The sequence below is a fragment of the Carettochelys insculpta genome, chromosome 17 (genome assembly GCF_033958435.1).
Source record: "Carettochelys insculpta isolate YL-2023 chromosome 17, ASM3395843v1, whole genome shotgun sequence".
Classification (NCBI taxonomy): domain Eukaryota; kingdom Metazoa; phylum Chordata; order Testudines; family Carettochelyidae; genus Carettochelys; species Carettochelys insculpta.
The window spans coordinates 7,456,044-7,576,741 of NC_134153.1; the positions used below are offsets into that span (position 1 = coordinate 7,456,044).

General features: G+C 44.1%; 2 protein-coding genes across 2 annotated transcripts; one reads left to right on the top strand and one right to left on the bottom strand.

Annotated features, from left to right (window-relative positions):
- The first annotated feature begins 7,082 nt into the window (after positions 1–7,082).
- On the top strand, positions 7,083–87,619 carry NKAIN4 (sodium/potassium transporting ATPase interacting 4). Its single transcript, XM_075012215.1, has 7 exons — positions 7,083–7,314; positions 44,657–44,794; positions 48,004–48,084; positions 60,069–60,266; positions 76,840–76,900; positions 80,782–80,866; positions 86,618–87,619. The coding sequence occupies exons 1-7, from the start codon at positions 7,261–7,263 to the stop codon at positions 86,625–86,627; spliced, it is 627 nt and encodes a 208-aa protein (XP_074868316.1). The 5' UTR covers positions 7,083–7,260; the 3' UTR covers positions 86,628–87,619.
- Positions 87,620–89,404: 1,785 nt separating this feature from the next.
- Positions 89,405–103,299, bottom strand: BIRC7 (baculoviral IAP repeat containing 7). The gene is made up of 8 exons (XM_075011824.1): positions 102,780–103,299; positions 98,834–98,933; positions 97,133–97,205; positions 96,703–96,748; positions 92,558–92,764; positions 91,417–91,488; positions 90,742–90,952; positions 89,405–89,736 (listed from the first exon to the last, which is right to left on the bottom strand). Exons 1-7 carry the CDS (start codon positions 103,297–103,299, stop codon positions 90,750–90,752), a joined length of 1,221 nt encoding a protein of 406 aa, XP_074867925.1. The 3' UTR covers positions 89,405–89,736; positions 90,742–90,749.
- Positions 103,300–120,698: the final 17,399 nt, after the last annotated feature.

Consider the following 120,698-nt stretch of genomic DNA (forward strand, 5'->3'; position numbering starts at 1 on the left):
TTCTGGAATGGGGATACTAAAACTCCTTGTCCTCACAGGGATGTTATGAGGTTCAAGAGATTAATATTACTGAAGCATTTGGCTGTTTGTAGACAGAGAGTGCTATGGCAATGCAAAATAGCACTCTTAGTAGCATCCTTACATCGTACAAGGCTCCCCAGGAAGCAAAGGGAAATTGACCCATTTCATGAAATGGCTACAGCAAATTTCACAGATTGTTTAAAATTCTTAGGGGATGTTGTCAAAGCACAAACAAAACAAACCAGCAGTCTTGTAGCACTTTAAAGACTAACAAAACAATGTATTAGGTGATGAGCTTTTGTGGGGCAGACCCGCTTCTTCAGATCATCTCCAGATCTGAATAAGTGGGTCTGCCCCACAAAAGCTCATCAGCTGATAAATTATTTTGTTAGTCTTTAAAGTGCTACATGACTGTTGGTTTGTTTTGTTAGAACACAGACTGACATGGCTATCATTCTGTTACTAAAGAGCAAACGTGTGTGGTTTTAAATGGGTGTAGTCATTAGATAGGAGATGGTGCCACACGATGCAGTCAGCCCTGCTCTAATTGTGGCTTCTCTTTTCTGAGATGTGTTCCTTAGGTTGCAGAGGACAAGAGAGGAGAGCAGATTTTGGTTCCAATGGAAGGTCTGCCAACAGAGTCTAATTGGCTGGGGATATAGTGTAGATGTGTCAGGCTGCTGGTTGTCCAATGCTGCCTATTATTATGCCTACTTGTGGTCCCTCTGGCAGAAAGGATGTGGTAAGGGAGGTATGCCACCGCAAACTTTCTCGACAGAGTTCCCACCCTTGATGGCTTTGCCATCAGAAGCCAAAAGAGACCCTGAGGCATTCAATTCAGAAACAATCCTTTACAATTGCTCCTTAATTGCTGCTCCAGTGGTAATCATAGCTTAACATAGACAATTGCATAATGAAGTAAAAGAACTCCTTGCCTTTGCAACAAATGTGGATTTTAGAACACACCCTCCCTTGATATCTCTTACAATTTACCTCACACTGATGTCCTGGCAGAGGCAGTATTTCTCCTACTGACTTCAATAAGAGACCTGGGCGTGGCATGGTGATTGAATTGGGCTCATCTGTGTTAGACAGATAGAATTTCAGGAAAGTCTGGCCATAACACCGCTCTAGTAAATCCTTCCAGACACACTAAAAATAGTCTGAGACAAGCAATACTGCCAAGAGAGAGAGAGAGAGAGAGAGAGAGAGAGAGAGAGAGAGATCAGCAACACCTTTTATTTGACCACTGCAAATCAAGTCAAACAAGCATGCTTTCTAGAGTCATGCACTCCTCCAGCCAGGAAAAATAAGGGTATAACGAAACAATAGACATAGTAGTCAAGGCTAACAATATGTCAAAAGGGAAGATTACATAAAAACAAATATGGGTGTGGAATGGAGATCTCAAGGATAATAACTAACAAGGCTCTTGATCAGGGAGAAAACAAAGGGTAAGGATAATAGTAAAAGTTAATGCACTACAGGAGAGACAACTCCTTCTACAAGTTGAACCTCTCTAATCTGGAACTCTCTAGTCCGGCAACATTTGTAATCCAGCATGATTGTAGTTTGCCAGATGTCAGCTTCTCATAGGTGTGGCCAAGTTACCCGTGGTCCCATAAAGTTTGTTTACAGACATTAGTCCTGACTCTCAGTGTTCTGTGGTGTTATTTAGCAGTAATTAACCTCTAAATGTCTTCTAGGAGCTCAGTAAGCAGTGAAAGTGTTGGTAATGCTGCTAGACAATATTGACCTCCTGTGGTCCAGCCAGTTCTCCCATTCAGCACCAGTCAGTAACCAAGGATGCCAAACTAAAGAGGTTCAACCTGTATTATTTGTTGCCAGAGAGGTGTGTTTGGGCTGTTGGGGAGCAAGTTGGACCCTGCCTGAGGAAACCATAATGATATATTTTTAGCAATTGGTGCTTGAGGAAACAAGGCCTGACCTAGGATGGGTTCTGCATAATTATTTTAGCATGGTTAGGCCCTGTGTAGGATAGCTCCTGTCAAATGGGGAATAATGTTATCAACTTTCTATTAACAATCTTTTTATATGGCAAGAAAGATGCTAGAATGGGGCCAACTGTGCTTCCCCAAGACTTGTATGTGGATGAGATCCTCGGAGCTCAATTACTATAACACAGGGAAAGGGGGCAGAAGAGAATCAAGGTTTATAGACTCTCCAGAGGAGGCTCTCACCCCTCCTGTGTGGAAGGAGAGCACATTCAATTGCCTTTCTACAATCATCTCTCCTTTCCTAGGACCTGGCACAGGACTCTCCCTATACTCATGATCTGTGCAGGGATTTGAGAGAGACGGGCATCTCTGTGCTGGTTTGGGGTGACCTTTTCAGATCCATGGAGCTCCCCTGTATGGAAATACAGCACAGCCTCTACCACTTGCTCCATGCAACACTCTTTGCAAAAGGGATTCCTCTTGAAGGGGTGCATGGAGCTCCAAGAGGCAGCTGTGGTCATAGAAGCTTGCACGAGGAGGACAGATAGCTCAGAGTCAAATTCCCTGACCAAGCAAACAAGAAGTAACTCCACAAAGGTCTCTCTATCTGGTTTTCTTCTGTGCTAGCCTCCTGCAGAGGCTACACTGTAGAAAAGTGTGACTCAGGTCACGTCTACATTACCTGGAAGATTGACCTGCTCAGGGTTGAGACGCACAAATTCGATGTCTGGTAGAAATGTGTGCAATTGACTTATCAGGAGTCTGCAGTCCACCTCTGTTCTCCTTGCTGTTCTCAGTGAGGATGGCCAGGTAAGTCAAGTGCAGATAAGTTAGCTAGAATTGAGTATCTGCAGTCAACTTGCCTGCCTATTGTAGACCAAGCCCTAGCCTGCAATTCCCTGGCTCATAATGCTCATGACTTTAGAAAACCAAGATTCTTATCAAGAATCCTTCAAGCCACATCCTATACTAGTCAGTCAGGAAAAAATTCTATTCATACCCCTCGTGAAATACCACTGAACTCTTTGCCAAGGAGGAGTTCAGGAGGGGGATCATCATTGTGAGTTGAAAATCCTGGACATGGAAAAGTTCAAATATGCTTCAGTTCTTGGGTGGTTTTAATGTGCCTTACTAAAAGTCTGATCTGGCCCTTTTGAACTCAATGAGAGCCTTGCTATCTACTACAGTGGGAGCAGGGACTGGTTCTTAGAATAAATAAGTCAGATGGGCCCAAACCTTCATATCTTTATTCACGCAAAACCCAATTCAGCAGGACACTTAAGCATGTGTCTGACTTTCAGCATGAGAGTAGTCCCATAGATCAATATCAGAAGGGTAGTTATAGCCACAAAAACAATGAGAAGTCCTGTGGCACCTCATAGAGTAACAGATATTTTGGAGAATAAGCTTTTATGGGCAAAGATCCATTTCATCAGATGATACATAGATCACTGTTCTCAACTTGGGGATACACCAAGGTATTCCAGGGTGTACATCAGCTCATCTAGATATCTGCCTAGTTTTACAACAGGCTACATAAAAAACACTAGTAACTTCAGTACAATCTAAAAGTTCATTCAGACAATTACTTGTTTCTACTACTTTATACGACTTGCACTGAAATGAAAGTACGATATTTCTATTCCAGGTCATTTATATGATAATAAGATGGTAGAAAGTCAGCAAGTTTTCAGTAGTAGCTTTCAGTGATATTTTTGCATGTTTTTGTAAGTAAGTAGTTTTCAGTGAGGAGTAACTTGGTGGTATGCAAAACTAATCTGACTCCTGAAAAGGGTACTATCATCTGGAAAGGTTGAATGGCTGTTGTTTCAAGACCTCAGATTACTTATGAACCATGTTTCTCAACTGGTGGTACGCATATCCGTCGGGGTATGAGAGAGATGTGTGGGGGTAATTTTTTTTTTTGAAAAGAGGCACTTCATAAAGAAAAAAAAGATTGAGAAACACTGCCATAGATGTCAATGAGATACATGCATGCTCACAGTTTCATGTCTTTCTGAGCTGAAGTCTCTGAGGCTTTGTCTACACTTACCTTTACTGTCTATCTACTTCAGCTGTGGATGTTGGCATACCTAGGGTGTTGTCTTCCATGTGGTATCATCAGTGGGAGCAACTCTCCAGTCAACCCTGGCTGCTCTCCTCATTTTGCTGGAGTAGACCTTGGACAACGTGGGGAAGATCTACTGAGACTAAAGGACAACAGATGAGGTACTCCTGGGGTCAGCTAGAAGTTTGGACCCAGGACAGAGTGAAGTGGAGGATGACCTGTGCTCCACTCGCAGTAAAAAGGTTTAAGAACAAGAAGATTGGTGTCAATGGGAGCACTTTCAGAGATCAATGTATTGTGTCTTCAGTGGCACGATCAATTGGCGCCCAGTGGATTGATCCCTGCCGGGTTGATTCCTGGCATTGTGAAGACAAACCCCGTAGTATACAACTGAACTAATTATGTGAGAGTGCTTTTTTGTGCCAGTATGTGCTGGTATAGGCACCTTTTTTTCAGAATGCCCTGGCTGGGGATCCCATGGCTGGGGCTGCTAGTTGGGCTCCACCCCTCAGCTGGCTCCCAGCCACAGGGCTGTGGGGTCCACCCAACCCACAGCGAGAGGGTGAGTACCAGCATCTCTTTTTCTTTTCTTTCTTTTTACAAAAAAAGGACTGGTAAGGACCACCTACTTAAGAAGGGTTTGAAGGGTATGGAAGTATAACATCTTCCCTCAAGAAATACTCACCCTATTGCTGTCTTTTCACCCTTCTTAATAACATCAGGAGGTTCAACAGGGTTTTCCAATTCATAAACGGCCTGCTCGATTCATAGTTGCCTTTTTATCTTGTCTCAGTACATCAAGATAAAGCTGTGGGAGAAAAATCCTTTCTGTGTCAAGCTATTTATTATTTCAGTCCTGCTCTGTTTTGGTATTTCTCTGTGATGGCGTCTTTGTGTTATAATTTTGTTTGAAAATGTTTGTTCACGTGGAGTTTTCAAAAGCAGGAGCTGGCACAAAGAATGTAGGAAACTGAAATAAATTACACAGAGGCACGAGGTACTTGCAGACATAGCTGTAGTCCAACCTTTCCACACTGTTCCCAGCCGATAGCAGAAAATTTAACTTAAACCAGCATAATACCAACCTGTTCCTGTTGTTTCTGAAGTATCATTTATACATGCTGATACCAGGGTGCCTGACCCAAAAATGTAGCATGAGATTTCTTTATTTAGGTTCTAAAGAATGTTTTTTCTGCATCCCTGAAAATAAAATAAACTTTCAGATGTTTCCAGCAAATAAAAATACAGCAAAAGCTCCTTAAATCCAGAGCCTTCCAGGCAAGTTAGTTGGTATCTTCGTAGGCATATTCATTTCAGCTGGAATAAAATGTGCTTCATTGTGTGGGACTGCATTAATTGGCATGTGTCTGATTCTATTCAGTGAATGGGTCAGAAAATTGATGTTTTTCACTCTTTGAAACCAGTGGGATTTGTGTCCATTTAGAGGCCTTAATTCTTGCTTTAGGGTATTACAGGGACCTTTTTCTTTGATTTTTTTTTCCCCTCGTGCTTGATGGTTTGAATAACAATAGTGAAATTAATGTGAGGATTGTTTTTTCACCCCTTTGGGCATAATACTACTTTTCTTGACTGTAATCAAGGAATGCCTTAACAGGCCATGTTCAAAGTGTTCAACATCATGATGTCCCAGTTACCACCATATTCTGACACTACTGCAACATATTCTCTTTTGTGTTTATTTACAGGAAAATACAACTGATTATTCATGATGCCAGAGTGGCATCCCTGCTCCTAGCAAAGCCAATGCCAAAGCTCCTCTTGACTTCAGGGTAGCACAATCAATTTTGATGTTTAGCTTAATGGAAGCTGTGGAGGTACTACATTATGATCAAATGGGTCTGTCCCATTCTCATTTCTATTATTTTATTTTCCTGTTAGTGTTTTGCAGCATGAAGCATGTCATAGAATACTGAGTGTATCTGACCCACTCCTTGGGCTATGTTGGCATGAGGGATGGAGACCCTCCTGCCCACAGTGCCTGTGCTTGGGGTTGGCTATTTTGTGGCGTATACAATATGCACTGTTGCACCTGTCTCAGGGGAATTGCTCTTCCACTTGCTGTCTGGCCTAGTAGCATGCCATTCAGGAACTCGGGAAATGGGGATTCTACTGCTAAATTGGCCATTAGCTTGCTGGATGACCTTTGGCAAGCTGTCATTGCTCTATACCTTGATTTTACCATCTGTAAAATGGGGATAAGCATACTTGACCTCTTTTGTAAAATGTTTTGTGATCTATTGATGAAAAATACTATATAAGAACTAGGTATTGTTATCTGTGACATCTGTAAAGATATTTGGATATGTTTATAGAGAGAGAGAATATTTAAATTGCAGCAAAGCATATACTTTGATTGCAGAACTTGGGGGAAGATAAGATATGGCCCATTAAGTCCTTTCTACATCTAACTTCTATTTATTAATGATTCATATGGAATTTATGCCCAAAGCTACATTCTAAAATAAATCCATTAATATGTAGGTACAGTTTAAAATGAAGTTTGCTGTGTTATCCCCTTTTTTCTCTTTATGGTTCACAAATATCCTCATTAATGAGTTTCCTGGAAGAAACAGCAAAATAAAGACTCCATTTGAGCAAGCTGCCACCTGATCTTACAGAAGTTGCAAAGACAAAAGGAGGGGAAGCTGGCTGAGGAAATTCATTGCCCTGTGCCATTCCATTTCCAAAGCTCTGCTTACGTGGGAGCATATGCACTTATGTGAGTCTGTGTGCATATCTCTGCTTCTGCATGGGCTCTGGGTGCCCCGGGAGGAGTAGAAGTGGAGTGGGGGTTCTTGCAGCTCCCCGTGGTAACTGGTAGGGCCGGATCCCCAACCCATGGGTGTCAGGTGCCAGATTGCAAACTCCCACTGACTGCAAAGATTCTGCCTCAGAGCTACTCTCAGGCATTGCCGTTTTAAGATGTGGCCCCCACACTCCCGCCCTCTCCCCTCCCAGCAAGAGGTTCCCTGGAGGGGTTCTTTCACTTGCACCACGATCTCACGGCTGTGAGAGGCAGCTGTTCTCGCAGCCCGGCTGCTGCCAGAGCCCGGCGGGGGGCTGGCCCTGGATGCGGCTGCAGGCGGCTGAACGCGGAGATGGTAGCGGGCAGACCCCAGTGAATCAGCCCCACGTGTCGGTCGGCTGCTCGCGGCTTCCAGCGGCTGGAGGGGCCGGCTGCGCTGGGGGACGATGGGATGCTGCACCGGGCGCTGCACCTTGATTTTCCTCTGCACCTTACAGCTGGTGAGTAGCCGGCTCTGCCCCGGGACAATTCTCCGGGCTCCTGGGGAACCCCCTCCCTTCCCCTCCCGCTCGGGTGGCTGATCCCGGGAAACTTTTACACCCATCTCTAGCCCCGCGCGCTCCGGCGGCCGAATCGACACGAGTTGGCACCGACTCTCGATCCCAGGACGGAGACTGTTGTGCGTGTCTGTGCCCGGTTCAAGCCGGCTTCGCAAACTCCTCGAGAGGGACCGAGGAGGCGCGACCTGGCGGGGGTGGGGCGCAGCCGGCAGGCTCAGAACAAAAGATTCCCCGGGATCTAACTCCGCTTCCAAGTGCATCGTTAAGCATCACTGTGTCCCAGGCTTCTGAGTGGGCAGGATGGACATTTAAGTCCCCTGCGGCTGCATTTTAGTCGTACTAATTGTTTGTCAGGGTTACGAGTTGTGCTCCAGAATGGGATCCCTTTAGCTTCCAGCCTTTCGGTTTGTATTTTGAGAGGGGTGGGGGCGTCCGGCTGTAATCCTGATTTGCCATAGCTCGCCTGTCTGGGGTTGCTTCCCTGTTTTGTTTAAAATGGGGGAGGAGGGCGCCTTTAGAAAAAAAGTCTTAAACTTGTGAGGTCAGTAGCCTTAGAAAGAAAAACAAAAACAAAAAAAAAACAAAAAACTGACGTTAAACATTGAGAGCGAAAAGTTCAAAAGCGTTGAAATAATCAAATTATCAAAGAGGCCAACTGTACCGCTATATAAGGCTGCAAAGAGAGATGAAATTACCATGGATTTCTTCCCTGTTCGTTGCATGTATTCATGCATATTTAAAACTACTTACTGCCAAGATTTACATATATACCATCAGAAGCAAACTCCTTTAGCGTCTGAAATAGTGGTTTTCAGACATCCTGGCTTGCTGTTACATCTGCATACATTTCATTGCTGAACTGTGATAAACAAAGGTCTGGTTGTTTTATGATTGTCTGTGCTTCTAGCTTGTATCTGGAGGGTCCCCTTGTCAATTGCTAATAGGCTCCAGGGTTTCTCTTGCCTTAAAAAGGAAATGGCCTACTTTTATTTAATTTTGAAGCACATTTTTTTCTAAACGAGTTTTGTGTTGGAGCGTAATCTGTAGATCATGCTGTGGAAAGGGGCTGCTTGATTTTAAGCTCTGTAGTAAATTAGTGCCACTGAGTATTCTAGCTAAAACTGTGTAGCAGTAATTTGTTTTTCCTGAAGGGACAGTTCTGTGGAGGAAAGAGCTCTCAGTTAGAGGAAATTAGAGGCGGCTAGCTTTTAAAACCTAAATCATTGCTCTAAAAAATTTGGTAGTGGAGAATAAACTTAGCCCACTTATTGTAACTAGCATGACCAAGAGATGCAAAATTTGACTTGTGGATAAATGAAATAAAGACTGAGGTGCTGGTTGTTTGCATGGAGCACATTACTAGACATGTTTTATGTATGGTAATGATAATGATGGTGGTGAATATTTAGTCTTTTGGTGTATGTGTTTTTTCCCTTAATTTTTCACTCACACTGAACAGAGAAAAGAGACTATAACCGTGTTACCTTCAAATAAATTAGTGTTGAACACCTAATTGTCTCTTAAATTTAGCAGTGCATCAGACTGTTTTTTTTTTTTTTTTATTTTAATGTTAACTGCTGGTGCTGCTCTTATTTTTGACAAGTGTGGGAGTTTTCTGGTATCCAGGATACTGGAACAAAGAACTCCAAGCATTTTTTTTTGTTTAGGACCCTCCTCCTTGAAGAAAGAGTCAGCTTTGCCCATTCTTAAGCAAGTTGGATGTCTCTGCCTTGGAGATTTCCCAGGGTACTTGCCTTGGTAAATTGGTAGAAATGAAAAATGTAAAATATGGGGAGGGAATTCCTGAAACTCTGCCCTGATGAGCGTGTGACCATGAACTGTTGGCTAAACTCCCAGTAATTTACTGGGGGAAGCTGTGAGATTTTTCCCTGGTATGTATCCAACTCTTCTTGTGTGTAAATTGTCACATAATTTATATAGCAATATAGCTAAGTGGGCTACAATAGAACGAGACCCTGTAGGTAATGGAATCAATCAATACAAAAACCAGAAGTCATCAGCCCATCATCATTAATAAATTATAAAGATGTGAACTTTCTTTGATCTTCTTATGTCTGTGTTCTATTCCACATGCTACTTTGAACTCTGTATATACTTCCCTTAGTGTTTCCCACAACAAAAATCCTGGGGTGAAATCCTGGTTCTGCTGAAGTCAATGAGAATTTTGCCACTGATCTCAGTAGAGTAAGAATTTCACCTCTCATACTTAAAACATTATTTGAAGGTGTTTCTACTACTTTGTTTGGAATCTGCATACTCTCCTATATATTTCTCTAGTGCAATAACTGACTTTACTGGGAGCTTTTATAAATAATAAAGATAAGAAAAACAACAGCTCAATTTGCAATAGCTTGTGGAGGTCCTACTACTCGTTGCGTGCAAGTAGCTGGATAACTTCCAGCTGTACATGGAAGTGTTCACAGATTCTGAAATGTTCACAAATTGTAGCATAAAGAAATGTCTGAAAAATAATCTGCATATATTAATCATTATTGTTTGTTGTTCTGCTTAAAAATGTTTGTCATCCAACGGGGTAGCAGGAGCAACAGTATGTGAATTAGGTGACTAACTATACCACATGAATGTTAAGTAGGTTACCAGCACTGCACAGGCTGCAAACTCTTTGTGTTCACTCTAAATTATATACACCAAGATAATAAATGTCACAGAGACATGGAAGATTAGGGATGGAAGAGATCTTGGTAGGTCATCTAGTCCAACCACTCACTCACAGTAGCCGTGTCTACATGTGCACGCTACTTCGAAGTAGCGGCACTAACTTCGAAATAGCGCCTGTCACGGCTACACGCGCCGGGCGCTATTTCGAAGTTAACTTCGACGTTAGGCGGCGAGACGTTGAAGTCGCTAACCCCATGAGGGGATAGGAATAGCGCCCTACTTCGACGTTCAACGTCGAAGTAGGGACCGTGTAGTCGTTGCGCGTCCCGCAACTTCGAAATAGCGGGGTCCGCCATGGCGGCCATCAGCTGAGGGGTTGAGAGATGCTCTCTCTCCAGCCCCTGCGGGGCTCTATGGTCACCATGGGCAGCAGCCCTTAGCCCAGGGCTTCTGGCTGCTGCTGCGGCAGCTGGGGATCCATGCTGCAGGCACAGGGTCTGCAACCAGTTGTAGGCTCTGTGTATCTTGTGTTGTTTAGTGCAACTGTGTCTGGGAGGGGCCCTTTAAGGGAGCGGCTTGCTGTTGAGTCCGCCCTGTGACCCTGTCTGAAGCTGTGCCTGACATCCTTATTTCGATGTGTGCTACTTTGGCATGTAGATGTTCCCTCGCAGCGCCTATTTCGATGTGGGGCTGCGCAACGTCGAAGTTGAACATCGATGTTGCCAGCCCTGGAGGACGTGTAGACGTTACTCATCGAAATAGCCTATTTCGATGTTGGCTTCACGTGTAGATGTAGCCAGTGGGACCAATCCCAACTAAATCATTCCAGCCAGGGCTTTGACCAGCGTGGCCTTAAAAACTTATAAGAATGAAGATTCTACCACCTTCCTCGACAACCCATTCCAGTGTTTCATCACCCTCCTAGTGAAATAATTTTTCCTAATATCCAACCGAGACCTCCCTCACTGTAACTGGAGACCATTGCTCCTTGTTCTGTCGTCTGTCACCACTGAGAACAGCCTCTCTCCATCCCCTTCGGAACCCCTCTTTAGGTATTTTGGAGAGAATTAGAATTGAGCCTCATCTGATTTACTGATCAGAAAATGACTACTCTTGTAATGATTAATTTGACTAATTCTAGTCATAACCTGTTATCCACCTGAACATTTGCAAAGTAAGGGTTTGCTCCCCTACGGTTCTATGCTGAGGAGCATAATGAACAAAGGGGAACTTTTGGCACTCTTCCCCTCTGCCAGCCCCATGCATGCAACAGGAAAAGGTAGCACTGTGGGCCAGCAGGACCCAGCAGGGCTTTCACTGCAACTTAAGCACAAGTTTAATGTGAAGCACATGCTTAGGTGTGTTGCTAAATCAGGGCCACAATGCATAAAAGAGTCTTGTATGAAGTGTGCTCAGCTAACATGCAGCCTGCTCCCTGCCTTCCTAAAGGGGAACCCACATTCAGCAGGCTGATGGCTAGCTAGTAATACAGGACTGTTTCTGTCCTGAAGGAGCAGCATAGTTATTCCCATGGCACCTGCCCTGGACCTGCTAGCAGAAAATAACAAGGCTGTAACTTTAGCTGCCATCATTGTGCTTGTAAAGAAGCATTGGGTTCTAGGACTGGCAAATTGTTCTTTTAATTCACACTGTAAGGGCCCAGTAGTGTGAATTAAGATTGGAAGGTCAAGACACATAACTAGTTTGAGAGACAAATATCCGAGAGATAGCTATGTTAGTCTGTATCTTCGAGAACAACAAGAAGTCCTGTGGCCCCTTTATCGACTAACAGATATTTTGAAGCATGAGCTTTCATGGGCAAACACCCGCTTCATCGGATACATTGCTCTAACTCAGACACTAATGTGATATACACCTCCCATCCCCTGAACTCCCATGAATCTTTCTCGAAACACAAATATTAGGGAAATCTTCTGTGAAACACAAGCATGCTGTATTTTTGCCTAGTGAGGGAACGATATCCAGGAAGTGTATTAGAGCAATGTGCAGTATAGATATTAATATTAGAACCGATTGCGAGTGCAGGATTTCACAACCTAGGAATACTGCAGAGTACATCACTAGGGCACATCCATCAGGGCCCTCAAAGGATTGTGGGATTGGCGGGTCCCCGTAAGAAACCATGGACAGTTACTGCTAGATTCCAGACAGGAAAAAATGTAAATAGCTGGTGATCTAGTCCTTCCTCCCTGTCAGTAGCCAGATGGTTCACCAGAGTATATTTCTTAGAGTAATAAGTAATTGTGTGCTGAAGGCGCCATCTGAATTTATTTCAGCCAGACCAGGCATGGAAAAATTCACTGCGTCCCCATAATCTATCCAACAAATCAAGTAATTGTTTAAATTCAGTCCATGGGTAGGGTGTATGGATGCCAAGCATAAGCCTGGAGACAATTTTACCGGTACGTTTAGAACTCCTTCTTTGCAAAGGCTCATCATGGAAAAAATGACAAACATTTCTCATTAAGAGCAAGAGTGGAACCCACAGAATTTCTACACACAGAAACAAACCAAAAGAAACTATATCCGTGTATTTATTTCTTCTTTCTGACTCCCTCCCTTTTCCTGACAATCGCTTTTTAATCTCTTACAGAAGTGGGTGATCAAGTGTGGAAACTATTTAAAACCAGTATAAGCCTCTTCTCTACTAGCCTTGTCTAACAACCAGCATGGCCATACCAGCTTGATCCAGCAGAAAGTTGATAAATTCAAACACGAGAAAACTTTTAAAAAGGGATTTTGGGATGGTACAGGGTGTAAATCAGAACAGAATATAAGGAAAAATGAATGAACATACAAAACATTTTAAGTTTATATAACTTATAAGCTTCCCACTCCATTTCCTACATTAAAGGCAGCAACAGACCTGACTGCTGATTTTAGATCCACCCACCCTCAGTCTTCAACATAGACAAAATTTAGCTTCTCATACGGATTCCAACTTTGCAGCCAGCTATAGGCTCCTGTCCTTATGTATTGAGCTGCATCAATCAGCCCAAAACTTTGGGGAAGTTCACCCCAGCCCATTAGCTGTCATTCAGAGGTCCCTTGGGGCAGGAATTATCTCCCTGATGTCCTAAACTGTGTGCACTGGATGGGTAGCAGTCAAATAAAAGATTAGACTCTGTGGCCATGTCTACACTAGAGCATAAAATCAATCTTAAGGCACTTAGCTTGATTTTATAATGTAATTGTCTTCTCTGAAAATACCATTAGGTCAGTTTTAAGGGGAACTAAAGTCAATGTTCTTGCCCACCCTTCTCAGGCGGCATAACGCCAAGTTCAATTTTTAAAGGTTGAATTAATGCTACTGTGGAAACAGCATTATTTTAAATAACTTGTATTGGCCTCCAGAGTTATCCCATAATGCCCCAAGTGTGTCAATTCTGGATGCTTTTACCTCCACTGCTCCCCAGGTGTGCAGAAAATAGGTAACACGAAGCCTGGGAATTTGACTTCATTTTCTTTCTGGCCAGCATGGCCAGCAGACCTCAGGAGTGATTGCCTCTAGCCATGAGTTCATGTCTGGCTTTTACATGAGCAGTGATTGGGCGAAGGGTATAAGCAGCCTTCCACTTCACCTTGCACAGACTGGCCAAGAGCCAAGCAGAAGTCTCTATCGCGAATTTTTGGAAGTTCATGGACTGCTCCCTTGTTATTCTCCTGGGGGTGGCCAGCATGCCAAAATTATGAGGAACAGAGAGACAGTAACATTCTCACCTTCCCCATCCCTACCTTGCACTGGTCCATGAAGCAGTCGGCCCTTTAGGGAGAGTTAGGTACATCCCCAAAGAGGTACTGTACACTCCCTGAGATTCTCCAGGGTGCTGTCAAAGAGCCATAGATGTGTAGGACTAGGAGGGATGATTTCACACAACTGCTAATACTGTGCTGTGTCTAACTGGCATATTTGAACCCTGAGTCATTAAAACAAAAGCAGATGCACAAATCAGCAGTGTGCCCAGTGCTTATCACAGTGATCAGAATCATCTCCTTGTTACCTTGTGCTCCCCCGTCTTTTTATCCCCTTCGCCCATTGTCTCTCATGCTGAGATTGTAAATCCTTCAAACCAGGGGCTGTCTTCTTTTGTGTTTGTACAGCACCTAGCGCAGTGGGAGCCTGGTCCCCCTCTGTGGTCCTGAAGCACTGCCACAAATTATGCACATGTAATAGCCGTATTAAACAGGAGCTGAGTGGGAGTGCTAGGCAAAGTAAAGTTTAAGCTGTGGCAATAATCGATTTGGTTTAAAAATTTCCACTGAAACTGGTCTTTGGTGGAAAATTGAGGCTTTGACTCAATGAATTTTGCTGTGAGAAGTGTCCACTTTCCATAGATAATTTTGAATTTTCATCAGAATCCCAAAAATACTTTGGTTAAAAATGGTCCTGTTTTGTTCTGTTTTTTGATGAAAAGTCCATTTTTTTTCTGTGGAGAAAAACAGGTCTCCAAGCAGCTCTAGTCAGCAATGATTCGGAGAGGGAATCCCACTGGAAAGCTGGGAAGTTTTCTTCTGCAGAGTGACAGGGTCAGCTGACTACCACAGCGCCTCCTGCTGGCTGGCCTGGGAATTAGCTGGTTTTTCTCAGCAGGGTGCCTATTTCTGAATGGTACATTGTCCACCGCCTTTCGCTTCACACAGTCAGCTCTGGACCGAGGTCATGACGTCCTTTTCAGGACACTGCCCTCCAGCAGTGCCTGCTCTAGTAATCCCTTGTCCCCTTCTGGGGGATTCAGCAGTCCTGGTTCATCCCAGGGCACCCACCATAGTGACCCACTGCAGCCTTGGTCTAGCCCCTCACATCAGGGACAGGTTACAGTTTATTAGGGCCACTTGGGCATGGCTAGGTTTGGTACCAGTGGGAAGGGAAAGGACTCAGGCCTTCCTACTACTCTGAGTCCTGGCCCAGGGACCCTCTGGTGGCAGCCTTGTTTTGCCCCCCTCTTCTCTTCCTCTCACTGCCTTGCTCCTTGGGCCACTTCCCCTGTGGCCCCCTTGCATCTTCTTGGCCTCTTTTTCGGGCCCAGCAGTAATGGCAGGCATCAGGATAGAGCTTCTCCCTAGCCCCCTAAGACTGCCAAGTATCGCTCTTGTTGAGGTGCTTTCTGTAAGTGGGAGCAGGTCCTACCCCTTCCCTGGCTAGGACCCAACTGACACAGCTGTGCTACAGCAGCTCCTTATAAGCTCCAGCAAGCTGCCCTCTGATAGGCTCCCCCTTTCCTTTTAACTCATTGGCTGGGGGAGCTGTGCATGCTCCCTCCAGCCTGCCTTATACCTGCTTTTCCACTAGTGGGTACTTGCCCAACGACATGCAGTATCTGGTCATTCAGAGGTGCTGCACCCGAAGTTCACATTGCCCAGACAATCCAAATTCATACTTCCCATTGTGGCAATAGATTACCAGTGACACCCAGGCATCCTATGCATCTGTGTTTTCTAAACCAACCCATTCCAAGGTTTCAGACCCGAAATAAAATCGAAGAAGGTTCAAAATAAAAACAATTCCCTCCACCTTTCAACCTTTTTTTCTTAAAGTGCTTTCACACAGGCATGGTCTGGTTCTTTTGTGATAGGATATTCTTGTACATTTTAAATGGATCAGAATCACAAATAATATACAGCAAAATTTCCTTTCTGATTTCTGTTACTGTGCTGATGGAAGAGATGTGTGTATAATTGGATTGGACCGTTATTTTTCTAACTAAATTCATCCCACATAACCAACCAGTGGTGACAGATTTATAACTAAATCAAAGACTTTATCTGGGAATATATATATCAAGTGATCAAACCCACTGAGGTATAGAGTATCATTAGCCTTATAGTGAGTGAAAAAAAAATTGCCAGAGCTGGCCACACATAAAAGTATACTCTTCAAACTCAAAACAAGTTCTCTTTCCTGCTGCTTTCCCTGTAGGTATCTTCTATGATTGCCTGAAATTTTACTTTGCTGCTGAGATGAGATCTCTGAAAATGCAACTTCCTGGGTACAAGTATCAGAGAAGTAGCCTTGTTAGTCTGAATCAGCGAAAACAACATGAAGTCTTGTGTCACCTTGGCTACGTCTACACGTGCAGCCAACATCGAAATAGCTTATTTTGATGTTGCGACATCGAAATAGTCTATTTCGATTAATAACGTCTACACGTCCTCCAGGGCCGGCAACGTCGATGTTCAACTTCGACGTTGCTCAGCCCAACATCGAAATAGGCGCAGCGAGGGAACGTCTACACGTCAAAGTAGCACACATCGAAATAGGGATGCCAGGCACAGCTGCAGACAGGGTCACAGGGCGGACTCAACAGCCAGCCGCTCCCTTAAAGGGCCCCTCCCAGACACAGTTGCACTAAACAACACAAGATACGCAGAGCTGACAACTGGTTGCAGACCCTGTGCCTGCAGCATAGATCCCCAGCTGCCGCAGAAGCAGCCAGAAGCCCTGGGCTAAGGGCTGCTGCCCACGGTGACCATAGAGCCCCGCAGGGGCTGGAGAGAGAGCATCTCTCAACCCCCCAGCTGATGGCCGCCATGGAGGACCCAGCAATTTCGACGTTGCGGGACGCGGATCGTCTACACGGTCCCTACTTCGACGTTGAACGTCAAAGTAGGGCGCTATTCCTATCTCCTCATGAGGTTAGCGACTTCGACGTCTCGCCGCCTAATGTCGAAGTTAACTTCGAAATAGCGCCCGACGTGTGTAGACGCGACGGGCGCTATTTCGAAGTTGGTGCCGCTACTTCGAAGTAGCGTGCACGTGTAGACGCAGCTCTTATTGACTAACAGATATTTTGGAGTGTCAGCTTTCCTGGGTAAAGACCCACTTTTTAGATGCATGTGACGAAGCAGGTCTTAAGCCACGAAAGCTTATAGTCCAAAAAATCTGTTAGTCTACTAGGTGCCACAGGACTTCTTGTTATTTTCATGGGCATGTTACTATATCACTGTACTCCCTGAATTTTTAGCAGCCCCTTGTTTAGGTTTTTCTGTTCATGTCACTCCTGTGCTTTACCTTTCATCTCTGCATTTTCTCCATACACTTGAGCCAGTATATCTCTGCTGACAAAACTGGAACTTGCCGTTTTTGCACTGGGCTTGTTTCTGCAAGCCCTTACTCACATTGAATAGTCCTTACTCAAACAGATAACCTCAATGAACTCAAAACGATAATCCCCATGAGTAGTTTAATACTTAGCCTTCAGGCTGCAAAACTGGGTCAGTTGTGAGTAACAGATAGGAGGACCTCACCTGAGTTTTGGCATATAACGGAATTACAGTCACTTGGGACTTGGATTTACCCAAAACTTTGAGGACTTTCAGGCTGACTTTTCCTTAGTGGATCTAATTTTTCCTCCCATTTCTGAAGCCCTGCTGCTACCATCCAGTCCATCTCAAGTGTCTGGCTGGCAACAGTCATAGCCTTTGCCTGGCCACAGCCTGCTTTTCTGCTTCTCACTTAGTTTCTTCAAATGGGCCCCTCTGACTCCAGTGCACAAAGCTCATGGATTTTGCCTCTGAGTCCAGCCCTGCTGATGGCTTTTATTTATATACTATGTCAGAGAGAGAGGGGACAGACAGACACACAGACAAAGACAGAGGCAGAGAGAAAATAAATGACAAGGCCTAGTTGGTGGTTCAGAGGCTGTAGCTCGTCTTGGCTGAATGTGCCTTGCTCCTCACCATTTTACCCTGTGACCTCTTTCCCAGGTTCTGCCCTGCTGCCCCATATACTGCACGGTCTTTATAAGTGTTGAGCTTGTTTAACCGCTATATGAGCAGGTGACACATGAATACAACAGCACAAGGTGATCCTGGAGAGAAAAATAATGGGATCGTTCTCTTTTGTCCTCTATTTCTGCTTACTGTGTTGTGTAAGGAAAAGCTAAGTGAGTCCAAATAACAAAGATGAGGAGCTTTTCTAGCTGCATTGGACAAATATTATTATGTCAGTCCAGAACTGTAGAAGCTTTCTTTGAGGAGTTTAGCTGCCCCTTTATTCTTCATTCTCTTTCCCATCCCTCCATCCCTGAAGTGTATCAGATCAGCTTGAGGAGGAGCTCATGTCTACAGATCTACTCTCTGCTTTGTGGCTTACTTTATTTTCTGTATGAAAGGACCAGAGTCTGTTGCTATCCAAGAGTTGAACCCCTTTCCTCTTTGCTGTGTCTGGGTGCCGACTCATATGGAGGTGGGGCATTCAGTTCAAGAACACATCTTGTGTAGTCCAATGACATTTCACAAGCAGAATGGAGGGTGTTCTAGTGTGTTATATCAAGAGACTCAGGCTATATCTACACCAGGTAAAGTAAGTCAACTACAGATACACAATTCTAGGTCAACAATTGCATAGCTAGAACCAATGTCTCTACACTCAGCTAATTTAGCCATCTCTACTGGGGGAGGTTGATGGGAGAGTTTCTACCTTACTCCTCATCTCTGACGAGAAGTACAGAGGTTGACTGCGACCCCTGAGAGGTCGATTGTGCACATCCTTACTAGATGCCCAAAACTGAGCCCCGGAAGATCGACTCTGCATGGGTCAGTTTTCCAGGGAAGTGTAGATGTAGCTAAAGTGTGTTTTCACAGGGATGTAAAAAGCAGCATTTCCAAGAACCTGCCAGTGACAACTGCCAAACAGGAAATTTTGGAAAGATAAAACTAGAGAGCAAAAAATCTGATTCTCATTTCTGTTATACCAGGGTGAAAATGTGGAGTAATTCCACTGCCTTAAGGCGAGTTTCAGGTGTTGTTCATGACCTATCGAATCCTAAATGGCTTTTTTGCCACTGATTTACCACTGCAGTTGTGATCAATGGAATTCATTCTGCCTTCTTATAAAAGAGAGGCTGGTGGCAGGGCCTCAGACTTTGGAACTCCCCACCCCCACTCCCGCGGCTTGCTGCATTGTCCAAGATAGCTTGAACACAATGACTGGTGCTGGCTGAAAATTTTCTAAATTGCTTTTGATAGAATGCTAGGTTTTCGATCAAATGAAAATTTCCGAACAAATAAAGTGACTCTGTGCTCCCTTTTGACAAGGACAGCCTCTTTGTAAGCCCTGCCCTGGACATCCCAACATTTTGACAAAAACTGGCATTTATTCTGTTTTCTCTCGTGAGGGGGGCACCCAGGAACTTTGGAGGTGGACAGTGCTGTGAAGTGCCAGGGAATGGACTCAGGGGTCAGCTCCCACCCCAGGTGGCACGGAGTTCAGTCCTAGCAGTGAGCTCAGATGTGAGCTTGGGATGTCGAGGTGGCGCTGAGTCCCAGCACAGGGCTCAGATGCTCCACCCAAGTCGTGGATGGGGCATGGCTCTGGTGGTGGTTGTGTGTGGCTTGAGCAAGCCCCAGATGTCTTGTTTTTCCTTTAAGAAATATGGTCCCCCTACGCATAAAAAGGCCTATTTTCCTCAAAAAATATGGATTTTTTTCTATGCAAAACCCAAGCAACATTTCTGGCAAAAAAAGAAACCCAAAGTTTTGTCAGTTTTCATGATTGCTTGTCCACAATTACTGTGGGTACTAAAACCTACAGTATTTTCAGTTTCCTTTTTTAAATGAAAAGTTTAAAAAACTCCACTGCAATTTTTGACAAAAAGGAAAATTGTTTTGCTGTGTGTCAAAATTTTCCATGAGGAACATCCCTCTCCTTTTCTTTTTTTTCTAACCAGCCCTATTGCTGAACTTTTGGGCACTCTGCGAATCTTTACTCTGATGTGGTTTTTCAGGAAGATTGAGGATGTTTTCCTGGGGTGCAGAAAAGAAGGGGTTTATTGGCTGGCTCAGGTAGTCTGTTATTGATAAAGGAGTATTAAATGCTTTTTGGATGTTTTTTATTATTTAAATCTAAAACAAATAAAATGAAATCGAAATCAAATTGTGAAGTATCTTTAGTCTGCAGCATTCCAAAATAATGAATCCGGTCCCCAAAATCATGGAATTGGCTTTAAAATCATGAGATTTAAAAAAATAATGAATTTGCAGTTGGGCATGTTGAGCCATCTGGTTCTTGAGCAAATTTTCAAGCTTTTCTTTGCAGCCATGAGGGTTAGAATCTCACCCTAAAACAAAGAAAGAAAAGCCCAGAAACAAAAAAGCTGAGATTCTCTGCTGAGAATATGACTCCCAGAATTGGGCCTTTCCAAAAAACAGCCGATATTTTTAAACACACAAAAAAATCGTAATAATAGGCAGTAAGTACTGTGTTCCTGGATTTTCACTGGTACAACTGTGATGAGCGCATGACCCGAAATGTCTGTGTAAACAGATAGAGAACAGAAGCTTGATATCAGTTGCACGCTTGTGTTTTACTTATTTTATTTTGCCTCTTTATGGGGTAACTCTAATAACAAAGTATCATGTCCTTAGTTGGTATAAATCAACATATCTCCACTGACTTCTTTATCTGCTTTACACAAGCTATGGATCTGGCTCAAGCTATATTTGCAAAGCAGTACTTTTGGCCTTATTTATAAAAGGGTATAATTGCCGTTTTTCTTGTGTCCGTGGCTTGCTGTCAATGCGGCTGGTTTGGTGTCAGGATGATAGACATAAGTATGTTGGTTAGCAGAGAAACGGGTGCCCCAGCTTTTCATTATGTGATGAGTGCTCAGTGCAGAAATAAAGACACCAGCTTTTATTGATCCCTCTTGTCTGTCACTTCCCCTTCTCCCACATGTTGTTTGGTTGAATCCAAATTGAGTAAGTTATGCATCAATTTCACTGCCACCTTCCCTCTGAAATTATGATGTAAGCTGTGGTCTCAAATGCCATCTGCCACAGCTTAATGAAAATATAATGTGGGAATCAAGGCACCGGCTTGCTTCTATCACCTGCTTACAGAAGGCAAAAAATTGGCACTGTTGTGCCCGCTTCCTTTGCCACCTTTTAGTGACCATCCGACTCAACAGGAAGATGCACCAGCAGTTCTCAGATCTTTCTCAGAGCAGAAGTTCGACTAACAAAGTTTTTTGCTTTCTCCCTCATTGTTTTTCCACCTCAAAGAATACATTCTGTCCCCCAGATACTTGGAATTCCTTGAAAGCTGAAAAGCCATTGTACTTTTTGTGCTAATGGGGAGAGGATATGCTCCCCCTGCAGGGCCAGATTTTCTGAAAAATTTGGAGCACACCTGTGTGGTTGATTTCTTCAGGGAGTGGCCACACTCAAACATGCAACAGGATTTGTGTATACAAACACCCAACTTTCGGGTGTGATTGTGCTCCACAGGACAGATCCTCAGACCCAATCTACTGCCCTTTTTGCTGCTGAAATAAAGCAAAGAAGTTACTGTTTGGCACTGGTGTGGCCACATCTGGAGTATTGCATGCAGTTCTGGGACCCCCAGTATAGAAAGGATGTGGATGTATTGGAGACGGGTCAGAGGAGGGCACCCAAAATGATTAGGGGGCTGGAGCACAAGACCTACAAGGAGACGCTGAGGGATTGGGGCTTATTTCATTTGCAGAAGAGAAGAATGAGGGGTTCAGCTTCCTGAAAGCGGGCATCCAGAAAAGGTGGACAGAGGCTGGTCTCTGTAGTGATGGATGTCAGAACAAGGAGCGATGGTCTCAAATTACAGTGGGGGAGTGTAATGGGGTTCAGGGGTCCTCAAGCACTGCACCCCATCTGTGGCCAGAAGCGACTCTCACTCAGGAGTTAGAACAGGAAGTTTATTGGTCAACAGAGACACAGCATAGTACAGAGGTGTCATTACAGCAGCCTGAAACAGTCATTCTAATCCATCTAGGGGAGGGAAAGCCTGAGGGGGAGTCCCCCAAGCCAGGGCCTTGGTTCCTCACCTTTTGTTCCTCTCCTCTAGGCCAGGCTACCTGTCTTCCAACTCTGGATACACAAACTGTTCGCCTCTCATTCAAAAACAGCTGGGCTCCTCCCTGCACTTTGTTGGGGAAAAGAGGTGTTACCCAACAGCTTAGGTTACAGCCAGCAAAGAGTTATCTGCAGCCTGTGTGAGCTACTCAGCCTGTCACACACGCATTTCCCCCCCACCCCACCCCCACACTACATCACAGGGAGGTCTAGTTGGATATTAAGAAAAACTATTTCACCCGGAGGGTGGTGAAGCACTGGAACATGTTACCTAGAGAGGCTGTGGAATCTCCATCCCTGGAGGTTTTTAAGTCCCAGCTTGACAAAGCCCTGGCTGGGGTGGTTTAGTTAGGGCTGGCCTGTTTTGGGCAGGGAACGGGACTCAATGAACTTCTGAGGTCTCTTCCAGCCCTAGGACTCTGTGATTCTAAAAAAAATTTGGAGGTTTCCTGAAGTAGTAGTAGTAGTAGGCATCCTTCAGTCTGCATAGACTATGGATCGCGCCCTTTAAAGTTTCAATTGAGGACTTCATTTACAGCGTCTATTGTGACTATAAAGACCCACACGAGAGTGACAGTCCTTGCTGCATCTCTTGCAGATGTAGTGGGTGTCTGGCAAGTCCTTATTGTGCTTTCTGTGCGCTCGCTTCTCCTCTGCTAGCTGTCTGATCTTCAACTCGCCCTTCTGAAGGCACTTGTGTAACCCCTGCCTCCATCTGCTGCGGTCGTCTGCTAGTTCTTCCCAGTTGTCCAGCTCGATGTCTACCTCTCTGAGGTCTCTCTTGCAGACATCTTTGTAACGCAGCTGGGGGCATCCGGGAGGTCTTTTGCCAGAGGCTAGCTCACCATACAGGATGTCTTTTGGAATCCTTCCATCGTTCATCCTGTGGACATGGCCAAGCCAGTGGAGTCGACGCTGCCTGAGGAGGGTGTGCATGGTTGGGATTCCAGCTTGCTCGAGGACGGCAGTGTTGGTAACTCTGTCCTTCCATGATATTCCAAGGATGCGCCTGAGGCAGCGCAAGTGGAAGACGTTCAGCCTCTTTTGCTGGCGGGCATACAGGGTCCAAGTCTCGCTGCCATAAAGGAGGGTGCTGAGGATGCAGGCTCTGTAGACTTGCATTTTGGTGTGAGTGTACAGCTTGTTGTTATTCCACACTCTTTTGCTGAGTCTGGACAGAGTTGTGGCCACTTTTCCGATCCTCCTATTTAGCTAAGTGTTCAACGACAGGGTGTCAGTGATGGTGGACCCGAGGTAAACGAACTCGTGGACAACCTCTAACGTATAGTTGTCAATGCTGATTGATGGGGATTCAGCAACATCCTGACCGAATACATTCGTCTTCTTTAGGCTGATAGTAAGCCCAAAGTCCGTGCACGCTTTGGAGAACCGATCCAGCAGTTTTTGAAGCTGGTCTTCTGTGTGAGACACTACAGCAGCATCGTCTGCGAACAGCATGTCTCTGATGAGGACTTCTTGCACCTTAGTCTTAGCTTTCAGCCTTGCAAGGTTAAACAGTTTCCCATCAGATCTTGTGTGCAGTAAGATGCCCTGTTCAAACTGCTCCACAAGATAGGCTGTCCTACACGGTTACTCAAGATGATCCAGACGTTCCACGAAAACATGAGAGGAACCATCCAATATGACGGCGCATTATCAGATGCTTTCTGAATCAGGAGCGGCGTCAAACAAGGATGCGTGCTTGCTCCGACATTGTTTGGGATCTTCTTCGCACTCCTCCTGAAGCATGCCTTTGGATCTTCACCAGAGGTTTCCTGAAGGCTGCTGGGGATTCACCTGCCAGCCCACTTTACACAGCGTGTTTCCCCAGGAGTTCCAAATAGAGGGCATGAGGAACAAGGAAAGGGCTGTATTTTGTTACTTCTGGGGCATTCAAAAGGTCCAGTTCCAGGTGAAATAAAACCAAGATTGCCAACAGTGCTGTCAGTTTTACCTGTGTTTCTCTGTGATATGGACACCTCTCACATCACAGTTCCAAACAGCAGCCCTTCTGCTCTGGCTTTCACAAGTCACCTGTCTAATAGTAGTGACTTTGGGATGTCACTCACCACCTGCAGAAGGCCAGGTCAGAGCTGGTGCCATTGAGGCGAAAGGCTCCGTACTTCATTGCCAGTTCTGTTTGCCAGTCGAACCCTGTCCATAGAGATAAATGATGTAAGAATTCAGCCTTCCTGAGGAGAGTCCCGTCAAGAGCAAAACATACTTAGTAAAAAGGAATCTTGCTACTTACACAGATATGTTGCTATTCGTGGGTGTACAGCAGACACACTCAGCAAGGGACATTTCCTTTCAAGAAATGTTTCATATGACCCCTGCTTGGGAGATAATGCTGCATCCCCAAAGAGAAAGATCATGACGACAAAGGCCCTCGCATGGAGACAGTGGAAGCTGCTCAGCTTCAAGGGGCAGGAGAAAAGTTTTTCATGAATAGTCTGGCATCTGACTCAACCTGCCTTTATGCATGCAGTGGAAAGTGAAAACTGAGGACTGGACATGCAGGTAACAGGATTGTGGGGCTTAAAACAGACAGAGGGCAATTAATTAAGGAATTTCCTGTTCCATCTCTCCCTTGTTCCCACTTCATTCCTCTTTGTTAAGGAGGAAACATGTTTAAAGGAAGCGAGTATCTGACTTGCTGTGTGCGCAGTGAGCAGTGGCCTGCCCACGCTGTCCTTTTAGACACTTGCTTGCTACTCAGCTGATGCTAACAAATCATACAGTTTGGTCAATTAGAACACAAGACCCCAGCTAGCCATTTATTAAAATGCCCCCTTCTCTCCAGTGGGCAGCATGAAAGGATGACTGAAAGGAGTGCTGAACATCTGGTGGTGTATTCTCTAAGCTGCAGACCAGGGTAGTTTCGTTTTCCTCTGCAGGAAGACTGGATGACACTAGAGTGGCTGGCAGAGCTGGGTGGGCAGAGCTGTCCAGCTGTGTGGCAAAATATGTTCCCATTCAGTGAATGTGCCTAGGTGGTATACACAGGGTGTCTTCTGAAATGCCCATTGTGTTGACATAAATGAGACTGGCAGATGCTCAGAATCACTTCAGTGGACCTCCCTTCGACTTCAGTCTGCCGCATAGGTGGTGGAACTACGGGGCAGCGGGTACCGCTGCAGCCTCTGGCATGAAGTGGTTTCCATCCTAGGCAGGGCTTACTGTTCAGTTCAGTATCTCTCAGCAACTCCACTATACCAATTGTTCCTGCACCACTGGCCTGCACTGATCAAACTCAAGTGAAGCCCCGTTTCCTTACACCATCAGCTATTGTGCTCAGTGAACACAATACATTTGGATGTTTCTTGATTTTGGGAACAACAGAGCCCTAATTCATCCAGGGAAAAAAAGGTGCAGTTACTACTGGAGCCCAGGCCAGTTCTGACCACTCTTGCCAAGGCTGCATTTGACTTTCTCTCTCTGTTTCTCTTCTGTCAGGTTTCCAAAGGTTAATACCATTTACCCTTTACTCTAGGTGGCCTCCCATTATTGCTGCCAACAGTCAATTTCCCAGGCATAGCTTTACTTTATGTTTTCTTTTAATTAACCTTCAGGATTTGAGCCAGGAACAAATATCGAATTTCAGCAGCTCCCAAACAGGGCATGTCACATCTCTTGAATTTCTGTTTCATGTGGCAAGTTTGACGGCAGGGTTTAGCAGATCATATTCTGTACAAATACAGACAATTGTAAACATTTTGGGGCAGGGACCATCTGTTTTGCTGTATTTGTACAGCACTTAGCACAGGGGAGTCCTGAACTATGGCTGGAGCCTGTAGATACTTCAGTAATACGTCCCTGGCTAGATCAGACAGTAATGTTGTGATGGTTTTATAGATGCATGTTACAATAATTTGTGTGGACATAGCCTGAATGCACTGATAACTGTGTTTCCCCATAACTCTCTTTCCCTGTGTACTCTTCTCAGGCTTCACTCCTGCAAGTGGAATTCTGTTTGTTGGATGGAGCAGATGTTCTGTTGCTTCATAAAAGTCTAATCAGTGCTATCTGTGCTGAAGTCACCTCTTTGCATACAAAGGGGTGGAAATTTCCGCCCTGTCGTCCTGGCAATCACTAGCCCATCTTTGCAGGAGCTGTGAATTGAGATGCTACAAAACTATAGGCCCGTTTTCTGCAGTTCACTCCCCAGTCCACAGTTTGGTCACTAATTGCTGCTGCTCTGTTAGCAAATACTTTTTTTGCAGATTGTCATTCTGAAAGCAACGGGTTTCTAACACACAGAGGCTACATCTACACTGGGGTTTTGACAGCAAAACTTACAGAGCATCTACACACATAATGCACCTAATTGACAGAAATTGTCGACAACAAAGCTGTGTAGATACTCCAGGGGCCTTTTTGTTGACAGATTGGATCAAAAGATCAATCTGCTTTTATGTGTAGATGTGATATGTTGACAGAAGTTTTTGTCAGACCATCTCTTCCAACAGTAACTTCTGTAGACAAGAGCTTCTAGTGTAAATGTAGCCAGAGAGGATGTCTACATAGCAAAATTATTCTGGAATAGCTTATTCTGGAGTTATTCCAAAATAAGATTTTCCAGAAGAATGCTTCTATATTACAGGGAAGCCCAGGAATAAGCAAACCTTATTCTGAAATAGTGTGTCTACACACAGTTGAGCCTATTTTGAAACAGTGCCATGGGACGCACTATGCCTTGTTTTAAATAGCCCTATTCCCTGTCTGCATAGCCCCTGTTTTGAAATACGTATTTTGAAATAGGCACTATTCCTCAATCAGGCTACAGCTACACTAGCCCCTTCCTATCAGAAGGGGCATGGTAAGGAGCAAGTTGGGAAGATACTAATGAGGCACTGCCATGATTATACAGCGCCTCATTAGCATAACTGCTTTCAAATCTCTGCTTTCAAATCGCATGCCGACCATGTAGACGGGAGCCTTTCAAAAGATCCCCTGGACTTCGAAAGCCCCTTCGTCCTAAACCCAAATAGGAAGTAGGGGTTTTCGAAGTCCAGGGGGGTCTCTCGAAAGGCCCCCATCTACACAGATGGTATATAGATATAGATATATAAAATATATAAAATACTGTGTGTGTGTATATATATATAGCAGCACCACCCAATTTATACACCACTACCCAATTTATTTGGATTCCAGTGGCCTCTACAACAGTTGTCTAGTATACACATATATATACACACACACACAAATAAAAAACTAGACAGCTGTTGTAGAGGCCACTGGAATCCAAATAAATTGGGTAGTGGTGTAGAAGAGATAAATTATGTTCACAGGATAAACAATGCTTGAGCTACACTGAACAAATAGTTACATATAATAGCACTATTGTGTGTCTCGGCTTCTCTAGTTGGAAGGCTGGACTACATCCAATGGAAACTCTGAGTTGCAAATTTTCACCTATAACAAGGAATATTTTTTCCCTTTTATTCTCACCCTCCCATCAATCCTATTTAACACTGAGTTAAAATGTCACCCTCTACCCTATAAAATTGATTTGTAGGTATGGGAGCAGAATGGATCTTTCCATTGCAAATACGTTAGAGCAGGAACTTCATCATAAGAAGAATGAGTAGCCAAAATGAATGAAGAACTTGCCACTTGCTCTTATTTTATGTTGAAGCAACATTATCGAGGACTGAAGTCAATGGGAGTTTTACATCAGTTAGGGCTGCAATATTGATCGTGCAAATGAAGACTGTACTTTTAAATATGTAATTTTGCATCCAGGCACCTTGTGATGTGTGTTAAACCTGGAATGGTGCATTTCCAGTGACATTTGCTAATATGCAAAATTGCATTTTTAAAATCTGGCTTGGAAATCTGTTTTGAGTTTGTTTGATAAATCTGTTTTGAGTTTGTTTGTTTTTTAAAAATCACATCCTTATCTGTTGTGCTGGAAACCCAGTGATATCGAACTAATACGTGAAGAAGAAAGTTAAAATCCCAGCTCTTATTTTGTCATCTAATTTGAATATGATGCAAAATTAAATGAACAGCACTTATAGCAAAAAGTAAATCAATTTTGATTTTAATATAAATGGAACCATTTTAAAAACCTAAGTACATTTTAGCTTCAGCCTCGCCTTTAATAAATTCCACATGAGGCTGTCTCATTAACACAATGTCTTAGGGTTGGTATGGCTAACAGAACTGATAGCAATGCTATGTAATTCAAAGAATATATGTAACATAACCCCCTCAAGGCTGTCAAAAATCTAACAGAATTTCAGGATTCATTAGAAAAGGGATAGATAATAAGACAGAACATACCATATTGCCGCTATATAAATCTGTGATATGTCCATATGTTGAATACTGCATGTAGATGTGGTCATTTTATGTGATTTCAAAAAGATATATTGGAATTGGAAAAGGTTCAGAAAAGAGCAATAAAATGATTAGTGATCTGAAACAGCTTCCTCATGAGGAGAAATTAATAATGCTAAGACTTTTTGGCTTGGAAAAGACGACTACGGGAGGTATGCTAGAAGTCTAGAAAATCACAACAGGTCTGGAGAAATTCAGTAAGGAAGTGTTATTTTCTCCTTCTCATAACACAAGAACTAGGGGTCACCAAATAAAATTAATAGATAACAGGTTTAAAACAAGGAAGATGAAGTATGTCTTCACCCAACGCACAGTCAGACTATGGTATTTCCTGCCAGAGAATGTTGTGAAGGGCAAGACTATAACAGGGTCCAAAAAAGACCTAGGTACATTCATAGACAATAGGCAATCCATGGCTATTATCCAGGAGGAGCAGGGATGTAAAATCGTGCTCTGAAGTGTCCCTAGCCTATGTTTACTGGAAACAAGAACGGGAGTGAGGGGACAGATCCCTTGATGATTCCCTGTTCTGTTCATTTCCTCTGAAGCACCTGGCATTGGCCACTGTTGGAAACAGAATACTGGGCTAGATGGACCATTAATTTGACCCAAGGTGGCCATTCTTATGTTGTAAGTCTCATATGAAGGTTTTGAACATGGGACGTCCAGCCCCCAAGCACGGGCTTTTACTGCTTAAGATAAAGTCATGACTGTAGTAGCTCACAGCAGCTGGTGGTCTGATATACACTGTGGTTTAACCATGGCTTGTTATACTCTGAAAACGTGAAATCCTATAAAAACATTTATAGGCTGAATTTCAACCCAACCTGTATATGTCCATTAGCTTATGGTCTATTTATATATTTCATGTATTTCTGCAGTTAATAGCATCTCTATTTTTTGTAAACTTAATTAAAACAAAACAAACACTAGACAGAATACCACTTGTTCTAATGGAATGTTTTGTCAGTAGGAAAAGCAGAGAACCAGTCAGGACCTCCAAACTTACAGTCAGCTTCCTGGGACAGCACTCTTATATGAGTGTTTTAAAACAAAGGATTTCTGAACAATGAATGGGTGGCAAGAACTCAAAGACAGTAGTTCAGAAATCAGTGGTACGACTTTGTTCTCTCTACAGCTCCTTGGAGGTTCAAAACTGGCTTTATGCCGCAAATCTGAACACCTAAAAATCCTGAGTTTTATAAATATTGATTCAAAAAATAGAGTTCCAGAGGGAACAGAAAGAGAGTTGTTTTTTTACCTGTAATTACTGAAGTAATTAATCAGTTATTCAACTACAATGGATTTTCTCCTCTCTGTGCAATCAGGAGAAGAAAATCAATGGTGATTGATCAATTGTGTAGCCACTGTATAGCAGAGGAGTTGTTTGTGGGTATGCTGGGCCAGGACTGTGGTTATTGGAAAACCCTAGGAATGCTCTCTCTGTAAAAAAGATGTGAGATGCTGTTTTCAAAAAAATATGTGGTTGCCTTCTTGACCTCTTCTAAAGCTTCTCCTTGTTGAATGCGTCAATGGTTATTTTACCACTGCCTTTAAGGGGGCCAGGATTTTACCCCATAGGTTTAAAATTTTGATAGAAAAGGATAAAGCATTTCCTTAAATAATTGTAGTTCCTAGTGTGCTGGGATTTCTGTTAAGTATCCATGATCAAATACATCAGGGTGGGGAACCTTTTTCGGGTCAGGAGCCACTGACCCATAGACTAATCAGTCAGGGGCCACACAAGAGAGAAGCAAACAAACACCCTGACTGATGTAATCCCCAGCTGTATGGGGCCTGGGCTATAAGGTCTGTGCCAGAGGGTGCAAGAGCAGGCTGGGAGTGGGGTCTAGGTGGGAGGAAGGATGAAAGAGGGTGTGGGGTCTGGAAGGAAGGGGTAAAGGTGGGGTGAGGAGTCTGGGAGGGGTCAGAGTGGGGGGGTAGAAGCAAAGTGTGGGTGCAGAGTCTGGGTGGGAGGGGGTGCAGGACAGGGGTGTAGGGTCCGGGTGTGAGGGGTCAGGGTCAGAGTGGGAACGTGGGTGCAGGAAGGGGATGGGAGCTGGGAGCCGAGTAGGATGGGAGCACAGGAGCAGTTGACAGGCACAGGGTGTGGGCGATGGGGGTGCACTTACCTGCACATTCCCAGATGCACATAGCTCTGCTTCCCCACCCTCTGCTTGCAGGCACTGCCCTCCACTGCTCTGATTGGCCAGAATTCCCCACCCCTGAAGTACATCACAGGACCTAATCCCCAACAGGGTGAAGAGCAAGAATGTAAAAATGGCTATACTGCGTCAGATGAATGGTCCCTCTAGTTTAGTATCCTGTCTCTCTCAGTGGCCTGTGTCAGATGCATCAGAGGGGATGAAGAAAACAGATCAATTAGCAAGTGATTTCCAATTTTGATATGGGGCAACCGGAACTGCAGGCAGTATGTAACCTGTGGGTGTACCATCGATTTATATTGTGACATTTTGATATATTCTATTTTTTTCCTAACGGTTTTTGATGATCTGTCAGATTTTGTTTTTGTTTCGTGTTGTTTTGTTTTGTTTTTTTAACTGCTGTCCGACACTGGTGTCTTATCTTGAAATTGTACATTGAGGTCAGTTGTCAAATTCTAAAGTGTGAGATGAGGAAAAGATTAGATTGTCAATAGATTAAGACGGTACTAGACCCCCATGTCATTTTTTCTTTGTATTACACTTAGCACTTCCACTTTTGACTCACAATGTAATGTGTGCAGCATGGCCACCCTAAGTGTCCCAAAATCAGGAATCAGCCTCTCCCCCCAAAAAAGGGACTGTTTGTTTTAAAAATCTTAAGATTAAAAACATACTAATATATTTGTTTCCTTATTGTTTACCCTCTAGTGTGTGAACTTTTGTAGTACTCTCAGGCCGTGTTTTCAAGAACTTTCTCTGCAGTTCTGCAGGCTAGAAATTTTTACTTTTCAGCTTTTAAAATGAAAGAGCAGAAGGTTTCATTGCAGAGGCTGGGGATTTAATAAGACCACAGATAACCCATGATACAATTGCAATCATTGATGTATGAATTTGTGTGTGTTCAGGAGCTGGTGTTATGAAGCAGCTTGACATGCTCACACTGTGAACATGTTTGTATGGCAATTATCCACTTCGGTGTTACCCTCAACCAACCTCCTGTCCACCTATAAAATCCTTGTTCCCAAGTTGGCGTGGCTGGGGCGGTGTAGAACATGGGTTTCCTTTCACTCGAGTTGGTAACCTGCCCACTTTGCCACTTATTAAGCCATTGAGTACTGATCATCCTCCCGTGCATTCTCATAATTCCTCCCCAGGTGCTCAGAAGGACAAACAAGTTTTCCCACAAGTCACTGGGGACCGATCATACAGTGTATTACTGCAGCACAGAGAACCACAGAGTATTTCCTTAGACACCTGAGTGACCCACGCCAGTGAACGTAGTATCAGTGAGGGGCTAGTAATATGAGCCAGGCTTTGCATTTTGGCTGCTGCCACCCGGGCTAGGCCAACCCATGGGTTCACACATGGGTGCTGATCACCTGGGCTATTTCTGCAGTGAAGATGTACCCTGAGAAGACAGCCTTCAGGGCATTCCTTGTCACTGCTCCCAAAGGTTCAGCAATATACTAAATCATCATCACTGGCTTCCATAGGACTTACACATGGGCTTAAAGTGAAACTTGTTTAAGTGCTCTGCTGAATTAGTCTCTTTGTCAGATTTAAGAAGCTGCTGATTGTGACATTGCATTAGGATGGAAGCACAGGGCTTAGCTGCTTCCTGGGGTGGGGGTGAAAAGGAAGGCAAAATCCGTAAAACCTGGGCAAATCAGCTTCTTTGGTTTCCATTTTATTTTGCAGTGTCTCCCCTTCCCCAGTCACCATCCAGCTGTGCAAAACTCACTGCAGGAAAGAGCGCAAGTGCACTTTCCCTGTCCTGGTGGGGGAGATAAATCCTTCGGTGCCCTTTTGTTTTCCTGGGGAAGCAGATGCTGGATGAAAAAGTTTCCGTTTGCGCAGCAATTACCTACAGAAAAGTCTAAACTGCTGCTTTCTCTTCCCCCACCTCAGGATGATTACAATAGGGCTTTTATGCTCTGAGCAAAGCTGCACAGAGACAGTGACAGATCCCAATTTCCTTTATGATTATTAATAATCATAATATTGTTTTCCTTATCCACCATTTCTCTCCTACCCTGAGCTTTCTTTTAATGAATTCCCTTCTGTTACCCCAGACTGCAATGACACCGGGCTGATTTGTAATGTAAATGGGCACCCCAGTGTAAAGGCGACCTGCTAGAGCACCGCAGGGCTCTAATTATAATTTTCATTAAACTCCTTCTGTTGACGAATATCTGAGCAATCTGGAGCTGCAGCAGGAGCAAGAGGAAATTAAAGAGACACTACTACTTAGCTGCCCGGCCAGTGGGGGTAACCCCCTTTAGTTTCAGGAGAAACTAAAACAGGGTGCTCCCCTTTCCTTGTGAGTAACGTTTAGAAGTATTGTTTTGTCTGTAACAACAGGGCCACAGAGGTCTAATACTCCTTCTCCCCCTTCCGCCCTCCCCCCAATAACACTTCATACAAGCTTGGCAGGAGAAGAAATTGGCCTGTGTAAGTGCTTCACAAGTGATCCATTTGTGACCTAATTAGAGGGATCAGCTGCTAAAGCTTTGCCTAAAACTTAGTAGAATGATCCTGGTCCTAAGGAGTCAGTGCTGGGAATTGCCATTGACTCCACTGGGAGCAGGATTGGGCCCAAAGCTTTGAAAACTGAATGGTGGGGGTTGAGGGAAAGAAAGGGGAGGGGATACAGCACAACAATTGCCTGGGGTTTTAATTCCAAGACACAGTACTTTTATCTACAGATCCCAAAGCACCTTACCAGCATTAATGAACTTATCTGTTGAGGCCTGCTGTGTGCTCAGTGCCATGCAAAAGACACAGGAATGCATGGTTCTGCCTCACTAATTTATAGCTCAATAATGAAATTTTTGGGTCAAGTTCACCACTCCAGCACAGTTGCTAGGGCAGAGCACCCAGAAAGGAAATTCATTCATGCATTTGCTCAGGACAAGAAGCCATCAGCCTCTCTGGCAGGAGAGTCACAGACAGCACGGGCCTGAATGGGCTTGTATACACTTGCCCCCAGCTTCAAAGGGGGAGTGTTAATCAGGGCAACAGGAGATTATTAATGAAGTGCTGTGGTGAATACGGAGGAACACACAGCTTTCAAGTACATAAAAGGTTGTGACAAGGAAGGGGGAAAAATATTCTTCTTAACGTCTCATGACAGGACAAGAAGCAATGGGCTTAAATTTCAGTCAAAAACATTTAGGTTGAACATCAAGAAAAAAGTCCTGTCAGATTGGTTAAACTCTGGAATAAATTGCCTTGGGAGGTAGTTGAATCTCCATCATTGGAGATATCTAAGAGCAGGTTAGACAAACATATATCAGGGATGGTCTAATTGGTGTTTGGTCCTGCCATGAGTGAAGGGAACTGGACTTGATGACCTCTCAAGGTTTCTTCCAATTCCTTCCCTCCGGCCTTAAAAAAATTATGATGCAAATTATATTGTGATTTCCCCATTCAAAATTGTTTTAATGTACAGCCTAACTCGGAAGGGTGAGGTTAGTTGTGAATATTAGGGTACTTTATAAACTATTTGTTCCTGCTGCCGACTGCATTGTTCAGTGAGTGCTTATCTTTCATGATAACTTTCCAGTGGGCATGGGAAGCAACTTTAAATTCATGCAGATTGTGGCTATGGGCATCCCCAGAGAGACATCTTTGAGAACAACAAGAAGTCCTGTAGCACCTTATAGACTAACAAATATTTTGGAGCATAAGCTTTCGTGGGCAAAGACCCACTTCATCAGATACATAAGGTGCATAGTCTATAGTCTATAAGGTGCATAGTCAATAGGCTATAAGGTGCCACAGGACTTCTTGTCCATCTCTCATAAGTGACCCCACTGTGTATTTACCTGGCTTTAATTTGCTGTGCCACTCATGACCCCCCTCTGACCTGATTTCAAATGGGCCATGGTCAATGTGCAGCCAGCCTCAGACCAATAAGAGGTCCCACATGCATCTATGGTCAAAGATACCACTGCCACTGGCCAGACTCACTGGTGTTCTGAGGGCCACTTTGGTAAAGAAGCTGCTGCAAATTGACTTGGCAAGCTTTGCAGCTCTTTATTAATGTTAGTGTCTGTTTAATAGAGACAAAACGCCAGTGTAGGAGGGGATATTGCAATCCAGGGCTGAGATACGTTAATATGACTTATGGAAGACATTTGTGCAGTACCTCGCTAGTCCTGTTAGAGCCGTATTTTCTGACAGACGAAATTAATCCTAAAATTAGCAATAGCTCGCAAATCCCTCCCGTTTTTACTAGAACATATGCTCATCAGTGGTTGTGTAGCACGCATGCTCCCATGCTTGATGTATACGTGGAACAATAAATTCAGTATCATGACATGCAGAACCATAGCCCCTCTTGAGCAGGAGAAATTTTAATCGAAAGCTTAGGCTTGCACATGGACTGAGTCCTAGTTGTGTTTCCTATGTTTACCAAGAAACCTGCCAGGAAGTCAAGGCAGGACACAGACAACTGATAACTGAAAAACACAGTGCAAGAAAACATATCCTTACATCCAGGGTTTTTTTGAAAGGGCCCACAGACATGTGAAAGAACTAGTGTTGGCATCTCTGTCCACTGAAGGAATCGTCCTGCAGGTGGCAGAGACTTAGCACATATATACTACTGTAAAGGGAGTGAAGGTGTTGTCAAAACTGTGCACCAATGTGTTTAATGGATGATTGGGCAGATTGTCCTTACCAGCAGCCAGAATGCCCCAAAGTTTATTTCTATGTCATCAATAGTTAATAATTTCTATGTCATCAATAATTCGGATGACACAAAACTAGAATGAGAGGTAAATACGTTGGAGGGTAGAGAGAGAATCCAGAGTGACCTGGATAAATTGGAGGACTGAGCCAAAAGAAATCTGATGTGGTTCAACAAGGAGTAGTGTAGAGTCCTGCACCTAGGGCAGAAGAATCCCAAGCATTGTTATAGGCTGGGGACCAACTGGCTCAGCAGTAGTATGCTGGAAAGGACCTAGGAGTTATGGTGGATGAAAGGCTGGATATGAGTAAACAGTGTGCCCTTGTAGCCAAGAAAGCTAATTGCATACTAGGGTGCATTAGGAGGAGCATTTTGAGCAGATCTAGGGAAGTAGTTATTCCCCTTTATTCAGCACAGGTGAGGCCATCTTGAATGTTGTGTCCAGTTTTGGGCCATCCGGTATAAAAAGGATGTGGATTTGCTGGAGCAGGTTCAGCAAAGGGCAACAAAAATGATTAAGGGTCTGGAGCACAGGACCTATGAGGATAGGCTGAGGGATTTGGGCTTGTTTAGTTTACAGAAGGGACAACTTAGGGGTGATTTAATAGCAGCCTTCAACTTCCTGAATGGGAGCTCTAAAGAGGAGGGTGAGAAACTGTTCTCAGTGGTGTCAGATGGCAGAACAAGGAGTAATGGTCTGAAGTTGAAGAGGGAGAGGTGTAGGTTAGATATTCGGAAAAACTACTTCACGAGGCAGGTGGTGAAGCATTGGAATGTGTTGCCTAGAGAGGTGATGGATTTTCTATCCCTTGAGGTTTTTAAGTCCTGGCTGGACAAGGTCCTGGCTAGGATGACTTAGTGGGGGTTGATCCTGCTTGAAGCAGGGGGCTGGACTAGATGATCTCCTGAGGTCCCTTCCAGCCCTTTGATTCTGTGATTCTGTGTGATTCTGTAATTAGACTCAAAAGATGGCATTTGATCTGAATATCTTTCCAGCTCCTTTAATGCCTGTGTGTTTCTGGATGCAATGAACCTGGAGTATATTAGCCGTTCCTTGGGAGCAAATGTACCAAACTAAGTAGAGAATGGTTTTTATTTTATTAAATGACAGTGCTGACCAAACACGTCTCAGAGACAAGGCAACCAACAGAACCTTCTTGTTCAATTAGTCTCTTGACCTCAGTGGCTCAGCACGAGATGCTAAGAGGGGAGCTGCAGATCATGAGGCCCCAAGGAGGGTTTCCTTGACAACACTTACAGAAGAAAAATGAGATTTCATGAACACAATTGCATATTAGGCCAGAAGATGCTTATTTCAGGAGGAGCTGAGAGCACTCAGCACTCAGAAGGATTGAGCCCTGACTATCTGAAGTTGTGGATGGGAACAATTTTCTTTACCTAATAAACTTAATGAAAGAATTCCCTTTTTTTTTGCTGCATGGAGATCTCTGTGGTAGAGTAAAGGTTTATTCTTTAAACTGATAACCTCATTACCCACAGACTCCACCTCATCCATACTGCAGTCCACGCCGAGACAAAGGGAAGGTCATTTTCTGCTCAGTCTTAAGGGTTTTTTCCCCCCATCCAGGCTTACAGTGGCCTAGCTATTTTCACAATTTCCAAAGAAGAGAAGGTAAAATTGCAAAGCAGATGGGGATCCTGATGGCTAGACAATAGATATTCAGTATTATCAAATCCAAATCATAATGCAGGCTCCAAAATTCGAGATTATCTTAAAATCAGGAGATTTTAAAAATAATTTGGGGTTTTTCAGTTTCCTCCTAATGTATGAGCCTTGAGCACTCACAACCATGAGGGTTAAGAAATTTTTATTTTTTTTTTTGAGGAAAAGTGTGTTTCTCTTATAGTCACTTGACTCCAGGAGCTGCGGCTTTAAGAAAAATGTAAAATATTGCAAGAGTTAGCTAAACTGAGTGTGCACTGAGATCGACCCTCTAACCCTTGTGTGTCAAAAATACCCACTGAGGTCAATGAGAATCTTGCCTGAACAAGAACTGCAATTTCAAATTCTTGCTGACAATTTATAGCTATGGAAGTTTTTGTCACTTTAAAGTTGACTGAGACTTTTAATAACTTGTGTGATGTGTCTTTGTTTGGTAACTCTGGCTTTGGCTGAAAAAAAAATATCTCCTGAGGCCAAACAGCCCCGAACTTTGAGAAGGTTTGGATCTTTCAACTAGAGCCTGTTACTGCCAGAATAGTTTAAAGAGGCCTTATTGCAAGTAAGAATCACACACAGTTTTCCTATTTCTTGCCTCGTTAAAATTCATCAGCCTGCTTTAAAGCCGGGAGCCATGAACATGTTGGGAAACTGTAGCTAGAGACCAGTTTTCTTGGTTTATTAGAGACTCTTCCCGCCTTCACAATGACTCATTAAAATATGTACCTTTGACTCCATTTTTGATTGACTCTGGGACTCAGACCTCCAATATTCTAACTAAGGAGACAGATCCTTGTTGGCTGCATGCAAGGTTGCTTCTTCCCATTTGCTCCACTGTTTCATGCTTGCACTCTCTATTTTGTTATTAAACAGTTAATTATTAGAGCTGAACTTGGGAAGTATAAAAGCAGCTTTTCTGGTGTTAGAACACAGGAGTTTGGAGGTATGTGATATACAATGTGTGCATAGCCAAGTCACAGGTCTATTTTGCTCAGACCATCAGTTCAGCACCAATCAAATAATTTTTTTTCCCCAGCTGACTCCAGAAAGACAATAAAAGACAGATCTGGAACACGTATGGTTATGGGCCTTACATTTAACAAATTAAAACAAATCCATTAAATAACATGGCCTGGACAGAGGAGTTAAAAATGATGTGGCCTAAAAAGGATTACAGGTGACCTCTGATCCATTCCCTGGTTCCCCCATTCCTTCCTTATCCACACTGGTGTGCCTGAGGAAGGGTAAAATTTCTGATCTGATCAGGGTGATCAAATCTGCTAACGAGGAGGGTGGCAGGAGCATGTGAGAAGTTGGGGTACTCCCTGCAGACATTGATCAGTGTGCACCAGTCTGGCGGCCTTTAGAGCCAACTACAAAACCTACCTTTTCACAGGCGCCTCCCTGCAATTGCAGAAGCCAGGCAAAGCACAGAGGAGGAAGGAAAAAAATGGAAAATAGGAAGGAGAGCCTCCAAGGATAAGCAATCAAACCCTAGAAGTGTGGAAGCAGCATGCACTTTTGGTATTCCTACCCCTCTTTGTTCTACAGGGGTGGGAGTTAGTAGATAAATTCCTGGGACATGATCATGCTTTGGTTTTTGCATTATGCAAATACTTCTTTGCCAGCTGAAGAACAGATAGTTACACGAACGTGGAACAGTCACATCTGAGCAAGGTTTCTATAGATTTCAGCTCTATGGCAACTACGCTGAAAAAGCTCATCACAAATACAGCTGCCTTGTCTTCTCACCCCCTCTCCAATCAGCAATCCCACTTAACTGTAGGTATTTTAAAGGTAATAGGGAAGTACGTATCTCTCAAGGAGCAAGAAGGACAAAAGGAAATGGAGGATGGAAGGAGAGGTGGCATAGGCCTTTTGGTTTAAATACCATCAGAATTCAGTCTGTTGAGTTTGTTAGCCTTTCTTGTTCAAACTTTCCTTAACAAACAAAAAATGAGCTATTTTCTACATTGAACAGTATTGAAAAGTTTTTGTTTTCTTTTTTTTTTTAATGTTCTGTGTTGGAGTTTTCACCAGCACAACCACATGTACACATCTTGCTTCCTACCAGCAGCAGCTTCTGACAGCAAGGCAACTATGCAAATTAGCTGCTCAAGTATGCAAATTAGTGGATATTTGCATTTTTGAGTCCGCTTCTTTGCATCACGCTGCCGGCAGCATGGCTCCATGTAGATGCAGCCATAATGAAAAAATACTCCTGTTCCTCGCCGTTTTCACTTTTTTACCTTTCTCCCCCCACTGAACGCAGCAGATTGAACGAGGTCCAGAATGTTTTGGAGGGATTGGAGAGGAAATTCATTCTTTTTCGTTAGTTACTTTGTATCTTTTCCAAACTCCCTCAACTTTAGAACTGTTGTAGGGTAGCAACAAGATAATGGTAAGGGTGATGGTGGGGCTGGGGGTGAAAAAAAACCCCAAACTTTGGATATTCAGTCATTTTATTGTATGTTTTTTCTCTCCCTCTCAAAAAGTATCACATTGAATATTTCCAAAAAATGAAAAAATGAAAAATTGTTCCATTTGAACCCGGCGCAATAGTTCTCTTAGTAAGGCTCATCCTCCATCTCAGCTATAGCACCATTTTCTGATAAGACTTCATTATTGTCAGGGTTCAGGCACTCACTATATTATTGTCTGTGGAAGCCTTTGTTCCAGTGTGTGAGGAAGAAATTGACTACCCATGAGTTGTGTGGTTGACCTTAATTCATGTATTCTACAAAGGCATCTTGTACTGCATTCCCTTCACTACCTATTGTATAAATCCAATAGAGTCCTAAAGACAGTTTTATAGGTTTGGTTTATCTGCCTAACAAACATTTTGTATGATTATCGCTATTCCAGTTCTCTTCATATCACCAAAGACGCATTTTATTTCAGGCGAAGAAGGTCAATAACAACCACTCAGATTTTTGCATTATAACAAACTGGTTGAAGAAAATAGCTCTTCCCTGCATTTAATTGAAACACGGAAAGATGTTATATTGTCTGGAGCATCAAGAAGAGGGGGAAAAGAGACTTTCTTATAATGATAATAGTCATAAAAGTCAAGAATCTGCCCTCTGAATGGAAGAGTGTTACATAATTTGAATGGGATGAAATTGATAGGGATTAATCTTTAAAATCCCTGCATAGAATGTAATACCATGAGTACTTTTCTATAGGCATTTTGAACCATCGTATAAAATTCTACTCCTGTGATATAAATTTCTAAAGCCACAATCAGATAGTTCAAAGTTGGATAAAAGATTGCATTTCTCTCTTATTCCACAGCTGTTTTCCAAAGAAGCTCATATGCATAGGTGCATGGAATGGATAGCTCCCATGCGGAGGTGGAGAAGCATGTGTGTTTGCACATCCATGCACACCTGCTTATGTCCAAAGCTCTTTGTCCTTTCCCCCAGTGCCAATACTTTGTCATCAGTGTGACCGAATCATGGAACCCATTCTTGGGATCCCAATGACTGTAGTTACAATCATCTGGTTTCATGCTTTGTTGCCAATCTGAAATTCAGGCAGGCTTTGCACAAGAGTTACTCCATTTATATTTTAGGGTACGTTTCTTTCCTTATCAGGAAATCAATTAGGGTCGATCTTCTGGCGTTCAATTTTGTGCATCTGGTGAAGACGCACAAAATCGATTTCTCTGGGATTGGCAGTTGACCCCCTGTACTAGTGCTTTTGCAAGGAGTAATGGAGGTCAATGGGAAAAATGCTCCTGTTGCCCTCCTCAGTGAAAACAGACCTTACAGTCGACTGCTGATACATCGATTCTAGCTACGCAATTACTATAGCTAGAATTGCATATCTGCATTCCACTGTGAGGTCAAATGTACAGCAAGTCTTAATCTTGGCAGAGCTTAACAGTTATGTCTTTGATGCAGAATTGTAGCCTAAGGAATTACATGGTGGTTTATCTGTTCTGTGTTAGCAAATGTTTTGTTAATTCCACCCAAGGACCAGTTATAACTACACGAGAGCTTTGATGGTGCTTGGGGATACATTTCAGATGCCTGGTTTGCAGCATCAGCACTTATTGCTTGGATAAGGTTAACTACCAGAGTAAATCTTTACCCTCACTGTCCATAACTCCTCTCATCCCAGGATCTTAAAGTGCCCTGTAGTACCTTTATATTACAGGTGGGGAAAAAAAGCCATGGAGATAAATGACTTGCCTGAGCTCAGTCATTGCATTAGGAGCGGTTTGGAACAGAACCCAAGACTCCTGGTTCCCTTCCCCCAGTTTCAACTAGTCATGCTGCAGGCAGATGGTAGCAGTCTCAGTCTGCTATGCCCATTCATAAGGTCACAAGAAATTGTTTGAAAATACAAGGCCTAAAGAAAATGACAGAGGTGCCCAAAAGTCCAGGATGGGGAAGGGAACAAGAAGGAAGGCTAAGGAAAATGAAATGGGGGTAAAATGGACAGAAAATTTCCATAGCTCTTCAGAGAAATGCTGATCACAGTGAAAAAGCAGGGACAGAACCAGCTAGGGGGAAAAGGAGGTAGCACGTGGAAAAACAGGAAACTGTGAAGAGGAGCATAACTCCTAAAATAACAGGACAAAATCCTGCCTGAATAAGGACGACAAAGTCACCTGGGAATTTTGTCTGGAGTACAGACTGCATGACTGACCCTTAGAAACAAAGGGGGAATTCACACCTGCACCAGTGCTAGAGGCAGTACAACACCCAAGAAGAGGAGCCTCTGATACGTAGAGGCTAGTTCAGCCCTCATGGGGCATTGCAACAGCTCACAAATGCCAATCCATAAGACACCCTAGCCATACCACTGTCCGTCTCACCCCTCTACTGCCAGCCGTCTGTGCTAGGCTTCTTTGGAGGTGCAATTTCTGTTCTGCATCTTACACCGGGGTAGTCCCTTCACGTGTAAGTGGCAGATTGGCAGCTACACCTCAATCATGAAACAGTCCCTAGGAGAGAGATGGTATTGAGACCCATTTTGTCAGATCTCTGTGAATCAAACAACCCAACCAAAGTCACTAGTAGAAGGCAATGGTGCTCTATAGCTGTTGCTCGCTACCCCCTCTGACACCCCAACTGGGGAATGTTTATTTGTAAAACAGGAACCCTGTTTTGAACAAGCGAACTATGATTTTTTTAATGAATAAGAACAAACCTGGGTGGCTGTAATCTATCCATCTCTTACCATGACTGAAGGCAAGAAGCAAAGCTGAATGTTTCATCCCAATACACCCAAGGCAGGGAGTTATCTCTTGACAACATACACCCCATTGTGTCTCTTTCTCTAACCAGCTAATAGATATACTGTAGTGCTGGCTCCTTGTGGTACATATTCCAGGGTTAGTGTCACACACAAAGCCAATTAAATCTCTGATTGGCTGAAGTAATAGCAGTCAAGTGACCTGTTAGCAGCCAATCAAGGTTTGGGAATTCTAAATATCATTACAGTATGTACATTAATTGCGTACTAAAAGATTAAGATTTAGCCTATGACTGCTGGTTCTGATGAGATATAGGAAATCTTTTGCCCCTGTGGGAAGATAGCAAATTGAATTAGTGTGAAATGAGTATTATTTTCCCTGTTTCCATTTCAAAGGCGCAGACTGATACCACTGCCGCATTTTGCAGCACCTTCCAGTGAATTAAAATTGATCAAAATATGACAGCTTGCATTACTTCAAAGGGGAGATTAATCTGTTCTGTAGGATGCAGACTGACTGTGAGCCAGCTCTCCCCGTCCCCTTGGCTTCTCAGGCACCTCTTCTCCAATGCAGAGAGCTGTCATTGAGGAAAAACTGCTTAGCAGCCATGCTTTTGGTTTGCCTTCTTTTAGCAGCAACACTGTTTACCCCTTTGAAACGTAGAGTCTTCTGAACTTTCCCCATTGTCATGAGCTAGTGGTTTCAGCAAAGAGAAGTGTGTTCATGTGCAGTATATCTATAGAGCCCTGAAAAATCTGCAGCTATCTGCTTTATATCTGTGGGTGTCTTCATCCGCGACTGTCAGTGCAGATATCCAGGATTCAAATTGGCAGATACAGATGCATAAACAGTTTTTGTTTCTGCATAGTGCTCTATATATCGGCCTGCTGTTCCTTTCAGTGTCATTCCATTTCTGACACATTCCAAGCCAGAGAGGCACAGAGTGGCTAGAAGATGATTTCTACGTTGTGACCTACAGAGGTGAGAGAAGAGTGGTCACTCAATATCTGCCTGGTGCTTAGCTGCCGTGCACAATATACCCAGAAAAAGATGCACTGCACATCTGTGACTACTAGGTATAGGCTAGGAGCATCTACTAAAAGAGCTTAGTGTACAAAGCTAGTACTGTACAACAATATAGCCTAAGTAGAGGATTTACCCAGTGTTATTCAGGTCCTTGGATGGAGGGGCCTCAGGACAGGGAGTAGAGGTTGCAGGAGTCAGGGTAAGGAACAGGGAGCTCAGGATGGGGAGTGGGAGATGTGGAGGGCTCCACTGGCCAGCCCCAGCCTGCAGCTTGTCCAGAATGGAGGGCAGGGGGTCCTCTGCCTGGCCCTGGTCAGCAGATCTTCCGGGGTGGCAGGGCTGCTGGCCAGTGAGGCTCGCCCCCAGCATCCCCTTGCACCTTGCTCTGCAGCGGAGGGCCAATGGGAGGAGTTTGGAGAGTAACCATAGTGGGGGCAGCCGAATCAGGAAAAGAGTGGCCAGCAACTTGGCAATCTCTGGCCTCAGCTGGCCACTCTTTTCCTGGTTCAGCTGCCCCCACTGTGGTTACTCTGCTATATAACTATACCCTATGCTTGCTGTCCCATTTGGTCATTGTGGAGCATAACTGTTCCTCCTAGCAGCCCCCTCCCTTTCATGGAAAAGAATGGAATTCCAGGCATATCCCATTGTCCTGGCACAACCAAACCACAGTTTTGCTTTAAGTTAGGATAAGAGGAAGCTGTCTACCAAATTTGCTGGTCGTAGATTTAACCCTTTAGGAGTTCTTGAACAAACGGACTCACCAATGGATGGAAGTGAGAGGTGGGAGACTCATGGACAGAGAGACACAGAGACAGATATACAAATTCTGTAAAATATATAGATATGTAGCTAGAGATGGCCATGGCCCTTTGGATGCTCAAGTCTATCTCCTGCAATTGTAGGATACAGTTCTTGGAGGGAGTAAATACTGGATATTATGCTATGCTTAATCTTGGGCATTGCTGGAAAATTTTGTCAACTTTTTTTTGGTTAAAAATTAAATAAACAACTGTCTTCTGAACTCCTATTCTGCTAGGCAGCTTCATTTTTTCTACAGCTGATCCCACTTTCTAAGGATTTGGTCTCAGTCATGGTTTTGGACATAGCACAACTGGGATGCAGCAATACTTTGTATGCAGGAGGGTGTATGTGTCAAAGGCATGGACGAAGGCGATGGGAGAAGCTACTGTCCCATTCACTTCCACCTTGCTTGAGCTGTGAACATGTCAGTTAAAAGGCTTAGGGGGAGGAGGCTGTTTGTTTGATTTGTACACAATTGCATGTCTAGTGTGCACCTATAGCTGCCTGCCGTGTGTAGCAATTTGGGACACAGATGGCCTGCTGTAAGTCTGGCTGGATACGTTGACTGCAGTTACAGTGCTGGTAAAAACACATGGCCAAAATGCACATATTTTTGCACTGACTATTCTCAAAATCTGGATGTAAAGTACAAACAATTTTATGGTTTTCACCATTGAAAAATGGTGGGGTGCAGTGCTTCTGGTAGGAGGGGATTACCTTCTTTCCCTGTTCTATCCCAGTCAATATATTCAGGTGAACAAATACACGGCTAACACCAGAAGCAGGTCTTGACAAGGTGACTCTGAGATTGAACATCACAAGCCTTGTAACAAGCCATGAATTTGTAATTCATCTTTGCTCCTCTCTTCCAGCTTGCTGCATTAGAGAGACAAGTGTTTGATTTCTTGGGATATCAATGGGCTCCTATTCTAGCCAATTTCCTCCACATCATCATCGTTATCCTTGGCGTCTTCGGAACTATTCAGTATAGGCCACGCTACATAGTGGTGGTAAGTAGCATTCACTTTCTTCAGGGCTCCAGTAACCAAGCTAAGTCCAGGATTGAGTCTAGTGAGCACAGGACTAAGGCTGGAACCAAGCCACTCATGCACAGATATTCAGCCTTCAGTGATTTTTATCCACACAGAACCATAAAATCATAGGAGTTAAAGGAACTCTCAGAGATCATCTCGAGCAGTCCCCTGCTCTCATGGCAGGACAAAACATTATTATTCCTGGGGAATGCAAATGACGGCCCCTGGGCCAACTCTTTCTATCCAGTTCCTGAGCCCCTGCAGCATCAGCTCCCCCAGCACCTGCTCACCATGTCACCAGCCTTGATGGCCTGGCTGCGAGCTGCCTTCCCAGGTGCTCGAGATGGTGCAGTGATAGCTGTGACCTGGCAGTATGACTGTAACACCCAGAACTCCAGAAGGTACAAGCAAGGGGAGCAAGGAAGATTTCTGGGGACACAATCAAGGGAAGGGAGCAGGTATGTTGGATGGGAGTCTAGGGCTTAGGGGGAGGGGTCAGGGGATGGAGATTGTGTGGTCATATAGGTTGCAGGGCTGGGCCATGCCTTGCTGTATGGGGAGGCACAGCCTCCACTAGCCTTCCATACCCATCCCTCCATAAAATTTCTGAATCTCAGTGTGGCCATCAGGCCAAACAGTTTGACCACCACTGATCTAGATTACCCCCGACAGGAGTTTATCTAATCTGTACCTGCCTATGCTGCTTGAAAGAGCACACTATTTATTCTACTCTTGGGCTATATTTGCTCAGCACTTTCAGAAGAGATTAAATCATATATATTATTTGTATGACATCAGTAGCTAGACGACCCAATTGAGGTTGAAGTTCCATAGTGCTGGGTGTTGTGCAGACACATAGTAAAAGATAATCTCTTCCACTGAGAATTAACCATCTGAATAGACAAGGCAGACAAAGGACCGGAGAAAGGAAGTATTCTCTCCATTTTACAGATGGGAAAACTGAGGCCTGAAGAGATTAAGTAACTTGTCCAAGGTCACACAGAGAGTCTGCAGCAGAACTGGGTGATGACTCAGATACAGAGCTGGGTACTCACTGTCTATAACAGGCCATGATCCCAGGTCTCCTGAGTCCATCTTGCTTCTTGACTGCAAGATCCTGGAGAACTTCAGTAACTCAGCCTGTATTACGGATCTACTACACAAGTGGATGGGTGTGGCTGTGAGGCCTGTGATGTGCAGGAGGTCACACTAGATGATCACAGTGGTCCCTTCAGTCTATGAGGTCATCCTTTCATGATAAGTAGGTGCACAAGGTTGAGACTCATGAAGATCTGCAGTGCTGCCTTGGTTATGCTAGCCAGTCAGATGTCATCGTCAGTGATACTGGATCCTTTCAGATGCGTCCTGGACTGGGATGTCTATTTTTTGGCTCTGCTCATTGTTGATCAGGAATTATTTTTGACTGGAACGTATTTTTTGAAAACCAACATTCAGAAATATTTTTAGATACTTGGAATCATCTTCTGATGCCTGCAAACATCTCTCTTTACTGCTTCATAATTGACCTAAATTCTATTTGATTTACGTTCTCCTTCAGCTCTGCTTTATCACTGTCAGTTGTTGGACAGATAACATCCTCAGTGACAGAGACTATGACTTAAATAATAAACTTCTACCCGCTGGCAGATTTTTTGTAGGAGACAGCTTACAGTAACCTCTCTCTGTGAAAGCTGACAAAATGGAGATCAAGTTGTGACTCTTGGGCTGTTTGACAACCTCCTAGTGTCACACTGGGGCCCTTTTGCACAAGCATACGCAATTGATGTGGGCAAAATGTACCTGTTGATGTGGATGGAAGACAATTAAACATTGGAATAGAAACTGCCCTAGGAAGCTCTTTTACAAGGATTTGAGTTGTATATTTTCTAATGAATTTGGGATTTTTCTGCAGACATTGTCCTTATTCAGTTTTCCTAGGTGTTGACAGCTTTCCAGCTTCATGCAAAATAAACCCAATCAACTTATAAACTTCTCAGAACACACACACACACACACACGAGAAAAAAAATGCTACCCACACCTCAGCCACTACATTGAAAGCTTAGCTGAAGAGCATTTCCTGAGACACCCTAACTAGGAATCCTGCAGAGCAGGGCTTTCCAGCCACAGGTCAGTAAGACAGATGCCGTGGATTCATTGCATTATCCTGTTTCTATGTCACGAGCTTGAGTCCTGCTTTTCTTTTACCTCTGGCAGGGTAGGTTCTGCTGCCCCATTTCCTACAGGCCTCTGTCCCCAAGCCTCTAACTGCTGATTTGGTGTCCCAGGGAAGAGACCCACAGGCTGCTGGCAGAGTTTATTTCTTCATTTGTGTCATTTGTCTCTATAACAATTGAACTCTTTAAAGAAGCTGGTCACAGGATTTAGAAATGAGGCTTATTGCACTTGCCCCTTGTTCTAAAAAACACCCAGATTTGTTTGTCTGGCACTGGTGTCTAAGTGGAGGAGTCATCCAAGCCTCAGATGGAGCCCTGAGGAGCTTCCATTCCTCGTTTTACCTCACGTTGCACTCAGAGGGCTTGCCTTGCAAGCCCTTAAACGTTATCTTCAAGCTGAGGACAGATAGAACAGACTCCTTCTGAACTCTGTTGTCTCTCCTCAGCAGGTTGGTATAAAGCAGCTTACAAGGCACTATTTTTCTGACTGAACAGAACCAAACACCCTCACCCAGACTTTTCTCCAAAGCTCCCCCTCACTCATTTTCATCAGGCTGGAGTCGGGTCTCCTTTTAACTGGGTGCTTAGTCAAAAAAACAACACCTAGTCACCCCCACTTTAACCCATCACTCTACTTGCCACGCAAATACCCTACAAGGGGACCCAAATCCAGCAGCTGACTAGGTGTTAAAATGGTGATCTGATGAGATGCACAGATTGGCCCCAGCTGAGGGCGCCTTCACAGGGGAAAGCCTTAACGTGTCATGCTGCAGAGCTGGGCAGACACTATCCATAAGCCCTGCTTTTGGGAACCAGATCAGAGCATCATGAATGCCAGAGAACTATGGCTTCCTGGAAATCTAGTCAAATGTCAAGGGAACAGAAAGCAACTGTGAGGCTGATATGAGGCATTTAACTGTCTCCATCTGTATCACATGTAAAGCATGATTCTGTGATTCCCTATGCACCTCCTGTACATTAATTCTCTCCCCACCCTTTCCTTTCTAGTATGCCATTTGGACTGCAATTTGGGTCACCTGGAACATCTTCATCATCTGCTTTTACTTGGAGGTGGGAGGACTTTCAAAGGTGAGTCAGAGTATGAGCCTGCCTGATTGGAGAACAGCCTGTGTCTCTGAGGAAATGGAAGGGGTGGGTGGAAGAGACCTGCCAGGAGAAAATGCCACCTGCCCTCTTGTTGATTAAAATTAAAGGGGGAAAGGAGTGCTGACCTCTTGCCTAGACTGAATGTAGTCTGAGGCTTAGAGAGAGAGCTCCCTATTGCAAGAATTTTGTTTTTTAAAAGAGGGAGACATGTGACTAATCATAAAATAAAAAAAGGACAATTTCTTGGAGTCCTTTACCAGAAACATCAGTAATGGCTTGATTCTGCCTTCCCCCCTCAGCTGCTGCACACAATGGAGCCAAATAATATTTCACGCCAAAAGTGGGAAAGAGATGTTGTGGCAGGGTGCAGGGGGACTGTTGCATGAATGGTATCCCTAAAAGGAAGCCCTGTTTTGGGGAATCTGGGGTTAATCCCTAGATAGGATTCAGAGGCAGCTCTGGGAGACTGTGAGCTAATTAGGCAGCAGCTGAGAGGATGCATGCTCTGAGGAGAGAGAAATAACTGTTTGAATCTGATCTGACTCCAAAGCAGGCGGCTCTGGGGAACTGTTAGCATTGCCTTGTACCATTTGCGTGTCTGAACATATGCCAGGGAAGGAATGTAGTTAGGGACCTTTTGACATGGGTTAAACCAAACTCCTTGCAATAGTGTGCCCAGGGGCTTTCTCTTTTTCCTTTCTACCCCTAGCCCTGATAATATCCCTCCTACAGTTTAGGAGCAGGGACACCATGGGCAAAAATGGTAATCAATTGCACCTCTGTGGAGAGTTCAGAAAACCCCTTTTCTGTGTCTGAAATGAAGAGTAGAGCTCAGGGAAGCCAGTGGGATTGTTACTAGCACCCCCTGAAGGTACAGACACTGCTTATCATGACCAGGGCACTTCTCTGCCTCTGGTTCGCCAGACAGCAATACTGCCTTGCTGCAGGGCTGCCGTGAGGATTAAATTAATGAATATTTGCAAAGTTCTTTGAAGATGAAAGGTGCTATTACTGTCTGCTGCATAAGGATGGAGTCAGAAATACTGGCAATTGGAGCTAGCTTCTAAACTAAGTCTGGGCTGTAAGCAGTGAATTGCTAATGACTATTGCTGTAGCTTAATTAGCTCTAAGTGGTTAGAGGAGCTTGGCTCACTTTAGTACACTTAATATTTGACCTGAGTTCTCAGGTCATATGTCTAAATTACAGACATTAACTGGAACTGCTCTAAGTTTTAGCAAGGATATGTAAACTCAGTGAGTAGTTACAAAAGCCCTTTGCAAAGAGGAGATTTCAATTTTGCAATTCCCCAGTTAATACTTGTTTTCTTAAGTATCCATAGAAACTCCTTGAGAGAAAGTGCTCACCTGGACTGGTGATTACCATTGGTCCAAATAGTAATTTCAGCACCAGCTGCTACCAATTAGATAAAAGGATCAGCTTTTTGGCTAGTAACACACTGAAGGCACCTTTCTGGAAAGATTTAAAAAAAAAAAAAATCTCAGTTCAATCTGTCTCTTTGATGGTTCACTGGCTGACACTTAATAGCCCATCTCTGATGTGCATTGGCTACCCTTGACCTGTCTTAAGTTATCTGAGTTTTACTCTTTGGAAAAAAAAGACTCTGCAATTCAAACAGAATAATACAAACTCCATTCTGGCACCTGTCAATGAGCTTTAAGCCCTTACATCTGTGTCATGGGACACTTGAGCAAAGCTAGCAACTTTAGATTCTTATGTTTCTACTGCTGCTGCTCTTTGTTTAGCCAGGGAGGCTACTCGTGTGTGGGGGGAGGTAGAGGGTTGAAGCTTGCATGAATAAAAGCTTATAGATTTCAGCTGGACTGCATAACACTTTTTGCAATCTTTTGGTGGATTGTCCTCTAGACCTGTAAGAAAGTTCCCAAACTTGAGAGGTTGGTAAGTGATAAAATTAATGTAGCCAGCTTCATAAAGAGCAAAATAACTTACAGCTGACCTTTGATTTTTCACAAATTGTGTTTATTTAAAAAATGCCATTTTGCTCTTTTTTTAAAATGTGAGATACTTGCATCCTAAGAATGGCAAATTGTCTATAAACAAACAAAAGAGATCTTGTCAGCAGGAGGCTTCTAGAAATGAATTGCATGATTTAAGGTGACATTTTGGGTGTGCTGCCTAGTGTAAAAAAGCAGACTTTAAAGATGCACTGTCCCAGGATTTCCTTCTGTCCAGGAACCTCACAATATGGGGGGCTTCACCATCCAGTGTGAACAAGATGGGTAAATGCACCTAGCAGTTGTCTAAATACATAGTTTGCTCTGGTTTAGGGTGTGTCGACATTGGAGTGGGAGGTGTACTTTCCAGCTCGAGCAGGCATGCCCACACTAATTCTGAAGGGCTAGCACGATACAAATAGATCAGTCGCTGTAGCAGAGGCAGTGTCTGCTCACTTAGGTACGTATCTTGGGTCTTAAATGGGATTGTCGAGGGGGTGTCTAGGCCTTCCTGCTGATTGTGCTGCTATAGCTACACTTCTGTTCTTTGCATGCCAATTTGATCAAGCTAGTACCAGTATGCCTGCTCAGGCTGAAAATTGGATCTTGTAGATATACCCATAGTTTAAACTGGCACAAACTCTTGTATGGATTCACTTTTCCTGAGTGTAAATGAGACCTGTTCCAAAGGGCTTTGCTACAGCAAAAATTGTGCCAATTAAACAAATAGTATGTGAATATGAAATTATTTAATTGAACTAGGGCAAATTCTTGTGTGGATGCTATTCTAGCCCTTCAACTTGTTTTTTATTTTTATTTGTTTGTTTGTTTATTTGCTTTTAAACTTATTGTAAATTGATTGTGGACAGGTTTAAGTTAAATCCAAATAAACTACTTGGAAAGCAGCATCCACACAGGATTTCACATTGGTTTAACAAAACTGCTACAGGTTTGTATGTAGATTGGGCTGATTGACCTAGGCGTAACTGAAGCAAATGTAGTTTTAAACTGAAATGTTTAAAGTGTCCACAAAGCCTTTTTGCACCAGTTTCACTAGGTTGGTTTCAAGTTATGCAGAGGCAACTCTGCATACGGACTGGGTTCTGTCACATCTTCCTCACCTCCAGGGACCTGATTCAAATCCCACAGACGTCTGTATCATCGTGGTAGCCAAGTTAGTCTGTGTCCACGAAAACAATGAGAATTCCTGTGGCACCTTACAGACTAATAGATTTTCTGAAGCCTAGCTTTTATGGGGAAAACATGCATCTAACAAAGCGGGTCTTTGCCCATGAAAGCTTATGCGCCAAAAAACCTGTTAGTCTATAAGGTGCCACAGGATTTCTCGTTGTGTTTACAGGAGTCTGTGGAAAGATTCCTATTGACTTGAATGGTTTTCTGCACAGTCCTCATAAGAACTCTGTTCAGAAGATTGCCCACTCCTGTGAGTTGACTGAATGGCTCACCTCTGGAAGAGGGCAAGAAGGCTGCAGTGTCAGCCATTTGCTGAGGAGCACTGCATGGTGATGCCACAGAGGGATGCAGGGGGGCAGAGAAGATTCCTGTCACTTGGTCTGTGTAGTGTATTGACTGTTCACCCATCTTTCCATGTGAGGCCCTACAAGGTAGATGGGGCAGAGTGGGGAAGCCTGGTAGTATTTCTGACAACCCCGTTGCCTCTCTCTTCCCTTTCTGACAATGATGTATTGTCAGATGCCTGGCTGATATAGCTGTGTCAGCAGCCAGCTAATTTATAATGACAAAAAGCAGCAAGGTCAGCAAGCTAGAAAGAATGGAGTTTGTCAAAATGGCAGCTGGTAATGACAGGCCTATGTCGTTCCGACAGGTGATGACAAGGGGGAAAGGAATCTTGAGTGGTTCTGCTTTAGCAAGTTTAATAAATTCCTGAAGAGGTAAAAACACAAGCAACAAGGAAACTGCTAAATGCCTTTGTGGCAGGGAAAGTCATTGGTCTGTATTCTTTATGTGATCTGGTGATTTTTAAGAAGATGCAGGGAGAGAGGACGGTGGTTGTGAAGGAAACCGAGAAGAGAAATTACACAGCTGTTGTGCCTTATTGGTCTAATGCCATTACTTGTGCAGTGAAATACTGCTGCAATCTCCATGTTGTGTGTTGTTTGTAGAACTTCATCCGGTTTTTAGGCACATGCTTGTTTGTGTGGATTATGAGGGAGGTCACCTTTCTTTCAGACTACACATAACCTGTCAGCTCCGGTGTGATTCTCAGCTCTCATAGACAAATTGTACTGGCTTTCCTCTGAGTTCATGCATTAAAAATAGTAGTGTGGCTGTGTGAGCACAAGCAGTGATGGTGTAGGCTAGCCAGCGGAAGTATGGACCCATGGGGTTCAGTTTTGTTTCGCTATCCTGTTCCACTGCTGTCTGTTGCACACCCACTATGCAACTACCTTTAGCATTCTACCTCAAATGAGAGTTAGTGTAAGTATGTCTATGGGAGCTGGGAACTGCACCTCTAGCTCACCGAATAGGTGTAGCCATGATCTCTGGCAAGTGTGTTGACACCCAGATTTAGGTGCCTAGGTTTCCTCAGCTCAGAGCAAGACATCTTTCCTTCCTTCCTTTTCATTTTGTCTCTTTCATGGAGATTACTTCTTGACTAGCCATTACGTCCTGGTGTTTGAGCAAGAAAATACTAAACTATCATGAGAACAATCTCACAATAGCGGCAGTTCAGTTCTGCCAGCCATCTGAAAAAACAGAAGCATCTGAAATGTCAGGGGTTAGTCCACATGCAACATCCCAGACTTTTGAGGGGTGTTTCATACTTTAACTATAAATGTTTAAAAAAAAATTAACGAGAAAAACTTGGTGGCTAAAAATTGTAGCAAAAGTGCTGCTAATATTCCTGAGTAAGTTTGGCTCATATTTCCAGACTCATAGGCATAACTGAATGTTCAAAAATCTATTAATATTTTGACTAGTTTGCAAATGCAGTCAATAAACATGCACTTAACATGTCATTTGGACATGTAATTGGTGAACAGGTTCATGATTGCAGTAACTGTGTGTGCGCAAAAGCATACAGGTAGGCCAAAATAGCTGAACCCAGATGTTACATTTGCTGTTAGACACATCAGACACCATATCAAGCTGAGTTATTTTTGTCCAAGAGGAAGATTGTCTTCTCTGAGTATTTATGTTTGTCCCTAATTCCTTGAACCAAAAAATCAGGCTGAGAACTGGAATTATTTTTTATACCTTGTCATTTTTCATATTGATATCTTTCTTTCATAGAGTAAAGAGAGTTACATTTTGTCCACCAGAACTTCCTTGGGTGGACGGCAGACAAATGGATTGGCAGGCAATGGTCTAATAAAGCATTTCTTGCTACTTGCAGAGATCCTTTGCGAGGTCTTTGTAAAGCAGATCTAACTGTGCCAGGTTTTTATGGCCGTGCTTTGGTCATACAAGAAGCATAGAACATCTGGAACTGAAATGTTGCTTTTCATCTTCCACAATGTGACTCACATGTGCTTCCGAGCAGGTGGCTCCTGGCTGGCTCTGTTTGCTGCTGGCCCACATTTGCACTAATATAGTGACCTACTGCTTCTCAGAGTGCTTTGTACGTCTGTTCTGTAGCACTGCCATTGGTGGAGCTCCTGAAATTTCATTTCCAGATTGTTGTTTCACTTCCTCCTGACTTTTTGCATTCTCCCTCTTCTGTCTGTGCATCCATCTAGCTATTTATAATACCTGCACCACCACGGTATCTTGACTACAGATCCAGAAATCACAATAAACTTCTTTAGATCCATTTACTGAGCGTGACAACACAGCTCATTTATACAAGCACACTTTTTAGGGTCATGGGAGAGGCCTGTTTAAATTAATAATTACAATCAGGCTGCTGAAATGTACATGCCTCTGTCTATTCAGCTGCCACATTGATTTTTCACGTGCTCAGGACACTGAAGCATTTTTGAGAGCAAGTTTATGTCTTTGCCTTTAAACCTACCTCTGTTCCTTCTTAACTTCTGGAACCTGTTCATCATGAAACGGTGACTTTTAAATTCTCCCACCCAGGCTTTGTTGCTTTAAGTCCATACCAGCACTGTTCTCATTGCTTGATTATAGGAGTATATTTTTATTAGCCATCCTGGAAGTTATTTGCATTCAAGAAGAGAGTAGGTAGAGCTGCTCTAGGACAGCTCTGGGACTTGAGCAAATGTTATCAGATGGAGGTGAAAACACACTGTTGATAAAGATTGCTCCCCCTCATTCCTCCTCCTGATTTCAGAGAATAGAAATCCATTACTTGGCCTTTAAGTACTACAGCATTTTGAACAGGCAACTTGAGCGTAAGCAATGATAAAAGTAATTCCCTTGCCACCCCAGTGAGAGGCAAGCACTCAGCCTGAGCTTCTAGGAGATAAGAATTATTGTTCCCTTTTTTAATAATACATTTTTCCAACTTAAAAGACGCAACATTATTCAGCCATCCAGCTCTTAGGGCTTGCGTAGCTGGGCTGAACTTGATTTGGGAGCCATTACTGCTGCCTTGTCTGAAAATGAATGAGAAGGAGCAGAGTTCTGAAGGCAACTAGTGAATGAAGAAACACAGCAGTCTGTAATGATGTTGAACTTCATAGGTCCCAGCCTTTCCAAAGCTGATTCTGTGAGTGCAAGAGTGGGGAATTGTTTCTAATATAAAGGTGTAGAAGCCATAACAGGAAAAACTCTGACACTGTATTAGATTTTGGGGGGTTTTCCTTCCCCACAGCACCACTGCTGTGCTAGAGAATTGGAACCTGAGAGCAACAAGGTCCAGTGACAATTTAAATTGAAATGTGAGCTTGGCTGGCCTTCAGCAAGCTCTGGAAAGGGAGCTTGTATCACCACTTCTCTCCTATTTCTTTTCAGATTGAAGGCTACAGGCTGTAGCAGTAATACTTTAAATAACCACCTGTTGAAAAATGGAGGGATAGTAGCTATCTGCCTGCCTCTGTTCTTAGCTGAAATAACTTGGAACTGATAAATATATCCCAAGGCGCCTCCCACTTCTAGTTACCTTTTCTTGTGTGAGTTAAGAAAAATTGCAAATGCTTTACAGCCTGTTTTTGTCTGCTTCTGAAATTATTTCCTGATTCCTAGTCTTTTGCCCTGTTTTTAATGAGCTGCTTCTGTGATTTTTGTAGATCATTAAATCCCCTACTTTCTATTTTATTTATTTAGTATTGCTACAAGAAAAATAAAATGTTAGCACACTGCAGTAAGAGTCCATGGATTTGATTCTAACCCTGGCTTCCCAGCAACAGCGTAGCAAACAGAGGTCAATACAATATTTGCCTTGATTCTTTTTTCATTAGCCATGACCAAGCATAGGGTCCTGCCAGGAACACCTGAAAATATTGCCATTGAGCTTAGTGTTCTGAGACGGCAACACCTTAATTCCTCTCCCTTAGCCGAAAACACCATTTGCAAAATTTCTCCTCACTTTCTCAGAATTGTGTGCAAAAAGTCACTTCCCTTTGTTTACGAGGCCGCTCTCAATCACAGTATGTGCAAGCATCATGCTTAGTTATGCTGATCATTTGTGCATGCCAGTGGCTGCCTGCTCTGCCTCAATGTGCCTGTGTTTTTTCCAAGAAACCCTTAAAAATTGGGGTGATTTGTCTCTTCAGGAGCCACTCACCTTCAACACTGTAGTTTCTGCTTTTTGATAGCATAAACTTTGCTTGTGCTTCTACTGGGTGTGTTTCATTGTCCCATGTGGTGGCATTCAGACCACATACAGAGGGAAAAGAATGAGTCTCCTCTACTACCTTAGCTGAGACCCAACTGGCTTTTAGCTCAAGATGGTAGAGGCACCTGCGCTAAACTCCAGAGGTCCCCCATTTAGTTCCGCCATCAACATTACACTTCCAGCACTGTGCACTTTGATTTTGTATTTAGCATTCTTCCACCTGCTAATCCTGACTCCTGTTCTGCAGCTTATCTAGGCTTAGTTCAAAATGAGGCTTTGCTCATGTCTGAATACAAAGTCCATGTCCTGCAACAGGGGGGAGCAAGAGCTGACTCTGAGGAATCCCAAAGGGGAGGAAAGCTGTAACATTGTGTTGTGGTTTTTTCTTTGACTCCTGCCAGTGTCCATAGAGGCAATCTACCCTCCCTAGAGAGGAATTCAGGGACAGGATGAAGCTGGAAAGACTTCTTCACCTCAGTCGGGCAAGAGGCTGATGGAGGCATCTGCAGAGGGCAGGTGCCAGATGGGGGCAGATTTAGCTGGGGAATGGGGCTGGGGGAGAGAATGAAGCAATAGAGACAAGACTCTGTGGGGCCATGAGGCTCTTTTGAGTTGCTTTATATTTGTGGTAATAAAGGCAAGCCTTGAATAAAGGAGCTAGAGCTGAGTCCTTCTCTGGAGCATGGTTTTGCCTTTTCCAGCCAGTGGATGTGCCCTCTAACTCATGGGGGGAGGGAATAAGAGGCTTGAGGGGAAATACAGCCATGGCTTGAGCAGACTGGCTGGCTCCCACTAAAGGGGAAACTCGTATGGGGCATAGTCACGTGCCCCAGGGACTGACCCTATGAGGTAGGAGGCAAGTACAGGAGAGCAGCATGCTTGGAGAAAACCTGCATGGCTCTTGACACCGAGGAGAATATATGTGGGCAGTCTGTGGGGAGAGCAGGCCCGGGGGACTTTCCCACTAAAATTCCAAAGGTTGCAGACAAGGGAAATTGGCCACTAAAAGCTTCTCCCCAGCTGTCCCTCAGCACAGAACCTGTGGCACACAGCACCTTACGCTAGCTTCAGTATCCCGCAGCTGCCAGTCTGATTATTCCCCCTTCTGCTCTGTGTAAACACTACCCTGTTGATTAGGGTTACAATATCTGAACTTCCAAAAAAGAAAACATCCTGAGAGGGAGTGTATCTGTATCAGTTTCTACACACTCACATTATATTAATATACTATAGACACGGTAACACCTTCATACAAGGTGAATTGGTAGATACCGATACAGATACACACCCTCTCAGGGGCGTCCTCTTTTTTGAAAGTTCAAATAAGGTAACCCTATTGTTAATGGAGTTTTCTATGTTGTCTTTCCTTTAATATTGGGTCAGCTTCAGTATGGGTAGCATGCAACAGCTGTGAACCCTCCTCTGTTCCCTGCAAAGCACGTCACATCTTTTGCAGTGCTTATGCCAGGAACTTGACAGCTGTTTTGGTTTTTTCCCTTCTCTCTGTTGTGCGGCTCTCCCAAGCTGTGCTTGCCAGAAAGCAAATAACTGCTTCAAAACTTGTTTCTGAGTCCAAGCTTGTTAGGGGCCTGAGAGTAGTCAATGTAGGATTCAAGATGGGGATGGTTGGCTCCTATGGACTTGGGAACAAGGAATTAATACTGCACATGAGGATCATCTTAGGCTGCATGACAGATTTTTAATTTTCCTACCAAATTCTGCCTCTCTTGAGACATTAGCTGAGTTATGTTCAGATTAGTTCCACTTGCAAGCCCAGTTTGCTACTTAGGATGTGCCCAGATCCAGACTCTGTTGCTATTTTCCCCACCCAACCCAGTGTCATAATCTAGGACTAATGGCCCTTGTAGTCCAATATCTTAACTGAGAGTAGTTAGTACCAGTTGCTGCATAGGAAAGCACAAGAAGCCCTTCAGTTATTGTTGGATTTACACCGCAATTTGTGTTTGTTCTTATGGTGAAAATGTATTTGGAGTCTTGAAAAGACCCTTATAAATCGTTACCTCCGTCTGTTACAGCCCAAAGATATTGTTGAATCTACATCAAAGTGGCATGCATGGTCTGTTGCAGGAGTCCCAGTGGCACCGGGCACTTTGCACTTCCCTGCAAATTATTTCTACTGTTATCTTTTCATCCCTTGCTCTCCCCACAATGCTCAGTTTGTCTTTCATCAATTGCAGGGAAATTTAAGCTGGAAACCCCAAAGCAACATCCCAGGAGTTGCAACAGTGATTCCAGGTTATTCAAGTTTCCTTTTTCCCAAAGGAAGGGGGATTTGTTATTGTTGGCAGTGCCACTGACTATCAAACTCTTGAGCTACCTGTGCTGTGTTTCACTGTGTGACACCCAGAACTGCATATTTTAGTGCACTGAGCCAGCAAAGTTGAGAGAAGCAAAGTAAAAGGTAGCCTGGGAGACAGAGATGACATGGAGGTCTTGGGTGAGTGTTAATTACAAAACTATCGATCACAGTGGAGGTCAGTTTGTCAGAGTAATTTGACCCAAGAGTTTGGTAGTAGGTCAGTTTGTCAGAGTAATTTGACCCAAGAGGTTGATAGTGACTGAGGTCAACAGAAGACCCAGAAATGCAGTAAATCTGAATACTGAGGGGGAGGGAAAATGACAGATGGCGATGGGAAGAAAATTTATTAGATATATTTACAGTGAGGAGCCAAAAGGAAATTAAAGTCTTCAAAAATGTTTTTCGTGATTACTCCAGCTGTAGGTCCTGGTTTCTAATCTTGCCAGGTCAGTAGGTTCAGACAAGCTTTTGTGAGTAGAACTTGGTGCTCCACAGTACCCTCCTTCTGTGGTAAATTTACTTGGTTTACAAATCTAAGCTATGAAATTGACCTCTTGATGTAAACCGTTGTCAGCAACTTTTCCCTTGAACCAATGTTGGAAACAGCTTAATTGCTAGTATGGATGATGCATTTTTCCCCACACACAAAGAGCAATGATTTGCCTTCCATATCTTCTAGTTTAAAGGAAAAGAGCAAGAAAGAACAGATGTAGAGCCTGTCCCCATAAGAGGGAAGTGTCTGAATGTGTCCGTGTGTGTCCATGACAAGCTGCAGCAGCTCTGGGAACAAAATGGCTGCTGTCTCTGACAACTGTCAGTTCTTAGCAATATAAAGTTGTGTGCAGTATACAAAGCTGTGATCATTTGGTATTCATGTAAACCATTGCAGTCAAGATAAACCACCTGCAGCACCGTTCTGGAAAGCATTCTTGAGGCCCATTGCTGACAGTGATTTTCAACTGCAGATTATTTTCCTAAAGTGGATGTAACTTTTAAGAGAGCTCCTTCTGGTCCAGGCACAAAGAAGCTGCACCAGCTCTATGTTGGAAAAAAAAAGTTTTGAGAATGTTTTGTTCCTAATGAAATCACATCTGTAACAGCCAGTAGTGAAATATAATTGGAGAGATTAAAATACACAGTGCAGTGGGTATATTAAGCATGAAAAAACTCACCAGGATGCCTTGCTCTGAAAGTTTTTACAACCTACTCCAAGAACTCATTATGTTTTGACATATAATATTTGTATGAATTCAAGATACATCTGAAAGAAAAGAGAGCTGCCAATAGATTTGGAACATCTGCAAATATTAGGATAGAAGTAACATCCTAAATTTGTGGGTAACACGGATGGGCAGAATTGAAGCTGGGACCTCTGAAGCTAAGACCATGTGTCTCTACTGCATGAGCTAAAAGGGACCTACCTTTAAGCTCATGCATTAGAGGCTCCTATTCTGAGGTTCCAGGTTCAATTCTGCCTTTGGGTATTATACAGGTACTAAAACCCACATGGTCATAGGTCCTCATATTAGCCTGGGTGCCTATAAAGTGTGTTTCTATTGTGCTCCTACAACATGGTGTATTGAAGCTAGCGTATCACTGCAGCCAGACATCGCTGTATTAAGCTGGGACTGATTTTCACCAAGTTGCTGCGCTGTCCCCCCTTTACAGGCCTTAGGCTAGGTCATGCTAATTTATCAGCTTGTCTGAAAAATGCTTTTACATGTCATTGATCCTGTTAGGGCTCACTGTGGGTGTTTTTTTGTTGTTGTTGTTGTTGTTTTTTTCCCAAAAGCTATCCGCGCAAGCCTAGGAAGGCTCCCATAGACTCTAATGGCCGGTTTTTAAGCTAGTATGGTACTAAGCGTTTTTGCACCTCTCTGCCTGCGTGGAACTAGTGTATCAATTCCTCTGTAAATGAAGATTTTTTTGCATTTTTTTTCTCCCTAGGACAGTGAACTTTTGACCTTTAATATCTCCCAGCATCAGTCATGGTGGAGTGAAAATGGCCCTGGCTGCGTAAGAAAGGAGGCTTCCGTGGCTGGCCTAAAGGGATTGGACAGCCATTCTTACATCTCTGTGATTGGCTGTGCTCTAGAGTATCAGTATATTGAAGTCATGCACAGCTCGGTCCAGATTCTGATAGCGGTGAGTACTTCCTCATGGAACAACAAAGAGTAAAACCATCCACATAGATTTTTCAGGGGTAGTTGCTCTTAAAAAACAGTCAACTTATGCATGCACCAAAGCTGACCTATGTTTTCTGTTCCTCTCTGTGTATTTGCAAGCTCTGTGTAAGTATCTCATAAAGAGGGTGGTTGGTTGGTTGTTTTTTAACTCGGTGTTCAATCTTCAATAGCTATAAGACACTTTTTTTTAAAAAAATAGAAATCAGTATCAGGAGCCTACCACTTACAATAACAAACCACATAACACCGCTACAGTAACAAACCAGTGACTGGGGAGGAGAAGCACCCTTCCGTAAGGGGACAAATCTACATTTTTGCATTCCCAATCACTGCGGTGACATTTGACGTTTGTGTGTGTGTGTGTGTGTGTGTGTGTGTGTGAGAGAGAGAGAGAGAGAGAGAGAGAGCGGATGGAAAGAGTTTGGATAGGGGAGATGTGTGTTTCCCTTTAAAGATAATATCCTCTTTCAGAAAAAAAAAAACTTTTGATTGATCCAGAAAGTGACATGTTTTCTTCCTGCTGACACCAATGATTTGTATTAAGTTTCCATTAAATACTGCCCCCCCTTTGGAGTTTTTCATGGGCACTTTTTTAATACGCTGCAGTTATGTGTTGTCCTTAATGTTCCCTATTGTTTCTCATTTGCAAGTGAAATTAATTGGAACAAAAGGTCCATTGTCTTTATTTCCACTCCTACTCATGCATTTCGTAGCTACAGCATGTCTATTTAATCTGATTTTCTTTGTTAGCTTAGTGGCTTTAAGTACATACAGGTTCTGTTGCAACTCAGAACTCTGTTTTAACAAGGTGTGGTCATGGAGCTTCATGTGACAAGTGTGATAGCACCTGGTGCAGAACTGTATGCATGAAAAGGAGGATGTGAGAAATGTAATGCCATGCATGCTAGAACACCCTGCAAATTTCAAGGAAATGTGGGCTTTTTGTGAAGGATTGTTAGTCTGGATCAGAGAGGTGTAAAAAGTACTCAAGTAACTTTTGGGGTAAAAGTGCAACTGCTTCCATTTATGGGTACTTGAATACAATCTAGATGTGATGTGTGTGCACTCATGCACATGTGTATTTTTCTCAAATCCTTTTCCAGAAGGACACCCATAACTTGTACTTAAGTACATCTCTCCTCCCGGCCCCAGGAAGCTGCACTTGTATTCAAGTAACTTTTTGGTACTTTTTCCACCTCTGGTCTGGATGCTTATTCATGGGTGGTTTAGTGATCAGTATCCTTATGTCCTCTACTGCCATAAAGAAAACCAAAGCTTTGTTTCTTGGTTCTCTGTTCTCCAAGCCAGCCAATGAAAGGTGTGCTCCAGCTGTTGACAGTTGAATGCTTGAGAGATCAGAAGTGTCATATCATATGTAATAGCATTCCCTCTGGCTGATTTAGGAAGCATCATTGTTGGAAATCAAAGTCTTCCGAGGGGGCAGACTTCAGGATTTAGAGGAGAAAGACTCAGTCAACAAATAGAAGGACCTGGTCCTATGATCTACTAAGGATAGGCTTTGGTTTTACAGAATCCTGTAAAAAGACATCAGGCCCCAAGATAGATTGCTGAAGCAAAACCAAGCAAGCAGGGTTACAGCTGTAACTCTGCCTCTTAGCTGGGTATATTCATACTATTAACTCTATTACCCCCACCCCCACAGCACTGTAAATTTAAGTTGTGATTGGCAACTGAATAAGGGAGCATGGGTTCAGAGTGGAGAGGGTAAATTGATGGAGGCCTGGCAAGAAAATATTGGTTTTGGGCACATACAAGTTGCTTCCCCATTCCCCCTGTAAGATGTGAACTTTAGAGGATTTTTTATCCTACTTTTGTGCCTTCTGGGCCCTGAAATTAGGACACAAGATTCAAGCATGCGTGTACAGTAATCTTTACAGCCCATGCTAGGGGTTTCCTGCCTGTTGTAGCAAGTTTCTGTAAAAGTTACATATCTTTCCTATAATAAAGGTAGACTGTGAAAGCCCCAGGTCTGTATCCCCTGGAGATCTTGAAGTGCTCATTCAATCTTTCTGGATATGGACTGGACTAGAGAGATTTGGTCTAGACAATCTCACTGGATGAGACAGATTTCCCTTGAAGACAGCAGAAAGGAACCTTTAAAGAGCTTTGCATGATTTCTATCAGGTCCTGCCTGAAGACAGCCAACTAGTCCTTTCCCTGTTTAGTCTCTGATGACCAAACTCTTTGATCCTTGGAAATAGTGTCACCCTTTTCTTTATCTCATTTTCAGGCAGACTTTTTTTTTTTTTTTTTTTTTTTAAAGATGACTGTCCCTCGCAGAATGTTTTGCAGGCTTCAGTGCTGCAGAGGGAATCTTTTTTATTTTTTTATTGATCATGTCTCTCTAAGAACAGGGAGATGCAGCAAAGGCTATGACCTTCTTCCTTCTGTGTCTGTCAGGCTGTCTGAGAACTGAAAGCATAGTTCCTCCAAGGGGTAGGGTGGAGGGACCCAAAGCCTCCTTTCCTGTGACTGTGGGTTTGGTTCAGCAGCTTTAGAAATGTTTTGGCTTCAGTGATATGAAATTCATATTCATTACAAATAAGATGCCACCACATGCCCAATCCTCAGGAGAATCATTCTTCCACTGAAGCACAGTAATAGTGCTGTGCGTTTTTCCCCCTGGGGGGAAGGTTGATTCATCCCAGAAAACATCCCACCCCCTTCATTAAATTTGACCTTGTTAAGAAAAAAGTTCCATGCAAACCAGGGGGCTGCAGTAGCAGCTGGGGAGCCACCCTGCACCCTTTTCACAACACAAAAAGGTAGAATCCTCTGTATAACTTCTCTCCATAAACTTCATCCTTACTAGGGATGAATTTCACTCAGGGTGAGCGAGTGCTGTAGAAGCTTTGCTCTATGGCCCTGCTAATGCACTACATCCCCGTCTGGATCACCCCGACTCTTCCAGTCCTAGGCCTCTGGTGAGGGCAAGGAAAAGGAAGAAAAAAGACACCAAAGACCTGAATTGGTTCTCATGTGTGGCTGTGTTCTACTGGGCTAATTCTGTTGTGTTAATTGAGTTGCTTCTAACTCACTGGAGTGAATGAGAAAGTTAAAATTCATCACTTGTGACAGTTGCTGGCCCTGGTGCTGGCCTCAATCTGCACAAATATTGGTGAGGTGAAGAATTCACCAAAATTCATTCTTTTGGGTTTCAAAATCCCTGTCTCTTGACAGGGGAGAGGATGTAGATCCTAACATGACAGAATCAGTACTGGATTATGTGACAGAAAAGTAGGGTTATACCTCGAATCCCAACTAACCCATGAAAATACACAAGAACAAAAGACATTGTGAAGAGTCCACATAACAGTGCTTAATGGAAGGATTGTGACTATATTCTGGCACATGATGTTCACTTCCTATCTTTGCAACCTGCCCATATCATCAAAAGTGCAGCAGAAATAATTTGTCCTACTCCTCTGCAAAAGAAAACTTGCTTTGTTTTCCCATTGAACAAACAACTTGCTAGGCAGCAGTTGGAGGTTCAGTTTCTGTTTTAAAGATCTGGTCTACTTTTGGTCTGTCCATATGGGAGCTCTGGGAGTGGGGAAGGCTGGGCTTTTCTCTATCCCACAGCATGGGAAAGAGGTTGGAAGTGTCTCCCCAAGAGGGAGAATTTTTAGCCAGCCTGTCTGCTGCTTTCATTCAAAATGACAGGTTGGAAGAGTCCCAGGAAAATGGCGTAGTTAAAGGTTGGCAGCAAATGTTACAATGGAAAGCAAGTCAAGGCACGCTTTGCTGTTGGCATGTGTTACGTTTTCACTGATAATTGCATCCTGAAAGCAGAAAAGTAAAGAAATCAACTGCTGTTGGTTATCACTTTGCATATTTGATCACAATCCCTTTTTCTCCAGTCAGCAGCTTTCCGAAGCTCAAGAATCACTAAGAAATTAATATCCTTCCCTATTCCCTACCACCTCCCTCACCCCATGTTTGAGAGAGAGCACACAGGCTCAGCTGAGTCTGCAGCTCGAAGTGAACTCTACAGTAATTCCATCTCACGGAGAAAAGAGAAGGGACTTAACAGAGACTCTGTTCTCTGCTGCTATTGTCTCAAGCAAGAATGAAGGGGAGGGGTTGAATGTAGCTTTGCTCATGCCTCAAGGGTAGAACTTTGCAAAGGCGAGGGAAAGGGGTGGCTGGGGCTTGCTATAGTTTTCTGGCTTCATTGGGCATTGTATGCTCCCTTGCCTTCCTCCTGCTCCTTGTGTCCTATGACAAATTTGAGTTACTACTTTTGCAAATGGCCGCTGGAAAAAAAAGCGTGTTCAGGTTGTATATGGGATTGTTGGACACAAACATTTTTTCAAGAAGCATGTTGAGCCACGTGTGAAATACTTAGCAAATAAATGGATAAAAAGAATAGAGCAATCCACAAAGCTGATATACTCAAAACATTGTGGCTGATGAAAACAATTGATCAGAAAGGGTCCATCACCCTACGTGGCGATAACAATGGTGGTTATTGCTTACTATATCATTCTGACGAACCGCTGGTTAGCATCCAGGCATCAGCTTTTATACCCTTTGTTTATACATCAGTGGATTCATGATCATATTTAATTACATTTCAGTCCTCTCTCCATCTATCGGTGTACAGGTAACCATACCTGGGTTTTGATTGCTGACGTAGCTATTTGCATCAGTAGTTTGAAAATATTATCAATGTGTCAATGCAGACACCTGTAAGTGTGCATGTTACTTTAAAAATCCCTAAAGTTCCATTAAGCCTGCATTATTGTGTTGCTTGCATTTAATTTGGTCACTTACTTATGCTAAGTCTTAGGCTATTAAACTCTTCACTAGATCTCTGGGGGAGGAGGAGGAGAAAGGATGGTATGTTGTGGCATTGCTGCTTTCTTTTACGCTGCTGCTGACAGCGGCTCTACTTTCAGAGCTGGGCTCTCTGACAGCAGCTGCCACTGTCTGGCCACCCAAAGCTCTGCAGGCAGCAGTAGAGAAGTAAGGGTGTTATGGTATAGCATTGCCATCTTCACTTCTCTGCTGCTGCTGGCAGAGTACAGCCTTGAGAGATGGGCACCTGGCAAACAGCCGCTGCTTTCAGACCACCCAGCACAGGAGTAAGGGTGTTGATACTGCAGCCCCCCTAAATTAGCCTTGTGACCTCTTACAACTCCCATTTGGGCCAGGACCCCTGATTTCAGAAATATCAGTCTCTCTGGTGAAATCTGTGAAGAGTAGGGTAAAAGCCCACGAAAGACCAAATATCACAGACTGACATTTTTCATGGCTTGAATTTGGTAGGGCCTTGCTTATGTCTATCGAGGATCCCTTAATCTCCTCCTCCTTGTGTTTGAGCTGTGTGGGCATTACTCAAAGCAAACTGCACACAGCGTATAAAATAAAGCTTGCCTCGTAACCTCTACAGGATTAGTTTCCCAGATACATTGACAGAGGGTAAGATGTTCCCAATGAAAGAAGCTGATGGGTGGGACAACCACAGTGTGTCATTCCTTCTGCTCTGCAGCCTTTTGTTTCCCAGGCCTGTTTGACTGGCTGATTGAGCCCACCTGGTTATAACACATGTTCCTAATAAAAAGGTTGAATTTGACACTTGCACTCCTTGGAGGAAGCTGGTACTGAGGTTATCTGCGGAACCAGAGGCAGAGGCTAAACCACAAGAGCATTCTTGGAGGCATTAGAGCTGTAGCTTAGTGTCTTTTTACAATCACTGTGTAAGTGTTTTATGTCAACATAGCAAACCCAAGTATTCTGGACTGACTTGGAGCAAAATATTTTTTTCTTTGATTTGAGGGACATATTAAGTTTAGCTAACACAAATTTTGCAGAAAATTTTAATGAAACTGCATTTTCATCAGAAATCATTCAGAAAGAAAACTGCCAACATGCTCAAGCTTTAATCATTTTGAATCAGGAACAGAGGTCCAGGATCTGCTCTCAGTTACAGCTGTGTGAATCCAGATTATACCACAGAAATGAAGAGCAGTATATGACCCATTGTCTTATTTATCAGTCAAACAGGCCCATCTGTAATGCGTGTTAATAAAGATATATCATAGACTCATAGGAGTGGAAGGCACCTCGAGGTCATCAAGTACATTCTCTGGGGTTGTGATCGGAGGAAGTTATAAAGGGAGGCCACCCCCCTGTGAATTTTATGGAGAAAGCTATTTTCAGACCTTTGTTACTTGCCCATTGGAATGCTTTTTACTTTTTGCTTCCTATATATTTAATAGATGGTGAGAAAGGGGATCTTCTGCCAGACCTGGTTTCAATTTGAAGTGTGGAACATACACCCTATTATTCGGAAGTCCCTTTTCACATTCTGCAGCTGTCAATCAAATGGGGGAGTCGAGATAAAAGCTCAGCTACTTCTGCTGCTGGCAGCACTTTTGAATGAGCTTGTTGAATATAGAGAGTAGGTGGACAAGAATTTTCCCCCAGAGCTCTGGGCATGATGTTCTTGGTGTAAATTGGAAGTAACCCCATTTAAATTATACCACTGTAAAACTGCTGCAAGTGGAGAGTCAGGTTCTGTGACTGCATCCTCTCTAGGTAGCTTTGTGTATAATGCTCAGTACAGTGGGGTCCTTTGTGGTGACTAGGACTTTTAGGTGCTACACTAATGCAGACAATTACTAATAATGAATCCACTATTTCCTAGAACTCAAATGCTTAATCTATTTGGAAATAAGTGGAATACTCAATTTTAGCAGAATAATAATTAACTTACCCTCTAAAGGTGTTAAAACTGGTGGGGAGTCCAATCTAACCCCATTAAAGGTCAGTCTCATGTGCTACAGTAATGGGGCATGACTCACCTCCATGGCACCTCCTGCTGCTTGCTCAGGAAATCAGCTTGTTTCAGCCTTCAGAGCTCCTTCTTCAGGCCACTGTCTCACCCACTTATTCTCCACCTAATCTCAGGACCCACATTCCTTCTAGACCGCAAAGCCCTGCCCTCAGGCTACTGCCCTACCAGGATGCCCCACCCAGAACCCCAAGACCCCTGTACCCATCTTGCCTCCATGACCTATTGCCAGACATCCTATGGACCAGGGGTCAGCAACCCCAACCATGGTGCCAAGAGTGGTGCGTGAGCCAATTTTCATCTGCATGTGAGGCAGGATCTCAGCCCCACCCTCATCCCCCATGCAGCCAGGAGTTTGCTAGATGAGCAGCTAATGCTACCAACCACCACCTAAACAATAAAGCTCTCTCCTAATTTATTTATAGATGAAGCTGTTGTAAGGAAGACTGTTAGCGTCTTTAAAAAGCATCCCCCACACTCAGACTGTACATAGAGGTCAAATTTCAGCAGTCCACCCCAGAAAGGTTGCTGAGCTCTGATCTAGACCCTCACCTGGGTGCAAACTACAGTCTGAAATGTCCTTTCACCATTGGCGAGGAGGTGGACATGTTGCTACCACCTGCTTTGCAGCCCTAGTATCCCCCGGGTTCCTGTCACTAGGCCTCAACCCGGCCTGACTCAGGCCCAAGCTCTCCTGGCTCACCCTGCCTTTCTCCAGCACTGCTCTGTCTGTGGTATCCCATGTTAGCAGGCAGCTAGGTCCCTCTTTGCCAGGGCTGGAGCAAGAGTATGCTCACCCTGGCAAGCCATCTCTTATACAGCCCTCTTGGGCTCTGATTGGCTGCCACAAGCCTTACACCTGATTGGCTCCTGAGACAGCCTTCTCTATCACTACTGAGTCTTGATTATTCTCTTTTTCTTTCTCTCTCTGTTCTGTGTCTGCTCGTGATATTTCCCTGTACACATCAACCTTGATACATTTTCTGATGTAGGCAAACACATTGATGGATGGTGCTATAAAAGAAGCTAATAGATCAAAACCATATAACTTCTCTTCCTGCCTTTCCCTCCCCTCCCTGCAGAGGCAAAAATTAAACTGAATTACGTTTCAGCAAATCAAATCTGTTCCAGTTGTAGCTGGAAGATGTTTTTATTAGAGGCGTTACATGTTTAACACAACAGAATAGTTTTTCTGGTCTGCACCAAAGAAACATACAAACCCTGTGTCCCTTTGTTCTGGTGCTTATTCACCGAGGGTTGTTCATTCTCCTTGAATTTCTGTAGCATCAAAAATATGTAGTGGGGCTTTATGTGCAAAGCTGTTATAGGGAGCGTGTTCTTGCAGAAGTGCCCCTCTCCATGGTTGTCGTACAATGGTCTGTCTTTTATTCTTTTTTCTTCTGTTCATCTTGAGATGGCTTCAGTAATGTTTCATGCACTGTTTCCCTTGATTTTCAGATTTAAGAGTACCCCGAAGGGCAAGGAACATTGTCTAACAGGAGAGCATAATCTTACATCACTTTCATTGTCATGACCTAATGCGACTATAGGACTTAAGATAGGCTGGGTTGAAGTGAGATCAGAGTGGCATGCTAAACAGGAGCTTGCTGCCTGCATCGAAGACAGTAGGGAAAATTTCCTATCTGTCAGTGAGGTTAAGTACTGGAAAACATTGCCCATTGTGGTTGTAGAATCTCTATAATTGGAAATACAGTATTTAAGAGCCGGTTAGACAGACATCTATCAGGGATGGACTGGATGGTGTTTGATCCTGCCATGAGGTCAAAGAACTCAATTGGATGACCTTTTGAGGTCCCTTCCAGTTCTAGTGTTCTAGGATTCTAAAAAAAACAACAAGAAGTCCTGTGGCACCTCATAGACTAACATATTTTGGAGCATAAGCTTTCATGGGCAAAGACCTGTTTCATCTTTGCCCACGAAAGCTTATGCTCCAAAATATCTGTTAATCTATAAGGTGCCCCAGGACTTCTTGTTGTTTTTGTGGATACAGACTAATGTGGCTCTCCCTCTGGTACTGTGATTCTAAGTGAAGGATAGCCATAATCTTTGACCTCTCTCCTGAGGTGTCTGCGATGTAAGTGAATGACTGCTAACCGTGGTGGGTCTCCGGATGCAGAGGCCTGTCCGCTGACCTCTCTCACATCCAATTTATTTCACCCAACATTGTGAACAGCCATGATGTGAACTATGGTGTCTTTGAGGCCCTGTTTAGAACGTCGCACAACTGACTTTCTCCTAATTTAGAAATCCCAGAGTTCCAGTGATTGTTCCTCCTAACACCCAAAAGCCTGGGAATCATAAAAGAACATGAACCTCCCAGGCAATCCTGTCAACATCATCATCATCAACACTAAGATTTTAATTCTTTCAGTGGGTTTATGTTCATTTTACAGTGAAATGGAATAAGTCCTCCCCCTAGTTCTCAAATTCTGTGAAGATACAATTATCAGTGAATTGCCTTTAAAAGCTTTGAGCCTTTTGGAGTTAACTTAGCCCACACTCAAGCAGACACCCTCACTAAAAGCAGATTTGATGATGAGATTTTTATTTCATCTCTATTGCCTTAATTTCATCTATCATTCATGCATGAGGCAAGGCACAGCATAGATCCCAGGAGTTCACTTTATCTCTGAAGCGATAGGTTTAATTATAGCTTAGTTCAGGCAACATGAAAATGCAGTACACATTTATATTATATGTCTCTCCTCCTTCCGCTCCAGAAACTTCCCCCTTCCATCTAAGCTGAGAGGCTAATGTAACCTTCCTAGAGAAAACGGAAATAGGCCATTGAATAAACAATAATTTATAATTGATGACATCCATACCACAAAGTCGTGTGGGTTATAAGGTCAAAGCAGAGTATATTTGAAACACAAAGCAGGCTGTGTTAAAACAAAGTTGAAGGGAAACCAGAATAGACAACTCAGGCTTCAAAAGGTTTAGGATTAGGAGACCTAGTAAAGTTCACTTTGTCCACTGTTTTGTTTGTTTGTGTGCATGTTTTTTACTTGCTATGTGAAGCAGGTGTGTTCCAGTGGGAGGTGTGGTACATTTCTTTGCAAAGAAAACTTCCTAGCTGATTTTATTGCTAGCTCAGTACCTCTTAATTGTGGAACAGGGCATTTAACAGGCTGATCCTAATGGCATGACTGATATTAAGGATTTATGTGAATTCTATCTTTAGTGTGCCAAGATAGTTCATTTTCTTGGCTAGTACAGGTTGAACTTCTCTAATTTGGAACTCACTCATCTGGCAAATTCTGTGATACGGTATGATTTTAGTTAGCTGGACAACTACTTATGATGGGTGTGGCCAAGTTTCCCATGGTCCCATAAAGTTTGCCTGTAACCACCTGTTGTGGCTCTCAGTGTCCTGGACTGTTATTTAGCTGTAATTTACTGTCTAAATGTCTTCTAAGAGCCCAGTAAGCAGCGGAAGTGTTGGTAATGTGCTAGAAAATCTTGAAATCATCTGGCAAATTCTCACATCCAGCACCAGTCAGGTACTGAGGATGCCAAATGAGAGGTATGTTTCTTCAAAGTATTTACCTTTAATTCAATGCCCTCCTAATTTACTTACGGAGTTTGCTTAAGGCACTTTAGAATCTTAGCTCCTGGAAGATTCTCTGAAGTTTAGCATGAGAAGAAATAAATGTCCTTTTGGCTTTGAGGAGCAGTGAAAAAGGAGAATCTGCATCTTAAACACACCTGAATAAATAAGAGTTCCGAACCATAAGATGGTGCCAGCACTCTGCTTGTAGTCATTCAAAAGCTTGAAGTGCATGGACCATTGACACACTGAGGGACCAGTGGAAGAGTCTTGCATGGGGAAATGTTCATAAGCCATTTGGAGTGTAGTCCCACAAATACCTTTTATATGTTCTTTTTCCAATAGCTATATATATTTCCTAATTTAATAAAAGATGGCTTTCTGCCTTTATTCAGCACCACGGTCAGTTCCAGATACAGTTCTCAAAAACATGCAAATTAAAACAAACAAAACAAACCCTCAGAACAAAAAAAGGTATTTTTCCTTGTTAATACAATACAAACAAAGAAGAGCAATCAGGAGAAAAGGCTTTTTCATTCTTCTTCTCTCATATCCCTGTAGAAAGCAGCAGCTTCACACAAAGAGGTAATTCTTTAGAAGCTCCCCGAGCATAATTAGTTTTGCATGTTGCGTGGTTTTCTGATAGCCATTACAACTGGTTGGCTCCTTTTCTGAGTTAAGAAAACTGTAGTTAATGGAGACAGAGAAGTAAAGTAGCTCTCTGTTGAGGAAAATAAGTGAGTTGATGAACTATCACTCCATCTCTGCAGTACTGGAATGTGCCTCTATGGAATTCTGTCAATCTCCGGAGAGTAAACGAAGGATTCTGTTGTTGCATTTAACTTTTTAATAGGAAGTTTAAAATATATATAAGGTTTAGCAGTGATGTAAAAATTACTTTGTTTTCTCCAGCTAAGGTTCATCTTGTCTTCGGAGAGTTCCAGCACACAAGCAAATCTTATAATCTCTCAGTAGAAATCTCATTATCCTGCCTTTTGTCTTCTGGTGTTATGTATTTTTCTGTCATATTAAAAATAAATGGACTCCACTTCCTGAGTCCTTTCATGCATCATTCTACCTTCCCATGGTGTGAGCCAATGCTTACCACATTCTAACTTGTGTTAAAAAAACTTTGAGTTCACAGTGGAAAACAAATAATTAGGGCTCGCAATAACTTTAATAATGCAGTTAGTGTCAACCAAGATCTTGCTAACTGGAATGTTTATATAAGGAGATAATACAAGGCATGGAGGAGATATCTGATTAACAGAAAACAGAGCAAAATCCAAATCTGCTGAACCAGGATCTCACAACTCTGTTAGGAGCAGATTCTTTCTTCCTTACTCAAGTTGGGAATTGCCTTGCTGCTTTGCTGACATGAGGACAACACAGTCTGGCACATTGTAGAGCTTCTAGGAACTGTCCCCAAAGCAATAAGCTTCTCTGTGGGGGTTTTTAATTGCTTTGAGGTAATGATCCACTTTAATTTTGAAATTTTGAGTCTGTTTTCTTACTTTAGGCCTGACTCTGACCCATGAGCAATGTGTGCACTGCATTAAATCAGGAGAAGTTCCAGGAGGCATTGTGACTCCAGAGAAACCCCACTGACCCACAATTCCTTCCTGCTTCCTCAAAGGAGATAGTACTTTAAAGCTGGCCTATAGTACCCTATGAATTATGACATACCACCCACTGGCTCAGCTCCTGAAGCCACTGGCTAAAGGTTCTGCCCATTTCCCACCCAACCTCTGTACCTCCTGCGTACCTGGACCCAAGGCCTGGGAATACCAGCAGGGCTTTAAGACGTGCAGTTTTCTTTTCACTCCCTTGTGTGGGCCTGCAGTCTGACTCTGCATTTTGCCCTATCTTTTCTCACTGTTATTTTCCAGTCCGTCCTTCATTTCCAAGCATAAGAGAATTTAGTGTCACTACTTTTAAACAGCCAAAGTATTCCCACATTTATGATTGACTTCAAAACGAATTGTCCATCTCATCTACCTACAAAGCAATATAAAATTTAGTCTCATTCTCTTGCTGAATAACACCAAGGTATCTATTGCTTAACCTATCCCAAAGGCTTGACCATTGTTGTAGGATAATTTGAACAATGAGTTCTCCCCTTGCATCCTTCACTAGTGAAATCAGTATTTTTCCATGTGTCTGTTTGACTGTTATTGCAGAAGAGGCTATATGAGGGGGTCCTGTCTGATACATTGTACCAGTACTTCTCTGGCCTTCTCATCAAAAAGAAACATTTCCAGTCCTAGGGAAAGAAAACCTTCTACATATGACCTAAAGTAAACAGTCAACCTGAAACAATAGCACTAAGAGTGGTGTGAACAAAAGGTGAGAATGACTCATCTCAGTCAGGTGTTAACTCTGAAACTCAGAGATTACGGTTTCAATGACAGCATTGCTGTGACATATCAGTACTCCCTCCTCAAACCCTATGCCACCAACACTCCCAGCTATATCCGAGATACCACCAACTTCCTGAGGAAATTACAAATCATTGGAAAAGTTCCTGATAACGCCATCCTTGCCACAATGGATGTAGAGGCTCTGTACACTAATATTCCACATAAAAACAGATTACAAGCAATCAGGAATACCATCCCTGTTGCCACCACAGCCAATCTGGTGTCTGACCTCTGTAACTTTGTTCTCACACACAATAATTTCCGATTTGGGGACAATTTATACCTCCAGATTAGTGGAACTGCTATGGGCACCCCCATGGCCCCACAATATGCTACTATATTTATGGTTGACCTGGAACAATGCTTCCTCAGCTCTCGTCCCCTATTACCCCTCCTCTACTTAAGATACACTGATGACATCTTTATGATTTGGACCCATGGTACAGAGACTCTAGAAGAATTCCACAGAGACTTTAACAATCTACACCTCACCATCAGCTTATGCCTCGATTACAACAAGCAAGAGAGACATTTCCTGGACGCTACGGTACTAATCAAGGATGGCCTGATCAGTACCACACTGTACCGAAAACCTACTGATCGCTATACTTACCTACACCCTTCTAGCTTCCATCCTGCACACATAACTAGATCCATTATTTACAGTCAGGCTCTTAGATACAATTGCATTTGCTCTGATCCAACTGACAGAGACCAAAAACTACAAGATCTTTACCAAATATTCATAAACCTGAATTACCCACCAGGAGAAGTAAATAAAACAAATCGACAGGGCTAAACGAATACCCAGAGACCAGCTACTCCAAGATCGGCCCAAAAAAGCCAAGAACAGAACACCACTGGTCAACACCTACAGCCCCCAACTCAGACCACTGCAACGAATTATTAAAGACCTACAAGCTATCCTTAATCAGGATGCCACACTCCAGAAGGCCCTGGGTGACATGCCTGTTCTCTCCTACAGACAACCTCCCAACCTTATGAGGATCCTCACTAACAACCACAGTCTATACCCCAGGAATACCAGTCCTGGAACCTTTCCTTGCAACAAAGCCCACTGCCAGCTTTGTCCACATATCTTCTCTGGAAATACCATCACTGGACCCAACCAGGTTACTCACAGAATCACAGGCACTTTCTCATGCTCCTCTACTAACATCATATATGCCATCATGTGCCAACAATGCCCAGATGCTTTGTATATTGGACAGACTTCTAACTCCCTTAGACAAAGGATTAATGGGCGCAAAACAGACATAAAAAAACTCCAGATCCACAAACCAGTTAGTCAACATTTCAATGGAATGGGGCATTCTATTAATGACCTAAAGGTATATGTGTTACTGAAAAAGAACTTTCGCACCGTTCTTCAAAGAGAAACAGCCAAGCTGACTTTTATATTCAAATTTGGCATATTAACATGCGGTTTAAACCGGGATGGGAACTTCCTTAGTCACTATAGGGGCTCGTCTGCATACTTGGCTTACTCTAATTCTTGACCTCCCCCTCCCCACCCCTCCGCTCTCTGATTTGCTCACCTTGATTATCTTTTTCTGATTTGTCCTCCTTGCTTACTGTTTTTGGTTCTCTATGCCTTAAATATTGAGTCTGTTCTGGTCTGGCTATGGTCTGAAGAAGTGGGTCTGTCCCACGAAAGCTCACCTAATAAACTATTTTGCTAGTCTTTAAAGTGCTACTTGATTGCTTTTTGTTTTGATAGTGTATAGACTAGCACGGCTTCCTCTCTGTTACATATCAGTACTGATTACCTTAGCAGAAGTATACTGCTCCTCTGGGATTGACTGGTGCATGTGATTTTGGTAAGCATTTAGGGAGAAATAGCCCACCACAGCCAGACTCCTGCACTCCATGCCTTATGGCATATTGTCAGGGCTGCTTCCCCACTCTGACACTCCGAGTGCAGAATGTGGGGGCCCATCAAATGTTAAAAATACCTTGTCTATTAAGGTTCTGCTTAAAAAACTCCCCAAGGTCACAGATTAACTGACCCTGAGTTGGGGGTAGCTTCCACATCAAATTAGAAAAGCATTTTTTCAGATCTATATTGTATTTTTACAAGACAATTTGGTGACCTGCCATTTACCCTGAGGAGGAGAATCAGATCTCTGATAAGAAAGGGACCCAACATGGTATTCTTCCAGGGCCCAATTATGCAAATGATTACTCATGTGATTAGCCTCTTTGCAAAAATAAGGCATAGTCATGTGAGTAAAATCTTGCAGAATCAGGCCATTAATTTCCCATCTATTTGTCCTCCTTACCTTTGCAGCTTGCTAGCCATTTGGTAACACGAAACTGTCCTCTTACATTGTTCTCATTGTTTTTTCAAATTCATAAGAAAAATATACAGTGTTACTTTTCTGTACATCTCTAAAATGTTCTTAAATTATTTAATGTATGCTTAAAAAAGTCATGCTCACTAATTCAAACAGATGATGCACACACACACACACACTAAAGAAAAAATATATATTTGAAAGGACCCCGCCTACTTCGAAGTAGGAATGGAAATAAGGGGACTTCGAAGTAGGCGGGGTCCTTTCGAAAAGGAGCCCCGTCTGGAAGAGACGCGCAGCGGCAAGCCGCGTCAATTTCGAAGTGCGGCTGCCCCCCGCATGCTAATGAAGCGCTGAATATGTATTTCAGCGCTTCATTTGTAAACTTCAAAATGGCCATTTGCATGGCCATTTCGAAGTTTGGGGCTCATGTAGACCTAGCTATCTATGGATGATTTTGAGATGCCCAAGGATTTAATGGATTCAATCCAGCTGCTTAGGAGCAATCATTTTTCTGTCCCCTCTGCATCAGCCCCACAAACATCCCTCAGAATGAAAATGTTCTCAGTTCAAAAAAGTTTCTCTTCCTCCCATTGGCTTACCTGACCACCTCCTGCAGAAAGCCCAGTTAACCCTTTACAGGCATTCATTCATGACACAAAAGTTACTTGGATTCACCATTCCAGTGATCAGGGCTGGATTAACCTTCTGGGGACCTGGAGCTAGATTTTTGTCGTGTTCCCTGAGCTTGGGGGTGGGGCTAAAAAAGGCGATTGGTATGTGCACAGACAGTGTGGAGTGAGGCAGAAGGGGTAAGCTATGGGAGGGGATGAAGTCAACTGGACGTGCCAACTCTTGGATGAGGGTGGAGAAGAGGCATTTAGGGTGTAGGGGGCTCCAGGCTGTGGTCAAGGAATTTGGCATGCATAAGAGGGCTCAGGGCAGGAGGTTGAGGTGGGGGTGCATGGTCTGGGCTGGAATCTGGGCTCGTGAGGGGGTCTGGATGGTAAGTATGGACTTAGGGGGCAGGAGGAGCAAGGTCTAGGTGGGAGTTAGGGTATGGGAGGTAGCAACATTTGGGGGTTCTAGTGTAGTCACTTATCTGGGGCTGTTCCCATTTGGTGGTGGAGGGAACAGGTGGCTCCACTCAGCCCCATGCTTGCTTGCTTGCAGGCACCGCCACTCCCATTGGCAAGGATCAGCAGCACCTGGAGCTGTCTCTCCCTTGCCGGGAGGAGCTGGCCTGGAATGTGGCATGCAAGGGCTTTAGTAGCCACAGCCCAGTTTCACCCACTCAGCCAGACCCCTGGGCTGCAAGAGCCCCTTCCTGAATCTGGCTCTGCCAGGAATGGCTGTTGAGGTCTGGCTGCAAAGCGCTGAATGATTTCTTCTCTGTTTTCCAGCTGGTAGGCTTCGTCTATGCCTGTTATGTTGTCAGCGTTTTTACAGAAGAGGAAGACAGCTGTAAGTATTCATCCACAGATTCCTTGGCAATGGTTTTTCTAAAGTAAACTCTTTCTCTCACTCAAGTTTGTCATCCTGTGAGCTTCTACCCTAGGCCATCAAGCAGGGAATGAGAGAGAGAAAGCTCAGAAGAAGTGAGGTGACATTTTTGTGTCAACCTCCTTTCCATCTCCCCACATGAGTGGCACCATGGCAACTCTTTCCTGACAAGGACAGCTTTATGGTCAGATCCTCTTCTCTCTCTTGAACTCCCATAGTCCTCTTCTCTAGTTCTTTTAACGCAAAGGTTCAGCTTTGACCACTGACCATATTTGGCTATTAGTGACAGAAACAGTGGAGCTCCATCTCCTTTTACACGTGTGTTGATTAGGAATAATGCGATTGAGATCAGTGGAGTAGCAACAGCATAAATGTGGTGGAAGTGAATGGAGAATCAGGTCCTGCATGTTCAGTTGAGTAGGAAGGCCTGTGTATTTTGTGATATAAGATCAGGACCAAGTAGAGGCCAAGCGTACATGCAAATGACTGACCTGAATATTTAACATGCAAAGCAGAAGTGGCCCTGTGCTTTGATTGTAGAAAAGATGCAATAGTTAATTCTCCTTGTAGTCTGGTCTGCAATTCTCTCAGGTACTTAGGGTTCAATTTTACAGCGCCAAAGAAAAGCAGAGAGGCAAAGGAAAGTCATTTTGAGGATCTGGTCAGCTGGATTTACCCACCTACCTATATATAGCCTTTTCCTGTATTCCTTTGCACTTCCAAAATTCCCATTGAGCCACATGATTTCAGGCATGCAAAAAGATTTGGTTCATCACTTCTAAATAGCAGGATGGGATATTCTTTTTAGAAACATGTTTTTTAGGGTTGGATGTAAGGGACAGATCCTCAGCTGAGATGCATCTACACTAGAAAGTTTTTTTTTTCAGAAAAGCCAAGCCTTTATCTGAAAAAACCCATGGCGCAGCTACACACAAAATGCACTCTTTCAATCTGAAAATGAAAGAACGTGGCCCTTTTTCTGGCAGTCCTTTTCCTCTCCCAGAAGAGGAAGAGCACCTTTTTCTGAAAGATTCTTATGAAAAAAGCACGTGTAGATGCTCTGTGGGCCCGTCTTTTGAAAGAGGAGTCTTCACGGTGCTGGACTTTTTGATCCCTGGGCCTGTGTGGATGCTCTTTATCGAAAAAGTGCATTGATCTTTCGATCTACATTTTTGTGTGTGGATGCAATCTTCTGAAAGAAGATTTTTTTGGAAGAGATCTTCCAGAAGAACTTCTTTCAAAGGATCACTGTAGTGTAGACACAGCCCTGGTGTGACTGAGCATAGTTCTATTCAAGTCATTGAACCTATACCAATTTACTTCAACTGAAGATTGAAACCAAAAGCTTTATATACCAGTAATACTTCTTAGAGGTGTCTAGTCCTTCACATTAGTGTGAGGAGCTTTATCCAATAAAGACTAGCTGCCAAAGATGTTTGCTGAAAAATAATGGGTTTGAATTGGATGTTAAAAGGCAAGTGAGAAAGTTTATTTCAAATGGGTTTAAAGAGATACAGTCCTAGTCTGGCTTAGTTTCTCTCTTTCTTCTTGTGTGGACCACAGTGACTACTGATCACTTGCTTAGAGCTAGGCTAGGCTTTTAGCAAAGACTTGTGTTATAAGTCATGAAAAAACCAAGGTTTGCAGTATCTTTTCCCTTCTCTCACCAAGACTCTCATCTGTATGTTTTATCCAAAGGGCTTTCCATTTCATGTTACTTTAAATATTATTTTAAACAACATCACTGGAGCTAGTTTAAATACAATGCTTTTATCAGTTATTGAGACACATACTGCTGTTAATTTCAGAATTTTTAAAATTCCGCTCCATCCCATTTTCTTAGACTCAGAGTGGAAATGCCAGCTTGAATAATTAACAATGACACACCATCAATATTTCACAGTCACAGCGGTAGAGCCTTCCAGTGACCTGAACAAATTTGAGCTGGTGTTTTAATCTTTTCTTCAATTTGTGGCTTCTTTTAAAGGTTTCTTTGATGTGTGACATGAAGTGGTTAGAAGTTGCTAAGACACATTAATCAGGAGGCCAGTGCTAACATAATTTTCATTAAAAACTTAGCAGTGGGATCAACTAACACTGGATTTTTGGCAAGCGTGCTTTAGATGTGCTAAGACACTGTAGTAGATGGGTGGTATGATGATGGGTAGAGGACGATGGTCAGAATTTTATAAAGTGATTAGGATTTTGGGCGCCCCTGTTGATAGATGCCCAGCTAGAGAAAAATTATTTTTAGGGAGCAGGTGATTGTCACTTCCAAAAATCTTTGTCAATTTTTAGTTAGTTTTTTTTTTTAATTATCAGGAAACATTTTGAAAAGCACCTAGAAGACTTGAGTTCCTAATCCTTATTTTTCAAAAGTGACAGACAAGGAGGCACCAAATTTTTAAAGGTAGTTTGAAATAACTGAGAGTTAGGCATCTAAATTGCTTTAAAATCTGGCCCTAGGAGTCTAACCCTCATTTTAAAGCATTGGGATTAGAGTCCTATGTCGCTTATGTGATTTGGAAAAAATTACCTATATTCTAGTCATTCCAGTTTGACAACATCAGCGTTCTACTGTCTGTTAGAACAAAAATATGGGTGGCTGCTGAGAATTCAACCTCTAAATATTGTTAAATGCTTCTGCAATGTTTTTCGTGCTTCTCTATGTTTGGTTGTGTGTTGACAGAATGTTTAATAAAACTACCAACAACCTTTAAAAACATGGAACTAAAGGGTAAAAGAGCAGTGCCACCTTCAGGAAAGAAAAATAGAATGGTTGGACAGTTAATGAGAATATTCAGAGTTATATTTTTTAAAATATGTTTGGAAGGGGTATAAACTTAATTACGTAAGAGCATAAAGCATACTCTAACCAATGGGACTTAAGAAGAAGCTTTCTCTTTGGAGCAAATATTCTATAACTTCCTATACCACTTGGTACTTATAGCTGATGTAGGAAATCAGATACTTTAGACAGGATAAACATATGTCAGATATAATTTGGCTGTCTCTATGAGAAGCTTCCTTAAGTTGAATATGTACAAAATGTTCTAGACAAAACTGTCCAAGTCCAAGAGCATTAGACACCCAAGCCCTGCTGAAATTTAACTCCCATAAGTTCCTTTGAAAATACCAAGCTTAATTTTTAAATATATTGTTGGAGTCACATAGTCTAAAAATGTGATTAATGTTAGAAGAATCCCAAGAGATTCTCCCAATCAGATCATCTGGCACCTCTGGTGCAGCTGGGAACCTGTTATAAAAACTCCCTGGACCACTTCCATTCTGATGATTTGAAAGGGAGAGGGGTGCCTCCTCAGGGTCCCACCCCCATGTTTGAAAAATCTGCAGCAGCTAGAGCTCAGACCCTGAACAGAGGTCCAGGTTGAGTGGTCTTCATAGACAGAATTTTCCAGTCTGTATTCAGCAGAGGTGGGAAAAGTACCCAGAAAGTTACTTCAGTAAAAGTGCAGCTGCTTTCACTTCTCGGACCTCGAGTGCAATAAAGATGTGACGTGTGTGTGTGTGCGCGCGCGCATGGGGGTGTACTTTTACTCTGGTAATTTTCCAGAGGGACACCGATGACTTGAACTAAAGTACATTCCCCACCCCACACCCCACCAAAGCAGCTGTACTTTTACTCAAGTAACTTTTGGGTACTATTTCCCCTCTGGTATGAAGTCCCATGTCCATAAATAAATGCTGGATGAAGGGCTGTCAGTAACCATCTTTCTGTTCTTCGCACCATTTTATGTTGTCATGCCATTCCCCCACTTTCCTGTCACCATCCCTGACGTGGTTTTTTTATTTATTATTATTTGGGTTTTGATTTCTTTCAGTTGATTTCATTGGTGGATTTGATCCATTTCCTCTCTACCATGTCAATGAAAAACCCACCAACCTTTTGTGCAAGCAGACATACCTGTAAGTATTGGTTACTGTGCTAAGAAGCGTGTGATGCCTCTCAGCTCAGTGGCTCAAGTTTGCTCCATTTATTCTCTACTAGGCAGATTTCTCCAGCCGGGCGCTCCCTTCTCTGGGTTTGATACATCACGGGGCAGACCACTGGGAGGGGTAAAGCCAATACCTTTCAACCTCAGGGCATGGTTTGCTTCAAGGTGTGGCTGCTAAGGCTGCCGTTCTTGGTTTCGAACATGCTGCGTCTCATTATGGAGTGAATTCTAGTCCCCTGTGCTAAGCTTCAGTGCCAGGTAACTATATGCACGCTGGGGAAGAGTGGCAGAGAATCCTCCCCTCCCCACCCACGGTGCCAAAGTGCAGGGCTCCTGCCCTTCTATGCTATAGATGGTGGTTGGTTCTGCTGTGAGGGCAGGGGTCTGGACTTGACCTCTTGAGGTCCCTTCCAGTTCTAGTGTTGTGTGACACCATTACAGCTCCATCTCAGCTCTGTGCCCAGCCCATCATGACAGAACTTTGGCCCATTACACCTGTGCAGTTCCATTCCCAGCCTTTGCTAGTCCCCCTCCCACACGCCCGCTGCTCTCCCATGAAGTGACCGGCAAGAGACTTGGCTCCCGGAGATGCTGAGGCTGGCATGCTTTCCCTGGGTAGATTTCCCACTTCTCAGCTACCCGAGGCAGTGAAAAGTTGGTATTTCTACCATGTTTGGGTGTTTACTTGCAGGACTTACAGGACTGACTCCGCGCACTTTCTGCTGGAATCAAAGCTGCCCCTAGAGACCTAGGACATAGGGACTGAGTTCCTAATGTGCCAGGAAGATCTTCCCAGGCCTCGTCCACATCCCACCTCTTTTCATCACCTTTCTGCCTTTCCTGCCCTCATCCCCTCCCCAAGGTGCACCTCACCCCTTGCTCCTCTACTCCTGCCGCAGCACTTCCTGATGCTACAAAGCAACTGATCTGCAGCATGGGGAAGGCGCTGAAAGGGAGGTGCTAATCAGTGAGGCCCAGCAGCCCATGTGGGAAGGAGGATGCTCTTGTGGGGGGCTGCTAGTGGGGTCTCTAGCTCTAACATGCAGGAACCCCCAAGGCACAGAGCCCAGGGCAATTGCCCCAGTTGACCATACGTAAGGGGGAGCTCTGGCTGGAATTCAGTTTCCCATAGAAACAGTGGCTTATACACACAGCCCTTGTAGGCGAGCACAGGTGAAAGACAGTCACTTCACAACTGTTCTCCTCACGCTCCGAACACAGATGCATCATTGAATTCTACCTCCTCCTCTCTGATAATTCCCATTTTGTTATTCATTGCACAAGAGCTATTGTGAGGGCCGCTTAAGAGCTGCTTTTTAGTTAGATACTTCTATTGAAAGGTTCGTAATGTCTGCTTAGCAGCAATAGACATTACGTTTCTGTTACTCTTTGCACAGAACCTGCAAAAGAGAACCCCAGTGTGCAGGGACTCTTAAGAGAAGATGGTTTTTAAGTCTGATGCTATAGCTGAGTTCTTCCCAAACAACAAAAGGCGGGGTAGAGAGAGGTGGAGTTAGAAGGAAGAACCTGACCATAAAATAAATCAGGACAGCTGCTGCCAAAATGCAGCTGCAGAGGCTCACTCAAACTCCCTGCTATTGCAGCACAAGCCCCAGAGAGCACATGAGTTTTGAAAAGGAGTTCAGTTTCTCATAAACTAAGGGGCTTACTGGCCTTATTAGGAAGGATGGGGCTGGAACTTAAATATTGATTTTTGCCCCTCTCATTTTGTCATTGTGGGATGAGATTTTCCTACAGCTGTGGAAACTGCATGGTTCTTGGACAGCTCATTGATTTACTGACCTGGTGAGGTGGAAAAAAACCTGCACTTTTAAAAACAGAGCAAGAGATTAGGCTGCTTTTCTCTGCAAAGTAGTTATATATTATGTGGATGGAAGACTTCACTTAGGCTGTGGCCACACTAGTGCCTCCTTTCAGAGGGCCTATGGTAATATGGCATTTCAGAATATGCTAATGAGGCACTTCTATGACTATGCAGTGCCTCATTAGCATAATGGCAGTCACACGCATTTTGAAACACACTCCACCCACAGAGCCAGGGACCTTTCAAAACAACTCCCCCAATTTTGAAAGCCCCTTATTCCCAAAACCAAATGGGAAGAAGGGGCTTTTGAATTCAGGGGCAGTTTCAAAAGGTCCCTGGCTACGTGGGTGGCGTACGTTTCAAAACCAGCAGTTTCAAAGTGCAAGTGGCCAACATTATGCTAATGAGGCATTGCATATTCCCACATAAGTCAAATTTTGCATTACCTGGGGGGGGAGCCAGGAAACTGACCAGTGCAGAAGATCTGGTTAGTTTCCTGTCTCCTGGAAGCCCCTTCCAACTCCCCCTGCTGCTCACAGGAGTGTAGAAACTGACCAGCACTGCAGTACTGGTTAGTTTCCTGGCTCCCCTGAGTGTCAGGCAGCCTGGAGCCAGGCACCAGCTCTCCACCACCTTTAGTTGCATTAAACTGCAACACACACAACTTGAGTGCGCATATCTCGGTATTCTACTGTATTCATTTTTAGTGAATGCTCCCTGGAAAACCCCATACTCCATTTTAACACTACCCAGTCCGAACAAAGCCCCATGTTGGATTGGAGTTTGCTTTTTTTTTTTTTTTTTTTTTTTTTTTTTCGATGAAATCCTTGTGTCCTCACCTCACTGAATCATTGTCTGTCTAATGGGCTCACCCAATATTTTCAAATGGAACGGGCCCAGTCTCAGCCTGCCCTCTCCTGACATTATTCCCCTTCACCCCAGCTTTACCTGCTTCATCCCTGATGGGATCATATACAGTCCTATCTTCCCAGTGCTCCCTTTCCCTGTTTTCTCGTCTCCTTCTGTCTCTTTCCTTCCTCACTGAACAGGCTTCTGGACTTTCATCCAGTCTTAAGGCCAGAAGGGACCATTAGAACATATTACATAACACAGGCCAGAGACTCTCACCAGTGAATTCTGCAGCAAGCCTGATTTTTTTTTAAAGAGATAGCATATCCTTTAGAAAAGGACACCAAGTCTTGGTTTTAGAAACTTCAAAGTGGGGTGGAGAACCTCCAGCATGCAGCCTAGCTGCACTTCATTGAAGTTAACCACTGGTGACCCACCAGACAGTATGTTTTCCTGAGCGTCTGCACACAGCCACTCACAGCTCTCGCTGGCTGCAATTTGCCATTCCTGACCAATGGAAGCTGCAGAAAGTGGAATATAATCATCTATACAATCATGACTGGTGTGGAGAAAGTGAATAAGGGAAAGTTATTTACTTGTTCCTTCAGTCTACGTAGACTTGTTCCAATAACACAAAAACTGGGGATCACCCACTGAAATTAATAGACAACAGATTTAAAAGAAATAAAAGCAGGTATTTCTGCACACAATGCACAGTCAACTGTGGAACTCCTTGCCAGAGGATGTCATGAGTGCCAGTGTTCAAAAGAGAGCTACATAAATTAATGGATAGGGTAACAGGAGATGGCTTACTTGATGATTACCTGCTCTGTTCATTCCCTCTGGGGCACCTGGAATTGGACACTGTCAGAAGACAGGATACTGGACTAGGTGGACCTGTGGCCTGACCCAATATGGACATTCTTGTGCTCTTTGTCTTCTATGGTAAAGAGACATCTACTATAAAATCTACCCTCCCACCACCACCAGGTACTTGTAGACCTTGATCAAGTCACCACTTCACCTTCTGTTTGATAAAATAACTATGCTTGTAGGTTTCCAGTTACCAGAGAACATACATACAACCCACTAGTTAGTTCTCAGTTTTAAAAACTCACTGGCATCCTGCATTATTAGTTAGATTGCAGTATTTAAATGCTTTGTTATCCGCTTTGCCAGACATATGCATCTACAAGCCTTTATAAATACATGCACGTTGCAATTGTTTCTATTTCAATCTGCATTGGCACTAAGGATTAATTTGATAGGTTTTTTTTGTTTGTTTTCAATCTGTTGCTGAATACAAACTGAGGCAACAGACTGGAAGAAATACAAATCTGGCCTGAGTTTGTTTGGGACTATTACAATTGCACATTTGCAGCAGTTTGGGGGTTTTGGTTGTGAGCATTAACTGAGTTTTATTGACTTTTTTGTAGCATAAAAAATTAAAATACATTACTCTCTGTATTTGTCATCTGCTTTGTTGCCAAACCTTAGCTTCAGCTCTAAAACACTGGAGCAATCTGTCTGATGTGAAGTCTGGCTATTAGGCAGCAGCTGGTTGCCTGTCAGACAGACAGCTGGTCCTTTCACACCTGGAGGGACTGCAGCACTTCACCCATCTCTGGCTCCCACTGGGTAACCACTTTTCCTAATGGCTTCTAATCAATCCCATTGCACTTCAAAACAGCTCTCTAGTATTGAGCATGGCCACGTGAACCCTGACACCACAGGCAGCTGCCCATATGCAGCACCAGAGGACTGGCCGATGGAAATAGGATCCATAAAATTTAGTGGTCTCCCTGAGTTAAAAAAGCACTGTACTAAGTCATCTTTGTACCTGATAGACACACAAGCTGTTCTGCCTTATCACAGCAACACAAAAAAAGACAGTCAACTCGTGCAACCTCGGGAGCCATTTTATATTTGAGGATCAAGGTACAAAACACAGCTCCAGCTTCTAAAAGCCCCCAAGATACCTAAGTGCTGCTAGGAGTAGTTGAATCCACCACTTTAGTTCAACCCCTCTAAGTGCACAGAAGATCTGGATTAATCAGCTGCTATTCTCCCCAGCTCAAAGGACTCATGCCCTTAGCCATGCTGGGACCCAGGAGCAATACAATCATGTTCAACTCCATTCTAAAGCATTCTGAAAAAATCAAGGTAGAAACTAAATGATTTTTAAAAGATTGTGCCACTGCTGCTGGTTGCTGCCTCTACAATGAATTTAGCTGCAGAGGTTTCTTCAGGCTTAATTTTATGCATACCCATTTTTTCCCCCATCTGTACCAATGTAACCTTAACATTTCACAAGCACAATTCATGACATTGAATAATCACATGAGCTTCAACGAGCCTAGCTCCAGAAGGAATAGTCCTAACGTTTCACATTCCTCTGGCCAATGATGGATTAACAAAGGCGAAAGGGGCAGTTGCCTCAACCCCTAAAGTTCTAACTCCATTTTGTTTAAATATGGTAGTTTGCTTTAACAGAAGAAAAGAATGTGCCATGCCCTTCGTATTTTAAAATTAAATGTAATTTTATTATGCATCTGAATAATAAGTATGAATAGATTTTAAAGTATAAGGTTACAATATATTGGGGGGAGCCCCTTGTGACTGTTATCCCAGGGCACCACCCTAACCCTATGTCCTTAATCTGCCCTGCCTGCAGCACAGCATGCAGTGTCCCATGGCCAGATTTTCAGAGCTATTCAGGCACCTGAAGATGCACAAAAGACAAGGGGTGTAATTTTCAAAAGTGCTTAGGAAGCTAATGCCCAACAATAGGAGTTAGGTGCTAAGGTGTGTTTGAAAACCCCATTAAGTGTGTAACTCTTACTAATGGGGGGGTCACATTTTAGAGACTGATTTTCAGAGCTCACAGGCAAATCATTCAGCATGCATTCCAATAGCCATGAACTCACAGAACCCAGCTGTAGATGGAACACAACTTCCTTTGCTTATTGGTTCAATACTGCTTAAAATGTCTTATGCAGACTGTTTCACCTTTGCCGTGTCAGCTGATATATTTCCCTCCTCCCCCAGGCCTGCGTAAGTGAGGAAGATCCACACGCTTGATGAACTTTGTGCCCAGCACAACAGGAAACAAAGCTGTCCTTGGCCTGGAACCCTGGCAGAGGAAACATCAGGATAATGAAATCCATTCCACTGCAGTCTTTTTTTAAAAAAAAACACAAACAAAACACAATGAATGTACATTGATGAATGGCCGCTAGGTTTGTTTTCATTTTGTGAGTGTCCTAATGAACTGTTAGTTCCATGGCCTGGCCTTGCTGAACCATGGATGGGACGGGCTTGGCTGAGCTGAACAAGTCCATGGGGAGCCTTCTATTAGCTCTTGAGCAGAGCTGACCAGCTGGGAACTTTTTCCTTCCACCATGGAGCTATGAAGTCCTGCCAATCCCTGTAGGTCATGTTTCAAACAGTTTTGTAGTTTACTTTCCCCAACTTCAAATGGGCAAAAAGCCCCCAGTCCAAACTCCTCCCTTCCTCAGGGCAGAAGGGGCAGGCAGGTTCTTTGCCTTTATGAGAATTGTTGAATGGTTTTAGAGAGCTTTGAGACTTCCCCCCTCCCCCACACCTTACAAGGGAAGGATTTGTCTGCATGGGGAGTGTGTCCCAATTTCAGCTACTGGTGGCACAGCCACAAGGGCAGCTGTGCTCGTGGAAAAAGTCCTAACAGACAGGCAAAGCCCTGATTTGCTCCTAGTACAGCTTAGTCCACTTTCAAGGAGGACTGAGCCCTATCAGTGCACACTGTAGCTTACAGTAGCTTTGTGGATGTGCTCAACTTACGTGGCTGCTCCTGCTGTAGGAGGCCAAAGCCCACTTCTTCCTCATTAGAGACCTTGTGCACCAGACTCACAAGGCAGACAAAATTCCTCCAGGAATTGCCCAAGCCAATAGGCCCAGGTGGGAATTTGTGGAGGAAAATTTTATTTTCAGGATGTGGCAGGGATGGGGAAAGAAGGGCTACATCTGTAATTAAATGGCATCACGGGCCATAGCAAATGGAAAATAAAGACAAATAACCACTTACTGGAATGGCAGGGTTTGTTTGCTTTTTAAAGCAGCTACCTCTCCTGCTTAAGGAATCGAGTCCCAAGAAGAAATCCTGCAGTGGACCAAAACAGTCACCAGCTACATGCTCAGAACCTGGGCACTCAACTTCTCATGTCCTGACTGCAGTTATATTTGTTGTTTTAGGTCAGTTCAGCAAGATAGTCTGCTGGAGATGTGCAGCAAGAGACCAGAGGAATGAACGGACCTGGAATACTTTGGTTTTACTGATTTATCTCCACAGGTACTGACTTATAAAGGAAATACGGTCCCTCATAGCTTGTCCAACAGACCTATTTTACAGCGTATAACCTCCATTTATTTCTGTCATGAGATCTTGTGCCTTTGCTATAGTCTGTGGCACTAATGTCATTCATTTATTCCTGTACAACTTTCTGTATCGTTAACAGATAACAGTTTCATTCTTCAAAAACAAGAAGTCCTGTGGCATCTTATAGACTAAGATATTTTGGAGCATAAGTGTTCGTGGGCAAAGACCTGCTTTGTCAGATGCATGAGATGAAGCGGGTCTTTGCCCATGAAAGCTTATGCTCCAAAATATTTGTTAGTCTATAAGGTGCCACAGGGCTACTTCTTGTTTTTGAAGAAACAGACTAGCTCAGCTACCTCTCTGATGCTTGTTTCATTCTTGACTGTTATAGGAATGAAGAGTAGCTGGTTAGTTAAACGGTGCCCTCTTCTGGCTAAAAGCATCATTCAACAAGTCCACAACAGTATATACCCCTATGCTGTGGATAATGCATAAACCTAAGCTGCCTTACACAGCTTAAAGAAATAGTTTACCCTGGATTATCTTTACAATTAAGAGTTCATTGACTCTCTCAGTTTGCATCCTACTTATCACCATCATGAAGATCACAATCCTTCTGCCAGATTCTGAATTGAAGCTGGTTCTTATTCTTGAACAGCCTTTTAAATCAGTTTTGAGGTTTAAAATATTCCCTTTTCAGATTAATACAGATGTTTAAGCTGGGCACAACACATGTTATTAACATACATGTAGAGCCATTCGGGGTTTGTAATGGAAATGCAAATAGCTTTTTAAGTACAAAAGTTCACTTCTATGAAATCTTTAAACACCCCTTCCAATGCCACTAACTAGCTTCCAAGGAAACGATTTTAGCAGTTCAAATATCAATTCCTCTTACTTCTACATAGTGCTTGGTGGAATAGTAGCCCCTCCTCTTCAGGAGGGGTGTGGTGGAGCAGGTTATCCACCTGGACTATGGGAAAAGTGGAGACAGCTTAATTGGGGTTACCCAGACATAGCCAAGACCCACTAAGTGCATAGAAACATTGAAACAGATGAAAGCTGTAAGTGACAAGATGCAACTGAGATACATAAGAGATAAAGGCTTGGCTCAAGTGATAAAATACTGTGGTTCTGCTTATACCTTAGGTGATGATGTTTTGGAGACTGATCCATGCCCCAGACAAGAGAGAAGCCCTGCTTTGGGACCTACTTTGAAAGCTAGCTAGGGACACCACTCCATTCACCTACAACAATTTGGTATTGGGGGGATATGGCCTAGCAGACTATGTAACCCCACAGTCTGATGTAGCAGGCAAGCCCTCAGATCCCAGCCTCAATTGAATGTTTTACTAAAGCATTTTATAGTCTGACTATATGAAAGACCAGTCTAAAAATGTAATACAAGATGCCTTTATTTCAAAATGTAAAATATAAATCTACAGACAAATCATTTTTTCAAACCCATGATTAATTTACACTGCAGGCAAACTTTCCTTCAATCTAGGCCAATATTTAACAATTGGTTAGAAATAAGTCAGTTCTAGACAAGGATCATCAGATTTCAATTAAAAACATTGCCACTCATGCTGTAAATGGAAAACTTCAGAATGAACTTTTCCATGGTCATCTTCCAGCAAAAAGGAAGGTTTCTAACAGGAAGGGAAGAAACTGCAGGACACTTTAGGAGGTTCGGTGACCCAGACTGTGAGTAACAGAGTAGGAATGTCATTTCAAGCAAGACCTCCTCATGCATCACCTTCTATGTTGAAACAGAAGCTGCCATCTGTGGAGGATGTCAGACTGGAAAAGTCTGTAAAGACAGGAGGAGTTTTCAAAGTAGTCAGTTTCTGTGGTTGAGGGAAAGCCTCATTTAAACCATTTAACTTATCTAGACTTTCCCTTCACCCTTGCGGTTGGAGACCTGTTCAGAGTAGAACTTTGGTTCTTCAGCAGCGTCCTGGGCTTAGTTAGGGCATCATAGATTATGAGGACTAGAAGGGACCTCGAGAGGCCATCAAGTCCAGCCCCCTGCCCCAATGGCAGGACCAAGTCCTGTCTAAACCATCCCTGATAGACATCTATCTAACCTGTTCTTAAATATCTCCAGAGATGAGATTCCACAACCTCCCTAGGCAATTTATTCCACTGTTTGACCACCCTGACAGTTAGGAGCTTTTTCCCTAATGTCCAACCTAAACCTCCCTTGCTGCAGTTTAAAACATAACAGAGTCAGCTCTAAGACAAGCTGGATGACCATTCAAAATCTGAGCAGAGGTGAGATTGTCATGTCATTCAATGTACAATTTTGCCAAAAACCAACATTTCTAGACAGCTTTCCAATTCTCAGCCAGTGGAAAAATTGCAAGACCTTAAACTGTTGGAGACATCTGGTCCTGCTTTGAGTGCAGGTGAATAGACTTCATGACCTTTAGAGTCCCCTTCCATTTCTATGCTTCTAGAAATCCATCGCTCTCATGACAAAGCTGGTATTGCCCTCCTTATTAACTATGGTGGAGCAGGATATTTCCCCTTCCAAAATAAAAGCTTCCAAGTCTAGAGCAAAGACTTCTCCACTCCCTTCTGCAGCATGTCCAGTAGCTCAGGTCCCCCTGTAAGATCAGAGGGCTACCACTCAGTGGCAAGTCTTTAAGTAAAAGGGGCTGTTAGCTGGTGCAGAAAGTAAACTGTCAGGCTGTAAATAGTGACACTGCCTTTATAAAGCACAAGCAAGACTCTCCTAATCCAGCTGCACTATACATGAGGCATTTAAATGAAATGTTTATGAAACCCCCCAATAACCCATGTACCCTCTTACCTCCTAATTCAGGACATAAAAGTCTTCACACTTCCCCTGACGACAGCTCTGCAGATGGGGCACTGTCTCAGACTTGGGGCACACTCTGCACATACCACCAGGTGGCCGCAGGGAACGAAAACAATGGACACATCTTTGTCCATGCACACTTTGCACATCCTCTCCTCCTGCAACCGCCGCAGCTGCTCCTCTGTACTTAGCGGAAGCTCTGCTGAAAGGAGAGACACCCATATTTTATTACAAAGCAGGGTTATTGGACCATTTTTCCCAAGGAAAAGGATCTGTCCATTCCATAGTCTGAGCTGTATTTGGAGTCCTAGGTTTCCCATCCCTCCCACTGTTGGAAGAAGTTTGGGACCGTGGCAGTCACCACAATCCCCTGCTATTCCTAGGGCTCCCGGTTTGTCCACATGTGGGGAGTTTGAGATACGAACAGTAAGGAAGAGGACAAACTAGTGAAATACGATGTACGGGTAACCTGTGGTAAGCACTGCTTTTGGGTGTATTTATCTTGCCTAACGTAGTCGGTGCTATTTCCTGAGTACAGCCCAGAAGTGCTGCCACCTTGCAAAGTTTCTTCCTATTCAGAATTTAACTTATGTTGGAGGTAACGAGCCTTGGCATTTCTTGCTGTATAAATGGATGTGAAAATCTGCCTGTACTGGATCACCTCACCTGAGTCTCTTGAGCATTCAGCCTGTGGCTCTTGTCTCTGCCCTGGCGCACCTGGCTCCCTCTCCATACGCTCTGTAAAAATCCAAAGGCAGGAAATGGTACTGATGCTCTCAGGCTAAAGAGAGCTAAAAAACCCAGCGTGGGCTCCTTCCTGGTATTTCACTGATGTCCGTTCAAGTGTCCTGGGTTGCTAAGTGAAAATGGTTCTCTATTTTGAAATAAATTTGAAATAGTGGACTTATTTCTACATAGGTAACCCTCATTTCATGAGGAATAGTGCCTATGTCAAAATAAGTCAGTGCATCCAGCAGCTCTATTCTGAAACAAGCTGTGCGTGTAGACACTATTTTGAAATAGATCAGTGTTATTTGGAAATACATTTGTGTATAGCAGCATTATTTTGAAATAAGCTTTCTTTGTAGACATAACTATAGGCTGCTAACCCCGCTTGCAATCAGATAGTAAAAATGGATTCTGACTACCACCAAGACTTATTTGTGAACCATAAATTAAATAATCCAACACAAGTTCACCCACAAACAAGGCAAGGAAAATTCTGCTTTTGGGGGGGTATTCTAACCCAAATTTTTGGTCAGAAGGATTCCAGCCAGCACTGTAGTGCGTTGTAGAACAGCAACTTCTCTTTCCTGTGTTGGAGGAACTAACCCTGAGAGTCTATCTTTAACAATTGCCTGTGTCCTCGTGGTATAGGCCAGACATCACATAACTAGCACAGTTCGATCCCTTCACATTTAACCACTCCTCATAGCAGAGCAGGAATAACCCTCTTGAATCATCCAGTTTAAGACCCAGCAAGCACAAAAGAAACCCACTGCTGGCGTGGCTGCAATCTACTACAGCTTTCAAACCAAGACAGCAAAATATTGAAAAACAGTTATACTCCAGGTCAATGTAATCAATGTTCCAAGAACTGCCAATTCTGCAAGCCTCACTGCAGCTGAGGCACTTTCCTCAGCATCACAGGGCATTGAAGCTAAGGAAGCATTTTACATTTCTTTCCAGCCTAGGAAGAGACAGTGTAGACTCGGGACAGCTTCACTGAAGTTCTACATGTCAACCGCTACCAGAGGAGTAGGGATGTGATTCAATTAGTGAGATTTATGGGGCTAAACTGTCATACCTCTTTGTGCACTGCTGTTCTCCTCCCCATCTGCCTGAAGCAGATCAAAGACCAGTTCGGACACAGATAAGTAGCCAGTGCCAGTCAGCAGGTGTTTATTCTGGACCAAGCTCATCACCAAGTTATGGTCAAAGCCCATCTGCAGGACATGCTGCACTATGGAAGACTGATCCAGAGGAGCTGACAATTCCTGATTCTCCACAGGATCTGTAAAGCAGTGAGGAGACACTTTACCAAAGTTGGGGCGGGTGGACACCTTTTAAGTAAGCTGGCTACAAGTAACTAATGCCATCTGTGGCAGGCTAGGACAAGGGGCTCTAGTAGAGTTCTGTATGGAATACTTTTAACCATCAAATAGCCCATTCCAGAGTTAGATATGGAACATGTAGTTCCCTATTTTGCGAGGTTTCTGAAATTTCAACTAATACAGAAGGTCATGCCGTATTTTATCATATGACTAGACCAATACTGGTTTTACATATTTAGCCATTAGAATGCTACAGCCTGTATACCCAATACCTCATTCATTCTTCCATCCACTACTACATGGAGACAAACAGCCCTGGAATAAAGAGGTGAAATCCTGGCCCTGTTGAAGTCAATGGAGAATTGCAATTAACTCCAGTGAAGTCAGGATTGTACCAGTTCACCTAGACCCTTACAGTTACTTCTAAAGTATCTGGTTTAGTCCGGTTCCAGAGGGAGTACTGCATTAGCACAACCAGCTCTGGTATGACAGTCCCTAGCCGCGTCTACACGTGCACGCTACTTCGAAGTAGCGGTGCCAACTTCGAAATAGCGCCCGTCACGGCTACACGTGTTGGCCGCTATTTCGAAGTTAACTTCGACATTAGGCGGCGAGATGTCAAAGTCGCTAACCCCAGGAGGGGATGGGAATAGCGCCCTACTTTGACGTTCAACGTCGAAGTAGGGAACGTGTAGACGATCCGCATCCCGCAACATCAAAATAGCGGGGTCTGCCATGGCTGCCATCAGCTGAGGGGTTGAGAGACGCTCTCTCTCCAGCCCCTGCAGGGCTCTATGGTCACCATGTGCAGCAGCCCTTAGCCCAGGGCTTCTGGCTGCTGCTGCTGCAGCTGGGGATCCATGCTGCATGCACAGGGTCTGCAACTAGTTGTTGGCTCTGTGGATCTTGTGCTGTTTAGTGCAAGTGTGTCTGGGAGGAGCCCTTTAAGGGAGCGGCTTGCTGTTGAGTCTGCCCTGTGACCCTGTCTGCAGCTGTTCCTGGCACCCTTTATTTCGATGTGTGCTACTTTGGCGTGTAGACGTTCCCTTGCAGCGCCTATTTCGATGTGATGCTGCCCAACATCGACGCTGAACGTCGACGTTGCCAGCCCTGGAGGACGTGTAGACGCTATTCATCGAAATAGCTTATTTCGATGTCGCTACATCGAAATAAGCTATTTCGATGTAGCGTGCACATGTAGATGTAGCCCCTAGGTGTCAGATATCTATTCTTTTCTGCACTTCTCATGCCATGAAGAGCTCTGTTTCCACTAGCATTTAGAATGCCTCAGTTTCCACCTCCCAAAACAGAGGGCTCAGAACTACAAAGCCTTGGGGAGAGATTTTCAATTTTTCCCCTCAGATCCAATCCATCTCACTCAAGAAAAGGCCTTCTGTGTGAATCAAATATGATGCCTAAAGAAGCAATCCCATCCCAAAGTGCAGGTTCTTCAAAACGTCTTCCTTGTAGGACAGGCCAATCAGATGGCTGCACTCATCTCCAGCTCAAGGAGGGAACCTTCTATTCAGACATATGAAAACCAGATTGCATCTACTTAAGAGTTGGCTTAGAGAGTCTGTGAAACATTCTGGCTTGGGACACTTGCAGAATATTGAGAATCAGATAAGCTGGGGGCCATAACTTAATGCGCACTTAAGTTTGCACCTTGAAAGATTCTCTTGGACTTCAAATTCATTGATACACTCTTACAAAGAGACATGAATTTTTTTGTGCAAGATTAGAAGAGATTTAAATTGTTCCAATTACTCAGGAGTTTTTAGTCCTAAATGTTTTCTGAATTCATAAGACATTATTTGATGTTTGGCAAAACCAGTATACAGCATTATCTGCCTGAAGGGCATGTTATAGCTTTCCCAGAAGACGTGTAGGAAGGAGTAGGGGACAGACCTAAATACATGAAAGCACATTCATCCTGACCTACATCCTATAATCCTTCCAATGCATGTCCCTTTGGAGGAGTATTTTGCTTGGAGAGGAAGATCACAAGCAAATCAAGTAGTAAGCATGCACCTAATATTGCCATCTGAAAAGAGAACTCCACTTTCCATAATAGGTGCCATCCTAGTCACGAAGGGGTCACTTAAAATGTTGCACATGCATGCACACATGATCTAGGAACAACAGTCCGCTCTCTTCAGAGCACTGGTTGCACAATTTACAGCATTTGTTTCATAGCTATCCTAGCCAAAAAAAAGAGTTCAGTTTCATGCCACATCTTCACAACCATTTGATCAAGCACACACAAAGAGAAGGCCAAATGAAATCACCAGTGTGTTACAAGAGAAATTGAGAGCCTGCTAATGCCAATCTCAACATTTAAAAACAAACAAAACCAGTTAATCCCAAGTACTGCAGTGGCAGTCATTCCATGGTTTTTCAGCTTGCAATCGACTGTCCGCAAGGCAGGCTGTAATTCCCCTGCTGAGTACATGTCCTTATGACTCGGTGAAAGCTAGTACAAGTGATAGTCCAGTTTCAGTAGCACAGACAGCAGTCAAGATGCAGCTGAGCTTCTTAAGTACTTACCCACCCTCTTCAGAGGGCTTTGTATTCAGAGCATCTCATTGATGACTCTGCTGCTGCCCCATGACAGTGGCTATGCTACTATTTACTCACACTCATTCACACTGAGCTAGTGAAAGTATATGCACACAAATGGGAGGGGGTGGGGAATGTCACCCTCCTTGCTCAGACATAAATCATTTCAAGATTCATGGAGAAACTGGGAAGATCTTCAATATCAGTTAGCAGCCCCTTGGCAGATGCCTCAGACAATTCCAAGAGAAGCATGAGCTTTTGAAGCCCTTCCTGCTAGCCTCATCCAGCACCTGCCACCATTTTCCTCTCCATAGAAACCAGAGATTACAAAGACCGGCCTGCAGAAAATCTTCTCTGCTGAGCACACACCCATGGCAAACATTTATATAAATGAGACAAGCAGTGGACAATTGTAAGAACGAACCTGTTCTTCCAGGCTAGTCGCATGTTTACAGGCTGCTAGCAAAAGGCCACCACCACTCCCCAGGCCTGTCAAACAGTAGCTCTCCCCTTAGTCCTCAAGCTTAGAAATACAGTGGTTATTATAAACTCCGTCTTCCAAAGGGGTCTGCATTGACAGACTAATTGGAATCATTTCCAGAAACAACTGGCTTTCTAAAAACACTCTTCTGTATCAGCCTCCAAAGGTTCACAAAAGCCACCTGCAAGCTCTCCTAATGGGCAATCTACGTTTAAGATACTTTATCTGTGGATCTGAGGACACAGGCAATAGGTGCCTATAAAAACCTGAGTTGAGCGCTCAGGATTCTGAATGCTAACCATATATCTGGTGTCTGCAAAATTGGGCTTGCTGGTCCCCCAACGAACAAGCCTTAACAGATTTTAGTTCACTGGCCACTCTGAAAAGTTAAAAAAAAAAACTAGTTTGGGGCAATACAGAATATTGTGTAGGAAACAAAATTTTATCAACTTTAAATTGAGAGAGTTTTTGGAATGAATTAAATTCAAACATTTAAGCCAACAGATTTTTTTCCCCAAAATTTGAGAGGTTCCCTCTGCCCGCAACCTATGCAATCTGGCAAATTCAACACACATTTGCTAAAATTTTTGACCAACCTGAATCTGCATTTTTGGCAAAAAGAAAGTGCAGCAGTTTGGCTGAAAAGTTTCAGACAGCATTAGCAGGTACTCCCCCCAGTGAGGTCAGTTTCGGGTCCCAGAGGAAGTTTTAGTAATAATTCTGGAAGCTGTTCCACACCTCAAAATGCAAATATTTGGGAAGGATTCAATCTGCAAGCTCTAGAATATATGGAGCCCAGAGCAATAACTTTGCAGCACGTTCATCAGAAACCCAAGGGGACATGCAGTTCACACAAACCTTGGAGTGCTGGAGGATCTTGTTCAGCCTGTTGCCAGGAGGGTCCCTGAAAATAATCATAGAACACGTCACACTAAGGAAGCGTCTCCTCAAAACACTGCTGCCCAATATTTGTTTTAAATTTATTTAAAACAAAAAGAGTCCATCCCAGGTACCACAGTGGCAGTCATTCCACAGCTTTGTTCTCAGCCTGCAGTAGACTACGTCTACTCTACAAGGCAGGCTGCATTTCCCCTGTCAAGTACATGTCTTCCTCACAGCTCAAAGAAAGGTAGCGCAAGTGATAGTGCAGCCAAGACACAGCTGAGCTTCTTAAGTACATACCCACCTGCTTCAGAGGGATTCGTATTCAGCATGTCTCATCGATAACTACTGGTGCCCACCTCCCCTGCACCAAAACCAAAAACCATTTCAAGTTCACAGGGCCTACCGGAGAGTTGAAGAGAGAATCCTGAATGCTGCTAACAAATTCTCTGCCTCTTGACTGCAGCAAAAACTCACACCTGCGGAGAAAAGAGACACACAATGAGGGACAGAAGAACTTGTCTGGAATTCAACATCATGAGGGCACGACTAGGCTCCCTAACAACATTCCTTCTAGTTTTGTCCATCCATGTGCGGCATAGTTTTTTTTATGTGCACCAAGGCATGGCAGATGTATACCACCAATAGGAACACATGGTACCAGCTGGGGGTGCTTTGCCAAGCAGGTGGGAAGCCCCTAAATTGGGCAGCTGCCCAAGCACTCAGCTTCCAGGGAGCAGCACTCCCTAATAATGCAGCCTGTACATAGCAACAGCTCTTCATGCAAAGAGCAGCTGTCATCCTTGCCGCAGTGGCCAGTTCCTCCTCCCTGCTGCAACAAACCCACCCATTCAAGCAGAAAACTGGTGGCTTGAGGCTTCTCTGATGGGGAAGATTAAGTCAGGCTTCATTTTAGGCCCCTGTGATTGGCTTTTGCAGAAGAGTGTTTCACGCAGACTAGATGACAGGGGAAATGGGTCAGGGCTAAGAGCCACCGTGCCAGGACTAGGTATACAATAGCTTGCGATGTACACTTGAAGGCAGATACCAGTGGAAATCAAGGGTTGCTGCAATGCCAGTAAGAGACAAGGGCAACAATAGAATAAAAATTTTTCAGGAACCAGTGGTAGAGTTTAACCCACAGACCAACACCTATGAACTCCAAAGCAACAAGCAGTCCTGCAATGCCTTAAAAAGGCTAACAAATGTATTAGGTGATGAGCTTTCATGACTAAGACCTGAGGAAGCGGGTCTCACATTACTTAGGTCATGAGTTTTCTTGGGTATTAGTCTTTAAGGTGCTATAGGACTGCTTGTTATTCATGAAGATACAGACCAACAGGGCTATACCCCCCAAAATGTTATAGAAGCAGAACTCTGAACTTTGCAGCTCAGGCTTAGTTCCAGCATTTGGGCTTGATTGAAAAACGTTAGATTTGTCAACACTTACGCTGTGTTTATACAGGACCTAGAGCAGTGGTTCTCCACCTGGTTGGGACCTTTAAGATTTACCATCAGCGCTGGCAGCCACCATGGGCCCCAGGGGAAGGTGGGCCCAGCTCTGCTCTCTGGAAGGGGTATGGCCAAGAGTGGAAGGGGCAAGGCCTCTGGCTTTTGGCCCTCAGCCCCTCCCCACTTCCTTCTTTTAGCCCTCAGTCCCTCCCCGCCTTCGTAACCCATGCACAGCAGTGCTGCCACAGCAATTCAAAGGGGTCCAGAGTGCTACTGCCAAAGTAGCTGTGGTGGTAGCTGGAGCTCTGGGCTGTTAGGTTAGGATCTCCTGGGATAATTCTCAGTAATTACCAGGAGACCAAAACCCACTCAATTTCCTGCTTTGATGACAAGCTGATCTATAAGTTATATGATGCAAATAAGACATAAGCCAAACTCCTTTCACATAAGCTTACCAGATAGTAGCACCATTTGTTCACCACTGACCTAGATGGATTTGAACCAGGAACAGAGATAGACAGCTCTAGATACTAATGTACCAGGAGAGATTTAACTGGATTGCAAGGTCCGTCTGTGTAGCAAGGTCCATTCAGGGTAATGTGGACTAATGATTTACACTCCAGCACACAATGTCCCTTAGTAGATCATAAACTACCTTGGAAACCATTTGGCATGTTCCCTCCACGGGTCATCTCCAAGCTCCCAGTTCCTCAAACTCCCATCACAGTAGAAACACCTCACAGTGTCACCTTGACCTGTAAGGGGCACAAAAAGAAAATCTGACATCAGGCAAATGAGCAGGTAGTTGCACAAACAGAGCAATTAGATGTTGCTACCAAGAGAGTTGGAAAGGGAGAGAGAATATATTTTTTACCCTAAGCAGCTGCCAGATCAAATGGTCACGCTCGTGCCACACTTCACAACTGTCTCATGATGTTGGCTCACTACTCTGTAGCTTGCCCCAGCTCAGACAGGGAAGCAGGTTGGAGTACTAGATCCAAATTGGAGCTCAGCTGGCTTGCCCAAGTTGCACCAGTTCTTATGGTTCCATTGTCAGGTTTATGAAGATTGGGGGGAACTTCACGGATTCCCTGCATTTCCTCTTTGTGGGCTCATATCTGAAGCATCCCTTACATCCACTCCCAGAGCCACCCCTCCTGTTTCTTCAGCCAGCAAAATGCTACCTGAGAACGACAGTCCATAAAGGCCCAAGAAATTGGTGTACACCAGTTTCCTTAACAACAAGTCTTCATTATCTGACAAAGCAGGCCTTTGCCCATGAAAGCTTCTGCAGCAAAATCTCTGTTAGTCTATATGGTGCCACAGGACTTCTGGTTGTTTTTAAAGATGCAGACTAACTCAGCTACCTCTCTGATAAGAGTCTTCATGATAAAGACCCCACTCCACCCAACCCACAAAAGAAATTGGGCAAGAGATTCAGTGAGTTTAACATCAACATGCCTGCTGCAGTGCATGGTTTTGACTAAAGCTATGCATGTTACACCTTCCCACTCAGCAAGTGATACTGGGACCCCACTAAAAAGAATGTCTGGGAACAGATAAGACTAATCACCCACAGAACCCTTTAAGGAGCCTCAAAAACAGCTGTTTCAATCAGTGGGGATTCAGAATCCCTGAAAGCTTTAGATCAAGGGAACTCTTGGTATCAGCTGGACTGGCAATTCCAGAGCATTCCCTTCCAAGCACTCTCTGGATTTGCTATGCTGTTGGATTGTTTCCCAGGGGGATCCCCAGTCTCAGTGTTTGGTTTTCAACTGTTGATTTGCTGGTAGACAAATTAATTCCAAAGCAGATCGGACAAAGGGTTCCTGCTACAACTTCTGCCTTCTGGTTTAATCTATTTCTGAGCTAGCTGTTCTTTTTTGTCATTTTAAAAGTCATTTAAAAGAGCCTCAATCATGGAAAAAACCTTGCATGGTATTTCAGCTCAACCAAAACAGGTATGTGTATTTCCAGCTCTATTCACCTATACATTCAAGATCCAGCTTTCATTATGCAAATTGGGGCTACAGCAAGATTCATAATTTAGTAAGAACTTCCTATGCAATACAAGGCACAGGCAACATGTGCCGTGCAGCTAAGCGAGTCCTTTTGGCTCACTTGCGCTTACAGTCATACAAATAATGAAAGGTCAGGTATCATACAGATAGAAAACAGGTACATCTGCAGGGCTATTGTTGCAAGCTCAACAGGAAAGCCACAGCAGCAAGTTTTGGTACAGAAGTTGCTCTTTCACCCCCTTCTCCCCGCCCCCACAAAGTCTATTTCCTTTTTATTAAGGCAGTCTAATGGCAAGAACACAGCATCGGTGCTCAAAATTATTCTGAGCTCTGGAGCTTGTTCAGTGATTCTGGTACAAATTCCTTCACTCCAGACATTAGCTCGTTAAATTGGCAATATGGGAATGCCACCTCCTTCTGTCAGCAGGGCAAAGGGTAAGTTGGAGATATAATGTGCTTTGCAATTCAGATGGCAAGGTGCATGGACAAGCTAGTTCAGCCAAGACTAGCTAGCTGCCCTGCACTCACGTTGCCTGTGTCTAATTGCATCTGAAGGTCTTACAAAACAGAGCTTGCATGTGTCGAGATTGACTGTCACAAACCAAGGAATTTTAGGCACCTTCTCCAAGCTGCAGCTAGAGTTTGTAGACATTAGGAACAGATTGCATGGGGGGAGCTCACACACTTCTGCCAGAAAAGTATGAGTCCTTTCACTGGTGAGGCCTGTGTGGAGGAGTTTTCAGATCAAGATAGGAATAATATTAAAAAAAGACAAAAAGATTTAAAATTTTAGCAGTCATGTTAAAAATCTAGCAGTTTTCAAAGCGATTCCTCTGGTGAAGAGCCCCAAACTCATTACATTTCTGTTCATGACTCAGAATTCTAGGCTGTTGGAGAGAGGAGTCTCTCTCAGGCTCTAAGAGCACCAAGTTAGGTGGAAAAGCTTCTGAAGAAAAAATGCCTACAAAGAGATGAGTGTCTTTTAAAAAAGACGAAATACACTGTACAACACCACTGTCCCCCCCATCCCCGTTCTACATTCTACTGGAGTTATTTGAAGGGCCTAACTCAGGTTAGACTTCACATTTAACCAAGTGGTCAGATACTAAGAGAAAACATACAAACAGTTGCATGTGGGGCACACAGCAAGCACGCAGTCACGTCCCCGTTACCTTCATTTGTCTGTCACACCCCACATGGCTGCTGGTCTTAAATTTAAATGTAAGTTCTTCAGGGCAAAGACTTTCCACTACAGGTTTGTGTCAAGCCTGGCCCAGCTGTAGGCAAGGGACTGTCCTTTTCATCTGCGTTTATACAGCACCCATCACAGTGGGTCTTCCTGGTCCATGCCCAGCACTCTAACAGCATCACCTTCCCAAGAACAGACTCTCAATCCCAACTGAGGCTGCTACAATAGAAGTGAGTGAAACCCGACTGGAAAGCTTTAAAGCTGACATTAGCAGATCAATGAGTCTGACCTCACAGGGCACTCCAGTAAAAAAAGGGGTGTGCTCTAGGTAGGTTCCCCAAGGTGGCTGTGTTTGTAATACAAGCCTCAGAACTGTCCCAGTGCTGTGCGAATGTTGCACAGGGGCCATGTTATGGCTGAATCTCACATCCTTGCTGTTCAGGGTGACACTGTGGGTGTGGCCTCACACCCCGGAGAGGAGAATCAAGTTGTGGCTGTCCTGCAGATGGCTTCCTGGTATGGCCACCGCCAACCCCCTCTCCTTACCTACCACAGAGTATGCATGCAGCCTGAAAACCCTGAACAGAGCTTGTCGAACAGAACGACACCATGCAGCTGTATCATGGCACACAGAAGAAGGCTTCCCCAACCATAGGTAACTGTATATAGACTTCGCAGAATTACATTTTAATATTTTGATAGCTAATATTTATAAGCTTTAATTTAAATCAGAGGTTTGTCCAACAATAGGGTGTATCCCTTTAGCGGGGCACGGAGGAAAATTTGAGGGGGGCAGTGTGGAATTGATCATGCCAGCCCCACACGGGCAGGGCTGTGGGGGGGCAGAACTGGCTCCACCCCCAACTCGCCTCAGCTGACCACCTAGCCTGCAGGTCAGTATCAACATTCACTGCAGCTGGGCTGGTTTCTGCTCCCAGCAGCCTCCCCACACATTGGTTTCTCCACTTCTACCCCCCAGAGGCCATTACACACCCTCCCTGACCCTGAAAACTTGAGGCAAGGGGCAGGGAGGGCAGATATTGTACTATGTTTGGCTGGATTTGGTGGATGCAACCAAAAATCCTAACTCAAGGGAGAGGCTCAGCTCAAACCACTAGATTTCAATTTTTCAGAGGGGGTTACCTTGCAGTGGGGTCAAAATTATTTAGAAACAATAGGTGTTGAGAATCAAAAAACTGTTAAAGCTTTAAAACTTAAAATGCAAGTTGTTGACTTCACGTCAAAATAGAGTAAATAGCTTTAAAAAAAAACTAAGTTTCAAGCAACTACTTGGCAAAACACTGGAAATATTTTTATCATTTTGTGCATGTGCAGCAAAATTAATATGGTCTCAACATTTACCAATAAAGCTCTAGTCCTACCAAGCCTACCTGTATAGAAGAAACCAGCTCTGGCCAGCTGTTCAGGGTACAGCTCTGTGTGCAGTGGCCAGTTCTCAAAAGTGGCCAGTCGCATCGCTTCTGTTTCCATCGCTGGGTATTCTGGTTCACCAGGGAAGGTGGTTTCTTCCACATCTATCCTCTGGAGGAGGCTAAGGATCTGCCCATCTACAAAGTCCAAGATTTTCTTAAAGGAGATTATTCGCTGGTTGCCAACATCTTCACCACGGACAAACTCACAGGTAGGAAAAAATTTTTGGTGCTCTCGCATGGGTTGATCCTCAGCCTCCCAGCTCCTCAGAATACCTCCACAGCAGAAGCATTGTACTCTGTCACCAGGACCCAGGAAGAAAAAGCCAGCCTTAGCCAGGTCTGTGGCTGAAACAGGTGAGCTCTCTGGCCACTGCTGGAAAGTCCTCAGTCTCTTCTCCTCACTCAACATGCTGGCCTTAGACAGCTGAAAATGCCTTGGCCCAGACCTGATCTCCTCTGGGAGAAAGCGGTCCTCCATGTCTCTGCACTGAGAGGGGGGGGGGAAAAATATCTGTCAGTGACCAGCTATGTTTCCAATGTCAGTCAGCACTCAGACTGCCAGCCTGTATTCACATCCCCACAGCTCATCCTGCTACATGTTCCAGAAACCGCCTGATCTCAAAGCCAAGCATGTTCCTGAATTGCATCCAAACCACAGATCCTGATTTTCTGTGTCCTGCTGCTGGTTTTCCCTGCCTGTTTCCCTCTAATGTCCCTCTTTCCCCCCACACCTACCCCCTCCCCTCGACTTTTCCCATTCATGTCTGGAGGGAAGAGCCCAGCAGTACCTCCCTTCCTCTGTCAAGGGACCAGAAAGCCTAAATGGGTTGCAGGGAAAGCAAAAACAAGGCAAGGCCTCGTCAAGGCACTTGGATAAAGTCACTCCTGGTTTCACTCTGACCTGAGCAAAGAGCTCCCTGTCACCACCTACTTTTTAAACAGAAGCATAAAAAGGATTTGATTCCTCTTAAGCTGTCCCTTTTCTAACCAAAGAGTTACATCCTGCACATTCTATTAGTCAGCTTCTCTTTTCATTTCGCATGGCAGTCTGTGACCAGGAGCCGAATCAACAACTTGTTACTTATCTTTCCTATCCATCCCATTCCTGTAGCAGAACCAGAAGTAGTTCTGCAATATGGCAAACTCTCTCATTCAGTACTGGTCAGATCCAAAGGGTACCGGGTGAGAGAGATTCAACCTGTATTCCCCAGATACACATATGCAGCTCTGCAAGGCTACCAGAGCTGCTGTATTGTCTGCAAAAGGATACACACAGAGACACTGGACCTAAATCTTCCCTCATTCACACAGGCGAGAGTCAAGAGTGACTCCACTTCAAGCGAGCCAATCGCTCAGGAGTAGGGGTCTTCACACACTTGGCTAACAGTAATCATCCAGAGATCCTCTTTTAATGTAAATGCACTTGAAAGCCCAGTCAGAGTCTGGCTCACTAGTTCAATTCATGACAAGCAAGTATTAGCCAGCTGTTGACAATGAGACTCATGGAGCAAGAATAAGTATTGTTCAATGTAATGCGCAGGCATCCATGTATTAACAAGTGACATAATATCTCCATTTATTTTAACTGACATCACATCATAAAGACGTTTACTATCAAGATGGTATCAGCTATGGCTTTGCGGGCTTTACTGCTTGGTGCATTCTTTTCCCTTACAATGCTTTTGGAAGCCCCAGGGGACTTATACAGCAACTATTACATTCTAGGAGCCATTCTTTATTAGTAATGCCTTGTTCATAGAGATACCAGTAACAGAGGTGACATGGAATCCGAAATGCCTTGGTAAAAGTCCCTCCAGAAAAGGCTTGCGGCACATTGGAGGGAGACGCTTACTCTGGTTTTGCCTGCGAGACACAATCCCACCCATAAAAGACGGAAATCACCAGGACTAGGAGCTCATGGGCACTCACCACACATTGACAGACAGCTGCAGTTGCTCAATGGAGCCTACTCACTCACACCTCTTCCCCACAGAAAGCAAGGCAGAGAAAATGCAGTCTTATCTGGGTAGCTGAAGTACCCTTCCACAGAAGCCCCGGACAGACCAGAGGGATGGAGAGAGGGGCCCTGAGCGTCCATGCTAGAGAGAAAGTGTATCTGTGTGAAAAACAACTGGTTCAGTGTATTGGGAACAGGGTCCCGGATGGAAAAGAAATCCACATGCAACTCATGGAGGCAGCGAGACCTAGGGAGATTTGCAGAGCACTCAACCTAAGGTATGTGGAAGCTACTTTAAGCAGTTTTCACTCAGGGAGTGGTTCTTGTATTCCAGAACTAGTTCAGTCTGGGCCTCTGAAAAAAGACAGAAAGTTGCTGGTAGTGTCAGACTGCAGCAGGCATTGTTTTCTGCTAGGGAAGCATCACCTGTTATTGTCATTTTCCCACCATACAGTGGAAGACCTTTACCCAGCTGCCAGGAGATCAGGGGAAGGAAAGAGAAAAGAGGTAGGTTATCTCAGTAGCAGAGATTAACTTCTTCAGTACTGGAAAAGCACAAGGCACTTGGCTTTCTGGAATGCTTTTCCACAAGGACTAGTCAGATAAACCATCCAGTTCAACACCCATCTAGTCATAAAGCACAGCCACACCCTTCTCTCTTTTTCTCTCCCCACAAAGGAAGCCCCCATTATTTGCCTAAGTTGCAATCATCTCTTGATCCTGCCAGGGATGTTTAGCAAGGAGTTCTCGTAGTAGATGAATTTCCCAAGACCGGACTGAGATTTCAGTAAATCACAGAAATCAAAATCACTACTTCTTACACACACTTTTGTGGGGCATCAGAAACACAGAGTAAGCTACCACATCATCTTCCCCCAATGCTGGGCCATTGAAAGCTAAAGCTAGACACCTTATACATTAGCAGTTCCATTTCAAACAGGGCCTCTGAACAGACTGCAAATATCTCCCTCTAAAGCTACTCAGCAGAATAATATTAACCAAATAAGAACTGACCAGCCACTCTGCCAATGGACACCTTTAACATCCAAGACCTTCCTGGAAAAGCCAGGTTGTCTTCCTATACCTATTTAAAGCCTTGGGCTGTGACTGAGACAGAGCAGCCCTGTTTCTCTTTTTACTGGATCACTGACCATTGGGAGGGTGTGGTACAATTTGCGAGACCTGAGGGATTTCACCTGCTGGGAAAGTTTCTTGATGCTTTCCTCTGATTGGCCAGTTCACCTTTCCTCTGCCTTTTCTGTGCAGGAAAGGGCTTGTGTGAACATTCAGCTATGTTTCCTAATAGTCTTTCAGTAAATAACTGCTCAGGTTGACAAAGACCTCACTCCCTGTGTTGCTGTTTGGGAGAATCCCCCGTCATGCACATAGGAGTCATCCCTGGCCCATATGTGCTTACTGTCTCTGAAATTCCCCCTCTCAAGACCCTAGCTCACGTAAGTGGCAGCCAAACTGCAGATTCAGAAATTCTCTCCAGGGAGGGATACTAAAGCTGTGTGCTGAGAGATTTTTTGGAGACATGCTGCAGCTCTAGATCCCAATAATCATATATTTCTTTACAAAAATTCCAAAAGCTATTGAAAAATGTAGAGGAGCACCAATAGTGACCCAAAGAATTACATAAATTAATTAGCAATGAATATTTCTATTGTGGCACCCCTCTGCGCATCTGTATTTGGGCCATGTTGTGCAGGGAGCATACACCTTGAATATGGCCCTGATCCTACAAACACTAGAGCACCTGCTACCGAGAGATCACTCAGATGCTATGTTAGGAAAGAGTGCAAGATCCAGGCCCTCACACTTCTGTGCTTCTCTCTTTAAAATGGGAATAACACCACTTTACTTCATCACAGAATGTGTTGTAAGGATAATTCATTTGGAAATAATCCTAAGTCATACCAAGACCACCTGTAGACTGCTTGGGGGCCCTCAAGTGGATGGAAATTACATTTACATCCATTTTATGGCCACTTTACACTTTTGGACATCTGTGAAATGTATGTCAGACCTGTTAATATCAGTGAGTGGGTCAGAGGCTTCAGTGACTGGGGTAGAACTCGTATTTAAAAACCATTTCATTGGAAGATTCTGGCTTGCTCACTGTTAGGTCATTGTGATAGATTGTGGAACATCAAAACTTGGTGGAAACATAACTGAGTAGCTTCTTATACTGTGTGTGCAATTCACTTTGTAGTTCTAGTCCTTTGCATTGCTATGATTCTGAAACTTAAAGGTTTGACTTACTTTTAACATCTGTTGGTATCCTATCATTCAGTGCACTCTTCTGTTGCATCCTCATCCATTTTGTGCTTTCTTCTCATTTTCAACAAAATGTGGTAGAAAATAAACACATAATGGGACCCATAAGGGGAGAAGGACTTGCTCAAAGAGATTTGCATGGTTTATATCTGATATATTTTAGCAGAGGAGAATAATCTTTAGCTTCCTCAGCTTTGCTGAAGTTTCTATCTTTCTTTGTTTGGTGGTCATGGAATGATTTTAAGGTGGGTCTTGAATGGAACAGAGAGGGTTGAGGAATTGTCTCTGTTCTTCCACATTTTCATTTGGGAACCCAGAATGTTCTACAACAGTTTGAACCTTTCTAGTCCAGCAACATCCACAGTCTGGCATGATTTTAGTTAGCCAGAGGGCCACTTATCGTGGGTGTGGCTTAGTTTCCCCGCAGTCCCATAAAGTTTGTTTACAGCCACGGGTCCTGGCTCTCAGTGTTCTGCACTGTTATTTAGCTCTAATTTACCCCTAAATGTCTTCTCCGAGCCCAGTAAACCATGGAAGCCTTAGCAATGCTTCTGGACAATATTAACCTCCTGTGGTTTGGCAAATTCTCTTGCTCGACACAGGTCAGTCCTGAGAGGGCCAGACTAGAGAGATTCAACCTGTACTCATATTAGAGCAAAAACCTGTTGGATCATGACTGCCCCTCATTAATCCACAACAGGGGGATGTGTTTTTAACACCCGCCTCTCCAACAGGACTATGAAAATAAAATGTCAGTATGACTGCTGGAGGTGGTAACTGTGTCCTTTTTTTTTTAAATGTGCTTTAATTAGAATCTTGAAGGTGAAACTTAGCACATGGTACAACAGTAGAGGGCAGTGCTTATTTAAGATAGTGTTCTGAGAATCCTACTGCAGATCAGTGTTTTTTAATCCTTCCTGAGTATATCCACAATTGACCATTAGCTTATGCTGCTGTACTTACAAGTACATACGGATATTGTAGAAGGTAGATTAGAAACACAAGACATCTGCAAAAGCCACCCAGATAAATTCTGTGATACAGGTGATATTTTAAGGAGTTATTGGGGAGTTATGGCAAGGTGCCTATTAACCGAGAGAGAGAGAGAGAGAGAGAGAGAGAGATTCTGGAGTGTCTGTCTCGGAGTCCATCTTTCTGTGTTTCTGAGTCCATTTATTCAAGAACTCCACTGAATCATAAGAGCTTGGACCACCAAATTTGATGTGTAGCTTCCTCTGACCCTAACTTGAGCCAAGAGCAGGTTTTAGTTGTGCATGGAAAATGGGAAGTGCCAGGAATGGGACTGTTTTCCATGACATGGAAAGGGAGGGGCAGGCTGAGGAGGGAAATGAACGGCAGGGATACAGAGAAGTGGGGCGTGATACTGGAAGTGGCCACTAGGGGCAGTTGCAGCACCAAGAGATTGGCCAGCAGGGCTGCGGCTCCGCCATCTCGCTTGCCACCAAAATAGGTTAGTCATTCCCTTGCCCGAAATCCAGAGCCTGCTTCCCCCCACACACAGGGAGCCTGCAGGCTGTGGTGGGGGATGGGTCTTGAAGGGGAGCAGTTCCCACACAGCCTGAAAGCCATAGGGGAGGGTGGTGCTGCAGGCCAGGGGCAGCCCCTGGAACCTTGCCCCCTACAGCCAGCCTGTAGGCTGAAGGGAATCACTGAAGGACAGGAGCAGCCCATGGAGCCTCAGTGCACCCACCTCTCTGCCAGACAGCCTGGAGTGGAGTGGGGCACTGGAGGTGGATGGCTGGAGAGGGGGCAACCCCCTGGAGCCTGGTTCCCCACCACTACCAGACAGCCTACAGACTGTAGGGAGCAGCCCACTGGGGTTTTGTAAATAAAAATCAAAATGATTAGTAGTGGTTTGCTTTTATGAAGCATCTTTCAGCTGAGGATCATACAGCTCCTGGGGAGAATTAGCAAATATTAGCATCTCCATTCTACAGGTGGGGAAGTTGAGGCACAGTGACGTTAAGTAACTTGCCTCAATTCATGCTGCAACCTGGGCATAGTCAAGCATAGCTTAGGCAAGAGCAGTGGGTATAAGGCAGGGGAAGGCAATGCCTTCCAAAACTGCCAGCCTTGCCCTGCTCACACTCCACCTCCAGCCCCTGCACCCCTTCAGTGTGCGTGTCCCAGGCTGTGTAGGATTCTGACCCATTGAGGGTAGGAATGCGCTGCCAGTTCTCTGGGGGCTGGGAAGATTGAAGCTGGGGCTGGGCACGAGCACAGCATGGACACAGAAACCGCCCACCTTCTTTCCCCTGTGCTCTGTCTGAAGGCAGGGAAGGCTGGGGTCACACTCTGTCAGCTCTTTCCCCACATTCTTGGGCTGGAGGGGGTGGAAAGCTAGAACCACATACTGCCAACCAGAGGAGAGGTGGCCTGCCCCGTCAGTGGGGGAACACTCAGCTCCCATGCAGCCTTGGGTGGAAGAGGTGGGGCTTGAGAAACTCCAGGTCCTGAGAAACCTTTCTGTTGAGATTTTCATTGAAACAGAGATATTTTTCCAAAACAACATTTTGGCTTTGACAAATGGAATTCTCCAGCAGAAAAACATATCACTGAGAAATGCTGGATCAGCTCCAGCCATGAGAATCAGGCTATGCAGTAGCACCAGCGGAGGGGGTGGGGGGGGGACATGATGGAAGGTGATGTGGGGACACTCTGTAGTACAACGTCTAACTAGGCTGAGACCATGTAAATAATGAAATCTGGGGTTTTAAAGGCAGGAGCACTGGTTAAAGCTGCTTTATGAAAGCTTTTTTTTCTTCCTATGTATGACTGTCGCTTTCCTGCCCACTAGCCTCATCCACATTTATGCTCCCTTCAGTTCTGAATGGCCAGCTGGTTGTCATCCTGGAGTAGAACTACACCCAGGCTCCCCATTCCCTGGGGAGTGGATGACACTACCTCTCCTTCATCAGTAAAATCTTTGATGGTGCCTGTCTCTTGCAGCTCCCATCGGAGTCTGCCAGCCAGCACTGATAGACAGAAGAGCATCTCTGTCTGACAGGAAATTCCAAGGCATTCATGCAAGAGTCCACTGTGAAAAGATGGTGCCTTCCAACCCAGTGAATGGTAACAAGATGTGTTGAGAAGAGATTGTTGTACAGACAGTGACCAAGGAGTCACTTCTTTAGGCTGGGGACACAGAAGGTCTTGCTTTGATTTCTATTCACCCTGCCAGAGCTTTTGGTTTTTTTTATTTGTTTGGGGTTGTTTGTCCTGTCCCCATGTATGTTGACACATGGGAAGGCTACATTTTCCTTCCCAATGAGTATTTACAGTCAGGGCTTTTCACCTGCTTAACGTCTTCCCATAGTCTAATTAATCATTATTTTAATTAATCATTGGATTTTTCAATCATTAAAAAAAGCCAACATATACCCCAAAAGTAGTAAGTGAATTGCAAATCCAGAGATCTCAAATAACTTCACAAACATTGATGAATTAAGCCTGCCAAACCCCACTGCAAGTTGGGTGTATAGGTCATTACCATTGTATACACAGGTAAGCTAAAGCAGAGAGGTGGTTTTGGGACTTGCAAAGGGAGTCCCTTACCTACGGACTTCCTCCTAAGTATTCTATACAACTTAAGTAGTAGTGTAACCTGCCCAATACTGTACAAGTTGAACACCTTACAGTTTGCATTTTATCTAAAAACTATTTACAGTAGCATGGATGCAACATTAGGTTTTAGCAGAGGGAATTACTTGGACTCCAATCTTGCTAGCTAGGGAATACATCAGGGGAACACAGGCTGTATTACAGAGCAGTTTGAAAAGCACAGCAGCTGTCTGAACTTCTGATGCAGGAAGTTCCTTCAGAACCCTATTGTAATGTTTGAAGAAAGATTAAACTAACCTGGTTAGTCTTGATGAATCAGGTAGACCCAGTAATATTCAGAAAGCTTAGAATCACCAAGCATACTTAGAGTTCAAAAGGAGGAAGGAGTGAACCCAGATGCCTAACACGTTGCAGCTGAAGACAGCATCTTATGGAACTGTAAAGAATTGCAGTAGGTCTTCCACTTCTTTTTATGGGAAGAAAGATGGCCAAATCCCTCCCAAGGAGTGAAGAGGAATTTGGGTCATGAGGAGATGAGGGAACCTTCTATACTTACTTAAGTCTTTCTACTTTGAGTAAACTACTCATGGTAGTCAGGTTAACTACTTTCTTAACTTATTAGAAGGACCCATTGCAGTAATATATTCCCCACTTGAATTTATTAATCTCATCTTGTGACATCCTAAATCTTATACCACAACCAACTGTGGGGCTTCACCTTAAGCTTCAGAACTTTGTAAGTAGCCATAGGTTACAGGAATCAGTGAGTTATAAAGAATATATTTTCACCATAAAGCAGAGCAGCTCAATTATTTTTGTATGAAATGTTTTTAAATGAAAAAGCTTTTAAGATATTTTATTTCTGATTTTTTGGAAAAAATTGGAAGCTGATTTTTTCATCTTTTTTCTTCTTTCTTGTTCTTTATCCCCTCTTCTTCTTTTTTGTTTTTTCTTTTTTTTCCCCCTTCCCTATCCCTCTATTTTGCCACTGAAAATGTAAGAAATAAAAAGAGGGGAGGGAAACAAATTAAAAATGACTGTTATCTGGGCATTTTGTCTCCCGAAACTGAAGATTGAGAAACTTCATTAAAATTTTCAACCCTCTCCCGCTCTTAAAAATGCTTTTTCCCCAAGAAATATACTTACCACTTTACAGCCAGCTCAAAAATAATGATCAAAAGAGCCAACACAGCAAAAAGATGTCTTATAAAAGAGACATTAAAGTTATATTTTAAAGAAGTCCATGAAGCTCCAGACACTATTCAAACACCAAAAAGCCTTTACAAGATAAGGAGTTACAGAACATTGGACTCATTTAATTCCAGAAGGTTCCATCACAGTCAAGACTTGAGCAACTGGGAAGGGTAGTTAGGAATAGCATTTGGGAATTATATTTGGGAAGGACAGTCGTAGAGGGAAGCTGAAAATTGAGCAGCTGGGAATGACCCTCTTCCTCACTGCCTTCTCTGGTTAGGGTTGTGCTGACTTCTACAGGACCTAATAAATTAGTTAGTCTCCAAAGCTGGGTCTACACTACAAAGTTCTATCAACAGCAGAGACCTTCTGCCGACAAAACTAGGGAGTGTCCACACTACAAGTGTGTTCTGTCGAGAATCCGTTGACAGAATGCAGCAGTTTTCCTGGCAGAATTCTGTCCTGACCGTACAAGGCAGAGCGCCTCTGTCAACAGATTCTGTTGACAAAAAGCGTAGATGCTCCAGGAGGCCCTCTGTCCACAGAGAGGGCTTCCACTTCACCAGGCTGCCCTGTTTGCAGAACTTCCATTTCGCTGTTGTGTTGACAGAGGACTGAGCAGTCTGGCCGCTCTCTGTCGACAGAGGGCGTTGAGAGGGGGACCCTGTATTAGGTATGGATACCTTCTGTGGACAGAGGTTCTGTCAGGAAACATCTGTCAACAGTGACTTCACTCTGTAGTGCAGACACAGCTTAAGGTGCCACAGGACTGCTTGTTGTTTTTAATGTTACAGACTAACATGCCTACCCCTCTGAGACTTTATACCCTGGAATGTTTTGGATGTTTAAGCTACTGACACATCCTCGCAACTTTCATTCCATCCTGAAGTAGTTTTTGTCTGGCATGATTTCATCATAGTGTAGTACCCAGAGGCACTGAGACTTCATCTGGGGTGAGTGAAGTCTCTGCTCTACAGTCTCAGCTGAGAGCCAACTGGCCTTTAGCTCATGTGGTAGAGTGCAGGGCTTGAGACCCTATACTCACAGGCCCTATCCCTGGGGCTGGCAACCCAGGTCTGTTGGCATTACAATTGATGCATTGGCTGGGAAGAACTGCTAGAAGGTCCCAGAAGCTTGGGATGTGCTTCCTCAGCCCAGGGAAGCATGTAGTGCCCTGAGACCTCATCCGGGGTGACTGAAGTCTCTGCTGCACGAGAACCAGCTGGCCTTTAGCTCATGTGGTAGAGTGCAGGGCTTTAGATCCTATGCTCATAGGCTCTATCCCAGGAGCTGGCAACTCAGGTCTGTTGGAATTACAATAGAATCATAAAATTACAGGGCTGCAAGGGACAGCAGGAGGTCATCTAGTCCAGCCCCCTGCTTCAAGCAGGATCAACTCCCCCTAAGTCATCCCAGCCAGGACCTTGTCAAGCCTGGACTTAAAAAACCTCAAGGTATGGAGAATCTACCACCTCTCGAGGCAACGCATTCCAGTGCTTCGCCACTCTCCTGATGAAGTAGTTTTTCCTAATATCCAACCTACGGCTCTCCCTCTTCAACTTCAGACCATTACTCCTTGTTCTGCCATCTGACACCACTGAGAACAGTTTCTCACCCTCCTCTTTAGAGCTCCCCTTCAGGAAGTTGAAGGCTTCACAGTTGCAGAATTGGGCATTTTTGGAAAGGGCGAATAGGGAACTCTGGAACTGGGGTGTCAGTTAAAACCAAGCCGTTGGTGGGAAAAGAAGAAAACTACAAAGAATGTATGAAAGAGGCAGAACTCCCTAGATAGCTAGAGACAGGGAAGAGTCAGGGCCGAGAAGTTAGCAGAAGCCACACATAGACTGTGTCAGAAGACTGTAGCGTGCGAGAGGGAAAAAACTATCTTGTGGAAGCAAAAGAGAAAGGAAGTGATGGAGGGATAAAAAAAACACAAAACCGCTAAACATAAAACCAAATCCAAAGGAGAAACCAACTGCAGCAGGGAGCAAGTGAGAGCGCAGAAAGAAAATTACAGACAAAGAAATCCACAAAAATGGCTTCTCTCAGATCTCTCTCTTCACTTAAAGTGGACAGAGGGACATTATGACATGTCTTTTGCTTCAGTACAAGGAGAAAGGGCCGGAATACACTGGTACAGGCTGTGATGCACAAAGTAAGGCAGCAAGGGTGACATTCTGGCCAGATGAATGTTACAAATTTACACCAAGACCCGGAGTTCACCTACAGAATTGTCCCCCCCCTCCACCTGAAAGGCTGATCATAATCACAGTCTTTGTGTTCCCTGAGCACATGAACTGCTCTTGGCTCTGGGCTCTAGCCTCTGCCGGATGGCCATGTTGCTGCACACACAACAACCAGTCTTGTTGCTACAGGACTGCTTGTTATCTGCTCTAGGCTATTGCAGCTCTGACCTCCCCAAAGGGAGTGAGAAGAGTGAGGTTGGGATACAATGTCTTAATGCCACAAACGGATTGTAAAACTGGACTCCGTTCTTCCCTGTCTCATAAGGGACATTCCAGGGGTAAAGTGCACCTGACCCAGACGCCACCCCTTAGCTCCTGGACAGCATGGAGGAGATACTGGGTTAGCCCAGAAGTGCGCAAAGTGGAAGGCGTGAAATTTCATAAGAGGGGCGCAGCATGATCAGCTGCGGGGTCTCAGGCTTCTCCATCTCATTAAAAAGGTTGAACTAAGTTACGGTTTTATGTCTGTGTGTTCACATTTCTATACCGCTTAATAAAGTTTTTACATTCTACAGACTTATTTCCTTACGCGTGACAAAAGGGTGTTTTGTTTTTATGTGAACACAACCGAAATTTCTATTGGTTTGGATTGCATTAGACAAGTATGTGTGGGGGTGGGGGGGAAGGCGTTAATTGTGGGGAAGTAAAGAGGACCCAACATAAAACGTTTGCTGCCTGAGTTAGCCTGTAGATTCAGGGCAGTGGAAGAGTCAGCTGTTGCTTAGCTGGCCCCCTTTCCCTACCCCTTACAATCTATGGAGCTGCACTACCATTGGATCCTATGGTTCTTTTTCAGTAGATCTGGAGTTGGCCCAAATGGCCCACAATGAAGCAGTTCTGTAGTGTGAGGTGCAGATTTTGAACAGCACCTGTGGCCTTCTAAAACAGGAGGAACCTTCATGCCACCCATCCATAGTAAAATCAGTGGCCCTTTCAAGAGATCGTTGTAAGACTTAAGGTGCCATGGGACTGCTTGTGTTTTGTGCAGCTACAGACTAACATGGCTACCCCTCTCAGACTATTTACCTTGTAAAAGATAGTCAGTCCAGAGAGAAATCCATTCTTGTTTTCTTTTTTACTCTCTTCTGTTTTCACCTAAACCACATGGCATGGCTTCTCCACCCAATGTTTGGTTCAACAAAGGTACCTGATGACAATCTATTTTAATAAAAAAAAAAAGGCTGCCATCAGCTGGTGACTAATATAAGTTCTACCACTCAGCCTTTAATTTTTGTTAAAGAGGGATCTGTCAGGCATTGTCATCAATCTAATGGAGCTCATCCTGCTTTCTAATTGGCTGAAAATCAGCCATCAAGGAACACAGAACTGCCAGTTTTCTAATTAAATTGTGCTACAGCTTGGAACACGTTTATTTTTTATGGAGTCAGGCCCAGCTGCTTGAATGACATTTGGGTGACTGGCAAAGCAGGACATTTTTGCGTTACTTAGGTTAGCAACTAATTTCTGCCTGTGCAAATAAATTGAAAATAAGATCCCTCTGACTCAAGAGAGAGTGGGCACAAGACATAAGGGGGAGAGAGCAGGCAAGATAGAAGCCCAACATGAAAGACATCTGGCAGAATGTGAAGAAGCCAAGAGGGAAACATGGATGCCTCTGTCTTAAGAGTTACGACAGAGATGGGGCATCCTTATAATGTAAGGAAACAAGCAGATGATAGGAATAAGAAGAGCTAGCAGTCATAAAGTTGGAGAGCTGGAGTAGGTATCTTTAGAAAACCTTAAAGGTCACACACTATCCATCTGGGCATCTTTTGCTGCAGCACTGTGTTGAGGGACTGCTTTGCAATGAAGGGCATACAGAGTTGATAATTATGTGCTAAGGTCAACCGGCCACACTCATTGTATGAGATGTGAGTTCCTCCCCTGCATTCACAGAACAGCATGAAAACAGGAAAAATGACATCTAGCGTCTGTTGGTGTCTGCCTTGATTTGTGGCATTAAATTATGAAAATCCTAGTTGGGCCCATTCCTTTGTCATATCCCATCAAAATGTCGAAAATATGGCCTTCAATGCAGCGTTTGGTATGTTTGATAGCCTCGTCCTGATTCAGTGTGGAATAATCTGCAGCAAATCCCTGTAACTTCTAAGTAAAAATCCCGGCCTTGATATTTGGCAACTTATACATAAACACTTGTAAAACTTAAGAGCATGTTAATGGAAAGGGATGGCAGGGGAAAATTCCTGAATCCTTTCTTGAATAGGCCTTTGTTTCTCTGTTTTCGCAAAGAAATTTGTTACTTCCCATTGTGTGGGGCAGCCCAGGTGAAGACATTATGCAACTCAGTTTCATACTGAATCTTCTGCATGTTTACCTTAGCTGTGGGTTGTTTATCTTAACTGTGAGTTTGAAGTAGGCTTTTGTAAATGGTGTAATTTCCATGTTATGTTAAACGTCTGTCCTAAACACAGGGCAAAATGGTTCTTAAAAGCAGCAGGAAAAAAGCAATACCTCCTGTTTTTCTTATGTGAACAAATATTTTCACAAATCTAGCACATATACATATTCTGTATCTTGCAGATGCTTCTTCTCTGAATGTATATTAAATAGTGGGGCACAGTCATCTGCACCAACCCCATGCTTAGTCCAGATGGCTTGTGGGAGTGGAGGCAAATATGATTCCATGCCATCTTTACACCTCCTCTAAACTTGCAGCAGCTGGGGAGCAAAAACAGCCCACGGGGCCAGCTGCAATAGCAACAGGACTTTATAACTTCTACCGGCTAGATCAGTTTTCTGGGCTTTATATCAGCCCAGGAATCCCAGAGAGAATCCACTGAAAACTCTCGTAAGGTCCTTTGCATTTTATGCCACAGACTAACATGAAATCACTTAACCTCAACAACCTCACATGGATGTTATGAGGCTGAATTAATTAACGATTATAAAATGGTTTGACACTCTTGGATGGAAAGTGCTACATAACTGAAAAATATTAAGGGCCAGAGTCTGGCTGTGTTTAAGTTCTGCTTGTGTGCAGCAAGATGGAGGGGCAGCTTGGTATTGTGGTGACTGCGTAATCCTCAGCTGTATTCCGTGGTGCAAGTTTGTCATAGAATCATCCTTGGTGATGTATTCGCCTGGCCTTGCCTGGAATGTCTCCTTCTCCCTCCGCACTGGGCAGAGCCACCTCCATCAGCTGTCCACTGGAAGACAGATCCATTGCACCAGGGAATCCTTTATGGGGTATATCCAGCCCTTCAAGTCGATTTTGCACCATGTAAGAATAAGCAGGGCAAAGTAGACTGAGAAAAATGAAGAATTTGGTCCTGCTCCTCCATGTTATTTGTAATAGTGTCTTCTAGGTCTACTTTTTCAATGCTGGAATTCCCTATTCATAAAAAATAAACATGAGTTTATTGTTATCACCAGTGATCTTTAACCCTGAGGGATGATGACCTTCACTGCTGTCTTCTGGGTGGCAGGTAACCTGGGTGCTTCCTCCAAAATTCCTATTTTCTTTCAGGGATTGCCCCCAAGCCTGGGAAAGTCAGTAGAAGGGCCCTCACTGATGTCAGTGGACCTTAGAATAGCATGTGGGTAGGGGAAGACTTTTTCTCTTGCTTTTCTTAATTTCCCATAGTTCATTCTACTCTGACCCCTATTCTGCCAGCACTACTGGTAGCAGTGCTTTTTTTCTAAAAAAAAAAAATGGTGCCGGCACTCATGCCTCAAAGTGCCCCACACTGCCTCCAGGCTTAACTACCCTGTGCCCCCAGTCTGCTTTAAATGAATTCCCTCCCGCTCCCCCAGAGTCAGGCACCCCTAGTCCCGCTCCCATCTCTAAATCGATGCCCTCCCGCTCCCCCAGAACCAGACAAGCCCAGCCCACCCCACCACCCGCCATTCAGCTCTGCTCACCGGAGTCAGGGAAGCGTGGGCAGCTCCAGGGCAGAGAAACTGGCCAGGGAATTGCCAGCAGCTCCAGGGCCGGGGGCCTGCCGGGGTGTGGGGCAGCACTGTCTGACAACTCTGGGGCTGGGAACCCTGGTGAGGCTGAGGCAGGGGAGCACTGGGGTGCAGGAGAGCACCAGCAGCACTGCAGGAACCAGTAGAGGCTGGGGGAGCACCAGGCTGTAAAGATGCCAGGGGCTGGAAGCACAGGAGTGCTGGGACCGGGGAGCTGTCCAGGGAGAGGGGTAATGCCAGGGAGCCACCCAAGGCGCGAGGGAATGCCATCAGTGCCAGGCTTGGAGACTCTGGTTTGCTGAGGCTGGGGGAGCACCAGGGCGTGAGGTAGTGCCAACAGCACCTCAGGAGCTGGCAGGGCCTGGGGGCACGGGAGTGCTGGATGTAAAGCCAGCAGCACTGAGGGCAGGGACCCGGCCAGGGTGCAGAGGATCATTGGCAGTGCCAGGGAGCCAACCAGGGCCAGGGGAACGTCGGCAGTGATGGGGAGTCACCCAGGGTGTAGGAAGCACCAGGGCCAGGAAGCCCCACCAGCCTGGTTCATTTGCCACAGCCTCATCCTCCCCTCCTTCACCCCTGCTGCAGGCCAAGAGGGATCCCTTTGTCCTATGCCCCTGGGCAATGCAATCCCAGAAGCACTTGCTGCTCACCCTGGCTCCCTCCCTCTGGCCCCATGGGGGTCAGCCCTGACTCAGCCACCAGCACGCGCTTGACCACTCCACAACCTACATCCTCCCAGTTCCACGTGGCAGCATCACCCTCCAATTTGAATCCTAGCAGAGAGCTAATCACAGAAAGTGCAGGGGGTCTTCCCTGTCCTTCATTGGTTCTGCTTTCTCGTGTAGAAAGGACACATTGAAGCTGGCCACCATGACACTGTGTTTGTTAAGGGCCTGGCTTCCCGGCTTGGCTCCCAATTTCCTTTTATGGAGCCAGCTGCCAGGTGGCTCCAAAGCTGCACCTCCTCAGTGCTGCAGCCAGGGCACTCCCTCTTGTTATGGCCCTGAAAATGGTGGTGCCAGAAAAAAGGGTGCCAGAACGCTGTTCCATGACATTCTGGCAGAAAAAAAAAAGCCCTGACTAGTAGTTGTTGTTTCCTCTTCTTCTAATTCTGTGTCTGAGACTCTGTTCTTATGAGTCACACCCTTTCTTTCCCCCAGCTCCCTGGTAGTCAGGGGAATGGGAAGAACAGCAAGCAGAGTCCCCATATGTAGGGCTACTGCTCCCTCCCCACCCTTCCAAAATGGTACCCTTGGCTTTTTCTTTGGCCATCACACCTGCATTGCTGGCAAAGAGCATGATCTGGCCCTCAGGATTTAAATAAAAGCAAATATCAGTCCTTGTTATTATAGTATCCAATGTATTATTTCACACCATAGCAATACAAAAGACTAAAAGATATTATGCCCAGTGAGGCAGAGAGTCTTTTTCTGTTCTAGTACAATGGGTTCACAGTCCACTAAGGTTGGAGGTATTCCTGGAGACTTCGTCACATGACAATCTTTAATTAAAGACTAATTCCTGGAAACTCCAGGAATATCATGGAGGGCTGGCAATCCTAAAGGGTACCCACCCCACCTGACAGCCATGGCACAGAACCACACAAGCTGCGTTTGAATGTACACACGAGGTCTGCCGTGTGGAAAGCTGCAGGCTGCCTTTGGCCCTCTTCATGCAGACTGCAGTGAAGAACAAGCTGGGCTGGTTGGATACAGTAGACCCCAAGTTATGCGGGAGTTGCGTTCCTCACAACCCCCAGGTAACTCAAATTTCAGGCAAGTGGGGGGAGACAGGAATCAGGTGACAGCCTGGTTCCCAGATCCCCTGGGGCTTGCAGGAGCTGGGAAACTGACCAGCTCACCAAGTCTGGTCAGTTTCCTAGCTGCCAGACTGGTGTGGAGTGGGAGCCAGAGGGAGCCCTGGTTCCCCTCTCCCTGCTGCTTCTGGGACCCAGGAAACTGACACCACACGTCTGGTCAGTTTCCAGGGTCCTGCAAGCTGCAGGGGAGCTGGGAACCAACCAACCTGGCTCCTGGCTCCCCACCCCTGGCAGGAACCAGGCACAGCTTCTCTCCAGCTCCCACAGCTGGGGGAAGCTGGGTAGATTCTGGGCCACTGCAGCTGTCCGTCCGCCTGCCCCCCCCCCCCGCCCCCCGGCAGACAGCTCCTGCAATACGCTTTATTTCTAGCTGGGGGAAGCAGGGAAGAAGCCCCGCTGCAGCAGCTGTCTGCTTGTCGGGGGCTGGAGCACTTTTGATTTGCACTTAACTTGCATTAATGTGAGTTTAATGCAAAACGAAATCACGCATACCAGGAGAGTACTGTATCTACCGGTTATTGTTCCCTATGAGTTGAGTACTGTGGTAACCTTGTGGGTTATCCTGGGAAGGAGCAAGGTTAAGGGAGTAAACCCTGACAGAAAATCCAGAGGTGAGTACTAAGGTGGTTCTGTGCCAACTTCTGGCATTCATCCGGCAACTCCTACAGCTGAGCTAGTACCAGACGTAGAGGTTATCCTCTCCTTTGGACTATATCAGTAAAGCCAAGAGGGGGACACTGGCGTCTGGGCAGCCCAGGGTCCCCCAAAAAAAAATTGCCCAGGCTCACGCCTGGAGAGGTACTCCAGCATCGCTTAACAGCGCTGAACCAACACAGGAGGTAACAGATACCGGTTATAACCTCTTGCTT

Coding starts and splice junctions, on each gene's coding strand:
- BIRC7 (XM_075011824.1), bottom strand. CDS start 103,299: ATGGAGGACCGCTTTCTCCCAGAGGAGATCAGGTCTGGGCCAAGGCAT. Junction 96,749..97,132: donor ATTCTCTCTTCAACTCTCCG/GTAGGCCCTGTG, acceptor GATTATTTTCAG/GGACCCTCCTGGCAACAGGC. Junction 91,489..92,557: donor GAACAGCAGTGCACAAAGAG/GTATGACAGTTT, acceptor GGATTTTTACAG/AGCGTATGGAGAGGGAGCCA.
- NKAIN4 (XM_075012215.1), top strand. CDS start 7,261: ATGGGATGCTGCACCGGGCGCTGCACCTTGATTTTCCTCTGCACCTTA. Junction 48,085..60,068: donor AGGTGGGAGGACTTTCAAAG/GTGAGTCAGAGT, acceptor TTTTCTCCCTAG/GACAGTGAACTTTTGACCTT. Junction 60,267..76,839: donor CGGTCCAGATTCTGATAGCG/GTGAGTACTTCC, acceptor TCTGTTTTCCAG/CTGGTAGGCTTCGTCTATGC.